General features: G+C 36.4%; 4 protein-coding genes across 4 annotated transcripts; 3 read left to right on the forward strand and 1 right to left on the reverse strand.

Moving 5' to 3' along the window:
• Positions 1–30,139: 30,139 nt before the first annotated feature.
• On the reverse strand, positions 30,140–53,448 carry LOC100370713 (transmembrane 9 superfamily member 2-like). The gene is made up of 16 exons (XM_078010227.2): positions 53,156–53,448; positions 51,399–51,466; positions 48,674–48,767; positions 48,001–48,128; positions 47,538–47,679; positions 47,084–47,202; positions 42,394–42,511; positions 41,815–41,894; positions 41,378–41,486; positions 39,069–39,201; positions 37,114–37,233; positions 36,720–36,937; positions 34,784–34,935; positions 34,477–34,588; positions 32,718–32,889; positions 30,140–32,169 (listed from the first exon to the last, which is right to left on the reverse strand). The coding sequence occupies exons 1-16, from the start codon at positions 53,300–53,302 to the stop codon at positions 32,102–32,104; spliced, it is 1,980 nt and encodes a 659-aa protein (XP_077866353.2). The 5' UTR covers positions 53,303–53,448; the 3' UTR covers positions 30,140–32,101.
• Positions 53,449–59,571: 6,123 nt separating this feature from the next.
• On the forward strand, positions 59,572–79,051 carry LOC100370559 (ubiquitin-like-conjugating enzyme ATG3). Its single transcript, XM_085500904.1, has 10 exons — positions 59,572–59,767; positions 61,109–61,150; positions 67,145–67,265; positions 67,501–67,608; positions 67,697–67,849; positions 70,844–70,881; positions 70,986–71,144; positions 73,637–73,761; positions 73,881–73,949; positions 78,008–79,051. Exons 1-10 carry the CDS (start codon positions 59,696–59,698, stop codon positions 78,087–78,089), a joined length of 969 nt encoding a protein of 322 aa, XP_085357030.1. The 5' UTR covers positions 59,572–59,695; the 3' UTR covers positions 78,090–79,051.
• A 753-nt stretch (positions 79,052–79,804) lies between these two features.
• Positions 79,805–92,143, forward strand: LOC144341586 (uncharacterized). Its single transcript, XM_085497587.1, has 3 exons — positions 79,805–79,865; positions 90,844–91,002; positions 91,208–92,143. The coding sequence occupies exons 1-3, from the start codon at positions 79,805–79,807 to the stop codon at positions 92,098–92,100; spliced, it is 1,113 nt and encodes a 370-aa protein (XP_085353713.1). The 3' UTR covers positions 92,101–92,143.
• Positions 92,144–100,776: 8,633 nt separating this feature from the next.
• LOC100369670 (uncharacterized) lies at positions 100,777–106,858 on the forward strand. Its single transcript, XM_002735850.4, has 5 exons — positions 100,777–100,947; positions 103,805–103,873; positions 104,682–104,852; positions 105,278–105,568; positions 106,206–106,858. The coding sequence occupies exons 1-5, from the start codon at positions 100,884–100,886 to the stop codon at positions 106,466–106,468; spliced, it is 858 nt and encodes a 285-aa protein (XP_002735896.1). The 5' UTR covers positions 100,777–100,883; the 3' UTR covers positions 106,469–106,858.
• The last annotated feature ends 24,500 nt before the right edge of the window (positions 106,859–131,358 follow it).

Below are 131,358 nucleotides of genomic sequence, written 5' to 3' on the forward strand. Positions count from 1 at the left end.
ACAGTTTGGTCACATGCATTACAGACTATGACAGTTTCATCAAATGCATTACAGAATATGACAGTTTGGTCACATGCATTACACAATATGACAGTTTGGTCAAATGCATTACAGAATATGACAGTTTGGTCAAATGCATTACAGAATATGACAGTTTGGTCAAATGCATTACAGAATATGACACTTTGGTCACATGCATTACAGAATATGACAGTTTGGTCACATGCATTACAGAATATGACAGTTTGGTCAAATGCATTACAGAATATGACAGTTTGGTTAAATGCATTACAGAATATGACAGTTTGGTCAAATGCATTACAGAATATGACAGTTTGGTCACATGCATTACAGACTATGACAGTTTCGTCAAATGCATTACAGATTATGACAGTTTGGTCACATGCATTAAAGAATATGACAGTTTGGTCAAATGCATTACAAAATATGACAGTTTGGTCAAATGCATTACAGAATATAACAGTTTGGTCAAATGCATTACAGAATATGCCAGTTTGGTCAAATGCATTACAGAATATGATAGTTTCGTCAAATGCATTACAGAATTTGACAGTTTGGTCACATGCATTACAGAATATGACAGTTTGGTCAAATGCATTACAGAATATGACAGTTTGGTCAAATGCATTACAGAATATGACAGTTTGGTCACATGCATTACAGACTATGACAGTTTCGTCAAATGCATTACAGATTATGACAGTTTGGTCACATGCATTACAGAATATGACAGTTTGGTCACATGCATTACAGAATATGACAGTTTGGTCAAATGCATTACAGAATATGACAGTTTGGTCAAATGCATTACAGAATATGACAGTTTGGTCAAATGCATTACAGAATATGACAGTTTGGTCAAATGCATTACAGAATATGACAGTTTGGTCAAATGCATTGCAGAATATGACAGTTTGGTCAAATGCATTACAGAATATGACAGTTTGGTCAAATGCATTACAGAATATAAAAGTTTGGTCAAATGCATTACAGAATATGACAGTTTGGTCAAATGCATTACAGAATATGACAGTTTGGTCTAAAGCATTACAGAATATGACAGTTTGGTCAAATGCATTACAGAATATGACAGTTTGGTCACATGCATTACAGAATATAAAAGTTTGGTCAAATGCATTACAGAATATGACAGTTTGGTCAAATGCATTACAGAATATGACACTTTGGTCAACTGCATTACAGAATATGACAGTTTGGTCACATGCATTACAGAATATGACAGTTTAATCACATGCATTACAGAATATGACAGTTTGGTCAAATGCATTACAGACTATGACAGTTTCGTCAAATGCATTACAGAATATGACACTTTGGTCAAATGCATTACAGAATATGACAGTTTGGTCACATGCATTATAGAATATGACAGTTTGGTCACATGCATTACAGAATATGACAGGTTGGTCAAATGCATTAGAGAATATGACACTTTGGTCAAATGCATTACAGAATATGACACTTTGGTCACATGCATTACAGAATATGACAGTTTGGTCACATGCATTACAGAATATGACAGTTTGGTCAAATGCATTACAGAATATGACACTTTGGTCAAATGCATTACAGAATATGACAGTTTGGTCACATGCATTACAGAATATGACAGTTTGGTCACATGCATTACAGAATATGACAGTTTGGTCAAATGCATTACAGAATATGACAGTTTGGTTAAATGCATTACAGAATATGACAGTTTGGTCAAATGCATTACAGAATATGACAGTTTGGTCACATGCATTACAGACTATGACAGTTTCGTCAAATGCATTACAGATTATGACAGTTTGGTCACATGCATTACAGAATATGACAGTTTGGTCACATGCATTACAGAATATGACAGTTTGGTCAAATGCATTACAGACTATGACAGTTTGGTCGCATGCATTACAGACTATGACAGTTTGGTCAAATGCATTACAGAATATGACAGTTTGGTCAAATGCATTACAGAATATGACAGTTTGGTCGCATGCATTACAGACTATGACAGTTTGGTCAAATGCATTACAGAATATGACAGTTTGGTCAAATGCATTACAGAATATGACAGTTTGGTCAAACGCATTACAGAATATGACAGTTTGGTCAAATGCATTACAGAATATGACACTTTGGTCAAATGCATTACAGACTATGACAGTTTCGTCAAATGCATTACAGAATATGACACTTTGGTCAAATGCATTACAGACTATGACAGTTTCGTCAAATGCATTACAGAATATGACAGTTTCGTCAAATGCATTACAGAATATGACAGTTTGGTCAAATGCATTACAGAATATGACAGTTTGGTCACATGCATTACAGAATATGACAGTTTGGTCAAATGCATTACAGAATATGACAGTTTGGTCACATGCATTACAGAATATGACAGTTTGGTCACATGCATTACAGACTATGACAGTTTCGTCAAATGCATTACAGAATATGACAGTTTGGTCACATGCATTACACAATATGACAGTTTGGTCAAATGCATTACAGAATATGACAGTTTGGTCACATGCATTACAGACTATGACAGTTTGGTCGCATGCATTACAGACTATGACAGTTTGGTCAAATGCATTACAGAATATGACAGTTTGGTCAAATGCATTACAGAATATGACAGTTTGGTCAAACGCATTACAGAATATGACAGTTTGGTCAAATGTATTACAGAATATGACACTTTGGTCAAATGCATTACAGACTATGACAGTTTCGTCAAATGCATTACAGAATATGACACTTTGGTCAAATGCATTACAGACAATGACAGTTTCGTCAAATGCATTACAGAATATGACAGTTTCGTCAAATGCATTACAGAATATGACAGTTTGGTCAAATGCATTACAGAATATGACAGTTTGGTCACATGCATTACAGAATATGACAGTTTGGTCAAATGCATTACAGAATATGACACTTTGGTCAAATGCATTACAGAATATGACAGTTTGGTCACATGCATTACAGAATATGACAGTTTGGTCAAATGCATTACAGAATATGACAGTTTGGTCAAATGCATTACAGAATATGACAGTTTGGTCAAATGCATTACAGAATATGACAGTTTGGTCAAATGCATTACAAAATATGACACTTTGGTCAAATGCATTACAGAATATGACAGTTTGGTCACATGCATTACAGAATATGACAGTTTGGTCAAATGCATGACAGAATACGACAGTTTGGTCAAACGCATTACAGAATATGACAGTTTGGTCACATGCATTACAGAATATGACAGTTTGGTCACATGCATTACAGACTATGACAGTTTCGTCAAATGCATTACAGAATATGACAGTTTGGTCACATGCATTACACAATATGACAGTTTGGTCAAATGCATCACAGAATATGACAGTTTGGTCACATGCATTACAGACTATGACAGTTTGGTCGCATGCATTACAGACTATGACAGTTTGGTCACATGCATTACAGACTATGACAGTTTCGTCAAATGCATTACAGAATATGACAGTTTGGTCACATGCATTACACAATATGACAGTTTGGTCAAATGCATTACAGAATATGACAGTTTGGTCACATGCATTACAGACTATGACAGTTTGGTCGCATGCATTACAGACTATGACAGTTTGGTCAAATGCATTACAGAATATGACAGTTTGGTCAAATGCATTACAGAATATGACAGTTTGGTCAAACGCATTACAGAATATGACAGTTTGGTCAAATGCATTACAGAATATGACACTTTGGTCAAATGCATTACAGACTATGACAGTTTCGTCAAATGCATTACAGAATATGACACTTTGGTCAAATGCATTACAGACTATGACAGTTTCGTCAAATGCATTACAGAATATGACAGTTTCGTCAAATGCATTACAGAATATGACAGTTTGGTCAAATGCATTACAGAATATGACAGTTTGGTCACATGCATTACAGAATATGACAGTTTGGTCAAATGCATTACAGAATATGACACTTTGGTCAAATGCATTACAGAATATGACAGTTTGGTCACATGCATTACAGAATATGACAGTTTGGTCACATGCATTACAGAATATGACAGTTTGGTCAAATGCATTACAGAATATGACAGTTTGGTCAAATGCATTACAGAATATGACAGTTTGGTCAAATGCATTACAGAATATGACAGTTTGGTCAAATGCACTACAAAATATGACACTTTGGTCAAATGCATTACAGAATATGACAGTTTGGTCACATGCATTACAGAATATGACAGTTTGGTCAAATGCATGACAGAATACGACAGTTTGGTCAAACGCATTACAGAATATGACAGTTTGGTCACATGCATTACAGAATATGACAGTTTGGTCACATGCATTACAGACTATGACAGTTTCGTCAAATGCATTACAAAATATGACAGTTTGGTCACATGCATTACACAATATGACAGTTTGGTCAAATGCATTACAGAATATGACAGTTTGGTCACATGCATTACAGACTATGACAGTTTGGTCGCATGCATTACAGACTATGACAGTTTGGTCAAATGCATTACAGAATATGACAGTTTGGTCAAATGCATTACAGAATATGACAGTTTGGTCAAACGCATTACAGAATATGACAGTTTGGTCGAATGCATTACAGAATATGACACTTTGGTCAAATGCATTACAGACTATGACAGTTTCGTCAAATGCATTACAGAATATGACACTTTGGTCAAATGCATTACAGACTATGACAGTTTCGTAAAATGCATTACAGAATATGACACTTTGGTCAAATGCATTACAGAATATGACAGTTTCGTCAAATGCATTACAGAATATGACACTTTTGTCAAATGCATTACAGAATATGACAGTTTGGTCACATGCATTACAGAATATGACAGTTTGGTCAAATGCATTACAGAATATGACAGTTTGGTCAAATGCATTACAGAATATGACACTTTGGTCAAATGCATTACAGACTATGACAGTTTCGTCAAATGCATTACAGAATATGACACTTTGGTCAAATGCATTACAGACTATGACAGTTTCGTCAAATGCATTACAGAATATGACACTTTGGTCAAATGCATTACAGAATATGACACTTTGGTCAAATGCATTACAGAATATGACACTTTGGTCAAATGCATTACAGAATATGACAGTTTGGTCACATGCATTACAGAATATGACAGTTTGGTCAAATGCATGACAGAATATGACAGTTTGGTCAAATGCATTACAGAATATGACACTTTGGTCAAATGCATTACAGAATATGACAGTTTGGTCAAATGCATTACAGAATATGACAGTTTGGTCACATGCATTACAGAATATGACAGTTTGGTCAAATGCATTACAGAATATGACACTTTGGTCAAATGCATTACAGACTATGACAGTTTCGTCAAATGCATTACAAAATATGACACTTTGGTCAAATGCATTATAGAATATGACAGTTTGGTCTAAAGCATTACAGAATATGACAGTTTGGTCTAAAGCATTACAGAATATGACAGTTTGGTCAAATGCATTACAGAATATGACAGTTTGGTCACATGCATTACAGAATATAAAACTTTGGTCAAATGCATTACAGAATATGACAGTTTGGTCAAATGCATTACAGAATATGACACTTTGGTCAAATGCATTACAGAATATGACAGTTTGGTCACATGCATTACAGAATATGACAGTTTAATCACATGCATTACAGAATATGACAGTTTGGTCAAATGCATTACAGACTATGACAGTTTCGTCAAATGCATTACAGAATATGACACTTTGTTCAAATGCATTACAGAATATGACAGTTTGGTCACATGCATTACAGAATATGACAGTTTGGTCAAATGCATTACAGAATATGACACTTTGGTCAAATGCATTACAGAATATGACAGTTTGGTCACATGCATTACAGAATATGACAGTTTGGTCACATGCATTACAGAATATGACAGTTTGGTCACATGCATTACAGACTATGACAGTTTCGTCAAATGCATTACAGATTATGACAGTTTGGTCACATGCATTACAGAATATGACAGTTTGGTCACATGCATTACAGAATATGACAGTTTGGTTAAATGCATTACAGAATATGACAGTTTGGTCAAATGCATTACAGAATATGACAGTTTAGTCACATGCATTACAGACTATGACAGTTTCGTCAAATGCATTACAGATTATGACAGTTTGGTCACATGCATTACAGAATATGACAGTTTGGTCAAATGCATGACAAAATATGCCAGTTTGGTCAAATGCATTACAGAATATAACAGTTTGGTCAAATGCATTACAGAATATGCCAGTTTGGTCAAATGCATTACAGAATATGACAGTTTCGTCAAATGCATTACAGAATATGACAGTTTGGTCACATGCATTACAGAATATGACAGTTTGGTCAAATGCATTACAGAATATGACAGTTTGGTCAAATGAATTACAGAATATGACAGTTTGGTCAAATGCATTACAGAATATGACAGTTTGGTCAAATGCATTACAGAATTTGACAGTTTGGTCACATGCATTACAGAATATGACACTTTGGTCAAATGCATTACAGAATATGACAGTTTCGTCAAATGCATTACAGAATATGACAGTTTGGTCAAATGCATTACAGAATATGACAGTTTGGTCAAATGCATTACAGAATATGACAGTTTGGTCACATGCATTACAGAATATGACACTTTGGTCAAATGCATTACAGAATATGACAGTTTGGTCAAATGCATTACAGAATATGACACTTTGGTCAAATGCATTACAGAATATGCCAGTTTGGTCACATGCATTACAGAATATGACAGTTTGGTCAAATGCATTACAGAATATGACAGTTTGGTCAAATGCATTACAGAATATGACAGTTTGGTCAAACGCATTACAGAATATGACAGTTTGGTCACATGCATTACAGACTATGACAGTTTGGTCACATGCATTACAGACTATGACAGTTTTTGTCAAATGCATTACAGATTATGACAGTTTGGTCACATGCATTACAGAATATGGCAGTTTGGTCAAATGCATTACAGAATATGACAGTTTGGTCAAATGCATTACAGAATATGACAGTTTGGTCAAATGCATTACAGAATATGACACTTTGGTCAAATGCATTACAGAATATGACACTTTGGTCACATGCATTACAGAATATGACAGTTTGGTCACATGCATTACAGAATATGACAGTTTGGTCAAATGCATTACAGAATATGACACTTTGGTCAAATGCATTACAGAATATGACACTTTGGTCACATGCATTACAGAATATGACAATTTGGTCACATGCATTACAGAATATTACAGTTTGGTCAAATGCATTACAGAATATGACAGTTTGGTTAAATGCATTACAGAATATGACAGTTTGGTCAAATGCATTACAGAATATGACAGTTTGGTCACATGCATTACAGACTATGACAGTTTCGTCAAATGCATTACAGATTATGACAGTTTGGTCACATGCATTAAAGAATATGACAGTTTGGTCAAATGCATTACAGAATATAACAGTTTGGTCAAATGCATTACAGAATATGCCAGTTTGGTCAAATGCATTACAAAATATGATAGTTTCGTCAAATGCATTACAGAATTTGACAGTTTGGTCACATGCATTACAGAATATGACAGTTTGGTCAAATGCATTACAGAATATGACAGTTTGGTCAAATGCATTACAGAATATGACAGTTTGGTCACATGCATTACAGACTATGACAGTTTCGTCAAATGCATTACAGATTATGACAGTTTGGTCACATGCATTACAGAATATGACAGTTTGGTCACATGCATTACAGAATATGACAGTTTGGTCAAATGCATTACAGAATATGACAGTTTGGTCAAATGCCTTACAGAATATGACAGTTTGGTCAAATGCATTACAGAATATGACAGTTTGGTCAAATGCATTACAGAATATGACAGTTTGGTCAAATGCATTGCAGAATATGACAGTTTGGTCAAATGCATTACAGAATATGACAGTTTGGTCAAATGCATTACAGAATATGACAGTTTGGTCAAATGCATTACAGAATATGACAGTTTGGTCAAATGCATTACAGAATATGACAGTTTGGTCTAAAGCATTACAGAATATGACAGTTTGGTCAAATGCATTACAGAATATGACAGTTTGGTCACATGCATTACAGAATATGACAGTTTGGTCAAATGCATTACAGAATATGACACTTTGGTCAACTGCATTACAGAATATGACAGTTTGGTCACATGCATTACAGAATATGACAGTTTAATCACATGCATTACAGAATATGACAGTTTGGTCAAATGCATTACAGACTATGACAGTTTCGTCAAATGCATTACAGAATATGACACTTTGGTCAAATGCATTACAGAATATGACAGTTTGGTCACATGCATTACAGAATATGACAGTTTGGTCACATGCATTACAGAATATGACAGTTTGGTCAAATGCATTACAGAATATGACAGTTTGGTTAAATGCATTACAGAATATGACAGTTTGGTCAAATGCATTACAGAATATGACAGTTTGGTCACATGCATTACAGAATATGACACTTTGGTCAAATGCATTACAGAATATGACAGTTTGGTCAAATGCATTACAGAATATGACACTTTGGTCAAATGCATTACAGAATATGCCAGTTTGGTCACATGCATTACAGAATATGACAGTTTGGTCAAATGCATTACAGAATATGACAGTTTGGTCAAATGCATTACAGAATATGACAGTTTGGTCAAACGCATTACAGAATATGACACTTTGGTCAAATGCATTACAGAATATGCCAGTTTGGTCACATGCATTACAGAATATGACAGTTTGGTCAAATGCATTACAGAATATGACAGTTTGGTCAAATGCATTACAGAATATGACAGTTTGGTCACATGCATTACAGAATATGACACTTTGGTCAAATGCATTACAGAATATGACAGTTTGGTCAAATGCATTACAGAATATGACACTTTGGTCAAATGCATTACAGAATATGCCAGTTTGGTCACATGCATTACAGAATATGACAGTTTGGTCAAATGCATTACAGAATATGACAGTTTGGTCAAATGCATTACAGAATATGACAGTTTGGTCAAACGCATTACAGAATATGACAGTTTGGTCACATGCATTACAGACTATGACAGTTTGGTCACATGCATTACAGACTATGACAGTTTTTGTCAAATGCATTACAGATTATGACAGTTTGGTCACATGCATTACAGAATATGACAGTTTGGTCAAATGCATTACAGAATATGACAGTTTGGTCAAATGCATTACAGAATATGACAGTTTGGTCAAATGCATTACAGAATATGACACTTTGGTCAAATGCATTACAGAATATGACACTTTGGTCACATGCATTACAGAATATGACAGTTTGGTCACATGCATTACAGAATATGACAGTTTGGTCAAATGCATTACAGAATATGACACTTTGGTCAAATGCATTACAGAATATGACACTTTGGTCACATGCATTACAGAATATGACAGTTTGGTCACATGCATTACAGAATATTACAGTTTGGTCAAATGCATTACAGAATATGACAGTTTGGTTAAATGCATTACAGAATATGACAGTTTGGTCAAATGCATTACAGAATATGACAGTTTGGTCACATGCATTACAGACTATGACAGTTTCGTCAAATGCATTACAGATTATGACAGTTTGGTCACATGCATTAAAGAATATGACAGTTTGGTCAAATGCATTACAGAATATAACAGTTTGGTCAAATGCATTACAGAATATGCCAGTTTGGTCAAATGCATTACAAAATATGATAGTTTCGTCAAATGCATTACAGAATTTGACAGTTTGGTCACATGCATTACAGAATATGACAGTTTGGTCAAATGCATTACAGAATATGACAGTTTGGTCAAATGCATTACAGAATATGACAGTTTGGTCACATGCATTACAGACTATGACAGTTTCGTCAAATGCATTACAGATTATGACAGTTTGGTCACATGCATTACAGAATATGACAGTTTGGTCACATGCATTACAGAATATGACAGTTTGGTCAAATGCATTACAGAATATGACAGTTTGGTCAAATGCCTTACAGAATATGACAGTTTGGTCAAATGCATTACAGAATATGACAGTTTGGTCAAATGCATTACAGAATATGACAGTTTGGTCAAATGCATTGCAGAATATGACAGTTTGGTCAAATGCATTACAGAATATGACAGTTTGGTCAAATGCATTACAGAATATGACAGTTTGGTCAAATGCATTACAGAATATGACAGTTTGGTCAAATGCATTACAGAATATGACAGTTTGGTCTAAAGCATTACAGAATATGACAGTTTGGTCAAATGCATTACAGAATATGACAGTTTGGTCACATGCATTACAGAATATGACAGTTTGGTCAAATGCATTACAGAATATGACACTTTGGTCAACTGCATTACAGAATATGACAGTTTGGTCACATGCATTACAGAATATGACAGTTTAATCACATGCATTACAGAATATGACAGTTTGGTCAAATGCATTACAGACTATGACAGTTTCGTCAAATGCATTACAGAATATGACACTTTGGTCAAATGCATTACAGAATATGACAGTTTGGTCACATGCATTACAGAATATGACAGTTTGGTCACATGCATTACAGAATATGACAGTTTGGTCAAATGCATTACAGAATATGACAGTTTGGTTAAATGCATTACAGAATATGACAGTTTGGTCAAATGCATTACAGAATATGACAGTTTGGTCACATGCATTACAGAATATGACACTTTGGTCAAATGCATTACAGAATATGACAGTTTGGTCAAATGCATTACAGAATATGACACTTTGGTCAAATGCATTACAGAATATGCCAGTTTGGTCACATGCATTACAGAATATGACAGTTTGGTCAAATGCATTACAGAATATGACAGTTTGGTCAAATGCATTACAGAATATGACAGTTTGGTCAAACGCATTACAGAATATGACAGTTTGGTCACATGCATTACAGACTATGACAGTTTGGTCACATGCATTACAGACTATGACAGTTTTTGTCAAATGCATTACAGATTATGACAGTTTGGTCACATGCATTACAGAATATGACAGTTTGGTCAAATGCATTACAGAATATGACAGTTTGGTCAAATGCATTACAGAATATGACAGTTTGGTCAAATGCATTACAGAATATGACACTTTGGTCAAATGCATTACAGAATATGACAGTTTGGTCACATGCATTACAGAATATGACAGTTTGGTCACATGCATTACAGAATATGACAGTTTGGTCAAATGCATTACAGAATATGACACTTTGGTCAAATGCATTACAGAATATGACACTTTGGTCACATGCATTACAGAATATGACAGTTTGGTCACATGCATTACAGAATATTACAGTTTGGTCAAATGCATTACAGAATATGACAGTTTGGTTAAATGCATTACAGAATATGACAGTTTGGTCAAATGCATTACAGAATATGACAGTTTGGTCACATGCATTACAGACTATGACAGTTTCGTCAAATGCATTACAGATTATGACAGTTTGGTCACATGCATTAAAGAATATGACAGTTTGGTCAAATGCATTACAAAATATGACAGTTTGGTCAAATGCATTACAGAATATAACAGTTTGGTCAAATGCATTACAGAATATGCCAGTTTGGTCAAATGCATTACAGAATATGATAGTTTCGTCAAATGCATTACAGAATTTGACAGTTTGGTCACATGCATTACAGAATATGACAGTTTGGTCAAATGCATTACAGAATATGACAGTTTGGTCAAATGCATTACAGAATATGACAGTTTGGTCACATGCATTACAGACTATGACAGTTTCGTCAAATGCATTACAGATTATGACAGTTTGGTCACATGCATTACAGAATATGACAGTTTGGTCACATGCATTACAGAATATGACAGTTTGGTCACATGCATTACAGAATATGACAGTTTGGTCAAATGCATTACAGAATATGACAGTTTGGTCAAATGCATTACAGAATATGACAGTTTGGTCAAATGCATTACAGAATATGACAGTTTGGTCAAATGCATTGCAGAATATGACAGTTTGGTCAAATGCATTACAGAATATGACAGTTTGGTCAAATGCATTACAGAATATAAAAGTTTGGTCAAATGCATTACAGAATATGACAGTTTGGTCAAATGCATTACAGAATATGACAGTTTGGTCTAAAGCATTACAGAATATGACAGTTTGGTCAAATGCATTACAGAATATGACAGTTTGGTCACATGCATTACAGAATATAAAAGTTTGGTCAAATGCATTACAGAATATGACAGTTTGGTCAAATGCATTACAGAATATGACACTTTGGTCAACTGCATTACAGAATATGACAGTTTGGTCACATGCATTACAGAATATGACAGTTTAATCACATGCATTACAGAATATGACAGTTTGGTCAAATGCATTACAGACTATGACAGTTTCGCCAAATGCATTACAGAATATGACACTTTGGTCAAATGCATTACAGAATATGACAGTTTGGTCACATGCATTATAGAATATGACAGTTTGGTCACATGCATTACAGAATATGACAGGTTGGTCAAATGCATTAGAGAATATGACACTTTGGTCAAATGCATTACAGAATATGACACTTTGGTCACATGCATTACAGAATATGACAGTTTGGTCACATGCATTACAGAATATGACAGTTTGGTCAAATGCATTACAGAATATGACACTTTGGTCAAATGCATTACAGAATATGACAGTTTGGTCACATGCATTACAGAATATGACAGTTTGGTCACATGCATTACAGAATATGACAGTTTGGTCAAATGCATTACAGAATATGACAGTTTGGTTAAATGCATTACAGAATATGACAGTTTGGTCAAATGCATTACAGAATATGACAGTTTGGTCACATGCATTACAGACTATGACAGTTTCGTCAAATGCATTACAGATTATGACAGTTTGGTCACATGCATTACAGAATATGACAGTTTGGTCACATGCATTACAGAATATGACAGTTTGGTCAAATGCATTACAGAATATGACAGTTTGGTCAAATGCATTACAGAATATGACAGTTTGGTCTAAAGCATTACAGAATATGACAGTTTGGTCAAATGCATTACAGAATATGACAGTTTGGTCACATGCATTACAGAATATAAAAGTTTGGTCAAATGCATTACAGAATATGACAGTTTGGTCAAATGCATTACAGAATATGACACTTTGGTCAAATGCATTACAGAATATGACAGGTTGGTCAAATGCATTAGAGAATATGACACTTTGGTCAAATGCATTACAGAATATGACACTTTGGTCACATGCATTACAGAATATGACAGTTTGGTCACATGCATTACAGAATATGACAGTTTGGTCAAATGCATTACAGAATATGACACTTTGGTCAAATGCATTACAGAATATGACAGTTTGGTCACATGCATTACAGAATATGACAGTTTGGTCACATGCATTACAGAATATGACAGTTTCGTCAAATGCATTACAGAATATGACAGTTTGGTTAAATGCATTACAGAATATGACAGTTTCGTCAAATGCATTACAGAATATGACAGTTTGGTCACATGCATTACAGACTATGACAGTTTCGTCAAATGCATTACAGATTATGACAGTTTGGTCACATGCATTACAGAATATGACAGTTTGGTCACATGCATTACAGAATATGACAGTTTGGTCAAATGCATTACAGAATATGACAGTTTGGTCAAATGCATTACAGAATATGACAGTTTGGTCAAATGCATTACAGAATATGACACTTTGGTCAAATGCATTACAGAATATAAAAGTTTGGTCAAATGCATTACAGAATATGACAGTTTGGTCAAATGCATTACAGAATATGACAGTTTGGTCAAATATGACACTTTGGTCAAATGCATTACAGAATATGACAGTTTCGTCAAATGCATTACAGAATTTGACAGTTTGGTCACATGCATTACAGAATATGACAGTTTGGTCAAATGCATTACAGAATATGACAGTTTGGTCAAATGCATTACAGAATATGACAGTTTGATCAAATGCGTTACAGAATATGACAGTTTGGGCAAATGCATTACAGAATTTGACAGTTTGGTCACATGCATTACAGAATATGACAGTTTGGTCAAATGCATTACAGAATATGACAGTTTGGTCAAATGCATTATAGAATATGACAGTTTGGTCAAATGCATTACAGAATATGACAGTTTGGTCAAATGCATTACAGAATATGACAGTTTGGTCACATGCATTACAGAATATGACAGTTTGGTCACATGCATTACAGAATATGACAGTTTGGTCACATGCATTACAGAATATGACAGTTTGGTCAAAGGCATTTTATAATAGTGAATAAATGACTTAACACAATGAAGCAAACAAATATATCATTTTACACCTCGGCAAATTATTACTGCAAAGAATTGAGCATTAATGACCAAAGATAAGAAAATAGTTTAAGAACCATTGAATCAACAACCATCATTGAAATTACAAACTTTTCAGACTTGTTCATACAGTTCAAATTACAGCATAAAAGCATAAGTTATATGCATACTTAGGCCTGGAATCCAACGTGTCTTGCAGTTTCTTTAAATCTCGTTCTGACTTCCGTACCTTATCCCTCATATCATCCAAATGCGATTCCAAACCACGAATTGTGATTTCCTGTTAATCAAAACAGCATGTTTTCATTCAGTACGAATACATAATGCACTAAAAACATAGCAAAACTCTGGATGCATTTCCTCATAAGCGAATCATTTCATAATTTGAATTTACATTTAGTACATGTAGTCTTGTCGGTCGGAAGAATGTACAATCAATTATTTTCAGTGCACATGAATCTCTATCTCTAAAGTTACACCTTAAAATATTGTCAGTTCCCATCCGTTGTATTACAGGCAAGTCATTGTTAAAGCGTGAGGAACGTCGCCTGCGCACGCGCGGGAATTGAGTCCCAAACAACGATAACAACACATGCTGAAAGCGCAAAGGCTCATAGGTAGACGCTTGTTAGTAAACAATGACACGCTATGGCCATCTGACGCATGCGCATGCGCGGTTGACGACTCCCCCGCTTTAAAGGATTAATCATTAATTTACAGCTACTATTAGTTGTTATCTCACCTTTTCCTCTAAATCATTTTCAAGTTCTTGAGTCGCGGCCTTGAGACTACTATTTTCACTTTCAATGTTATCACATCGCTGCCTCAAGTCTCTTAACTGAGTTTTTAAAACAAACGAATCTTTTCCCTTGGAGAGAAATGAATTGATTTTAACAGTGGATACAAGTAGTTATAACAGTGTACAATTGTTTATGCGTGTTTTAAAGCTAATACATTTTCACACCTAGACAGTATCTTACCTCATTCGGATCATAGTTATTGTGAAGACTGGTTTGTACTACCCCACTGCTACCATCAGATTCACCAGGAACAGGAGTTACTCTTGTATTTTCTAACTGTCGACATTTCTGAAATTAATACATAATATGATCTATTGTAGAAATTGTGTATATTTATTTATTTGCATTTTTGTTTTTCCCTTTGTGTCTGTTTATTTATTTATTCATTCATTCTGCGTCTGTCCGTCTGCATGTGTCTCCCTGTTTCTTCACGCTGCTCCTTCCAACCAGATAATACTGGGTCAAGCGCAATACAGCCCAGACGTTCACCCTCGTACCACATAAAAAAGTACTTATCTTTAACAGTTCTATTTGCTTATGGAAATGTATTGTCTAAAACTAGTATGTAACTATGGTCATGTACGTACACACTGATAGCGTGGTTATAGTAAAGCTCAGACAGTACAATAAGTTGAATCATTAGAAACTTGAGTCGCCATCACAGAGAGAATGAGAATAAATAAATCCAACAGACTGTACATTGTGAACCTGCAAAAATCTTCTCCTATTTTTTCCCATCTCATAATTCGGAAATCATAGTTGTTAGTAATTGCTACTAGGTAATTGTAGTCTTTAATTATTGGTAGTATGCAGTAAGTAATCATAGTTCTTGGTAATTGGTAGTAAGTTATCATAGTTCTTGGTAATTGGTAGTAAGTTATCATAGTTCTTGGTAATTGATAGTAAGTTATCATAGTTCTTGGTAATTGGTAGTAAATAATCATAGTCTTTGGTAATTAGTATTAGGTAATCGTAGTTCTTGGTATTTAGTCGTAGGTAATCATAGTCTTTGGTAATTAGTAATAGGTAATCGTAGTTTTTGGTATTTAGTATTAGATTATCGTAGTTCTTGGTAACTGGTTGTAGGTAGTCATAGTTCTTAGGAATTGGTACTATGTAATTGTAGTATTTGGCAATTGCTAAAAGATAATCGTAGTCTTTGATAATTGTACTAGGTAACCATAGTATTTGGTAACTGGTAGTAAATATTCGTAATCCTCGGTAATTCGTAGTAGATAATCATAGTATTGGGTAATTAGTAGTATGTAATGTTAGTCTTTGATATTCACTGTTCAATATAACCAACATCATTTATGTTATATTGAGTGTTTTTTTACAAGTATATGTAAATTATGGTATCCCCTCTTTGCCTTATTCGAAATTCACTGTTCAATTATCTTTTCAATAAGTGAGTGAAATATTGATACGTACTGCACTAAACCATAATGCTTTAATAAATATAAATATTGTGGTCAGAGTAAGCACAGAATAAGTTCGGATTATTCTGTCTCGCTCATATTAATAATGTAGTTCAATGCGGACATGTAATTGATTTATGATCTATCTACGAACACGTGACACGCTATTTCAGTGGGCGCTGCTACTGATTGTTTAAAGTCATCGTCCGGTTTGTTTATAAAAATATAGCTTTTCTAAAAGGTTTCATGAAGGTAGTAAATATAACATGTAAAGTTAATCGTTAAGTCATTAGCTGTTTTTTTTTTTCCCCCGGATTTTAGGTACGAGTATGGGTCCCATTGTTTGTTCCAGGTGGATAAAAATAACGATACGAGCTGTTTTTCACGGCAAGGAATCTTCTGTGTCCTTATCGGTCTATACTGTACACCTCAGCGTAAATTCCCCAGGTACATCATGTATTTGGCCTATCCTCGGGGGCGGAGCTACGTCACAGACGTTGCTACGACGCGCACCACTGTACATGCATTTCTATGGGCTCTGTGCGCGCTGCTGTGGAACGCCGGTCGAGCCGGTGAAAATTCGAGAAAACAACACAAACTCAACTTTAAAGTAATCGCGAACAACCAAATTTATATATGTTACACACGTAGGGCTAATCTTGTTGCACTGTTCAGAGGAGTCTCAACAATCATCCCAAAGTACCGTTTTCTGCGAGTTTTGGGCCTTTGTTTTCACCTCCGCGGGTTGCCAGGCGGTGAAAATGCCCGGATGTCCGCCCCGAGGATTGCAATTCCTATTGCATTGATTAAAATATTGGGTTGTATTAATTTATAAAATGGCTTCTAATCTTGTATGCAAATTTTTCACTAATATGCAAGTATTATAATTAGTTAATACCTGGTTATTTTATATATAGAACATCAGACTGTATTTGATATGCATTGTGGTAACACACATGATGGGTATAAATATGAATTTGGTAGATATCTAGGTATAAACATGGTCACCCTTTCGAGGGTTCGGTAACACCCCTAGTGCGAGCGAAAATCTAAACATGACATTTACAAGACTGCTTCGCGAATGTTGCAGAACTACACTCTGATTTTTCCATGTCTTACCTTCTTCAGTCTAATAATGTAGTCCCTATATTTCTCAGCTTCTTCTTGACCAAATTGGATCTCATTGCTTAGCATAGCATTTTCTGATCCTAATTTGGCGCACACCTAGAATACAATACCAGTGCTTAGTATGACATACATAGATGAATTATTTTACACAGATTTATGAATTATACGGCCAAATTAAGTGCATAATGCACATCTTTCCAATCATTCAATTTTACCGAGGGGTGACTTTACATCTCAGAATAGTCCGAGTAGGAGGGCTTTATCTGACTTAAAACACACCTTATAATCACCTTATGAATATTCATGTTCTAATACAAAACAATCATTTGATGTGATTTTGAATAAAAACATGTACATGTATACAAACGTCCCAAGATATTAATGATATAAAAGACCTTGGACAAATTATGAGAACAAACAAGACATTTAGCATGTATAAAGTCCCGAAATGGAGCTTTCTGATTGGTCGAGAAGCACTAAGATGTGCAACAGTTCTTGTGTAGGTAATGTTTAACACATTTACTGGCGTAAACTCCTACCACACTGTTAGAGTCAGTTACTCATTTAAAATATTACATACCGCTTTCTCTTGCATTAACTGTGTCTCCATACTACAACATGAACAGAAAATTATCAATTCAGAAACTATAATATGTCTTCTATCTATCAAAACTATCATTTATCGTGCCTACTAGTGCTGTGATGAAATTGTTTACGCGTATATGTTGATCAACTTAATTAGTTGATTACGAGCGAATGGCTATGTTATGTCTGTCATCGTTTAGGCGAGGTTCTGGACGGAACTAATTACGATAACCGTCACTATTCGGACTACTATTTCTGACAGTTAGTATTCGTAGTTATTAATGTAGTGAACGATTAATCAAAAGATATGATGTGTTCAGTACTTAGTGTGATTGGCTTTATGATTGAAGGTTACGCCCTAGAGTCTTTTTACTGCTTTGTAATTGGTTAATGTTTTGAAAATGAATAAAGAGTTTTTAGTTGGTCTTGGCGAGTATACCAGAGGCAGTCCTGGAGAGTCTTGGGGCGAGTCTTGGGGCAGTCTTGGACAGAGTCTTGGGTCAGCCTTGCGATAGTCTTGGGGATTTTTCCCCAGGGCGCTGTGTCTTATAGAGTGCTCGACTGATCGACTAACACGAAAGTTGAAACGTATTTTGTTGTGTGTGTCTTATTTGACTGTAAAGTTTAAGTGACTTTCCCGATCCCGTACCTCAAGCGGACGCGATAGAGAGACAAGATGAGATTCCCCCCTGGCAAGTGTGGAGAACCCCCCAGAGGAGAAGATTTCCCCGTGATAGTACCATGGTTCGCAATGACTACTAGTGCCACGGTTCGCAATGCTTAGAAGTGCCATGGTTTACAGTGCCTACCAGTACCATGATTTGTAATGCCAAATAGTGCCAAGGTTTGCAATGCCTACTCGTGCCATGATGGTTTACAATGTCTAACAGTATCACAGTTTACAATGCCTACTAGATCACATATTGGTGTAAAAAATTAAAATAAGCGCTGCCCCTCTGATTCCAGTTATGCAGTGATGATCTGGGTTCAGAATACGCATAGACTATATGTTGAAATAGACATACCTATCTGAGAATTCACTTTGCTTCTCTAGGTGTGAATGAATAGACTTCAGTTTTTCTTCCAACTTCGCTAATTCTGTATAACATTAAATATACAGGCCAACAGTCATCTCCCGTTATCAATGGATGAAGGCACCAACTTACATTTTATAAGTACGGTATTATTCATAATATGTTATTTTTTATATATAAACTTGGCTCAGGTACATGCTACATACATACTAAGAACTAAGCCTGTGTAACCAATATAAACTACGTACGTACTAAGAACTAGGCGTTTGTAATCAATATAAACTACATACATACTAAGAACTAAGCCTGTATAATCAATATAAACTACGTACATACTAAGAACTAAGTCTGTGTAATCAATATAAACTACGTACATACTAAGAACTAAGCCTGTGTAACCAATATAAACTACGTACCTAATAAGAACTAAGCCTGTGTAACGAATATAAACTACGTACATACTAAGAACTAAGCCTGTATATAATCAATATAAACTACGTACATACTAAGAACTAAGCCTGTATAATCAATATAAACTACGTACATACTAAGAACTAAGCCTGTATAATCAATGTAAACTACGTACGTACTGAGAACTAAGCCTGTATAATCAATATAAACTACGTACATACTAAGAACTAAGCCTGTGTAACGAATATAAACTACGTACATACTAAGAACTAAGCCTGTATATAATCAATATAAACTACGTACATACTAAGAACTAAGCCTGTATAATCAATATAAACTACGTACATACTAAGAACTAAGCCTGTATAATCAATGTAAACTACGTACGTACTGAGAACTAAGCCTGTATAATCAATATAAACTACGTACATACTAAGAACTAAGCCTGTATATTATCAATATAAACTACGTACATACTATGAACTAAGCCTGTATAATCAATATAAACTACGTACATACTAAGAACTAAGCCTGTATATAATCAATATAAACTACGTACATACTAAGAACTAAGCCTGTATAATCAATATAAACTACGTACATACTAAGAACTAAGCCTGTATAATCAATATAAACTACGTACATACTAAGAACTAAGCCTGTATAATCAATGTAAACTACGTACATACTAAGAACTAAGCCTGTGTAACGAATATAAACTACGTACATACTAAGAACTAAGCCTGTATATAATCAATATAAACTACGTACATACTAAGAACTAAGCCTGTATAATCAATATAAACTACGTACATACTAAGAACTAAGCCTGTATAATCAATGTAAACTACGTACGTACTGAGAACTAAGCCTGTATAATCAATATAAACTACGTACATACTAAGAACTAAGCCTGTATATTATCAATATAAACTACGTACATACTATGAACTAAGCCTGTATAATCAATATAAACTACGTACATACTAAGAACTAAGCCTGTGTAACGAATATAAACTACGTACATACTAAGAACTAAGCCTGTGTAACGAATATAAACTACGTACATACTAAGAACTAAGCCTGTATATAATCAATATAAACTACGTACATACTAAGAACTAAGCCTGTATAATCAATATAAACTACGTACATACTAAGAACTAAGCCTGTATAATCAATGTAAACTACGTACGTACTGAGAACTAAGCCTGTATAATCAATATAAACTACGTACATACTAAGAACTAAGCCTGTATATTATCAATATAAACTACGTACATACTATGAACTAAGCCTGTATAATCAATATAAACTACGTACATACTAAGAACTAAGCCTGTATAATCAATATAAACTACGTACATACTAAGAACTAAGCTTGTATAATCAATATAAACTACGTACATACTAAGAGCTAAGCCTGTATAATCAATATAAACTACGTACATTCTAAGGACTAGGCCTGTGTAACGAATATAAACTACGTACATACTAAGAACTAAGCCTGTATAATCAATATAAACTACGTACATACTAAGAACTAAGCCTGTGTAACGAATATAAACTACGTACATACTAAGAACTAGGCCTGTATAATCAATATAAACTACGTACATACTAAGAACTAAGCCAGTATAATCAATATAAACTACGTACATACTAAGAACTAAGCCTGTGTAACGAATGTAAACTACGTACATACTAAGAACTAAGCTTATATAAATTAGGCATATACTTACCTCCCACGCCTTCACTGCGCACATGCTTTAGTAGTTCAACGATTTCGTTAGCGGCATATTTCCAGTGTAGTTTTCGATGTTTACTTAATGCGTCTTTACGTTTATGGGCTGATTTGTAGAGTAAAGACACACAGCAAATTAAACAGAAATACAAATTTCTCAACTTGAAATGCAAAGGTTAGTATATACCTTACAAATTATATGTTCACTGTTCAGACCACATATACATATTTAATTTTGTGGAATTTATATATTTTCAACTACACGCTGACATACTATAATAAAAAGTGACGAAGTATTTACATTAAGTCTCATGTCTACAACTTGCCACGGTGAATATTTGCACGAACGCATCGCCCTCATAGTTGAGATCTCAGATCTGGTCGATATGGCAACAGAATAACATCGGACGTCAAATACACATCATGGTGATTGAAGCTTACATACACTGTATATACTTAATTGATACGTATATCGCATGAGTTCACTTACATTACGTATGACGCAGTGTCGTCAGTGTCAGAATTTAACTTACCTATATGTATGGATTTGAATTTAGCAATGACTAACTTCTGGAGTTCAGCTTTCGACCTAATGAAGCAAGCAATAATAGTGTACATCTGAGCGTTTTGATAAGTAATTTAGTTGCGTTTTAACAAATAAACAACACCCATCATGTGGTCACGTGATCCTGGTGTCTGATGTACTCACTTTTTCAAATGTGTTACAGAATGTCCTCTTCGTGATAAGGAAGACATCTCTTCGTTCAAACTCTTCAACTTCTCGAATGCCAGTCGAACATTTATTAGTCCCTCACTGTGAAGTTCAAAACATAATCCACGTTGCGAACGACTTTAAAATTACATTCACAAACCGATATATACTAGTATATATGGCATTTGCCGTAGGTGGCGTCTATCTAATTGATCTAAAAATAGCGAGCGTTTAAGAACATACCTGACTCCCTCGTCCGTCATATGACCAATCTCGTCAAACGACACATTGCTTAACTACAATCCATGTACCATATAGTCATATCAGTTGTAAATGAAAGTATAAGGAAACAATATGAGAAATGTCGCTATGTTTCCTGTCATAGCAACGCAGTTTTAGTTTAAAATCATTTAAACGTGTTCAAAAGTACTTTTCACTGACACGATGTCACGTGAACATTATGCAATATATAATTATATTGAACATAAAATTAAAACATGTATGCATAGTCAATACGTAGAGGAACTTACCACGTCGGAATCTTCAATAATCTGGATGGATATCATAATGGAAACATTAACATAAAAAAACAAAACACGTTACTTCAATATCTATTACAAAATGTCAATAATGCATAACTTGATAAAGTATATGATTTATAGCAAAGTAATAATGTTGTTTTGACAGCAAACCTAACAGTATTTGTTCAATAAAGTAGTGAAAACGAAAATACGCGTACTCCCCATATGTATCCATATGTACAGGTAATTCGAAGCGCATGCGCATTGACGTTTTCATGTCTTCGGAATATTATCAAGATACAATTTCAAACAACATTATTTAAATATATATATAAAATACGCAGATTGAGAATGGAGTAATAGCGTTATCAAATGAAACAATATTATTGTTGTTCAGGGGATTAACACAAAAGGGCGCTGTTCGATTTGAATAGAAAGTTTCGAAGTCAGTCGTTAGTCTGTAGCCAATCGTCGAAGCAACAACGTCCCTTTTACGAACAGATGAAATAATTCTCAACGAAATATAGAAACATCACATATACAGGCTCTAAAATTATGTTTATAGCCAAAAAAACTTAACCGACAAGAAGTTTAACAGGACTATTTTTTTGTAGAGTGAGTTCTACGCGTGATTCAAAGTTGTATTGCGTTCAAAACAGAGATTTCTCGGAATGCATACTATAGGTAATTAGGTCACTGGTTAAAGTTGGTGAAAGCATTTTAAGCAATTTCGTAACTTATTATGGTTACGTTAGAGAAAAAACACGTGGCTACATGAAAATGTATGATTTAACGAATATACACAATTCACCATTGTCATGCCGCGGCCATCGCTGCCGACTTGAGATGATAAAACACAGGAAGCCTGACTGATTTGTGACGTCGCTCTGATTGGTGCATGACAAATTCTAAATAGGCTGCGCCTCCAACTGTGCCGGTAAAACCTTACGCTCAGAATTCGTAAATGGGGTCAATAAATTAAATTAACTTTTTTTGCACGTTTTTTTTTTTAAGTTTAAAAATGTAAGGTGGTTTGCCCCTTCATTCCTTGTGTCTATTTTATCATGAAGCTCCATGATTATATACACTGGATACCAGCCGATACCCGCCCCATAAAGGCTACGCGTACAGTGTATTATAGTTCCTTGACTCATTGTGCTGACAGAGAATAAAATAACTCACCTGTGATAGTGAATCTATGATCTGAAAACAGTAAATATAATAGAGATTGTTAAGTGTAAATATGATACTCTTTGCGTTCTTATTTATATATTCTATTCTATTCTATTCTATTCTATTCTATTCTATTCTATTCTATTTTAACCTATTCTATTTTATTATAATCTTTTCTATTCTATTCTAATCTATTCTATTTTATTATAATCTTTTCTATTCTATTCTATTCTATTCTATTCTATTCTATTCTATTCTATTCTATTCTAATCTAATCTTTTCTATTGTATTTTAATCTATTCTATTTTATTATAATCTTTTCTATTCTATTCTAATCTATTCTATTTTATTATAATCTTTTCTATTATATTCAAGTTCTATTCCATTCTATTCTATTCTAATCTTTTCTATTCTATTCTAATCTATTCTATTTTAATCTATTCTATTCTATTCTAATCTATTCTATTTTATTATAATCTTTTCTATTCTACTCTATTCTATACTATTCTATTCTATTCTAATCTTTTCTATTCTATTCTATTCTAATCTATTCTATTTTATTATAATCTTTTCTATTCTATTCTATTCTATTCTATTCTATTCTATTCTATTCTATTCTAATCTTTTCTATTCTACTCTATTCTATACTATTCTAATCTTTTCTATTCTATTCTAATCCATTCTATTCTATTCTAATCTATTCTATTTTATTATAATCTTTTCTATTCTATTTTATTCTATTTTATTATAATCTTTTCTATTCTATTCTATTCTATTCTAAAAACGTGTTTCAATACTTACCCCACTTCGATCGGCATTTGCTTCCTCCATTTGTTCACTCAATGATTTGTAGCGATTGAGAAAACTATTCATTTTATATTTGAACTGAAATAAGAAAACACAATTATTGTAATTTTATTGTTCGAACCGATACTTTGAAGAACAATTGTGAAGCGATAAGAAAACTGGTGTAATCTGAACCAGAGCTACAGTCAACGGTACACCCGGGCAGTTCGCAGATTGGGCACAGAATAAGTTAGTCTGTCCATGGAGGTAATAATTCTTATTAATAATTCTTATTACCTCCATGGTCTGTCCTAGGATTAAACTCTACATACCTCACTGGACTCCATGGCATCTACATTGGCTGTCAGGTTAGCAAATGAAGGACTCTGAAAGACAATCCATCAGAGATACTTATACATTCAGAATAAATTTACGCCATCTATAGACGCGGTAGATCACACCGACGTCACGGTGGTCGATGGGTCTTGTCACGTTTCCTATATTACCATCCACGCATACATTCCAGGTCACTACATATAAACTGTTTGCGCTCACACAAATGTCAAAATTTATTCTTATTTATTCAGGCTATTGAAATAACTGTAAAATTATCTGAATTCCCATCGATTGCATGCGACAACTTTTCTCTCTCATAAACAGCGGCAGTGTGGCGAAGATCCAACAAAATTATTTAGAAATGGCCAGGCTGGCAATTGGTTGTTTATGGTCACCATATTTGTTATTTCGTTAACCGCTAGGTTTGTGTATGTGGTAACGTTTTGCCAAAAAAGTGTCAGAAAAACATAATTTGGTCCGAGCATTATGTAGAAAGTATTTATTAGGGTAGTGCTACTGAAATGGGTCCTGTTTTTAATAGAGTTGAATAGAGTTATTTTTATTTACTACACAAATATATATACACTTCTTACATCCAGGGTATAACTGGCTGTAGCTATAGCTGTATGGGGTAGCTACCTGCTGGTTTTGCGCAGGCGTACTGAGTTGTCAAAAATCAAAAATGGCTTGCAAACATCTGTACTTACAAATGTGGGTATGGATTCTGTCACACAAATACCGAGTGAGTGAACAAGGTGGTACTCGGCTAAAACCCGGGTAACCAATTTTGGAGAGTGAACATTTTGTTTAAATAATATGTTTGTGCCAGGTGACAGTTCCGAACACTGAATGTCACTGTTTTATATGCAATTTACAAGTGCGAGTCATGATATAAGTTGCATTATTGCCACATTAGACCACAATTCAGCTTGGAGCTACGTGACAGGGTACATTTATTACATTAATTACATTAATGACAATTTTGTGACGATAACACACGAAACTGTGCGAAAACTGTGACTCTCTGGAAACTGATACAGTGGGATATATGCACTTTGTTTTCATTGGGCTTACCTGGGGGGAAGAATCGTATAATTCCTCAAATTCATCCAAAGTCTGAAATAAAATAAATAAAAATAACGCTGGTGAATAGAAAATTACACATAAACGTTCACCACACATGTATTGCATTTATCATTACTCTCAGAAATAGAATAATGTAAAATAAAACAAACCTTAGCCAGTCTTTCTGTAATGTTACCAAGTTCGTTGCCCAATTCAGATTTTTTCCTGGAAATGGATTTTGCTTGAAAGACTGCAAGCGATCTGGAAGTATCTGTGTCTGATATGACCGCTTCTGGAGTCAACATTCTGGAAAAATCATTTTCCTTTGATGCCGACACCTTCCCTTTGTCGAAGGTGCGACGTTTATTGGCGACAGCGGGCCCCTGTCCCCGGCGGCTGTTCATATTTTTTAAACTGTGCTTCGATTCGAAATAAACTTGAGCGTAATAGATAAAAAAATACTCTTGAAAATGCCGGTACCACAGCCTATTTTTTACAGCACCATAGTATAGTATATCAAAACATTGTGCGTCATGAATGCGTTACTGTATTGTGCGACAAAATGCATCTCCTAGCAACAGTCGAACGCGTAGGCCGCAGGACGCTTATACCAAGAGTGTTAGGCAAGTGTTCCTATGGCAGAGATTTTATGCCATATCTCAAAATCTAACCTGGTGACATAGACTGAAAAAATCATATATTGCTAATGATGGAGTACTTTTTGTTGTCCTGAATTATTTAAAAAATCTGGGTTTTAAAAAGTGTCAAATACGGCTATTTTTCTTTAACATTGTGTTCTATGGAAATGTTCAAAAAATAGCGATTTTCAAGAAATATCTCAATATTTCTCAAAAAGCTTAACTGTAACACAAAATAATGATATTTCATTGTACTATGGGACATTAGCTTCTGATTGTAAATAATAAACAAATGAACATTGTCATGCGATTTATGACCAGCGTCCTAAATTCGAACGTTTTCAAAAGGAGCGCGGCCATGTCTTGTACTAGCCCTGTGTACATTGCTGTGTGTACGGGGACGCGTTCGGTTGATAGATGTCCCCACCACAGCCCTGCGAACTTCCATAGACAAAGTCCGGGACTTTGAAAAATATAACTTTTTTAATGAAATAATATGCCCAGGTACCAAAAATGATGATCGATTACCAGATATATCCAGAACTCCCAGTTCGGAGTCCAATTGTGGATGAAATCGGCTACTTTGCCCTAAAAACAAACGCATTCTCTCGCGTGAATGAAATTAAAAATGGCGGCATTTGGTGGATAATTCCTCCGGTACCTACGCGTTTACAATGTGTCCGTCTTTACTAGTCGTTTTTTTAAAGACATTTCAGTTTCAGATAACTTTATAATAGTTGTTACGGATAACTATCGTCATTTCAACCGATTTCGGCTGGGAAACTACTTATTTTTAACTTGCGCACCAATTACGGTGCGCTCCCGGACTTTGTCTATGGAGGTACGCAGGGCTGTGGTGGGGACATCTATCAACCGAACGCGTCCCCGTACACACAGCACTGTACGCAGGGCTAGTCTTGTACGCGCTAGACGTACGTTTTCTAAAACTGGTCTGGGCAACACGCAAAACCAATACATGTACGGTCTTCGAGTCAAAACATGTCACCACGGTAATGCTCGTAGTGCTGTTTTATCATTTCTAGAATGTTACTAATAACTTATTTTATCCAAGAAGGAAAATATTCATGTATTATTTCTAGTATTAATTGTATTAACTAAGGCACTTTTGCCTACCGCCCTTATACCATACTTTAGCCGATACTATTAAACTCGTTCAATAAATCGAATAGGCACAACAAAACCCAAACATCGGGCATACGACAGCACCCCAAAGACCCGGGGGTGACTTGTGGAAATACCTGGAACCCATGTCTGTGAAAGGGGTTTTCAAAATGATCCTAAACACGCTTTAAAAGGTCAAAATTTCGTACCCTTTTCACTGTTATGTTACCCCAGACCATTCGTCCCGGTGTTATCGCTATCGCCATCGATAACACCGGGACGAATGGTCTGGGGTACTGTTATGTTAGAAAGCTAAAAGATTACGCACCTTGAACTCGCGCCTGATCTCGCGATATTTGAGCTTTTTAACCCTTCAGTGTAAGCACGGCCTTAACCCTAAACGCGTAACGCGCGTTAAAGTGCTTTTCTTCAAAAAACACCTTTTAACGCGTTTTCTTCTACAGACATGCGTACCAGATCATTCTTTAAGTCGGACCCCCGGGCCCAAAGACTGGACCCCGTCGTTTATTGCATCACACTTTGCACTGGCGCGACCATATTTTAGAAATCACGCTTACTTTTGCAAAACTACGCCCAAATTATAACTCAGTGTTTAAGAGTTACTGGCAACATAGGTTTTTTGTTTGGTTGTTTCTATGATTGGTCAGTCAGAGCGTCACCCGCCATTTCTAAAAGTTCATTAATAATTTAAAACTTAAAGTGGGGGAGTCGTCACCCACGCATGCGTCAGGAGGCCGTAACGTGTCATTTTTACAAACAAGCGGCTACCCACGAACCTTTGCGTTCTTAGCTTGTGTTGTAATTATCGCTCGGGACTCAATTCCCGCGCGTGTGCACGTGACGAGTGACGACCTCCCACTTTAAGCTTACACTACGACCATGGGCTAAATTAGCCCTGAGTACAGTCCTGTAGGTTGGCCTTCTTCCGCTGATCATTCGGTCCCTGTGGGGACCGAATGATCAGCGGAAGAAGGCCAACCTACAGGACTGTACTCAGGGCTAGGGCTAAATGGCCCGAAATGAGTGTGACGTTACCTTTTAAGAGCGATTAACCAAGGATGTGCAGAAAGCTTTATACAGCATATCCAATCTTAGCTAAACAATTAATATCCTGAATTAGGTTTACAAATTGCAAACATTTAACCTGATTAATATCTATGAAGTGATATTTTTGTTCAATTTGTTTATTACTTTTTTTCACTAGATACTGTAAAATCTGTATTAGAAGCTGTGACTTCTATTACAATGGTTCAATGAGATTTTTCATTAGATTATCAACACATATGAGAAATGGTTAATTTTTGGCTCTCAATTGCTCAAAAAAAAGGGATGTGGCTTCTATTAGGTATGCAAGCTTCTAATACAGATTTAAGGATACATGTTATTTTATGTTCACAATGCCACACAACTCGCACTTTCAAATACATACATAAAAATATTAAGGAAATAAAACCCATAAACTATTACCTTTAATCATATTGATATTTAACCATACCCCCCCAGGCATATCCTTATTTAAACCAGGAGGGTTTTTTGTAATCAGCTTGGCTAGGCATTTCTGTTAAGATTGCACAAACACACCAAGGTCAAACTTTAATGGTGTACAATAACTATCCATAGTTACTTAACCTACTGGACAATTTATGCATTGATGTGAATTGAGATACAATTTAATTTGAAATGAGTTGTGGCTGCTTCACTGAAGAATGTCCTAGATGCTGGTACTTGCTTACAAAGGACCTACCAAATGTACAAGTAATCAACAAGGTCCTCCAGGGGATAGGTCTAATTTTATCTCATTGTATCAGAATTTGTACATGCCATGCATAATGATTCCTGTAATACAACCTTTGCTATGATCCACAATGCAACTATTTTACTCGTTATCACAGCAACAAAATGAACAATCCGTACAACTCGTGGATGGATTTACCTTCAGATTTGATTTTTGTGGCAAAGTTACTCAAAATTCATAAGGCTTTCAACTACGTTTTTCCAACAATCCAATTTTAAGCATACACAACAACGAATGGCATATGTCGCCATTAAGGTACAAAAGCACAAGAATTTTTGTTTAACTGTATTTAATTATCAACCATATACACCAGAGGAAATAAAATACATGTACATTAAATTATGATTCTCCAAAGACAATTGATAAACCTTGTAATCAAAGCAGAAATAAATGTGTCCGAAAAAATGCAACACAATGAAATTTAAAATAATATCAGACATGACCTTTTAGACCAGTGTGCGTGGCGGAGTTTAGCTATTTTGCATTTCTACATTTGGATGATTCTAATTCACTCAATGTGTAGTTTTGCTGATCTCTGATGTCTGTAAGCAGAGGGATTCATATCATCACACTCAAGGTGCAGTTGGTGCCCAGTGGGAGGACAGATATAACAAAGCATATATACACCTGTACAATTACAACTTTTCATGATGTACACTTTTTCAAATAGTTGATTATTAAATCAGAAAATCACAATTGCTGATCCCTAGTTTTGTATTCAACAATGTTTCTAGAAATCACAATCTAAAAAATAACATTTAGACATAAAAACATATCAACCCCCTTGTATGAATAGGAAAAACTAAATTGAAAGGAACAAACCAATTTTAACATATCAATGAAAGGCACCAGTAAAGACAAAAATAGAGAAATGTTTATTTGCCCGATAACAGTTCAAAAAAGTCAAATATCTTTTTAATACCTTGTCATAATATACAAAACGAATGCATCTGCAGGAGGAACTGAATGTCATTTCACAAAATTTTAAACCTGTCTAAACCAGGCTTTTAATTGCATTCAGTATTATTTGTATACAAGGCATTTGTTCAAACATTGCAGCATAACTGTTTGGGTCCAACTCATTGTAAATTGAATAAAACGCTCACTTTCGCATGTAACATTTAAAAATACATGGTGATTACCCAAGAGCGATGAATAGTCCAAACAATGAAACAACTAGATGGACACTACAATCAGTATTTTTACTAAATGTAACAATTGTTTAGGGGCATTCACTGCAAATTATACATATATTAAGTTCTTTAAAAATAAATGTAGCTTGCATAAATAGCACAAGAAAGATGTGATGTAATGCAATTACTGATTTCTGTTGTACTTTAAAGTGTGTAAGAAATGTAATGGTGAAGTGAACCATGTGACAACCTACTACATGTACTTGGTACACATCATTGACAGATGCAAGGCTAAATAAATGCTGTCAATGTATAGAGTAAATGTCACTGTTAAAGTGAAACCACTATTTTCTATTCACAAAATTGGTGCATTTTCCCCCTCATGTCAAGCCCAACTACTATTCCGCAAATTAACATAACACGAGCCCCATATAAGTAAACTGACTACAATGTATTATTGCAAATATACCATAACGTATAAATCATTGTTAAACCACTTTGAATATTGACAAGCCCATACAGCATCAGTAGAAGAACAAGTACAAACATTAAGTCAATGTGTAAATGTTCAAAGATTAGGAATTTTAGAGATATTTACAGCTTTATTGTTATAAACATTATGCATTAATTTCTCCCGTATATTCATATAATAGTTTTATTAAAACTACATGCATTGAATTTGTAAACTAGTGAGATAAAATAACAATATCAGCCTCAGTGCTATTAAAAGAATTGTAATATTAACTATGCACATGAGAAACGAGTGTATAGGATAGATTTATATAATACTTGTGTCAACATTCAAAGTGAGCAAGAATGAGAGAAAACCATCAATGAATAACAGCCCTTCCAATGTGCAAAATAAACCACCTGACGACTCAATAAAATACTGCAACTGGGCAAACACAGATGATATGAACAAGTCCATATACTTTTATTCATAGAAGGAGTTCCTCGATGTTCACACCACTTGAGCCAACAGTGCAGCAGGGCATCAGATGATGCATTTTGAAACTTAGACTGTTCCCCAGCAGCTTTTTATTTTGAGTCCCAACTATTCAAAGTACCAATGCCTTCTTTATGTTAGCCAGTCTACTTGATTTAGTCCACTTTGACCACACTGTAGATTTTTACAACAAACCAGAAACATGCAAAGAAACCAACAGTACCTGAAAACAATATAAACAGTTCATTTAGTATTTAAATAAAAATAGTGTAACAGATAGCTAACATTCTAGTGAGACAAATTAATTCTATGGCAGGAATTACCAAATACTCAAAACATTTTTATAATTAACAGTAACTTGGATGAACTACTCCATTCGTCAATAGATCATTTTTCGTTCAGTGCGAGACCCCATGTTAAGCATGAAATAAAATGTAAAAACTGGCCAAAGGTCCTAGTGACATCAAAACATGCTGCATGATTTGACAAATGCAAAAGTATTTTTGGGTGTTTCCACACTTAATAATATGGTATACACAGTTGATGATAGTCAAGTACCGCCATATTCTTTTTTGAAAGGTAAAATTTTTTTAAAAAAGTTCAAAATCAAATAATTTGATTTTTGTTGCAGATGTTCAAACTGCATTTTTCATGTGGTGTTATGCGAGATCTTGCAGTGAGTGGAAAAATCACCTATTACGAAACAGCTAGTATTGGGAGTTAAATGAGACATATTTGTATTAGATTTAGATACCGGAAAAGAACACTTACCACAGAATAAGAAGAAAAGTGTGACCATGATGAGAGTGTAACCAAAGTACAAGAAAGTACTCGCCATACCCTCTATTGTCAATTTAGATACAAAATAATGAATGCAATATATAAATAGATAGAAAGCTGTAAATCCACTGGTCAGAAAAGATCTCCACCACCAATGGTAATCCTGCAAAATATAAACAAACATTTAATGTTCACACGGGAATAATTAGCACCAGAATTGGAATACTTTGTGTCTATACAGCAGTATAATCAACATATCATAACCTAACAAGAACTGTGGTGTCAGAATGACTAGTTTTCCAGAGATGGTCATTCAGAAATTCTTTATAATTTTATTCATGTTTCCTTGTTTTATGAATTTGGTAAAACCCCCACTTTGGTTGTTTGCTGGGAGCACTGCCATACATTTGTCAGTTGTAAAATTAATACAATAACATCCAATGACGGATGGTGGATAGCCACATGTGCAAATTAGTAATATGCGTTTCCTATAGACATCTAAAGAAAGGCATTTTGTAATTATTATAATTAACATTTTAAACAATTTCATAAATAAAGAGCAGCCAACTATCATAAGTTTAATATTTGATATCCATGGACTTTTGTACTTACAATCAATGTATGGAAATTAATATGTTAATAATTACATTAAGTAATTTGCAAATTACTTTACAAAATTATAAACCAATTAAAACATTAAGTGTGATGACTAATATGCACCAGTTGCATACATGTAGTCAATACCTCATTTATTGAGTCGCGCCACAGTAAAAACATAGCTGATAGGATTAGTGGCCACGCTGGCACTACACATAACTGTAGTGAGTTTCTAAAATTGTAATTAATTCAGCATTGTGGGTAACAATGAAGGAAACCATAACCATGTTAAGAATTCCGATAAACATCAATCACAACTGTGAGTGCTGAAAAATTGTATACAAACTGAAGAATATTAAATTAATTTGATTTGATTTGAGTATTGACTCAATAAATTATAGTATTTTAGTAGAATGGAATATAGAATAATCTGATATAGATGCACACATGTAAGATTATATGGTAGCATATTGACACATGTAAATTAATATTAATCTATCAGATGTATATTTGTAAGCCTCTGAAACAATTATAATTTTTTGGTTTCATATTATTGCTATGAAAGAAATACCTGTGAAAGTATGAATACTTCCAACCAGGGAGGAAATTACCACGTGGAAATTAGACCATATGCTGACATACTGCATTCTAACTGGTCCCAGGAACATGCATATAAATTTTAGAAAATGATATTCCGCCACTACATATTTTTTTCTAATTTGTGATTGACAGCTACATAAATTTTGACTCCATACACAACAAAGATAAAACAAAATTTGTATGATTCAGGGCAGATTTCTTGAATTAATGTGTTGGTCATGGAACTGCACAATTCTATCGTTTCTAGCTAGGTCATTTTGTTAATTTTAAACTAGCAGGAAACGTGTTATTAACCAAGCAGTACACGTGTGCTTGATCCATTGATTCCATGCAATATGGTACTGTACACATCAGTTCACTGTTGTGAGCAGTACATGTTTTCACAAAGATATTTTTACCATTTAATCAGTTAATCAACAGAAGCTTGTATTTTTTTTTACATAGCTTTGAAGTGCACTAACTCTTTACTAGTTTTATTTTTACTTAAAAGATGCATCAATTAAACAGTGAAACAGACTAACAAACCCTTGTCTGTATTGTAAATACAACTTACCTCTGCACATAAATGAAAGTAACAAAGCAATACAGTTGCCTCAGAGCAAGTTATGATCAAAATAACCATCACAAGGAAGAGGAAACCAAACATGTAATACATCTGATGGGACCTATCAAATACAGTTAATAGTGGTGTAAGGTATTTGAAGAATGTTTCACATTTTCATAATTGCAAAGATCTACACAGTGAGGTGGAACTGAGCATTTACTGTTATTATGAATGCCAAGAAATCAGTCATTTTAATACATAACATAAAATAAAGCCTATACATCATGACATTGTTATAATCCTCAACTAAACTTACCATATGCTGTTGAGAATGAAGAACAACTGAATAAAGATGCATCCAAATGGTAAGACACCACCCATCACAATACCTGGTAATGGTTTAGTATAGAACGATTGATCAGGGATTTGTCTGGGAATTTGGTTGGTTCTAACAGGGAACTCAATAGGCTGCAAAAAACAAAGAAGTTTGACAATCAAGAAAAAGTGTATGTTAAGTGAAAAACAAACAATCAGATTAGCCAGTGTTCTCCACAAATAAAATTTAAAGAGGGGTGCTAATTTGGATATAATTAGCATATTTAATTTGCATATAATTAGCATACTAATCAAACATTTCAAAGGAAATTCTTAGCACTTTTATATTTACATCAATTAAATACTGTGTACAAGTACTATATTAATGTTCTTGAATTATTTTGATGAATAAGTTAAACCACATGATGTGTAAAAAAAATATAAACTTTGACAAATGAAGAATATCAATTTTATTCTTTGTAAAAGTGTAATGGAACAAGTTGTGAAATTCTAGCCTTTCATTTATTTCTTTTAAATTTCTTTCAAACATTTCCATAGGTTTTATAAATGCACTGAGATATTGTAATAGTTGAAAACCCCAAGTAATAAGAAGAAAAATATTTTCACATAACAAAATTACCATTTAAAAGAAAAAAAGAAAAAATCGAATCCAATGACTGTAAATAAATTAATCATCATGTTGATTGCATTGTGGGTACTGAGGACAAAGGTCAAACCAGATACCGTGACATCCATGTTGTTTCAGTGTTTAACGTACGTTTTGTTTTGGTGATTTATTTGATGATTCTTTTTACTTTTTACCAATAAAAGGCAAGTAACAAGCAATTGGACCAATAAGTTGTTGCTGGTTCTCCGGTTCTTAAGTATCTTAGCTAATTCAGGAATGATGAGAAAACTTGTTTTGACTATCCCATTGCGTGATTAACGCATTGCTTGTGACAATCACTTCACGCATCCATTCATTGTTTTTTGTTTATTTATTCAGCCAGTTTTTCCCCAGACATAAAATCCATTGTCCTAGTTGTCACCTATGCCACTATCTGTCTCTTAGTTCTTTGTTTTATCGCCTGTCAATTATTAAGAGGTCTCTCAATAACATCGTCGGGACATCTTCCGGGACTGTAAAACAGCCTGTCACCGAAAACAAAGGAGGGTGCTGAAGATAAATAGATGGGCGCTACAAATTAAAGAGGGGCGCAAATAAATTAAATAGGGGCGCTTTGCCCCTCTTAAACCCCTCATGAAGAACACTGAATACTCAACTAACAATACAATGCATTTGATGGGGACGGGATGGGAAATGTGAATGCAGGGCGCTTGTTGACCGATGCAGGGCGCACGACTACCTATGCAGGGCGTACGACTTCCTATGCAGGGAGCTGCGCCCTGCTAAAACCCCTCATGGAGAACACTGTTAGCTAATACAAATAGTGGCTTCAACCACTAACATAAATGCATTATGCATGCTTTTTTACATGTATAAGAATGACAACTGCTCTATTCCTTGTATTAGAACGCTTTTTTAAAGATACGCAATGTGAACTGTACAATATCAACACAAATTTGATTGTACATCTGTGGTGGGCTGTCCTTTAGTTCATCTGAGAACACATGCTGCAAAGTTAAATCTGATGACAGGTGGTTAATGAGATATAAGAAAATTTATTCTAATTAGGTAATTGTTAAGCACAGTTTCAACCTTAACCCTAATGTTATCCAAGAATTTTGAAGAATTCACAAATTTACCAATTTTAATATCTGAATGAGGTAATAAATATACAGTTTTCAATCTTAAACTAATCACATCTTGATTACCCCATACATACAGAAGTGGTAACTAAAAAAAATCTTGAGACAAAAACATCAGGTGCATAACATGTGTATGTATTCTCAATGAAGAGTGTTAAAATACTCACCCTCTTTTTGAATCCTAAGTAAGCTCCAAGGAAGGTGAGGGGTGTGGACACTCCAAACCACAATGCCAACAGAGCTACAAGAGTACTAAATGGAATTGCAGCAGAACTTCCTTCACCCCACAACACTAAGTTCAATATGAAAAAGTCCACAAACACAATACCAGGAATGAAGAAACAAGTCATCAAAACATTAGTCTTCCAACGTTCACCACCGAAAGCTGCAAATACATACATAATTGACTGTAAGTGAACATCATGGCAAGATTTTATCACTCCTACTTTGGAATATTTATTTTAAGGCATCACAAGATATTATTTGTAGAATTTATAATCAGATTTTTGAAAACCAATCACTGACAAACAGTAAACTGCAATTTTTAGCATGAACACTTACTTTTGTATATTCTAGCAGCAATATAACCAGCAGGGGTCCCAAGGCATACAAACAGTACCAATACACAAGTCATCAAAGCACCTCTGTTGGCAGGCGACAAGAATCCCAGACAAGCAAACACTGCAAAACAGAATAGTATAGTATAGTATATATTATACATACAGAACTCATTTCAAGATCTTTCAAGGTAAAAATTTAATTGGTGGATTTTGACTAAAAACCAGAAGCAATGCGCAAATACAGTCAAACTTGTGTGAGCAACTACCTCTATATAAAGAACCACCTGTCTATAATGACTAAATTTTGGCAGTCCCAAGGCACAGCAAACCAGCGATATGTTTATAAAAACCATGTGCTTAGAAACGAAAATAATAATTAGTCTTGTTTATAATTTTGATAAGCTGTGTTTATGCTTTTGTTGCACAGTAAAATCTCAATATTTCTATTGGGTGGTCACTATACATGTTTGACTGTAGATTGTAATATAGTTCCTAATGTTTCAGATACACAATGATCAGTAGAAACATAGTGACTATATCTGCCATCTACTGTGTTCACAACTGTACATTGCAAACTTATTGTATACACCAAGGATGCCAATATTTATGTACACTTTTATAATTCAGTAGCTCCACTTTAAGCCATGTTGCAGAATCAACACTAAATGTAGACTGGAGCTGAGAACTGGTGTTTTCTATTTAGGCTACACCGATTTAATTTTATGGATGACATCCGCGCGCGCATTAGTTTTCGCCTGTTCTCAAAAAAAAATTAAAAAAAAATTCTCCGACGAGTCTCCACAGATCGGTTTTCTGTCCGGAACTTGCCGACCCATATTGTCGCAAAGCGCCGACTTGTCGTAAAACTCGTTTTGGACTACCTCAAAACCAAACTCCGCACAGTTAGATGCGCGTTACGTAAAGCGCAAAGACCTATGGATAAGAGATTGCCTCAAAACATGCAAATTTTGCCATAAATGATCCAACATGGCGACCACACCACCAAAATACGTGAGCATAAAAGTTCAGAGGTGAAACGGAGGATTGTTGTAGACTGGTACGCAATTGACGTTGGCCAGGGAGACGTTTACACTATATACGAGAGGTCCGTAGCGGCAAGCGAGTTTCGCCCAGAAAACTTTGAGAACATATTGTCCAGAGTGGCTGTCCCGCGTTTCTTCTGCAATGATGAGAGAAATGGGAGAGGAGTGGAGGTGTATGGTGGCCTAAAAGTCAGTTTGGTTGCTTTGTCCACATTGAAGTCGACAAAACTGCAACGAAAGCAGCAGAAGCTCCTTGGCCGAAGTCCCCTTGCGGGGTGACGTTGGTGTTTTTTTTTCAATATCGAACCTAATTTGTTACATAGTTGAAGTAGTTCTAGAGCATTTGTGTCAACACTTAGTCTATCTGAAGTGTCACTTTAAAAGCTGTAGTTTGAATGTCAAAGAAGTTAATTTCCAGGTTGATGTTGACAAACTTATTGTTCATTTTTAATTATTTTTTTTTCAATACAACACAGCAAGTTTTTCTTTATTATTGAGTTGATGTGTATGCCTTTGGCACAGCTAACATCTGCCTTATCCTCTTGCCTTTTCAAAATCAAAGGTGATGATACCTGTGACAGTAATACAGTACGAAATGTGTACATCAACATGTGCCTCCTACAAATAAAGACTTGTTGTTTTTTTGATACACTGTGGTTAAATTCGTAATAATAGCTCCGTAATCCTGTGGTTTTAGCAGCATTTTTTTGGGGGGGGCCCGAATTTTTTTTTTTCGCCCTCTCGCATTAGTTTTGGGGTCTTCAGAGGATGTCATCCATAAAATTAAATCTGTGTGGCCTTAGTAGTGAAACAAATTTGTTGCTGGTTGATCAGGTGTGCAAACTTGTATACAGATCACAACACTCAGAATAGAGAAATACAAAACTGAGAGTTAACTAGCATATCAACATACCAAGTGTTATGAAAGTCATGAAAAAGATCTGAGAACCAGTGCCAAGTAAAACAGACAACAACATTCCACGTCTTGGTGAACGGAATACATCACCATGTACCAATTTCCAACCAAACTCTTCCTGGGCATCCTCCTGCAGAGAAACAACAAATCCATAAGGGATGCAGTAGACACATTTTAGTGGCCAATGTTAATCATATTACATTTTGGTACTTTGTAGTATCAGTAGCTATATCTAATAATTCTTCTATGGAAATTTGAGAGCTCATGCAGTCAACTATGAAATACCAAAACATATTCAAATGGCTACCAAGCATCTATTTTTTTACTGAGCAGAAAAAAAAATGGTCACATAAAATTTCACAAACATTCAAAAAAAATTGACGTAGCAGCTCAACTATTCATCTATCAATATGCAAATTAGTGTACATCTCTTACTATTCTAAACATCAAATTGACCAATCATATGAATATTAACAGAATCAGAATCCTGATTTTTCACAGATTGTAAATTTGATTTGAATGGACAATAGATCTGGTGATTTTTGATAAATTTATGCATTCTAAAGATTTGAATACTTGCTAGCAAAAACCGACACCATAATTCTGGTTAAAAAGTCATGCAAAAATGCTTGAATGTTTTTTGTATTTATCCAGAAAATAAACTGTGATAACCCTATCAACTTTTTCATTATTCATTTCAATTTTCAACAAAAGATTTAATTACTTAGCAGGTGTTTGACTAGATAAAGTTGTATCCAACACTACCGTTAAAATCCTATTATAAACCACGGTTTAATATTACAATGTATCAAATAAAAAATTGGGATCAACAGCTCAAGTTCAGGGTGCGGTTTATATTAGGTACATATTGCAATCACTAAATGGGCATAATTTTTTCCCCACATCACTTGCACAAAACAAACAATACACCGTACAATCTTTTGAATATAAGCTAACTCCAATTTAGATGTCGGGGAAGAGTGATAAGCGTCACGTCACAAAAAAACTGTTCACATGAAAAAAAAAATACTCTGTATATTTAATGTAATATGCATTTATTTTTTTAATTTTCTTCGTAACGGAAAGTATATTCTGACAGGAGTTTCAAATAAAAACAAACATTAATGCATTGCTTAGTAGAAAATGATTATGGTACGGCACTAAAAAAGTACGGTACCGCATGGGTACGGTAACGCAATCCGGCCATGCATCGGCTCACAAGTGAATAACTTACTTGTTTTCGAACTGTTCGAAACGATCGATGCGACACTCCTTCCGCTATGTAGTTTGAATGCACACGAGACATTACTTGACCGGGTAGGTCAAATCGCTAATTAACCAATCAAAATGCTGGATGGTGACCATGTGTTCAAATTACCTTAGTTCATTTAAATAAGTTAATGACAGGTCACCGACTGCATGGTGAACGAAACCTGGAAGCGATTTACCGATAATGTAGTGCAATCTTTTGGCTTTGATTTCCATGGGAAAACGACACGACTTTTTTTTAAACCAAGAAATTAGTTGTTTTCGAAAGATAAACTGAGCATTGAAAAAGAATTTAACAGTTTTTCGGTGAGAACAGCTCATTGTCGAAAACTTGCGACACACGGACGTATTCATAAGGAGTATTGACAAAAGTTGTCACAAGACAAAAGCAGTTTCACTGCGTGTTTGACATCCTAACACCACTAAACAATAAAGAGGTGTGAATATTTTTAGGCACGTTGTCGAAACAAATGAATAGGTTTAGGAACAATGTACCAGCTGGTTGAAACAAAGTCGGTCACGGTCTTGTTGAATTGGGGATGCGGTTAGTAATAGGTACTTTTCATGTTTTCAATTTTTGTTGAGAACTCTTTAACACTGAAGCCGAAATCGGGGGTGCGGTTACTACCGGGGTATTAGGTATGCGGTTTATAATAGGATTTTAACGGTACATCATTTTTTTAGTCTGAAGTATTGGCTTTCATACAATATATATATTTTATAAAATATATAGTATGATATTTACTCCTTAAAAAATATCTCTTACTGGAAAACCTGTATTAGAAATCGCACCTCTAATAAAAGCCACACCCATTGAGAACCAAAAATTCATAATTTTTTGCATGTATACATGCTCTAATAGAAGCCACATCCCCTCTTGCATTTTACCATTTCAATAGAAGTAGTGGCTTCTAATACAGGTTTTACAGTACATACATGTACTAGACAACCAGTAGACATTATTGGATTCAATCAATTAAAGCTGCTATGAACATTGAACTGAATGGTTCTGAGAATGCAGGTTGGTCATAACTTACAGCAGAGTCCATTTGATTGTATCGAGCAATATCTTTATGCAGGGTTCTCAGCATGATCATAGCAACCATACCAGACAGGAACAAAACAATAACCAATGAGTTCATGATACTGTAAATGATCAAGAAATGCATGGGTTAATATGCTTTTCAATGTTGGCCAATCAAGACAACATTATTGATATAAATATTTTTAAATAGCCCATAAATTATTGAAAAACATCATCCTTAAAGGTTTGTCAATTTTTATCAACATTTCATGTGGGGGATGAGCAGACTAAAAAAATCATTTTGTGAGTGGTGCCAAACATGATGCACAAAAGATTAGGTGTTTAAGTATGAAATGTGTTATGTACAAGTTGGATCACCTATTACCTAATCAAGTGGTATATAATACACGAAACCACAATATACAAAAACACATAAAGGGCAAAACTTACCTGAACCACTGAATGTTGGTATGTGGCATAGAATCCAAAATATAATCCCATCGTGATGCCCACTTAATTTCAGTGTTTAGCTGAAAAATAAAATGAATGAATTTAGAAACCCATATATAAAACACTGAGATCAAACAGGGGGCAGCTAACGATGCACGAGTTTTTGTGGTACTTGAAATTTGACATGATTTGGAGAAGGTAGTTTGTCAATGGTAGGGAGGTGGGGGTGGTGATCACTGAAATTATAACAGGATATAATGTAAACCAAGCAATCTCTTGTATAATTACACAAGTATTGTACATTAATATAATAATATTTGACAACACTCTTTACAATCAACATGGTTTCATATATATGTATATTAATTTCACAATTTCTCATTTATAAATTTGTAAGTGCTTTTGTTATCGACCTTGCAAATTTGAACAAGATTAGCAAACTTAAGAATCTAAATTATATAAGATTATTTTACAGATATCGATGTCATATCTGATGTCACTATGACAACTACAATAATGGTAATGGTCGTTTAAACACACTTTTCTTGGTCAGACAATGGAATAACATAATGAACATACTTTAAAAGTGATAGAATACGAGTAGGTAATACTGATTTTCTCGTCTTTTCCCATTTTGCCTGGAATAGCCATGGGTTTCAAATTATCATTGCAGTCACCTGGCTTCTCATGCTTCATACTGAAAGACAAAATAGTTTTTGATATTTGCACGATGACAATTTTCAATCAATAATTTACATATACACATGTCACATTTCAATGACAAATATAATCAAAGAAAGCTTAGAAAGAACTCCCATGTGCTGAGAGTATTGGAGACACATTAAATATAATTCGAAATTACTTAGCTGAAAACTAATTATGCAAATCAGAAAATTAATATGACCAGATTTGAGTGTAAAACTAATGAGGTCTGCGCAATGTAACAGAAAATCTATGTCTCCAAGTTTAATTGAAATGTGATTAGAACCAAAAAATTATGAATTATTATGCTTATTAGGGAATTAATATGAACAGATTTTTACCCCAAACTAATTAGGTTTGTACATTGTCCTAGAGCATCTTTGTACTAAGTTTCATTGAAATGGAATAATTAGCACCGTGAAAACTCCAAAATTTCGTCCCCTCTAAAAATTCGACCGCCTATTTATTTGCCGGGTTTCGGTGTTTTATTTGCCTCCAAATTTTCGACTCCACTAAAAATTGCCGACTCATTCTTATTCGAAAATTGCGACCAGTTTTAGTTTTCCCTCAAACGAAAAAAAAACAGATGTGAGCGTTCAAACGGGACCTTCCTCGAAGGCATGAATCCGGGTTTCTGATTGACTGAGAGATTTTTATTTTATTGGTAACGAAAATATATTCTAAATAAACGAAGTTTCAAATAAAAACGAACACAAAAATCTCGGCATGCTGCGTTTCTGAATTGTTGATTATTGTTGTACTCAGTAGTGATTATAATAATGTACACAAAATAAATTTGTTGAATGGTTATGAAATACAAATAAAAGTCAACTTAGTTTCATCGTAAGCGAATGATTCCGGTCTCGTATAAACGTTTGATGCTGTAGGATATCCGCCATGTTCTCTTAGGTCAAATAGGTCAAATCGCTAATTAACCAATCAAAAAGCTGGATGATGCCAACGTGTTCAAATTACCATAGCTTATTTAAATATGTTAATGTTATTGAACGCAATGCGGAAGAGATTGATGTTGTAGTACGATATTTTGGCTTGGATTTTGATGCGAAAACGGCATGATTTTTTTTAAATAAAAAAATTAGTTGTTTTTAAAAAATAAACTGGTCATCTGAAGAATAATTTAACATTGTTCACAGTGATAACAGCTCATTCTCGAAAGGAAGCTTACCCGCTCACGCTAGTCACGATAAAAATCATACACGTGTACTCTTGAATAGACAGACGTCAATGACTACGGTAAAACTTAGACTCTATTTTAGCCGGCAGGATTGATTGAAATGTCCGAAAAATGACGACAAAATACACCTTAAAAGTCCCATTTTATTTTCTTAAATCCCATTTTATTTTTTAATCCAAGGGCGAATTTACGGCAGAATTTGGTCCCTCAAATAAGGGACACGTGAGCTTTGATTCTAACCGGATACATTGCACTGGGTCGGGGAGATCGTTTGCTAAACTTCCATGTATCTTTTGTCCAATGGGTACCTGTACTTCGAACATTCGCAAGTTTTCCTAGGTAGTGCGAGACAGCTTTGTCTTTTGACCTATTAGTTTTGTGCTGACCTCTTCTCCGCGTCTTGATGTTTTGTTTTGCTTTTCATAATACTGATTGATGACTTTGTTTAGATTTTGAGTTACAACTCGGCCACGATCTTTGCTTTTACCGTGAAACATGAGGAAGTTTACGTCAATTGACGGACATTGCATTTTTTAAAAACTAATGAAGCACACTGTCTATCATCCCCATTTTTTCATTTGCTGATTTCTATTCTGAAAAATTCGACCGTCCGAAAATGCACCTTAATTTTGACTCTAAAAACACGTCACATTTCTAACACCAATTATTTAAAACCGGTCGAAATTTCGGAGTTTTTACGGTACTTTAGATATCAGTGTGAAAGCTTAAAATTGGTTAATTATGCAAATTAGGTAATTAATATGTACAGATTTTAACCCACAATTATTCAGGTCTGTCTATTGTCCTACAGCATCCATGTACATTCATTGATATGTGATGTATAGTACCTGAGATATCAGTGTGAAAGTTGGTTAATTATGCAAATTAGGTGATTAATATGCACAAATATTTACCGGAAACTAATTGGGTCTGCATAATTCTAGATTCATTGAAATGTGATGATTAGTACTTTAGATATCAGTAGAAAAGCTGAAAATTAATTATGCAAATTAGGTAATTAATATGCACAATTATTTACCCTAAAAACTAATCAGGTCTCTGCATGGTCCTAAAGGATCTATGTACCAAGTTTCATTGAAATGCGAGGATTAGTACTTGAGATACCCGTGGAAAAGCTGAAAATTAACTAATTATGCAAATTAGGTGATTAATATGCACAAATATTTATCGAAAACAATCAATCTCTGCATACATGTAGTCCTTGAGTATGTAAGTACCAAGTTTCATTGAAATGTAATGCTAACTACTTATATCAAATGCTGAAAATTAATTAATTATGCAAATTAGGTAATTAATATGTACTGATATTACCATAAAAACTATCAGGACTGTGCAGTGTCGTATGACATCTATGTACCAAGTTTCATTGAAATGTGATGATTAGTACTTGAGATATCAGTGGAAAAACCGAAAATTGACTAATCATTATGCAAATTAGGTAATTAGTATCCACGGATTATTACCAAAAACTAATCAAAACCTAGCATTAGTTCAGAGCATCTATGTACCAAGTTTCATCAAAATCCAATGAGTGGTTGTTTAGATATCAGTGGAACAGTCATGGAACCACTAAAAAATAGCTAATTATCATGCAAATTAGGTAATTAATATGCACGAATTTTTACCAAAAATTAATCAAATCTGCGCATATGTTCAGAGCATCTATGTGCCAAGTTTCATCAAAATCCAATGAGTGGTTCTTTAGATATCAGTGGAACAGTCATAGAACAGCTAAAAATTAGCTAATTATCATGCAAATTAGGTAATTAACGAGCATGGATTTTTACCAAAACCTAATCAAATCTGCGCATATGTTCAGAGCATCTATGCACCAAGTTTCATCAAAATCCAATGAGTGGTTCTTTAGATATCAGTGGAACAGTCATAGAACAGCTAAAAATTAGCTAATTATCATGCAAATTAGGTAATTAACGAGCATGGATTTTTACCAAAACCTAATCAAATCTGCACATTGGCCCAGAGCATCTATGCACCAAGTTTCATCAAAAACCGATGTATGGTTCTTGAGATAGCAGTGGAACAGTCGGACACACATACACACATACACACACACATACACACACACATACACACATACACACATACACACATACAGACACACTAACTGCAAAGACTCCCATTTTGTGCTTCGCACATGGGAGTCAAAAATACCACAAAACCTAGGCAACTATACCTCAGTGTTCTCCACCATCTAAAATAGCTGATGGGCATCCTAATTTACATAAATTTGCATAGCATTTGTGTGAAGTATTCTATTTATATTTAATATTCTATTTATAGTTGCAAGAATTGTTCATGTCACAAACTGTTTAAACACTCACTATACTTTTCTTTTGTCTACAAAATATCATAATTTGGAAAAGAATATAAATATTTCACGCAATGCATTCTCAAAATAATAAGGTAGGCCAAGAGATTATCAGTTTGTCTTTTCCAGTCTGTTTCATGATGAAAACCGACCAAACGTTGTAAACATGACAAGAATTTTCATGCAATCTGCTAAAAATTTTGTTTTATTTTATTTTCATGTAGATTTTTTGTTCACATTTATTACTCTTCCTATGTTTGTGATCAACACAGACAACTGTCTCACAGTTTGCTTTTTCACCATAATTTGATAATTGCATGCAGACTTTTAGTGATCACTGTTTATATCTCAACTGTTGTAACAAACAGCAAAATAATAGGTTGGGCAACTACTCTCGTTTTGGCCTGGGAAGAACTCTGCAAGCTATTTACAAACTGTTTCAGCCGAATGTACATTAGTGTTGACTAAGTGTCCAGCCAAGCTAAAATCTCATGTGGAGAAAGCACTAATTCTTAATATACAAGATGTCTTTGTCAACAACAAATGCATTAAATAGTCACCATGAATTATCAAGTTTTGGAAATATATAAATATGAATTGTCAGAGCATGTCAGAGATATGGCTACAGAACAGTGCATGTTACTCCAGAAGGCCATTTCGATTTTCCAATCAGAAAAACAAGACAACATGCAACAAAATTTCCAATGAATGTGCCAAGTATGAACAAAATCAGTCAATAACCAACCAGAATGTTGTTTTGGAACGGCAGAAATGCTCGATTTTGGTAAATTTTTAGCATAAAAATTGAAAAGGGAACAACAACTAGGACAGACATTTTTACCTGGCATACCTTTCCTTCATCTATAATGATACTGGTAAGTGAAAATAAATTGACTCGAGTATGCCGCATGTTTTGTGTTGTACACAAAGTTCTAACAAAAACAGTCCAGGTATGACTAAGAATTGATGCCAGGTGCATTAACAGACTGAACTCAAGTAGGTTTACAAATCATTTTTCTTACCTTCTAGGTTCAATTTTAGCTGATAACAGTCTAGATGTTGTTTCATCTGCATTATTATAGGCAATTGTGATGTCTACATGATTGAATACATAATGACTATCTCTTTCACTAAAAGCAGGCTACAAAATAACAAGAAGTAACATTATAATAAGCAAATTGTAAAGCTTGGATATCACCATGGTTATGGTTGCTTGAATCCTGAAGAATAGATCTTAATAATTTCACTGTTTTAGCCTGCCCTGGGAGCTAGTTCTATGGAAGAGACATTGAACATAATTCATATACCAATTTCCATGTCAAAAATCCCATGTTATATGTGCACCAGTCGGCGCCACTGCCAAAATACTTTCGACACTTGTCTGAAAGCGACAATAATAACTAACTAGCAAATTTGCTCTCTAATATGCTGCATTGGTATTGGAACACTACATGTGTTAGTTGTGATTCTACTTACATTGATAACACATGCATCTTTTGGTTTACCAGTCCCATCAACATAACAGCCAATCGGAAAACCTGGAGAGCAGTACTTGGTATTCTGGGATTGCTGGGCTTCAACATCGTAACACCAAGTAACAGGCATGTTATCAATAATCCTAGAATAAAAATCAGAATATATGAGAATCAAGAAAACACTTTTCACAAATTTCTCACCAGTCAACCCAACAAAACTTTCAAAACATTTCAGTCACATTAATAATGTCAAATTAGTCTAGAATTAATTATTTCAATAAATTTTTCACTGTAAATCAATTTTGTGAGAAGTTTAAGAAGTTTCTATAAAAAAACTTACAAGACACTGCTACTAGTATACAACTTTTTTGTTCAGAACTAGCCAACTCCTCGTGATCAACCAACTCATGTACTCACCTCACCTACTACAATTATCAACTATAAAGAATCATGTCACTACTTACCAATGGTGTTGGTAGTTCTGTTTGATGCCATCTGTCAGAAACTTCAGGTTTTTCATACTTTCTTTATTTCCAGACTCGTACTTCTTATTACACACCTCTATACATTTGCTTTCTTCCAAGAAAGATATCTTTAAAAAACAAACGAACTCAGTAATCAGTAAATATTTACAAGACCTGTGTACCTTGATGGTCTGTTGTCTGTTGTTGCGACATACTCACTCATAGTAGGAATCAAGCCAAGCAACAAATTGAACTTAAGAGTCTACTAGCTATGGTTCCAATGCAACAATCACAATGATAGTTTTTAAGAAAGAATAATTTGCACTTTTATGACAATTTTCTGTATGCATATTAAAACCCCTACTAATTTTAAACAAGTCTACGAAATAGTATAAATACAGTAGTACACTGAGTTAAAAAACAAACAGTTTACTGCTACTGGAAGAGGTGTGATGTGGACAGTTGGGATCGAGGACAATGACATCAAAGAAAGTGAACTTTAATGTTTGACACAGTTGCCTGCCTGTGCCCTGTATTCTTTTCAAAATGCATTCAATAATTAACTTTATATATTCACCAAGTTTTAATTTAAAGCAAATGAACACAAATGAAACCACGCAAATAGTTACACACATTATTGGCCAAGATTTGGTCAGATGCAAATCATACTTACAATATATGGAGATGGTCTAATTCTTTCACCGAACACTACCTGACCAAGGTTCTCAGTCGGGCTCTGCGTCTTATCAAATCCGCAAAAATCAAATCTAATGGAAAAACATAAAATATATGAAAGCCAATGGACAGCATAATACAACATGTTTAAAAGAAATTGGTGCTAACTTCAGTGCAGTGTTCATAATTGGAGATACAATGTGACAAATCAGGTACAAATTAACCCAATAATTAATACCAATTACAAAAAATTTAATTTGTTTAATTCGTAGCATTAATTATATCTAATAAGCATTTTTGTTACAGGCTATATTTTAGTTAATTTTACACAAAATTAAAGCAATATGAGCAAGTTGTACCAAAAGTTGACCAGGAATATGTCAAAACACAAAACCTGCATACTTAAGATTGAAGCCTACCGAGCGTTCTCCCTAGGATGTAAACAGCTTGGCGGTCCTGCCACAGTGCTTTGATTTGCCACCACACCGTTCTGACACCGCCACGGTGATTAGCAAGACCGCCACAGTGCTTTTTTCATTGGGGATCTCGTCACGCTGGTCGGCCCGACCGGCACTCAAAATTAGCGACCACCACGGAAACGCGTCCGACTATTGTCATATTGTTATTATACTTGCGTACCGACCGACAAGCATCCTGTCAGTCGTGGATAATAATTTGTAAACAATAGACATAGTCGTGCGATGTGGTATCTGCTTTAAACAATACAAGTCAATTTTGTAAAATTAACACCTCTTTGTAAGTAAATATTTTCTGACCATAGATGCAGTCTTTAGATTGATAGCTAAAATTCATTCAAAATCAATTCCATCCCGATGTAACATGGGCAAAGCGGAGTTCACGATCAGTTTACGCTACTCAAGAAGAAACAACGTGTTTATTGCGTGATTGGGTTAAATACATTTGAACTGTTATCATCGTAAATCATGTAAAAATTCTTCTTTCAAGACTTCTTTTACCTTTCAAAAATTGCTAATCACCTCTTTCGAAAACCATCATGCAGTTTTCATCTGAAATCCATACCAACACATCGTGCTACGACATCGCTTTACTTCCGCAATGTAATTTTTATGATCACGATCATTCGGAAAACTTCGGGTTCTACCAGCATTACCATGCAGCATTCTGATTGGTTAATGGCGTTTTTGACCCACCGGGTCAAAGGACACATGCGGTCAACTAACACGTCACAGCTATCATGGCGGGTCTGTGTTTTTCACGAAGTGATCGAGTGATCAAAAATAATTTCTCCCGATAAAACTAGTTTTTCGTTTTTTTCATATAAAAAAAGAACTATTTAATTTGTGCATGGCATCATGACTGAGTAAGAGAAATTATTGGTATAACCAGTGTATAACATCGCGAAGTAAGTTATGTCACGTCATAACTTTGATGATTGTTTGGAAGTGTTATTTGTTCGTTCATTTGCTGTAAATGTAAACGTTGTAGAAGCTGATGGTCGGAATAATAACTAGCAATTCGCCAAATAATTACGTGGTCGATTTTTTGAAGGAGAATTTTGTAGTAAATAAGATCATGAAAGTCTTGAACATAATCCTGGCTGGAACGTTTCAGATGAGTTTCATTTAACCTTTTACAATTTATTTGTTTCTTTTTAGTCTGCAGCATTTGCATTTCGAGAATGTTTCATTTTTAAATTCAAACTCTTCTAAGTTGTAAAACGTAATTTTTTGACTCCAAAAAAAAGTATTTGCACTGTGACGGAGCTCATTAATATTACAAAAGTGCCCAAAATAAAAGTGTTTATAACACTGTGTAAAGCAAATAAATATTTGCCACTTTGTTTTTGAAAATATATGTTGTTTATTGTGTGGGTGTAAATGTGCTTTGGTAAATTTCTATTATTATGTAAATGATATGCAAATTATATGCAAATTAGGCCGCCACAGTGGTTTAAATTCCTGGGGAGAACACTGCTACCATATCCTTATATTGCCCGGAAGTACAATTTACTTGAAAGTGAATAAATTATGGGTATTTGAAATCATGAGTATTCTTCTACCTTAAGATAGACCTGTACTCATAAATGAAAATAAATGAAAATACTGGAACTCAGACTTATTTTGCAATAAATAGTACTCCAGGGCAAAAGGTTTGGGGTGACATGAGAAAACGATGGATGTATTAATGACATGTATGGTGACTAAGACTAAACAAATTATACATGACTGACTGATGTACTGTTATCCTGAAATACGGTATTCAATAATTTAGATTTTAGGATAGTGACAAAATATTCAATTCTTTGAAATTGTGTTCTATGGAACAGTGAATGAATATTGCTTCAGCGGCCTGAGGCTATACGGCATAACTGCCCGAGCTTGCGAGGATATGTTAGCCATGAGACGACAAAAGCCATATTCAGTCTATAAAGATGTTATCATATACCTCAGGTTTGATTAAAAATATAATTGTTTCAATCTGTTTTGATGCTTCATTTACTTTGTTTATTTTCTAATTATTTTATTCAAGAGTCAGTGTGGATTGATATTTATGTATTTGACTCGACAAGGCGCACAAACATTCCAATATTTGCCCACTATTGAAAATCTTTCAAACCAGAACACGTAATCTCTTGAATAAGTTAGATTTCTGCCCAAAATATATTTTGATGTGACGGGTCTTTTTTTACCACATATTAAATTAACAAGTACATGGAAACAAAACTGAAAAATTTTACTTACTTGTCATACTCGTATGGAATAACAGACTCTACCGAGTCTAGTCTGTTCACAAACACATCTATCTTCGACTAGAGAGAAACGAGAGAAAACACTAAGAACCATATACACATATTATGTATCATTTTTACTGTAAGAACATTATTATGAGTATTACAATTCAACAAATATTATGAGTATTACAATTCACAAATAGAGGGCGTAAAATTAATGGATACAGCATCTGCACACAAAACTACTAGTAGTACCATGTGTATGTAACATGTGGCGACGCATTAAAAAACGGTGAATAAATCTCACACTAGGTAACAGCTGGAGACTAAGATTTGTAGTATTTTATAATATATACATTTCATATTCATGCATTGAAAAAAAAAATCTCTTAACAATTCTAAACCTACTGACATAATACAACAGTGAAAATGTTTGAAGAAATTGACATGTGAACAGCGGATATTATGATGGTAAAGAATACATATACCAATACAGTTTTGGTTTATTTCATTGAGTGGTATGCATCAGTAAATGTATCATTGCAACAACAAATGAACAGCTTTTCAAAATAATTTCAGTGTATTCATCACGAATAAATTTAACGAAAATCACTGATGATTTTTACATTTTTCTCTTGAAATTAAAGCCGTTGACAATATTCAATTGCCGGTATTTTTTTTTTAAAAGAGTTTTTACTGCAAGAGACATAGTAAGATATGTAAGATAATAAAATCTATGAATAAATTTGAATGATATTCATACATTGCATAACCATCTTACATAATTTCATGCGGCATATTTAAACAAAATTAATAAAACCAACAGTCTATGCATGCTCCAACAAATAAACATGTGCACAAATTAGAATTATCTTGTCTAAAAAATGTGACACCACGTTGCAAAATTAACTAAAGCAGTCAGTAGATTGAGGCTTTCAAGTACACAGGAACAAAGAAAAGAAAAAACCTGGTATAGAGTTGTAATCCACTTTTCTACTGAGGTAGTTGGTAACACAAATTGATGGCTTTTTGACCATCTACAGTCTCAGTGATGAAAACAAGCTGCTACAACATGCATCATGTCAGGTATCACGATTTGATTTGTTAAAACATTTGAGCACAGTTCATCTAACATGTACAAGACACTGAGCAAAATTAAATTTATTCAATTGTAAGGGCAATACTAATATATAACAACATTTTTGTTTTATTACCACAAATCAAACCATGTTTCTTTTGGTGGAAAAAAAATATTTCAAATTATACAATTACAAACACAAGTTTGTAAAAATGTACAATAAGGCAGCATCAAGCTAATGTGCATCGCTGTTATTCTTGAAATACTCAGTAACGCAGAAAACTGAAATTAATGTTAAAGGGAGAAGAAGGTGGGTAACATAAGGCCTAATATTATAATAAGGGTCATTGTAGCATAGCGGTCAATGCGGAAGTTGGTGATTCACTCCTGATGACATAATTGTAACGCGAGTACGTACCGTTGTAACAATCAATTTCCACCAAACTTTCAATGTAACATAGCCTTTAATAAGTGTATAGTGCTGTAATTCATCAACTGGTAAATATGGATTGTACAAAAATACAATTCATTATAGAAAATGTCCGATCATCGGGACATTGTCATGCGCAGTGCGAGCGTCAGAAGCTTCTTGAATGCTACTAGTAGTGTTGTCGAAACATAGCAAACAACAACATCTGAAATTGTATCAGGAAAAGACACTGTTTTACAGAACATTTTCTTTACTTTACCTTGCATGTTTCCGGCGTTTTGGCTTCGTCGCCTGCGGGCTGGCAATAGCTGACTGGAGCAAGACCCGGTAGATAGAAACCACAACAAAATGGCACTTCAAACGCGACAAACGCCAAGAAAATTGGCACAACTGTTTTTAGAAACATTGTCCCTTTATACACTGGGATATGTGAAGGAAAAGTGACGAAAAATGATGATATTTGGAGAGTTCTATTCCCCCTGGGCGTGAGCTTCGAAACTATTGCGTGGCAAGTTGATCGTAATACCCTGCTGCTGCTAAAAAATGGCGAATCTGGACACGTCACCTGCAAAGCATCATGGGTAAATCAGTTGACCTGCAGGCCTGCTGTCGCATTCCGGTAAATTAATCAAAATAATCCACGATTCGAAAGGTTTTTTGGGCGCTCTCATATACTCGTGGCACATTCTGAATTACGTGTGTTTTAACTTATTTCAAGCACTTAACATCATTGGAAAGAATATCATATTCAATGCAATTTATTAAACTTGCACAAATGCAGAGAAAACGAAAGTTTCTTATTTCTGTTATTTACCACTGATATATATATATATATATTTATAGGAAATACCTGTAATAAAACCGATATTTATTTATTTATCAATTGATGTATCACCTTAGCAATTTAAAATGCTGCAGAGTTGCATATCAATCGCAGGACGACTCGTTCACATTCGGACTTACCTACATTACCCTCGTAGTTTCCACTCGATATACACTTTCTCTGGGATTAATTATCCCGAATCAAGCAAATATTATAATTCGATTACCGTTACTACATTTATGTGCCTTGTTTTGTATGGGAAATTATGTTTATTTTATTTTTCACGATTAAAAAAACACGCTTTTTTTGTAGAATGTGTTTGTTTTGGGGTCACATGACCAAAAAAATAAACATATGCGATAAAAGACTAACGTGGATAAAAACGCTAATAGCATATCCACTGTTATTTTTTGCTGTTTTAAAATATACCATTTTGAAAAATATATCTTGAAGTATAAATGAGTATTTTTTTCTAATTATTTGTTTCCGTCATTTCTAAAATAGTAACTGTTTCTTCAAAATTTTTAGTGTCACTGTGAGATCGCGCCTGTTTTTTGTATGACGTTTTTAGTAAATACAGGGGCATATTTTTACAAAATCAAAATACGACTTATAAAGGAGCTAATATTCTCGACAAACAGAAACACCAAACGGCGACATCGCAGTGCCACCCATCGAATCGCTATTAGGATTTAAGCAAACCAAAGTTGTTCAGAATTGAAAAGGGAGAAAACGACACTTTTGTAAATTTGTACTTTTAGCAACGTTATCTCCTGTTTTAACACTCGTAGTCACTTACATTCAAGTTGAAAAAAAATAAAATAAACCATCGGAAATAACCATCGACACCTACTTGAGCTTGTTTGACAATCATGAATAATTAAGCAGTATTCACACAGTGTATCATGGGTAAAACGAAATTTGTTATGAGAGGGGAAAAATATGCATTTTTTTCATAGAAAAAACAGCTTTTCAACAGAATATGCATGACAGTACATAGAGCAAGGAAAGACCCAAAAAAACAAAAAAAACAATCCAGCTACCATAATGATTAGCGTATCATTGAACAATGATTCCGAGTCGGAGAGTTCAGAATTCGTCGGGTACAAACAGCAGTGATGGATATTTTTGGTCAGCAAAATCGGCCAGGACCTTTGATATATTGGAATGAATGATAACAATAATAATATGTTGCTTGTGTTCAACGGCAATTTAATTCATTAAATGTCAGTAGAATATGTATTCCATTATAATTTGCTTTTGTAACAAATAGTGCATTTATAATATCAACATTTATTGAAATTATAACTGATAATAAAGAGAATACGTCTGCAAAACAAATCTTATGATGTATATCGGGTATATTGCCAGTAATACATATTAATATAGACTTATTGCCTCAATCTAGGGACAATATATTTTCCAGTTCAAAGTTCACTCTCGGCATCGTCTGGTTTTGAATGTTTCTTTGATGTAGAAGACGTCTTGCTATTTTCCTCCGAACTTTTACTTTTTGTTCTCGACATTTTTTTCTTAAGTGTTTTCACCCAACTTCTCTTCTTAGTTGGTGTTGCTTTATCTTTGGGTGGTTCGTTGGTTTGTTTTGCCGCTCCACTCTGTCGTTGTTTGGGTGGCTCATTTTTTTGTTTTGCCGTTCCACCTTGTCGTTGTTTCACGGGTGACTCGTTGGTTTGTTTTGCCGCCCCACCCTGTCGTTGTTTGGATGGCTCGTTGGTTTGTTTTGCCGCTCCACCCTGTCGTTGTTTGGATGGCTCGTTGGTTTGTTTTGCCGCTTCACCTTGTCGTTGTTTGGGTGGCTCATTTTTTTGTTTTACCGTTTCACCTTGTCGTTGTTTCACGGGTTGCTCATTGGTTTGTTTTGCCGCTCCACCCTGTCGTTGTTTCGGTGGCTCAGTGTTTTTCTTTGTCGCACCAAGCTGCCGTTGTTTGGTTGGTTTATTGCTTTGCCTCTCTGCTAATATCAATGCTTCAAACTTATCAACCATAATGTCATTTTTCTGCTTCTTGCTTCCACCGACATCTCCTTCCTCATTTTTTTGTTTTACCGTTTCCAGTCTAGATGCTTCATTCTTGCGTCTTCTTTTTAAGAGTGACAATATTGACACATTCCGCTTTGTTGGGTTATTATTTGGCTTATCTCGCGTCTTTGGTTCTTTCTTTAATTCTCTTTCTCTTAGTTTCCCAGTTTTCTTTATAACTCCCTGTTGTGAGGTTTCACTTGGCGCAGGTGTGATTTGGACTTTGTCCTCCTTGTCATTTTTCTGCTTCTTGCTTCCACCGACATCTCCTTCCTCATTTTTTTGTTTTACCGTTTCCAGTCTAGATGCTTCATTCTTGCGTCTTCTTTTTGAGAGTGGCAATATTGACACATTCCGCTTTGTTGGGTTATTATTTGGCTTATCTCGCGTCTTTGGTTCTTTCTTTAATTCTCTTTCTCTTAGTTTCCCAGTTTTCCTTATAACTCCCTGTTGTGAGGTTTCACTTGGCGCAGGTGTGATTTGGACTTTGTCCTCCTTGCAGGTTTTTCTGATCTCCAAGTGTGCCTCGTCGTGCTTCAGTTTTGTATCGGCTCTACCACGGATTGCGTGTTCACTTTTGAGCGGCGATTCATTAGTGTCTTTACTGGAATTTATTTTCGTTGATGTTTTCTTATTCCGTCGCCTAGATGTCTGAACAGCCACATCCCGAGTGAGGACATGCTTATGTTGGCACATGTATTTGTCGTGACCAGTACTATGGGGGTGTAGTTCGTCTGCAGCAATGCTGTGACATGTCTGTTGGATTGCAGAGAAGCTTAGCTTCTTCAAACAATCAAACACGTATTTATTGTGTTTAGTGGAAACCTTACTTGTGTTTTCGCTGGAAATATCGCCATATTTTTCAGCATCGATTGGTACTTCAGGTAATTCAAACAGCACACTAGTATGATGACGTACATTGCCATTGTCAAGGGAATCAGACACTCTGGTAGTTTTAATTACGTCCCGGCTGACAATGTCCTCTTCGAAAGTTGTAACGTTATTATCTGTTGCCTTTTCTGCAATGGACTCGTCTTTTTTGGAATAATATTGTAACATTGCCCCTGATGTTATTTCTTGTACGTAGTTGTGAACGTATTCAGCCATTCCATCCTCGCAATTTAGTGTGTCTTTCCTTGCCTCCTCCTTGGCATATTGTTGTTTTGCCCGTGACGTAGATAAGGTTACAATGTTCAAACTAACCAAAGCCTCTTCCCGAGTCATCTTCATTTTTGCATTTTGACTGTATGGTTGCAGCGAAGTGAAAGGATGATTCTCTTTTTTAATTACGTGACGTTCATGAGACATTCCTTCATCTTGTTCCAACTTACATGAAGACGGGCAATGAACAAGTAGTTCCTCGGCAGTTTCAATCGATTTCTTGAGCAAGTCCAAACCAGTATAGCGTTCTATTTTTAGAGCTGTGGATAACTGTGGAGGTAGTACAGCACTATTCCATTCCGAGTCATCTTTCTTAACGTCGCTTACTGGTCTATACGATACAAGGCTAACTTTACCAGAATTCAGCATCTCCTCATTTTTTCGAAGTTTCCTATCACGTTCAAGGGTTGTAGCAAACACACAGCTATTGTTTTTTTCTTGTAACACGTGCTCACTGTTCCCAGCTTTCTTTATTTCATCCATAAATACCAACTGGGCGCAAGTGGTGGCGTTATCAACAATGACCCGACTCCAATAAAGTTCCGCGTCGGTTGCTTCGTTTCTGCAAAAATAGAAACAGATGGAAATGTACACTGTGTATTGATTTAGAGAAACCATTGTGTTAAACTATTCGTATCGTGAATAAGACAGTATGTTCATTAGCTACAACGTAATCATTAAGGCTGTATTAAGGTTGTACTTACAGGGTAACTCTATTAAACCTCATCTTGGTTTCAGTTCCAATACCATACACTAAATTATTGTTATCTGAAAATATAAACATCCATTCTTAGTAAACACACCAAGATACATGTAATTCGAAGGAACCAAAATCAAATCACACGCAGGATCATTAGCGACAACGATGCATACTATATAACTATTTAGACCTCGATGAATTAACATGATATATTGGTTACGCACGTTACGCGATTTGTAGTCCATGGTGTTATGTTTAATAACCCATTGAGCGTCAAAAATTGTAGAAAAATAAAGTTTATGACGCTCCAAAGATCGTCACAATAAACTCATTCATGCAATTCAAAACACTACTTGTGCGCACAGAGACGAATACAGTACTGAAATGTGAGAGTGAAAACCTTTCCATTGAAAAATCAGGTCCGAATAATAGCAATACAAGATACAGGTTCGCACTGGGTAGTATGCCGACTGGGACATTGCCAATGTACGTATAGTCCCGTCACCCCACTACCACTGTCCTACATGCCGTCGACATCGCAACGAAAACGACGAAAATTGAATGTCAAAGTTGCGAATAATTTAAAAATCACTTACCAATGATAGTCATTCTTGAACGGAAAATAAATTTTCTTGACGATACAGTGTGATTACTTTGGTCAAACAGAAATACGTGTCGTCCCGTGCGAAGTTTCGGCTTGCGGATAATGCGGATGGAACATCAGCATCAATGGCAAAATGCACAATGCGCTGTTCGATTTTCGAAGTTTTCGTAGATACGCGTTCATTTCTCGCGAGAGTTCCACCGATTATTATTAGAGAGCGTTACTCGAAGCTCCGCGCACGGGTCCGCGCAGAGGTATCTCAGCCGTGCTCTTGAGTCGTAAAATCTCTTTATTTGGTTGTTACTAGTACAGTGGATGCAAGTTTTGGACGTTATGGGCGGTAGCTAGAAATCATATTGATGCTAAGATCATGCAAATTAACTAATAACAATTATTTAAAATAAAACTTGGTGTTTTTGTTATCACCTGTGTTATTTTTATATCCGTGCCATTATTTGCCAACGTGTCTCTTTATTGATTTATTTAGTTTCGAGTCGTTTTCAAGATAACTGCCCTCATAGAGTAAACATCGGTAAATTAAGGGCATTTATTTTATTATCACTTGTACGCCAGCTGACTTCGCAGTGAGGTACTTGACATGTTCTAGCAGGGATTAATGAGTTAAGTATGTACATAGTTTAGACAAAACAACTGTTAGACGAGAAAACTACAGAACCATGACTGGTTTGACAAGTGCAATCCATAATTCTTTTTTTAATCACTGATTGAAATAAGAACCTAAGCCAGGATCCATATACTAATAGTATATAGATTCCAGCATGCATTATTTTCATTTATAAAGTACCCCCGGCTATACATGGAGACAGGAACACCGTTTTAATGTGTCAGACAAACTCTATAGATCAACAAAAATGTCACCAATCGTCTCCTGAAATTATGCATTGATAGCATAGATTTAGTACGACTATCACATACATGCGTTATCCCAGTACGGCAGATACCGAAAACCCATGAAAAGTGGGCGTGACATTTGTAGAGACCCCTTTGGGAAATATTTTACAGGCAAGCGCGGATTTAGGGGATGGCGCAACCCAACCCACGTCAAAAGGAGCGCTCCACCGAATTTCTGGAATCATCAGTGACAAGCGTATCAAACAAGACCTTATCCGATTTATCATCATCGGAATTCGAAAGCCTAATTCATTAGTTTCATTTCCATATATCATTTCAGTTGCTGTTTAGGTTTTCAATTTTGTTGACCAAAAATTACAAGTAGTAAAACTCAAAATATACGAAGTGTTACACATGTACCTCATCGGGAAAACATCGAGCGCCCTCTTCAGCTCTATGACCGTAGCAAAGTGAGCGGAGAAACGTTGTCCCAAACAAACAAATATCCGAGTTATTACTTCCTGGTCCCTACTCTGTGGCAGTGGTTGATTTGTTTTTGTGAACGTGGATAAATTGTTGGATTTCATTTTCCTGGTAAATCCCCACTGAAGAATTCCGTCATGCAAAGTATGATAAATAACCTGAAAGGGACGGCTTTGGGTGTCGCCGAGTTTCTCACGCCGGTTTTGAAGGTAATGTGTGCTCGAGCCACTGTCAGGTGTCTGAATGGCGATCGACACTAAATAAAATTGAACTCATTTGGATCATGTCATTTGTGCTGGTAAAGAGAATATTGAGAATTCTTGGGGTGACTGACGTGTATATATTACACAGAGGAGTCCGAGTGTGTTTTAGGGGTATGTTCAGATCATTCTCAGTGAACCGTTCATTCATGATCGTGTGATTCAAATTTAGTTTCGATTCTAATGTCATTTCAAATATTCGTCTGCATCTTATGTATTTCACCACTTTATAGCATTTTTAGGTGGAGTAAAACAGAAATTTAACACATACCAATTACGTTCCTACAACTTGTTTGATTTATGTGGAAGTAGTGAAAACATAATTAATAACTTTATTCTCTTAACAACCTGACATTTTTTCAAAAGCTCCATTAAATATCGAACTAAAAAAAGATCAACAACTTAAACAAAACAAAACAAAAAGAAATGTACTAGTAATATTATCTTTACGGTGTTGATAGGAAGCATAATATTTTCTATTCTGTTGTACTCGGCTAGATGGCTAATTTGCACCCCAAGAAGTGATTTTGTGTAAAATAACTTTTTAGCTGTCATCAGAGAATGAGAAATTGATAATGTATCCTGTTCATCCTTCATACTGTTTTTTTGTTGGAAGTCAATAATATATTTTGTTAGGATCTTAAAAATGATCGTGTTTTCTTGTTGTTACAATAACTTGTTCCATCATTTTTAAACTTTAGATATATTATCAACCAGTTAGAATTTGAGTTTGTCTTGCATGTATGTATGTCTTTCAAAATTGTCTACTTTGTGTGTTCGCAATAACTCCTTTTATAATAACTTTGCTTTCTTATTAATCACTATAAAATGTTAAAGGGTGGTAGTCGTTATATAATTACTCTCCAAGATAAAATATTAGATAACACAATGATCCATTGTTATTTTTATTATGTCTAGTTTAAATTACTTTTCCTACCAAAAAGTTGCCCATTGTTTTTCCTCTCTAAACTGTTCTTTAGATATATTATTGTGTCTTGTTTCAGGACTTTTATTCTGTCACTTTTGCTCTGCAAGGGAAAGTTCATACAAAGCATTGATTACATTGCTAGTTAAATGCATCATTCATCTTTATTCTCAATGAACAAGGTTGTCATGGTTATACTATGTTATTTTCAAACCATGATTGATAATCTAGTCACAACATAATGTTTAAAACACAACAACATTAGAAGATATTGTTCCAGTTTTTTGTGTGACTGATTTGAAGTTACAAATGAAGATCAGCATATGTAGAATTGTGTATTAACAATACTTATTTTCTCATTCCAGGAATCAAAGTTTAAAGAAACAGGTGTAATCACACCAGAAGAGGTATGCAAATTAGTCCTTGTGTATATTACTATTTATATATGTCCAGTTTACATTTAGTTTCAAATTATCCATAGATGTGGTTTATGGAAATGGAATCAAATTGAAGCAAGAGGCTGTATAAGATGACTTCTATCTACAGTGCAAATTACATATTACATTCAATCAACTGTCATTATCCCCATTCAAACTTAGTCTGAAAACATGGACTTATAGTTCCACTTCCATGTGTTATTCTGCACTTGTATCCCAGCAATGTCTGGGTCAATTTTATTCAAACTTCACATGAATTATTTAAAGTGAAGTGTTAATTGATCAGTACTGGAGCAGACTCAATTTCACCATAATTACATTACCTATATGTTCATGATACTCGCAGTGGTAAAATAATTATTTTTTCAAGCATGTGAAATGATAGGGTACAAATGAAAATTATTTTTTTGGTGAAATAATAGTAATTTGTTTTTTGGAATGAAAATAGACACAGATTGACACGGGGTCATATACTGGATTCGGCCCTGGGCGATCTTATGGAGGATTCGATTTTTTTAAAGAAAAATGTGGACCAAAAGATCGCCCGGGCGATGTTATGGCAGATATTACGAAGCCCATCTTGTCTGGAAAAATAACCCTAATGTTTCGCGTTGACCAAATATAATCATGCAAAGTTTAAATTTAAAGTATTTTAATACATTGGTGAGAGGTCGCATTTTACGTAATCAAGAACATGCACTAAGAAGGAAAAGCAAGCCGAAGTCGAAACTGGGTGCATCATGGACATGACACAACACACACTGCGACAACTGAGTGATCAACGACATCATTTTGGAACGCAATTGAAATTCAATTACTTCTTTGCGAAACTTGCTGCCCGGCAATGCTGACATCAAGTGTGTGTTGACCGAAGTTTGACCCCCAAGTCACGCACTGAACTGGCGCGTTACCTTAGCAACTTTTTGACTCCCATGTGCGAAGCACAAAATGGGAGTCTTTGCAGTTAGTGTGTCTGTATGTGTGTATGTGTGTATGTGTGTATGTGTGTGTGTATGTGTGTCCGACTGTTCCACTGCTATCTCAAGAACCATACATCGGTTTTTGATGAAACTTGGTGCATAGATGCTCTGGGCCAATGCGCAGATTTGATTAGGTTTTGGTAAAAATCCATGCTCGTTAATTACCTAATTTGCATGATAATTAGCTAATTTTTAGCTGTTCTATGACTGTTCCACTGATATCTAAAGAACCACTCATTGGATTTTGATGAAACTTGGTACATAGATGCTCTGAACATATGCGCAGATTTGATTAATTTTTGGTAAAAATCCGTGCATATTAATTACCTAATTTACATGATAATTAGCTATTTTTTAGTGGTTCCATGACTGTTCCACTGATATCTAAACAACCACTCATTGGATTTTGATGAAACTTGGTACATAGATGCTCTGAACTAATGCTAGGTTTTGATTAGTTTTTGGTAATAATCCGTGGATACTAATTACCTAATTTGCATAATGATTAGTCAATTTTCGGTTTTTCCACTGATATCTCAAGTACTAATCATCACATTTCAAATGAAACTTGGTACATAGATGTCATACGACACTGCACAGACCTGATAGTTTTTATGGTAATATCAGTACATATTAATTACCTAATTTGCATAATTAATTAATTTTCAGCATTTGATATAAGTAGTTAGCATTACATTTCAGTGAAACTTGGTACTTACATACTCAAGGACTATGCAGAGATTGATTGTTTTCGATAAATATTTGTGCATATTAATCACCTAATTTGCATAATTAGTTAATTTTCAGCTTTTCCATGGGTATCTCAAGTACTAATCATCGCATTTCAATGAAACTTGGTACATAGATCCTTTAGGACTATGCAGAGACCTGATTAGTTTTAGGGTAAATAATTGTGCATATTAATTACCTAATTTGCATAATTAATTTTCAGCTTTTCTACTGATATCTAAAGTACTAATCATTTACATTTCAATGAATCTAGAATTATGCAGACCCAATTAGTTTCCGGTAAATATTTGTGCATATTAATCACCTAATTTGCATAATTAACCAACTTTCACACTGATATCTCAGGTACTATACATCACATATCAATGAATGTACATGGATGCTGTAGGACAATAGACAGACCTGAATAATTGTGGGTTACAATCTGTACATATTAATTACCTAATTTGCATAATTAACCAATTTTAAGCTTTCACACTGATATCTAAAGTACCGTAAAAACTCCAAAATTTCGACCGGTTTTAAATAATTGGCGTTAGAAATGTGACATGTTTTTAGAGTCGTGGCCGAGTTGTAACTCAAAATCTAAACAAAGTCATCAATCAGTGAGTATTATGACAAGCAAAACAAAACAAAACATCAAGACGCGCAGAAGAGGTCAGCACAAAACTAATAGGTCAAAAGACAAAGCTGTCTCGCACTACCTAGGAAAACTTGCGAATGTTCGAAGTACAGGTACCCATTGGACAAAAGATACATGGAAGTTTAGCAAACTATCTCCCCGACCCAGTGCAATGTATCCGGTTAGAATCAAAGCTCACGTGTCCCTTATTTGAGGGACCAAATTCTGCCGTAAATTCGCCCTTGGATTAAAAAATAAAATGGGATTTAAGAAAATAAAATGGGACTTTTAAGGTGTATTTTGGCGTCATTTTTCGGACATTTCAATCAATCCTGCCGGCTAAAATAGAGTCTAAGTTTTACCGTAGTCATTGACGTCTGTCTATTCAAGAGTACACGTGTATGATTTTTATCGTGACTAGCGTGAGCGGGTAAGCTTCCTTTCGAGAATGAGCTGTTATCACTGTGAACAATGTTAAATTATTCTTCAGATGACCAGTTTATTTTTTAAAAACAACTAATTTTTTTATTTAAAAAAAAATCATGCCGTTTTCGCATCAAAATCCAAGCCAAAATATCGTACTACAACATCAATCTCTTCGCATTGCGTTCAATAACATTAACATATTTAAATAAGCTATGGTAATTTGAACACGTTGGCATCATCCAGCTTTTTGATTGGTTAATTAGCGATTTGACCTATTTGACCTAAGAGAACATGGCGGATATCCTACAGCATCAAACGTTTATACGAGACCGGAATCATTCGCTTACGATGAAACTTAGTTGACTTTTATTTGTATTTCATAACCATTCAACAAATTTATTTTGTGTACATTATTATAATCACTACTGAGTACAGTAATAATCAACAATTCAGAAACGCAGCATGCCAAGATTTTTGTGTTCGTTTTTATTTGAAACTTCGTTTATTTAGAATATATTTTCGTTACCAATAAAATAAAAATCTCTCAGTCAATCAGAAACCCGGATTCATGCCTTCGAGGAAGGTCCCGTTTGAACGCTCACATCGGTTTTTTTTTTCGTTTGGGGGAAAACTAAAACTGGTCGCAATTTTCGAATAAGAATGAGTCGGCAATTTTTAGTGGAGTCGAAAATTTGGAGGTAAATAAAACACCGAAACCCGGCAAATAAATAGCCAATCGAATTTTTAGAGGGGTCGAAATTTTGGAGTTTTCACGGTACTAATTATTCCATTTCAATGAAACTTAGTACAAAGATGCTCTAGGACAATGTACAAACCTAATTAGTTTGGGGTAAAAATCTGTTCATATTAATTCCCTAATAAGCATAATAATTCATAATTTTTTGGTTCTAATCACATTTCAATTAAACTTGGAGACATAGATTTTCTGTTACATTGCGCAGACCTCATTAGTTTTACACTCAAATCTGGTCATATTAATTTTCTGATTTGCATAATTAGTTTTCAGCTAAGTAATTTCGAATTATATTTAATGTGTCTCCAATACTCTCGGCACATGGGAGTTCTTTCTAAGCTTTCTTTGATTTCTTTTATGCTCCGCGCGTCGATCTAGTAAAATAATTATTGTTATTATATCCAACGGTACTGTAATTACGCAACTTGTATGCAACTCTGTACTGGCTTTGAATATATCAACGTCGTTTATTTAGTGTACTGCTTTTCTAATTACGCAAATTTGTTTACAATATTGTACTGGCTCTGAATATTTCAACTTTGTAATGTATTGCTTTCATGATAATTATGCAAACTCGAGTTATTTTTCACTATTGTTAGGGCACTGACCCCGGGTATTGGGTCTGTGAATATTTTAATATATTTCCGACTTGATAATGCATTACATTCGTAATAATTACGCAAACATAAACATGGGCGCATTTAAATCTTTAAAAAGGATAGTAGTCAGGTATCTATGGAAAGTCGAGAAAATATTTTAAATACTTGTGATTCATTGATGTTCCAATGGTGAATTATTTTATTCGAAATGAAGTGAACGTGTAATATAAACCATACCATGCGTCAAGTTAAATTTCACTATAATATAATAAACTCTGGGCAGTGCAATTCGATCGCATTAATCACGTACATTCGACTGAACACATTGGGCAATGACCTCCAGAGTTCACGCACTGATGTTTGAATTCGGGCCACCCAGCTTGTCGCAAATCAATATACTAGTAGTTACTTGTCATTTGTTCAAAAAATCTTTCAACCCTCACAAATACCATGAACATGAAGAGTTAACTGAAAGGGAACGTCTTTTTTGGACAAAAAAGCACGTCAATACAAGATTATGTGTGCAAGGTTAGATTTATAGAACGTACATGACCGCTTAACTCTATGTTTTTTTAATAATCATGTCACATGTGAAACGCAGGAGACATTTTAGTTCCCCCATTTCTTGTTTACCGATCTTGAACTTTTTGTCTGGAATGCGATACAGACAAAGATTAAACATTAATGATACCTACCGTTGTTAAACTTATTTTAAACTTCGTAAATAGCATTCTTTTCAAGCGTAGACTTTATTCGAGTGTAATAAACGCAAGTGAAATAGCATTAAGTGAAATGTATTAACAAGTCATATTATGCAACAACAAATCGTATACAGCATTGGATTTATTGGAGTTTTATGCTTTTCTACTTCACAATGAATTATTTTTAGCGTCATATTTTAAATAGCGCGCTCGATGCAAGATGTCGGACAGGAAAATTGCTGTCTGTAAAAATGTTTGTTGGTTCAGTCAGGCAATGTGTGGACCAAAACATCGCCCACTATTTGAAACATCGCCCATGGGCAGGGTTTAGGATGGGCGGGGTATCAGCCGAATCCAGTAGTTATCCAATCAAAGACATGAATTCATGGCATTCATGTATTGTAGCGATGAACTTTCAACCTAGGAAATGTTAATATCTATATGCATTGTTGTAATGCAACATGGTTGTGGTTATGGTAATGTCATGAATGAAAGAGATCTATGTTTTGTTGAATTCATTGCTGATCTGATGTATTGCCATCACCAGTTGGGATCACCAAGAATTCCTGACATAAATTAATCACACATGACGATACATCAAGGGATTTCAAGATTTGCATCATGTTTTTTTTTCTCACTGTCTATAGCCCCTTCTCACTGGCAAACTTGATCAATATGGTTTTAAATCTCAGTATGTGCTGAAACATGTGTACGGTATGTCTAGTTGGCACCCACACAGTTTGTGTGTAATTCAGAACCAGGTCAGCATGTGTTGTATTTTGTGTGTTGGAATGCACTTAGTGGTACGAAAACAGAGTGTACTTCTTCTGTACTTCAACAAATGATAACATGATTTTGGAGTATATGCCAACTTGATTTCCTTTCAGTTTCTGATATGATTGTGGCATCTTTAACCCCTACACAGACAACAACATTTAACTCTATCTCAATCAGACTTGAGTTGGCCAGTAAGATCCTGGCTTATGAAATCCTTACTAGATTCTGAGGATATTACCCAAAATGCTCATCAGTTGTTTGTTTTACCACACTATGTATATTAGGCATATTATTAGGTATATTATTAAGATAAATCAAAGTGTTGACAAATGTCAAACATTAATGTTATGTTCAGTTTCTAGCTGCGGGAGACCATCTTGTTCATCATTGTCCAACATGGCAGTGGTCTGTTGGTGAGGAAAGTAAAACCAAAGCTTATCTAGTTAAAGAAAAACAGTTTTTAATTACCAGAAATGGTAAGCACATTGTTTCACTTAACAGCAATATAGTGGCTTTCATATTTAAGTAAAATTATACACATTGATGGAAATTTTGAATACCCTATGTTAACTGAAAATGGGGCATTGGTCCCAAGAACAAATACAATAATGATGAGTTAGGCCAAACAAAAAGACCACTGCACATTGTCAAACTAGTAATTGTATTTTAAAGTTAAAGTGCTTTAAGTACTGATGTTAACTTTCTTTCTAGTTCCGTGTTACAAAAGATGTAAACAGATGGAATACTCAGATGAAAATGAGGCTATTATTGATGAAAATGATGGGGATGGTGGATGGGTGGACACGCATCATAATATAGGTATGTCTTAATGAAGATAACTTGTTTAGGTATGCTTTGTTAAAAAGGACAGAGAAATTGAATCCAGTAATTCTATGATTTGTTCCAGATTCCAGTGAATTGGCCTCCACTAATATCTCTGAGGCAGTAGGCGAAATGTCATTAGAATCAAAATCAGCATTGAATGAACCTGTTACCATAGCAACACATGATGACGATGATGATGAAGATGATGACGATGAGGAGGCTGAAGATATGGAAGGTAAATTTATGTTACTAAAATGTTATTTATCTTTGAATGTTGGACTGATATTTTTTTACGTATTATTTGGGCACTATACTAGTCACAAGGGGAAAACAAAATATGGACATATGTGTGGCAATAGGGGGAAAATATATGATTTACCTGTATACGTAATTGATTGACATTTTCCATTAGCCCAGTGTATTAGCTGCACTTAGCTTAGCTGTAACTGGGTTGGACAAGATATTCTGTATTTTGAGGCATGATTTTCGGTGGGTAAAATAAAATATGTGCCTGTATTGCCCTCCCTTGTGATAAGTATAGTGCAGGCTTTTTAAGATTGTTCAGTTTCAAGCAACCTTGGGGTTGCACATGATGCCCTCTAATGGAGAAAGCAAAGTTAAAAATGAAAAAGTCAGGATGGCTCATGCTCAATTGGCTGATTTTGTTATATAGGTATAGAAGCTTTTAAAAACAATCATGATGTGATATATCAAATGATATAGATTCTGTCATAGAATCATGGGCAGAGGATTCATTTTTGAGATGTCATTAACATTGATTTATTTCATGAATTACTGAAAGGGATAATGTACATCGTTTATTCATACTATAGCCAACCCAATACTGCTCTATGTTGAAATAACTGTGCTTTCGTGCAGCAGTATATTCTAAAATCTGTTTGCCGTTGTGGAAAATCCATCCCTATGTTGCATATTTACAACAAAACAAATTATGTAATTCAAACCATCATATAATTTGACAAAAATAAGTTACAATTTATGTTAAATAAATAGATCTAAGATAAGATATCTTTAAATGGTAGATATTGTCACCAGATATCGCTTGTTCGTAGAGTTGGTTGGTACGAGTGATGTCATGAGCTAATATTATCCATGAACTGATAGTACAGCCCATGATGTCGTGAGAATCAACCAGCTCTTCAAATAAGTAGTTGATATCCACAATATATATTGGAAATTGACTACCATATTCAGAAAGGCAAAACAATGTCTGAAGACCAACAGTCAAATTGGGGAAAAATCTAATAATTTTCATAGTATAGCTCATTAATTTGACTACTAAAATTACAAGCCAGTAGGCTGGTTGACCATCCAATCCGCTCAAAAAACAAATAACATGTTTTCGACTGTTGCCATGGTAGGACATGAACATGAAGCTAATGTCGGTATATAACTAAAACCATATACGAAGTTTGCATTCAGTCTTCAGAAATGACTTAATTTTATTACTAGTATTTTGCTGTAATAATTATTATTTGCGACTGTTCTGCGATTGCATTTCCTAGATTCTTTTATTGAATGCAGTGTTTACAGTTCATTCAATATTCAAACTTGTGTTAGGACTTACGTTGATACAGTATAACAATAGTGGCATTCACGTTGGAGATCACGGCACGGACCGAGACTCAGGACTGAGTCAACACGTGTCGAAACGTGTATGTGAACGGTCGAAGTGATTTTAATGGCAATCCTAGTAAAGCGGATGGCCAAAAGTTGGTTGCACGCATCAGTAGATGAATTTCAGTACTCTCTAGCCTGTCCTGTTTTGGTTATTGTATTAGAATCCCAGTTACAGGAATTTAACATGGGATTAACTTACCATTGGTCTACCCATGGTAAAACACACCGATATTGTCATCCATACAGTAATGGTGATTGCAAACTGATTAAACATACAAGCTACGATATTTTTTTGGAATAAAATTTAGTATGTCAGTTGTAATTGGATAAATTTCATCTTTTTATCAGTGTTTGACATAACTACTGCTCATACGCCAAGACAGGCAATTTTCCAGTCAAGTGGGTAAAAATTGAAACTTACATGTCCAGTGGTCTGGTAGAATTTGTTCATGGTCTGCTCAAATAATAGTTTTGAAAATGCAATTTTACCAACTATGCATCAATTCGAAATGATAAATAATAAATAAATGATAAATAATTTTAAAAAAATTTCAAACTTGTTTGCAATGTTTTTTGATTAGTATGCAACTATTTATGGTCACTTTTAAAAAGTCGTGATATAGTCTGGCTACGGTTTTATGCTGGGATGCTCTGTGTCTAGCACTTGATTGGCGGAATCCTTTACCGTGACAACTGATGACCTGAAAACTTTTTGGTTGTATGAATCAGTGGTTACGAACTAGCTGTTATTGTTTATTCAACATTCTCACCAGACAATGCATCCATGTCTGACTTCTTACTGTGAAATTTGTCATATTTTGGTGTTGTAATGAACTTGTAGATTGCAAAATTGGCAACATTGTTAGACTTTGATTGTAATTGAGTCAGTTTCATTGGGTATTAAACTGACTAGGAACCTAATTAACCAGGTATTACTTGCTTGTTAGCACATGGCCTGCTCAAAACCTCCAGGTATACTGTAATATACTTTATTTTAGCTGAAATTTATTTTTTACTGAAAAGACTTTTAAAGTGTTTTGTATAGAATTTATTTTTACTGATTTCTGACCAGTTGAATGTAAAATATAGAAAAAGATATATTCACTAGATTTTATTTTCACTGAATCATTCCTTCAGCGAAAATTAATTCCAAAGCGAAAATAAAGTATTTGACAGTAGTCAAAATGACTGAGAAAAGAAGGTGTCAGCATGTGATTGGAAATAACTACAATCTGTCATAACATAAATACATTGCTACTAGTGTTCACTTGTTGCAGGTTGAATGGTTTTGAATGAAGTTATGTTTATGTATAATATATATATATATTCATTGTTTTTTGTGACTTCAACATCTGGATATTACAAATATTATTTTACTCCGAGACCATCAATCCTGCTAGATTAGTTACTGAACTGTTATCAAATCGCGCATTTCCTTTTGGCTACATTGCTACCTATTGTATCAGAATATAATAAGCAATGTCAAATTGGTTGTCTGATTTGTGAAAATTAACAACATCTCAGTATTGTTGGAAGATTACGCAATTATTTTGTGAATACTGACTTACCTTGTATGTTTTATTAACAGCTTTTGAAGAGAGTGGGATGCTGGAGGCAGAAGACAATGTAAGCATTCTTTTTGTTTACATTTTAATTGAGTACTTGATGATTGTATTTATGAATATTTGAGTGCATTTTTCATTTAAATTTTATTTTGTTGATACTTACAGGCAACAATTGATCCAACAAAAATTCTGGCTCCAGAGGGTGCTAATCAAGGTGCTAGCTGTCCAGAAAGTGGAATATTACAAACCAGAACATACGATTTACACATAACCTATGACAAATATTACCAGACACCAAGATTATGGCTTTATGGTTACAATGAGGTATGTGTTCAATACCATTGCAGGATTAATAGGATACATGTTTCAGAGATAAGGATTAGCAACTGATATGATATGCGATAAAATATCTATTTGCAGTTGATCACACAAAATTGTGAATAATTTTTTAGAGATACTAATGCAAATAAGTCTCTGGCTGAAAGGTCAATTTTCCATTGTTGTCCTTGTATATGTGCAGGATGTATTTTTGAAAAGACGCTAATGCCTCCTATTGCTGTTTCCACACCTTGAAGGCATTCTGTGATGCCACTGGTTAGAAAAAAGCTTGGTTGATGTACAGATGTAATTGTTATAGAAAGGGATCTTCATCACAGATCATAGAGTTGCATACCCTTATCTTTAGTTACACATAGGCACTATCCTACACCGTAGAATTATTTATTTAATTTGATGGGTTATATACTTTTCTTCCTTAAAATAAGTTATTTATTTAAATTTAGTGAAACCTAATTTGCAGTCAAAGTGCATTTCTGCTGAATTCACAGAACAAGTCAAATCTGTTGTTTTCTGTTGAAATATATTTTATATTTTCAACTGTTTTTGAGAAAAAGGAGTCTAAAAGAGGCATATGAATTATTATATTATACCAGTATATTGATAGTGTTAATCCATTGATTTGATTGGTCCAAACAAAAAATTTGCATATGCAATCCATGGTTTATTGGCTGATAATGCACGGCTAAACCAAGTGGCCCTGGAACATGAATTGACTACAGGTTTAATACGGAAATACATAAAACCGGTATTATTTGATTTTTAGGGAAATATAGTGGTTGAATTTTGGAAGAATATTGAAAAGAATACTGAATTAAAAACATCTGAAAAGTTATATAACTATAATATTGCTTTTTGTTAATGGTGGGATCCAAGTTGTGAGCGTCGGTCGTTGGGTGCTTGTCGTTCGCCACACAAACCTAAACCACCGTCCCTCAACACCGTGAGGTGCCTACACGAACGCCAGAACGCTATGTTCTCAGTGTTGTTACTTTGAGATGGATTGCGAACTTCCAACAAAAAACATGATCTTTAAGTACAAGATATAATTGAGGGATTTAATGACAAAAATGCAAAAAACTATGAGTCACAGGCAAAAATGTATGCCACCAATAACAACCGGTGTCCGGTAGCGGCAGCTGACAAAATTGCAGTGCACCCGGGTAATTGCCATCTGTTTCAAAAAACACGGGACAACGCAGGATTCGACGACGATATATGGTATTGTAATTCTCCACTATGGGTAAATAAATTACAGGAGATGATGAAGGTAATTTCGAAAGCTACAGATTTGTGCCGAGTGTACACCAACCACTGTATTAGAGCGACGGCGTGCAAAGTCTTTCGGCCGGAGTTGAGACAAGGCATATCATGTACGTGTCACAAAAACGATGCGAAAATCCGATCTTACACCATCAAACTTACCCCAGAACAACGACAAAACTTGTCAGTCATACTGTCACAAAACTTTGGTTATACCAAAGGTATCCAGGTCAGATGTTGGAACTGAGGTCGCTGTGCCGGTCGCCGTACATGATACACCGCGTCCCGCCGCGTCTCAAATTTCGGTCGAACCAAGTACCGCTGAACGTCAAATATCCACAGTTACAAGTAGTATGATGAGTCACAAAACCGGTTTATTTCACAACTGTACTTTCAATGGGCAAATTACAGTCCAAATTGTACAAAAACCGGAATGAAAATCCGTTGTTTAAATGATCCAAACTGTACACGACCCTGTATTTCAAATCGCGTTGTGCGTCAGTAAAAGGTCAGAAAGGTCATCCTTTGTTATGCTAATTTGTGTGTTTATGCTGCTCTATTCAACGTGGATATGTTTCTTTTTTATGTGGAATAAAAATTAGTTTGTATTCAATTTGAACTGTGTTGCGCATGTATGTTTTGTATGCATTCAGCGTACAACTACATACTATTCTTATAAATATTCATGTTCAAGGGCCATAATCATGATCTTTTAGTAGATGAAAGTAAACTCTTTTTTTTTACTAGTTTTATCGAATTGTCAATATACTGGTATAATATAATAGCAATAACCCCCGCCGAAGTTGGGTATACCACTTGATATTGCACAATTCACTCCATATATGCACTCGCCTGCGGCTCGTGCATATATGTCGTGAATTGTGCAATATCTCGTGGTATACCCGCCTTCGGCGGGGGTTACTGCTTAAATATTTCATATTACTGCAGTTTTTAATGCATGTGAAAGACAAGAACTTCCACAACAGGTTATAAAAACTGAGCTCTGTTTCATTATCACATAGGATGATTGGGATTACTAATCAACAAACACACATGTATGGCAAAATATATACATCGTCATTGCTCATAAATAACATGAACAAATAATAAATTAAATTGTGTAGGCATCTAAAATCAGACTATGTAACCATGACAAAGCTCATTTCATTGTTTGGATTGCCTCATTTTTGAGTAATTCTCTTAAATTTGTTTATCAGAATCGTAAGCCGCTAACTGTTAATCAAATGTACGAAGACATCAGTCAAGACCACGTCAAAAAAACGGTGACAATAGAAAACCATCCACATTTACCAATGACCATGGCATCTGTACACCCTTGTAGGTGAGTATGTTACCATGGCAATTGTTTTTAGACTATAACTACACTACTGCATAAATACAAACCATTGCCCTATCCCATGATGCAATGCTCAACTCAAAGGTTGATTTCTTCTTTTCCAGACATGCTGATGTTATGAAGAAGATTATACACACAGTAGCTGATGGTGGTGGTGAAGTGGGTGTTCATATGTATCCTTTTTTATTTACAGTACCATTGGAATAAAGTATTTCTGTGTTCTAAAAATACATACAGAATGACATCAAATTAATAACATGCAATGGATGTATTGATGCACAAGATATTTATGGACATGTGTACATGTATGTATATCATTATCCCAAATAACACAAACTTCTGGTTTGAGGACCAGATGAGAAACAAAATGAAAAAATGCTCCATGGCAATCTACTTTGTTTTGAAATATACCGGTAGGTGTCAGTTGATATACTGGTAGGAAGGTCAGTTTTCAGAAGTCAACCTTCCCATACACACACTTAAAGCAATAGTAATGTAAGTATCTCACAACATGTTTGTAAACAACTTGAAGTATGAACTTCTTTGCATGTCTAGACCAACAAAAATAAAACTATGCTTAGAATACTAGTACCGGAATAATGGCTATTTATCCAAGTGATTATAAGGTTTGGTTTAAAACACACGTACTGACATGGCACTTCATTGTACTGACATGATACTTCTACAATACCACTAACGTGGCACCTCCATGGTACCAATATGGCAACTCTATCACACTGACATGGCACTTCATTGTACTGACATGATACTTCCATAATACCACCGACGTGGCACCTCCATGGTACAAAGATGGCAACTCTATCACACTGACATGGCACTTCATTGTACTGACATGATACTTCCATAATACCACTAACGTGGCACCTCCATGGCACCAAGATGGCAACTCTATCACACTGACATGGCACTTCATTGTACTGACATGATACTTCCACAATACCACCGACGTGGCACCTCCATGGTACAAAGATGGCAACTCTATCACACTGACATGGCACTTCATTGTACTGACATGATACTTCCACAATACCACCGACGTGGCACCTCCATGGTACAAAGATGGCAACTCTATCACACTGACATGGCACTTCATTGTACTGACATGATACTTCCACAATACCACCGACGTGGCACCTCCATGGTACCAAGATGGCAACTCTATCACACTGACATGGCACTTCATTGTACTGACATGATACTTCCATAATACCACTGACGTGGCACCTCCATGGTACCAAGATGGCAACTCTATCACACTGACATGGCACTTCATTGTACTGACATGATACTTCCATAATACCACCGACGTGGCACCTCCATGGTACCAAGATGGCAACTCTATCACACTGACATGGCACTTCATTGTACTGACATGATACTTCCATAATACCACCGACGTGGCACCTCCATGGTACCAAGATGGCAACTCTATCACACTGACATGGCACTTCATTGTACTGACATGATACTTCCATAATACCACCGACGTGGCACCTCCATGGTACCAATATGGCAACTCTATCACACTGACATGGCACTTCATTGTACTGACATGATACTTCCATAATACCACCGACGTGGCACCTCCATGGTACAAAGATGGCAACTCTATCACACTGACATGGCACTTCATTGTACTGACATGATACTTCCATAATACCACTAACGTGGCACCTCCATGGCACCAAGATGGCAACTCTATCACACTGACATGGCACTTCATTGTACTGACATGATACTTCCACAATACCACCGACGTGGCACCTCCATGGTACAAAGATGGCAACTCTATCACACTGACATGGCACTTCATTGTACTGACATGATACTTCCACAATACCACCGACGTGGCACCTCCATGGTACAAAGATGGCAACTCTATCACACTGACATGGCACTTCATTGTACTGACATGATACTTCCACAATACCACCGACGTGGCACCTCCATGGTACCAAGATGGCAACTCTATCACACTGACATGGCACTTCATTGTACTGACATGATACTTCCATAATACCACTGACGTGGCACCTCCATGGTACCAAGATGGCAACTCTATCACACTGACATGGCACTTCATTGTACTGACATGATACTTCCATAATACCACCGACGTGGCACCTCCATGGTACCAAGATGGCAACTCTATCACACTGACATGGCACTTCATTGTACTGACATGATACTTCCATAATACCACCGACGTGGCACCTCCATGGTACCAAGATGGCAACTCTATCACACTGACATGGCACTTCATTGTACTGACATGATACTTCCATAATACCACTAACGTGGCACCTCCATGGTACCAAGATGGCAACTCTATCACACTGACATGGCACTTCATTGTACTGGCATGATACTTCCATAATACCACCGACGTGGCACCTCCATGGTACCAAGATGGCAACTCTATCACACTGACATGGCACTTCATTGTATTGGCATGATACTTCCATAATACCACCGACGTGGCACCTCCATGGTACCAAGATGGCAACTCTATCACACTGACATGGCACTTCATTGTACTGACATGATACTTCCATAATACCACCGACGTGGCACCTCCATGGTACCAAGATGGCAACTCTATCACACTGACATGGCACTTCATTGTACTGACATGATACTTCCATAATACCACTAACGTGGCACCTCCATGGTACCAAGATGGCAACTCTATCACACTGACATGGCACTTCATTGTACTGGCATGATACTTCCATAATACCACCGACGTGGCACCTCCATGGTACCAAGATGGCAACTCTATCACACTGACATGGCACTTCATTGTACTGACATGATACTTCCATAATACCACTGACGTGGCACCTCCATGATACCAAGATGGCAACTCTATCACACTGACATGGCACTTCATTGTATTGGCATGATACTTCCATAATACCACCGACGTGGCACCTCCATGGTACCAAGATGGCAACTCTATCACACTGTCATGGCACTTCATTGTATTGGCATGATACTTCCATAATACCACCGACGTGGCACCTCCATGGTACCAATATGGCAACTCTATCACACTGACATGGCACTTCATTGTATTGGCATGATACTTCCATAATACCATCGACGTGGCACCTCCATGGTACCAAGATGGCAACTTTATCACACTGACATGGCACCTGTCTTGTACTGACATGGCACCTGCCTTGTACTGACATGGCACCTGTATTGTACTGACATGGCACCTGCATTGTACTGACATGGCACCTGAATTGTACTGACATGGCACCTGAATTGTACTGACATGGCACCTGCATTGTACTGACATGGCACCTGCATTGTACTGACATGATACTTCCATAATACCACCGACGTGGCACCTCCATGGTACCAATATGGCAACTCTATCACACTGACATGGCACTTCATTGTACTGACATGATACTTCCATAATACCACTGACGTGGCACCTCCATGATACCAAGATGGCAACTCTATCACACTGACATGGCACTTCATTGTATTGGCATGATACTTCCATAATACCACCGACGTGGCACCTCCATGGTACCAAGATGGCAACTCTATCACACTGTCATGGCACTTCATTGTATTGGCATGATACTTCCATAATACCACCGACGTGGCACCTCCATGGTACCAATATGGCAACTCTATCACACTGACATGGCACTTCATTGTATTGGCATGATACTTCCATAATACCATCGACGTGGCACCTCCATGGTACCAAGATGGCAACTTTATCACACTGACATGGCACCTGTCTTGTACTGACATGGCACCTGCCTTGTACTGACATGGCACCTGTATTGTACTGACATGGCACCTGCATTGTACTGACATGGCACCTGAATTGTACTGACATGGCACCTGAATTGTACTGACATGGCACCTGCATTGTACTGACATGGCACCTGCATTGTACTGACATGGCACCTGCATTGTACTGACATGGCACCTGCATTGTACTGACATGGCACCTGCATTGTACTGACATGGCACCTGCATTGTACTGACATGGCACCTGCATTGTACTGACATGGCACCTGCATTGTTCTGACATGGCACCTGTATTGTATTGTACTGTGAATATGTTAAATATTTCGCAACTACATTGTTCTTTTTTTACAAAATTTTACTGATTACTCTATATGGATTTCATAAGTGAGTGTTAATTGAGTGTTGTTCCCTTAACTGTATTTTTCAGGTATTTACTAATATTTCTGAAGTTTGTTCAAGCTGTTATTCCGACGATAGAATACGACTACACTAGACATTTCACAATGTGAATGCATGTCTCTAATTTACCCTGTGAGGAACGACTGGATATCAATTCTAGATATAATACTATTCTCAAACAATATTTAGTAAACTTTTACTATTTAGTATATTTAGCCGAAAAATACAAGCATGATGAAACAGTTAACACTATTAAAGTGCCTGTGGAATTTTGCAACTGTTTTATGGTTTAATACACTTGTCTGTTTTCAAAGATTAAAAACAAATAGCAGCATAACAGTTTTACTCATGTCTGTATGTAGTGACTGTCTGTTTTGTAAAGAAGGATTATGTAACATGGTGTAATTGTTTTATTACACACAAATATGGTTCAGTTAACAGATAACATACTGGTTATATACATCAGCAATGTATTCTGCTATATGGCTTTGGACGAGTTGAATTTGGAATGGACTTTGCAGGTTTGAATGCATACATAATGTTCACATGCACTGTTCAGATCATTATCAAGTAGGTTTCCAAATGGTATATGTTGTTTGTGATTCCCAGGCACTTTAAATATGACTGACTTCTAAACACCAAGTATAATATAGAACCGTTACTATAAATACAATCAATATATGTTACTATTAACAATCACCAATAAAGTTTTCTACCATTGGCATTGGGGTTTGTTGCTATCAATCAGTAAGGGTTTGTTATTCTTTCTGAACTCAATAGAGTAACAATGGTTTTGTATGCAACTGAAACGTCTTGATATATGAAGCACGTAGTTCAGTATTCAATCATATTGCATATACTAGTACTACATCAGTCATGCCTGAAATTTATTCAAAGGCATTTAATGTTTGACTATTACATGTTACAGTTATCAGCTGATACTGTCAAGCAATAATGTCCATGTGTGGACAGTATCAATATTTTGCTAAAGATGTAGCATATTCTATTAATTATATATATCGTTATCTGTTTTTATTGTTATAAAAATAAATCAAAATTATAAAAAAAAAAACTGGTTTCTGTTTATTATTACTGATATTTGTTCTATTAGAACTCCATCTCCAATATAACCTTAATCTAGGTATTGCTCCTGAATATTTTGGTGATTTATGAAAAGTGTTGATATCATAACGCTATTATATAAACTTACAGTATGTTAAAAGTCCACAGCAGAGCTATGTCAAATGATCATTCAGGTTTTTCTAAGTTCAGAGAACTTTTCCTGTAGCAATAAGTGGGACTCTTGTTCATTGTTGCCCATACCGTATTTGTTCTATTAGAAGCCCATATTTGGAATAAATCCAACTTTGAATCCAGAGATAAAATCATACTTGATTATCATAGTCAATTGTTATGATTACTTTTTTCTTATATTGTTACTCGTGGTACATAACCATTGCTATTCAGTACTTTTATTTATTTCATATACACTGTTAGCCCAAAGTGTACTGTAAATAAATTATATATCAAATATACACCAGTCGAGCACTAGTTATTTATTTATCAGTAAATAAAATTTGATAATACCTTGTGAGAATTATCACACATGTTGATAACAAGAACTTTTAAAGTAATTAAGTAAATGTTTTTATCACAACCTTTATGAGTGTTGACTGGTGGAGTTCTACATAAATTTATTTCAATCTTATCAAAAACTTAATTTGCATATCTTTTCAATTATTATCATATCGGATGAGTCGTCCGCTCTAGTTTACAAAGTACACTTCACATGCACATGTATATCCATCAAATCATCATCCACATCATGTCGTCTTTATTGTGCTTAGTGTTTATATTTGCTTTAACAGATCTTGTCCATAGCCAAGGTAAGTATTGTTTTCACTACAAAGAACCAATGACCGTTTCAGTATATCGCCATTGCTACGTATGTTGGTGATTCTATCCACAATATGGGTGTAAATATATAGATTCAGCGTGTTTATGACAAAATCAGATCCTGAATCGTAAATTTGAAATCTTCACTTTACAGTAACACAACAGTATTCGTAAGTTATAAAAAACAAGCATTATTTTGCGTATGCGGGGATTGTTGTCGTGCACACTGAAATAAACACTGCACGTCACGCGTACGATAGAGTTTTGTCGAATGAACACTCAGATGCTACAAAAATAACTATTTTAGTCATGATAAATCATATATAGCGAATTGTATTTATCAACATTCAGCATGAAATGAAAATATTGCTTCTGTTTTGATCCGGGCGCAACGTTCACTAATTGCTGCCGGTCACTCCTTCTATACCTTCCAATCACCATGGAAATTACGGAGTTGAAGCGCGGTGGTTGTCGCGCAGCGCGTGTTTGAATTTCATGTAAATAAACAATGTAATTTACATGCGTTGTATACGTTGCTATGAGTCCTATATCGGACAGGACGCGGCATGACGACTGCCGCCCTTTAAATCTTAGTGACGTCTTTGTTTGTTGGGCTGTGTCATTTTTGTTCATATGAGTTCCATATCTAGTGCATGCGTGTTATATCATCTTGACAATTTATTGTATGCAACCGTGAAACACGTGGAGTAAATTCGATGCTATGTTTTCCGTCCTTGTGTCTGACGTCATTCAAAGTTTGCATGACGACAAGAAAACAAGTGGTTGAGTATAATTTATCCACCTTCAGTCGACTAAACGCAATTTTAATCTAAAAAACAACATTTCGGCATGTTATAAACCGTTTCTCGGGCGTGCCTGTGCTCATTCAAGTTTGTTTTTATGTCCAGTGTTCACACTATGACAATGTTTTTATGTAATGCATACACTCTGCATACGTTTCTCCACACATAGTGTTCGCACTATGACAATGTTTTAATGTAATGCATACACTCTGCGTATGTTTCTCCACACAGTGTTCGCACTATGACATTGTTTTTCCATAATGCATACACTTCGCGTACGTTTCTCCACACATAGTGTTCGCACTATGACAATGTTTTTATGTAATGCATACACTCCGCGTACGTTTCTCCACACACAGTGTCCGCACTATGACATTGTTTTTATGTAATGCATACACTCCGCGTACGTTTCTCCACACATAGTGTTCGCATTATGACATTGTTTTTTATGTAATGCATACACTCCGCGTACATTTCTCCTCACATAGTGTTCGCACTATGACATTGTTTTTATGCAATGCATACACTCCACGTAAGTTTCTCCACACAGTGTTCACACTATGACATTGTTTTTATGCAATGCATACACTCCGCGTAAGTTTCGCCACAGATAGTGTTCACACTATGACATTGTTTTTTATGTAATGCATACACTCCGCGTACGTTTCTCCACACATAGTGTTCGCACTATGACATTGTTTTTATGCAATGCATACACTCCGCGTAAGTTTCTCCACACAGTGTTCACACTATGACATTATTTTTTATGTAATGCATACACTCCGCGTACGTTTCTCCACACAGTGTTCACACTATGACAATGTTTTTATGTTATGCATACACTCCGCGTACGTTTCTCCACACACAGTGTTCACACTATGACATTGTTTTTATGCAATGCATACACTCCGCGTAAGTTTCTCCACACATAGTGTTCACACTATGACATTGTTTTTATGTTATGCATACACTCCGCGTACGTTTCTCCACACATAGTGTTCACACTATGACATTGTTTTTATGTAATGCATACACTCCGCGTAAGTTTCTCCACACATAGTGTTCACACTCTGACATTGTTTTTCATGTAATGCATACACTCCGCGTACGTTTCTCCACACAGTGTTCACACTATGACATTGTTTTTATGTTATGCATACACTCTGCGTACGTTTCTCCACACAGTGTTCACACTATGACATTGTTTTTATGTAATGCATACACTCCGCGTACGTTTCTCCACACATAGTGTTCGCACTATGACATTGTTTTTATGTTATGCATACACTCCCCGTACGATTCTCCACACATAGTGTTCGCACTATGACATTGTTTTTATGCAATGCATACACTCCGCATACGTTTCTCCACACAGTGTTCACACTATGACATTGTTTTTATGTTATGCATACACTCCGCGTACGTTTCTCCACACATAGTGTTCACACTATGACATTGTTTTTATGTAATGCATACATTCCGCGTACGTTTCTCCACACATAGTGTTCACACTCTGACATTGTTTTTTATGTAATGCATACACTCCGCGTACGTTTCTCCACACATAGTGTTCGCACTATGACATTGTTTTTATGTAATGCATACACTCCGTGTACGTTTCTCCACACAGTGTTCACACTATGACATTGTTTTTATGCAATGCATACACTCTGCGTAAGTTTCTCCACACATAGTGTTCGCATTATGACATTGTTTTTATGTTATGCATACACTCCGCGTACGTTTCTCCACACATAGTGTTCACACTATGACATTGTTTTTATGTAATGCATACATTCCGCGTACGTTTCTCCACACATAGTGTTCACACTCTGACATTGTTTTTTATGTAATGCATACACTCCGCGTACGTTTCTCCACACATAGTGTTCGCACTATGACATTGTTTTTATGTAATGCATACACTCCGTGTACGTTTCTCCACACAGTGTTCACACTATGACATTGTTTTTATGCAATGCATACACTCCGCGTAAGTTTCTCCACACATAGTGTTCGCATTATGACATTGTTTTTTATGTAATGCATACACTCCACGTACGTTTCTCCACACAGTGTTCACACTATGACATTGTTTTTTATGTAATGCATACACTCCGCGTACGTTTCTCCACACATAGTGTTCGCATTATGACATTGTTTTTTATGTAATGCATACACTCCGCGTACGTTTCTCCACACATAGTGTTCGCACTATGACATTGTTTTTATGTAATGCATACACTCCGTGTACGTTTCTCCACACAGTGTTCACACTATGACATTGTTTTTATGCAATGCATACACTCCGCGTAAGTTTCTCCACACATAGTGTTCGCATTATGACATTGTTTTTTATGTAATGCATACACTCCACGTACGTTTCTCCACACAGTGTTCACACTATGACATTGTTTTTTATGTAATGCATACACTCTGCGTACGTTTCGTCACATGCAGTATTCATACTATGACATTGTTTTTATGCAATGCATGCACTCCGCGTAAGTTTCTCCACACATAGTGTTCACACTATGACATTGTTTTTATGTTATGCATACACTCTGCGTACGTTTCTCCACACAGTGTTCACACTATGACATTGTTTTTATGTAATGCATACACTCCGCGTACGTTTCTCCACACATAGTGTTCGCACTATGACATTGTTTTTATGTTATGCATACACTCCCCGTACGATTCTCCACACATAGTGTTCGCACTATGACATTGTTTTTATGCAATGCATACACTCCGCGTACGTTTCTCCACACAGTGTTCACACTATGACATTGTTTTTATGTTATGCATACACTCCGCGTACGTTTCTCCACACATAGTGTTCACACTATGACATTGTTTTTATGTAATGCATACATTCCGCGTACGTTTCTCCACACAGTGTTCACACTCTGACATTGTTTTTTATGTAATGCATACACTCCGCGTACGTTTCTCCACACATAGTGTTCGCACTATGACATTGTTTTTATGTAATGCATACACTCCGTGTACGTTTCTCCACACAGTGTTCACACTATGACATTGTTTTTATGCAATGCATACACTCCGCGTAAGTTTCTCCACACATAGTGTTCGCATTATGACATTGTTTTTATGTTATGCATACACTCCGCGTACGTTTCTCCACACATAGTGTTCACACTATGACATTGTTTTTATGTAATGCATACATTCCGCGTACGTTTCTCCACACATAGTGTTCACACTCTGACATTGTTTTTTATGTAATGCATACACTCCGCGTACGTTTCTCCACACATAGTGTTCGCACTATGACATTGTTTTTATGTAATGCATACACTCCGTGTACGTTTCTCCACACAGTGTTCACACTATGACATTGTTTTTATGCAATGCATACACTCCGCGTAAGTTTCTCCACACATAGTGTTCGCATTATGACATTGTTTTTTATGTAATGCATACACTCCACGTACGTTTCTCCACACAGTGTTCACACTATGACATTGTTTTTTATGTAATGCATACACTCCGCGTACGTTTCTCCACACATAGTGTTCGCATTATGACATTGTTTTTTATGTAATGCATACACTCCGCGTACGTTTCTCCACACATAGTGTTCGCACTATGACATTGTTTTTATGTAATGCATACACTCCGTGTACGTTTCTCCACACAGTGTTCACACTATGACATTGTTTTTATGCAATGCATACACTCCGCGTAAGTTTCTCCACACATAGTGTTCGCATTATGACATTGTTTTTATGTTATGCATACACTCCGCGTACGTTTCTCCACACATAGTGTTCACACTATGACATTGTTTTTATGTAATGCATACATTCCGCGTACGTTTCTCCACACATAGTGTTCACACTCTGACATTGTTTTTTATGTAATGCATACACTCCGCGTACGTTTCTCCACACATAGTGTTCGCACTATGACATTGTTTTTATGTAATGCATACACTCCGTGTACGTTTCTCCACACAGTGTTCACACTATGACATTGTTTTTATGCAATGCATACACTCCGCGTAAGTTTCTCCACACATAGTGTTCGCATTATGACATTGTTTTTTATGTAATGCATACACTCCACGTACGTTTCTCCACACAGTGTTCACACTATGACATTGTTTTTTATGTAATGCATACACTCCGCGTACGTTTCTCCACACATAGTGTTCGCATTATGACATTGTTTTTTATGTAATGCATACACTCCGCGTACGTTTCTCCACACATAGTGTTCGCACTATGACATTGTTTTTATGTAATGCATACACTCCGTGTACGTTTCTCCACACAGTGTTCACACTATGACATTGTTTTTATGCAATGCATACACTCCGCGTAAGTTTCTCCACACATAGTGTTCGCATTATGACATTGTTTTTTATGTAATGCATACACTCCACGTACGTTTCTCCACACAGTGTTCACACTATGACATTGTTTTTTATGTAATGCATACACTCTGCGTACGTTTCGTCACATGCAGTATTCATACTATGACATTGTTTTTATGCAATGCATGCACTCCGCGTAAGTTTCTCCACACAGTGTTCGCACTATGACATTGTTTTTGACTCCCATGTGCGAAGCACAAAATGGGAGTCTTTGCAGTTAGTGTGTCTGTATGTGTGTGTGTGTGTGTGTGTGTGCGTGTGGGTGTGTGTATATGTGTGTATGTGTGTCCGACTGTTTCACTGCTATCTCAAAAACCATACATCGGTTTTTGATGAAACTTGGTGCATAGATGCTCTGGGCCAATGCGCAGATTTGATTAGGTTTTGGTAAAAATCCATGCTCGTTAATTACCTAATTTGCATGATAATTAGCTAATTTTTAGCTGTTCTATGACTGTTCCACTGATATCTAAAGAACCACTCATTGGATTTTGATGAAACTTGGTACATAGATGCTCTGAACATATGCGCAGATTTGATTAGTTTTTGGTAAAAATCCGTGCATATTAATTACCTAATTTGCATGATAATTAGCTATTTTTTAGTGGTTCCATGACTGTTCCACTGATATCTAAACAACCACTCATTGAATTTTGATGAAACTTGGTACATAGATGCTCTGAACTAATGCTAGGTTTTGATTAGTTTTTGGTAATAATCCGTGGATACTAATTACCTAATTTGCATAATGATTAGTCAATTTTCGGTTTTTCCACTGATATCTCAAGTACTAATCATCACATTTCAATGAAACTTGGTACATAGATGTCATATGACACTGCACAGATCTGATAGTTTTTATGGTAATATCAGTACATATAATTACCTAATTTGCATAATTAATTAATTTTCAGCTTTTGATATAAGTAGTGAGCATTACATTTCAATGAAACTTGGTACTTACATACTCAAGGACTATGCAGAGATTGATTGTTTCGGATAAATATTTGTGCATATTAATCACCTAATTTGCATAATTAGTTAATTTTCAGCTTTTCCATGGGTATCTCAAGTACTAATCATCGCATTTCAATGAAACTTGGTACATAGATCCTTTAGGACTATGCAGAGACCTGATTAGTTTCAGAGTAAATAATTGTGCATATTAATTACCTAATTTGCATAATTAATTTTCAGCTTTTCTACTGATATCTAAAGTACTAATCATCACATTTCAATGAATCTAGAATTATGCAGAGACCCAATTAGTTTTTGGTAAATATTTGTGCATATTAATCACCTAATTTGCATAATTAACCAATTTCCGACTTTCACACTGATATCGCAGGTACTAATCATCACATATCAATGAATGTTTATACATGGATGCTGTAGGACAATAGACAGACCTGGATAATTGTGGGTTAAAATCTGTACATATTATTTACCCAATTTGCATAATTAACCAATTTTAAGCTTTCACACTGATATCTAAAGTACTAATTTCCATTTTAATGAAACTTAGTACAAAGATGCTCTAGGACAATGTACAAACCTAATTAGTTTGGGGTAAAACTCTGTTCATATTATTTCCCTAATTAGCATAATAATTCATAATTTGTTGGTTCTTATCACATTTCAATTAAACTTGGTACATAGTTTTTGTTACATTGCGCAGACCTCATTAGTTTTACAATCAAAACTGTTCATGTTAATTTTCTGATTTTCATAATTAGTTTTCAGCTAAGTAATTTCAAATTATATTTAATGTGTCTCCAATACTCTCAGCACATGGGAGTTCTTTCTAAGCTTTTTTTGATTATGTAATGCATACACTCTGCGTAAGTTTCTCCACACAGTGTTCACACTATGACATTATTTTTTATGTAATGCATACACTCCGCGTACGTTTCTCCACACAGTGTTCACACTATGACAATGTTTTTATGTTATGCATACACTCCGCGTACGTTTCTCCACACACAGTGTTCACACTATGACATTGTTTTTATGCAATGCATACACTCCGCGTAAGTTTCTCCACACATAGTGTTCACACTATGACATTGTTTTTATGTTATGCATACACTCCGCGTACGTTTCTCCACACATAGTGTTCACACTATGACATTGTTTTTATGTAATGCATACACTCCGCGTAAGTTTCTCCACACATAGTGTTCACACTCTGACATTGTTTTTCATGTAATGCATACACTCCGCGTACGTTTCTCCACACAGTGTTCACACTATGACATTGTTTTTATGTTATGCATACACTCTGCGTACGTTTCTCCACACAGTGTTCACACTATGACATTGTTTTTATGTAATGCATACACTCCGCGTACGTTTCTCCACACATAGTGTTCGCACTATGACATTGTTTTTATGTTATGCATACACTCCCCGTACGATTCTCCACACATAGTGTTCGCACTATGACATTGTTTTTATGCAATGCATACACTCCGCGTACGTTTCTCCACACAGTGTTCACACTATGACATTGTTTTTATGTTATGCATACACTCCGCGTACGTTTCTCCACACATAGTGTTCACACTATGACATTGTTTTTATGTAATGCATACATTCCGCGTACGTTTCTCCACACATAGTGTTCACACTCTGACATTGTTTTTTATGTAATGCATACACTCCGCGTACGTTTCTCCACACATAGTGTTCGCATTATGACAATGTTTTTTATGTAATGCATACACTCCGCGTACGTTTCTCCACACATAGTGTTCGCACTATGACATTGTTTTTATGTAATGCATACACTCCGTGTACGTTTCTCCACACAGTGTTCACACTATGACATTGTTTTTATGCAATGCATACACTCCGCGTAAGTTTCTCCACACATAGTGTTCGCATTATGACATTGTTTTTTATGTAATGCATACACTCCACGTACGTTTCTCCACACAGTGTTCACACTATGACATTGTTTTTTATGTAATGCATACACTCCGCGTACGTTTCTCCACACATAGTGTTCGCATTATGACATTGTTTTTTATGTAATGCATACACTCCGCGTACGTTTCTCCACACATAGTGTTCGCACTATGACATTGTTTTTATGTAATGCATACACTCCGTGTACGTTTCTCCACACAGTGTTCACACTATGACATTGTTTTTATGCAATGCATACACTCCGCGTAAGTTTCTCCACACATAGTGTTCGCATTATGACATTGTTTTTTATGTAATGCATACACTCCACGTACGTTTCTCCACACAGTGTTCACACTATGACATTGTTTTTTATGTAATGCATACACTCTGCGTACGTTTCGTCACATGCAGTATTCATACTATGACATTGTTTTTATGCAATGCATGCACTCCGCGTAAGTTTCTCCACACAGTGTTCGCACTATGACATTGTTTTTGACTCCCATGTGCGAAGCACAAAATGGGAGTCTTTGCAGTTAGTGTGTCTGTATGTGTGTGTGTGTGTGTGTGTGTGCGTGTGGGTGTGTGTATATGTGTGTATGTGTGTCCGACTGTTTCACTGCTATCTCAAAAACCATACATCGGTTTTTGATGAAACTTGGTGCATAGATGCTCTGGGCCAATGCGCAGATTTGATTAGGTTTTGGTAAAAATCCATGCTCGTTAATTACCTAATTTGCATGATAATTAGCTAATTTTTAGCTGTTCTATGACTGTTCCACTGATATCTAAAGAACCACTCATTGGATTTTGATGAAACTTGGTACATAGATGCTCTGAACATATGCGCAGATTTGATTAGTTTTTGGTAAAAATCCGTGCATATTAATTACCTAATTTGCATGATAATTAGCTATTTTTTAGTGGTTCCATGACTGTTCCACTGATATCTAAACAACCACTCATTGAATTTTGATGAAACTTGGTACATAGATGCTCTGAACTAATGCTAGGTTTTGATTAGTTTTTGGTAATAATCCGTGGATACTAATTACCTAATTTGCATAATGATTAGTCAATTTTCGGTTTTTCCACTGATATCTCAAGTACTAATCATCACATTTCAATGAAACTTGGTACATAGATGTCATATGACACTGCACAGATCTGATAGTTTTTATGGTAATATCAGTACATATAATTACCTAATTTGCATAATTAATTAATTTTCAGCTTTTGATATAAGTAGTGAGCATTACATTTCAATGAAACTTGGTACTTACATACTCAAGGACTATGCAGAGATTGATTGTTTCGGATAAATATTTGTGCATATTAATCACCTAATTTGCATAATTAGTTAATTTTCAGCTTTTCCATGGGTATCTCAAGTACTAATCATCGCATTTCAATGAAACTTGGTACATAGATCCTTTAGGACTATGCAGAGACCTGATTAGTTTCAGAGTAAATAATTGTGCATATTAATTACCTAATTTGCATAATTAATTTTCAGCTTTTCTACTGATATCTAAAGTACTAATCATCACATTTCAATGAATCTAGAATTATGCAGAGACCCAATTAGTTTTTGGTAAATATTTGTGCATATTAATCACCTAATTTGCATAATTAACCAATTTCCGACTTTCACACTGATATCGCAGGTACTAATCATCACATATCAATGAATGTTTATACATGGATGCTGTAGGACAATAGACAGACCTGGATAATTGTGGGTTAAAATCTGTACATATTATTTACCCAATTTGCATAATTAACCAATTTTAAGCTTTCACACTGATATCTAAAGTACTAATTTCCATTTTAATGAAACTTAGTACAAAGATGGTCTAGGACAATGTACAAACCTAATTAGTTTGGGGTAAAACTCTGTTCATATTATTTCCCTAATTAGCATAATAATTCATAATTTGTTGGTTCTTATCACATTTCAATTAAACTTGGTACATAGTTTTTGTTACATTGCGCAGACCTCATTAGTTTTACAATCAAAACTGTTCATGTTAATTTTCTGATTTTCATAATTAGTTTTCAGCTAAGTAATTTCAAATTATATTTAATGTGTCTCCAATACTCTCAGCACATGGGAGTTCTTTCTAAGCTTTTTTTGATTATGTAATGCATACACTCTGCGTACGTTTCGTCACATGCAGTATTCATACTATGACATTGTTTTTATGCAATGCATACACTCCGCGTAAGTTTCTCCACACAGTGTTCACACTATGACATTGTTTTTATGTAATGCATACACTCCGCGTACGTTTCTCCACACATAGTGTTCGCACTATGACATTGTTTTTATGCAATGCATACACTCCGCGTAAGTTTCTCCACACAGTGTTCACACTATGACATTGTTTTTATGCAATGCATACACTCCGCGTAAGTTTCTCCACACAGTGTTCACACTATGACATTGTTTTTATGTAATGCATACACTCTGCGTACGTTTCGTCACATGCAGTATTCATACTATGACATTGTTTTTATGCAATGCATACACTCCGCGTAAGTTTCTCCACACAGTGTTCACACTATGACATTGTTTTTATGTAATGCATACACTCCGCGTACGTTTCTCCACACATAGTGTTCGCACTATGACATTGTTTTTATGCAATGCATACACTCCGCGTAAGTTTCTCCACACAGTGTTCACACTATGACATTGTTTTTATGCAATGCATACACTCCGCGTAAGTTTCTCCACACAGTGTTCACACTATGACATTGTTTTTATGTAATGCATACACTCTGCGTACGTTTCGCCACATGCAGTATTCATACTATGACATTGTTTTTATGGAATACACACAGCTTATCAAGAGGACCCATGTGAATCCTATGTCCATGAAGTCCACGGACAGAGAGGAATATGCACCCATAAGGACTGCTGTCCGTATACCAACTATATATCTGGATTATGTCCTTCTCAGCCAAGTGATATTAAATGCTGCTTCAGTACACCAACATGTCGTAGGTTATTAATAAATATACCGTAGTATCTATTTCTTAACGTGTAGCTCGTTTTTGTAACAATATCTCATTCTTTCGTTCGTAGCGATGAACACGCCAACTAGAGGCAGTTAATGAAGTATTTATGAACGTTTGTTTTTACTAAACTCATTGACTATCTTATGTTCAGGAATTCAGTTTATGTTACTTTTGTTTATTTTGACAGTTGACCGCGATGCCAAAGGTGTATGGGTCAGCGTTTATAGTCACAACACCACCCCAGAAGACACTGCTGTATCGTTTGCAGAGTTGGCGTCTACTGGTGTAACAAGGGTGTATGTGAGTGTCTGGCATAACGGTTTGGTATACTTTAATTCGCCAACGATGGACAACCTCATTGGAAGCGATGGGTTCAAGAGAGACTCGTTGAGCTGGGCTGTCGAAGAAGCTAAGAAAAATGGCATGGAAATATATGCGTGGTTCGAATATGGATTAATGGCTGCGTACGGTGGGCCGAGTTCAAACGCATTTTCGCAATATGCGTACAACCACGGCTGGGTACGTGGTGAAGCACGGGGCTACACGTGGCTCATCGCAAGCCACAGCGACGTATTGGCGTTTATGGCAGGAATTATGCAAGATGCAATTGACAACTACCCAGAAATTGATGGGGTGCAGTTGGACGACCATTTTTCTCAGCCTAGCGACTTCGGCATTTTACACGGGACCATGACGTCAGCGGCAGAGTATATATTAAGAGAGATCCCCCAAGGCCTGGTATCTCTTTCTCCGGCAACAATGGATTGGTCGAGAGATTACAGCAACGTTGACTGGGAAAAGTGGTATAATGACGACTTGGGTTTTTTTGAGTATATTCCACAATTATACTATGACAACTACAATTCATTTAACCATGAACTTACAGACACAATAAACAGAGTTGGTAAGGACTGGTTACTGACTGGTGTGCGTGTCAATGGTAGTGGGCCCGATACTCCCTGGGCTGAGGTGGAGAAAATGCTCGATAGATGCGAAGTGGAAAACATCGCTTACGTCATTTGGTACTCCGAAGGCATCATAGAAACATACCCTGACCAATTCGCAAATTACTGGGCATAATATACAGGAAATTAATTAGTTCTCAATAAAAAGTAGCAAATGATGTTGTGTAAGCCATGTGCTTATTGAATGATTGAGGTGATTGAATGATTGAAAAACGAGAAAATACAAGTCCTCCGTACATACATACTAAAGATAGAGGATTTAATTTGCATACTGATTTCAAAATGTTGATGACTGTTCAGCGCGGCTACATTATGTGTTGTGTAATCTGCAAGTACTGTCCGTTACTCGATCTCAATCAAAACATAGACATTCTCGCTGTAGTAGTTCTATTTCAAGCTTTTCTCGGTGTTTCGTTTTAAGCAACCTTTCTACATGGGACAGAGTTAAAATAAACATGGCTGCCGAAAAAAAATGTATGACGTCAAAAAGATATAACGTAATAAATAATAACAGTATTTGCATACCAAATAACATTGCCCACACGATCCGAACGACGACGTAATACGTTATTATATCGGTGTTGTTGACATACGTATTATTCCGTTTCAAGGCGCGACAATGACAAAGAAAGGTGAACCGAAATACCAAAATTGCCTCGTCTCTATGTTGCATGTATTTAAAAAATGGAATCGTGGTCGTGGTGCGGTAAACATGTACAGTATTTACAATCATGCTTCATATGACCTCAGTCCATCCATGAACCATAAATTCTACAATAGGGTATAGACATGAACCTACTATAAACATCACAGTGTTGGAGGGAACTGTGGTATAACATACACTAGTATATTTCCCCCAACTCCCGATCTTGGTGTTCTACGGACATGACCAACGCACTGCGTTTCATTTTTTTTTTATCGGAAAGCAAAACAGTCAGCGCTTATACTTAGAGCCTGATGATTTAATCAGATATTAGAAAGCAATGTACACAGAACTGTACTCGGAGGCATGTATATAGCAAGTAGGTAAACATACGCTATCACGATGGTACTGATTGTACTGATGGTACTGATGGTACTGATTGTACCGATGAAGCTGTTTAACATAACAAGGGGACTTGAATAACGTAGTTGCACGATACGGCATCTTGTTCGAGTTACACCCAAATTCGGTGAAATTGCAGTTGTGAAAGAAATTTTGTCACGATATAAAAGTCACAAACACAACGTTTAATATAATCGAATTGACTTTAAAATAGTCGCGGCTTTATATAGGGTTGCGATTTAATTGGGGTTTAACTAAACTCAATTAAATTGCAATTCTATATAACTTAAGATTGCATTTCATTTCAAGTAAGAAACAACATCATACATCAATTGACTTAACATAAAAATGTTTGCAAAGTTTAGGATTAGTAAGTACCAAACCTTCTTCCTTTACTAACCCTAATCTGCACAAACTTGACTTAATATTAAATATTAAACTCAATTAAATTGCAACTCAATATGGGATTGCTTTTTCATGGAAATGACATCAACATAACAATATTTGCGAAGCGTAAGGTTAGTAAAGTGGTAGGTATGGTAGAGTTAAATTACTTTTAATATCAAGTGTACCATACCTTACCCCACTACTAACCCTAAGCTACGCAAACTTGGATTGAATACTAATATAAATTGATTACTAGTATTACATTGATGCTCTAATAGGTTACACGGAATGTAGAGGTGGAGAAATAATTTCGACAGAAAATTCCAGCGTAGTTTGCATTTCTCGATTTTTACATTTTATGTTTTTCAAGTTGGCTTGTATAGATCAATTTTCTTCTGTAAAGTCAAGTGCGCTTAAAAAACGTGTGAAACCATTACCTGCTTTTTTTTACATGCATCTAAATATAGACTTATTTTTTAATACAGTATCATAGTTCAGACTTCGTAAAGCCTGTATTCGGATAAAAATCCTGTGCGTCGATTTGAGATATTTTCACCGGTTCCATTCCAGCTATTACATTCTTTAGACGTAATAAAATTTCAGTATTACATTTTGTTTACAAAATCATTTTCTAGTTTTCTCCAGGGATTAAAAAAATTCTTACAATCGTAAAATAATATGAAGGGTTTTCGATAAAGTCCATACAGAAAATACTTTTTAGGTGATTTTGGAGAGTGTTAAGAATTTATTTGTATTCTACCAACAGTTTCTAAGGAAGGAATTATCAATGACCATGAATGGTAAAGCAAAACAATCCATTTTCGTTGGAGTGGCTGGTGTTTTTATTTATCAATAATTTTTTTTTTCGAGTAGGTGTTTGTATGATTTTTTCCTTTTACATGGCGATTTGGTTCTATCCAGCTCTCGGTGATAGCGAGTGTAAAGGCCCGTAATATTTTGAATACATGTTGGGTGAGAAAGCCTATACGCAAAATCATCAAAAAATAAATCAATGACCAATATGCTCAAGGGGCGGCGTAAATTGGTCAGTTTTTCATCATCACGTGATATGTACACAAGTTTCAAAAAACTTTAGGAGTACAAATGCGTATAAAATGTTCTAGTCCAACAACCAGATTTTGCTGCAATAAATGGAGATCAAAAACCGCGCTAAGTAAACATGTGCGAACGCTTAGTGCGGGCAAGAAACGCAAGTAAAGTACGGGTTAAATCTGTTTCGTTTTTAAGACCCGGCCCAAAGCCTTACCACTGGCTAACAAAGTGTGCGCGAACGCCTTGCACGGAATAAGCGTTCAACATTCAATTGGAAGATTTACTATTATATTCATAACTATTCACTTCGGTACACTATTTCCCACATGACAATCAATGCGAGCAGGGCATGGACTGACGACGAGACTTAGTCTTCAATCTGCACTTTCTGAATTTGTTTTGGTATTGTTTTATAACCGGAGAACTAAGGTTATCATAGTTAAAAGAACTGAAAATTTGTATATTCTTAACAAGTTTAGGCGTTCCATTAGCACGTGCTACCACCACTGTTTTCTCCTGTTCATGAACGCAATTGGGTCTAGTTGATACGCAAACAAATAAGATTAGTCTACTTTGTACATGGTACTTACTGTACTTGGTGTAGCCCGAACACGACTATTGAGTCACCATACTAGTAGGTCGTAGGTTAGCGAAAACTAATATGCTAGTTGCAATGACGTCATTGGCCTTACGTACACTCGACATACATTTTGTACCTTGGAAGAGTGTGTACATATGGGTTTCCATTGCGGTGGTGAATGTATTATTAAATATCGAACAAAATGATAACCAGTATCGGCCATGTGTCTGTGAAACAACGACTAGTATGTATATGTCGATATTTTAAACTTTCAAAGCCTCAAGTTGGAAATACATAAAATTAAAAGTCCACCGCTCATAGTAATGAACAATCGCTGGAATGGATCAAGTAGCATTTTAGCTGAACCTGAAAAACACCTGGATTTCGTGACTACCTTTTAGTGTTAAATAACAGTATTGCATTGATTTTTCTTTATTTATTTATATTGCAATGGTTACGGTACACATAGTAGAAGTGTATGATTCATTTGTGACGCTGGCCCGTTCTATTGGACACACCGGTACCATTATCGTCCGATGTACACGCTTTCAACCATCCCTACGAATCCGTGCGTGATAGTGTTAGACATTAAATACAGGTTATAGTAGGAATTCTGTCAAAAACACCCCCATGAAAACTTTAAAAAGTACATGGTCAATATTTAATCAATTTCGTGTCGCAGCGTAATCGGAGAAATAGAATAGTAGAATTCTGGACATAGGATATCCAACGAAGGTTTTAAGTACTCTATGCACGTAAAGTTTCGGGATTGGCAGGTACGATGCACAGCGTATAGCAATGTTTCTGTGACGTGGATATTTTCTATCACTTAGCAAGCATAGAATAGGGCTAATCTGCACTGGCTCGGAAGGTTGTAAATGATTAGCTAGTTTGAATTTGCATAACAATACTGACAATGAACGTGCATTCAACGCCACAAGTTTTTTTGTTTTTTTAGCCAATCAGAATTCATCTTCCGAGCCAGTGCAGATCAGCCGATAGAATAACGTGCAAATATTGGTGCACTGTGTTTGTAACTACATGAGTGTATACAGTGATCTCTGGGCAACATAATAATAGTGTACAATGTGTTCGTGTGCTCTCCCAAATAAAGAGGGACAACACCGAGCTGAAAATGACTTTGTGTTCCAAAACTGTGTTTCATACCCAGTGTTTTGCCCGAGCATATAAAATAGGAAGGGCAAACTACTCGTATTCATTTTAGGGGTAGGACGAGAATATCCCAACTATCGTGGTTATCCTATTCATTCAATTGAGTATAACGTAGTTACCCTAGCTTATGGGAGTGATATCATCGATATGGGTGGATATCCTAACTCAGGGGTTATCCTATTCATTTGTGTATGGCGTGGATATCCTAACTCAGGGGTTATCCTATTCATTTGTGTATGGCGTGGATATCCTAACTCAGGGGTTATCCTATTCATTTGTGTATGGCGTGGATATCCTAACTCAGGGGCTATCCTATTCATTTGTGTATGGCGTGGATATCCTAACTCAGGGGTTATCCTATTCATTTGTGTATGGCGTGGATATCCTAACTCAGGGGTTATCCTATTCATTTGTGTATGGCGTGGATATCCTAACTCAGGGGTTATCCTATTCATTTGTGTATGGCGTGGATATCCTAACTCAGGGGTTATCCTATTCATTTGTGTATGGCGTGGATATCCTAACTCAGGGGTAATCCTATTCATTTGTGTATGGCGTGGATATCCTAACTCAGGGGTTATCCTATTCATTTGTGTATGGCGTGGATATCCTAACTCAGGGGTAATCCTATTCATTTGTGAATGGCGTGGATATCCTAACTCAGGGGTTATCCTATTCATTTGTGTATGGCGTGGATATCCTAACTCAGGGGTTATCCTATTCATTTGTGTATGGCGTGGATATCCTAACTCAGGGATTATCCTATTCATTTGTGTATGGCGTGGATATCCTAACTCAGGGGTTATCCTATTCATTTGTGTATGGCGTGGATATCCTAACTCAGGGATTATCCTATTCATTTGTGTATGGCGTGGATATCCTAACTCAGGGGTTATCCTATTCATTTGTGTATGGCGTGGATATCCTAACTCAGGGGTTATCCTATTCATTTGTGTATGGCGTGGATATCCTAACTCAGGGATTATCCTATTCATTTGTGTATGGCGTGGATATCCTAACTCAGGGGTTATCCTATTCATTTGTGTATGGCGTGGATATCCTAACTCAGGGGTTATCCTATTCATTTGTGTATGGCGTGGATATCCTAACTCAGGGATTATCCTATTCATTTGTGTATGGCGTGGATATCCTAACTCAGGGGTTATCCTATTTATTTGTGTATGGCGTGGATATCCAAACTCAGGGGTTATCCTATTCATTTGTGTATGGCGTGGATATCCAAACTCAGGGGTTATCCTATTCATTTGTGTATGGCGTGGATATCCTAACTCAGGGGCTATCCTATTCATTTGTGTATGGCGTGGATATCCTAACTCAGGGGTTATCCTATTCATTTGTGTATGGCGTGGATATCCTAACTCAGGGGTTATCCTATTCATTTGTGTATGGCGTGGATATCCTAACTCAGGGGTTATCCTATTCATTTGTGTATGGCGTGGATATCCTAACTCAGGGGTTATCCTATTCATTTGTGTATGGCGTGGATATCCTAACTCAGGGGTTATCCTATTCATTTGTGTATGGCGTGGATATCCAAACTCAGGGGTTATCCTATTCATTTGTGTATGGCGTGGATATCCTAACTCAGGGGTTATCCTATTCATTTGTGTATGGCGTGGATATCCTAACTCAGGGGTTATCCTATTCATTTGTGTCTGGCGTGGATATCCTAACTCAGGGGTTATCCTATTCATTTGTGTATGGCGTGGATATCCTAACTCAGGGGTAATCCTATTCATTTGTGTATGGCGTGGATATCCTAACTCAGGGGCTATCCTATTCATTTGTGTATGGCGTGGATATCCTAATTCAAGGGTTATCCTATTTATTTGGGATGGCGTGGATATATCCTGATAATGGAATTGCAAATGAAATCTTCAAAACTAATAATGTAAGTATAAGCTTCCCCAAATGGCTGGAAATGTTGGTTTCTCTACACAAATGTGGTAACAAATCACATGCCACTAACTACAGAGCTATCACACTATATTCACTAGTATTTTAAGCCAAAAAATAACAGAAGATTAGTTTGGGTTTAGATAACAAATGCGAATAACTGATGCAATTTTCAGGAATCGATAAAACACTGTATGGTAGAAATAGAAAAGACAGAAAAACCAGAGAAAATCGTTTATACATGTATACCTGTTTCGTGGACTTTTGGTTGTGTTTGGAGAAATGCGTTATTTCTTAAATTTAGGAGTTAATTTTCTAAAATTATCAAATCAATGTAATTTGACCTAAATATGAAAATAAATAACAAAGAAACAATTTACATACAAAATTATGATGAATAGATTGGGAGTTTTTAAATACCTGTACATGAAAGCTAGAGTTCATAGATAAGTCACACGCCTGAAAACGGTGGTGCCATTGCGATTCACTTTTTGTTGCATTTTGACTGTTGTAGTTCTGTTTTACCAAAAGCACCCCTGCTGATATTGTAGTATGACAAAGTTATTTTTATTAATATCTTCATCTACAAAAAAACTCATTTGTATAGCGAGCTCGGTATATCTGTTTTTATCTACTATTTGTTATGTAGGAACATACTACTCTCTTCAGTCATGTATTTATTTCGAGGACATATCCTATACTAATGGGTAACATTGATGATGTTACTTCTGTCTGTCTGTCGCCGCCTCACAATTACTTTTTCAATTACTATGCACTCTGGATGACCGAGGCGTGCAATGTAACTAAGTAATAATATGTCCACGTCATCACTTTGAACTTTTAATTAACGTCAAATCACGTAATTCCAAAATGGCGGGCATTGCGAAGCCATCTTGTGAGAATCGACTAGTGCATGAAAACTAAAATGGCAGCTGCAGTATGGAAAAATAAGCATTAGAATCTATGTATTTCAGTTATTACTAGTATATAGTATACGGGTTTAATTCAAGAAGTACATACTGTGGCAGTAAAATGTTAGTAAAATCTCAGTTAAAACCCACATGCAGTCACAGGCAGTGTGATAGTACCGATATGAACGAGGGACGTGTTACTTGTGCTGTCCTCGCTGTCACTTATCTAAGGATCTATTTGTCCGTGACGTTTTGTTCAGATACCAACTTTACCACAAATTATCGTACGCAGAAAAGCATTGTTTTTGTCTTTCTTTGTTCATCATGTTCATACGTTAATTAACAACTTTACAACTTTGATCTATGATTTCGCATTTCTCCTGTTCTCCGGTTTCTTTTTGTGATCCAGTTGTAAACTATATACTCGTTATTCAGTGGCAGACGTGAATAGCCGAATAGCTAACAAAACTCTTTATTATCTACATTGTGGAAGTTGGAAGTAGTCTTTTAATGAATGGACGTCGTACGTTGTTATTATAGTGCACAGTGTGATTCGATGTGTTCACTGTTCGACTCGAAAACCCATCGAAAGAAAAATGTATTTGAAAACAGTGTTTATGTTTCTTTTACGACGACTACGCCACGTCTGTTAAAAAAATCCCATTGTTAGGTATCGGAGAATTAAAAACAAATCACGTAGCTTTGAAGCCCCGACAACCCGCATCAAAGCATGCCCTGACAACGACACTTGTTGGATGTCGTAATCTGGATGTAGGTGAAAACGTCCTCTAAGGTCTATGGTGTTACTAATATGTCTATTTATTCTTTGATAGTGATGAAGACGTCATGTGTTAGAGTTATATTGTGTTTTTTTTTAATCCGCAATGCTATTCTGTTTGCTGTTACATTGTCGTAAACTCGGTCACGGTTACATGTAGAGATTTGTGCCACGTGCAATACGACGAATTGCTTGGTGTAACTAGGCGGCTGAGGATTCGACCAAATAAATAGAGCGAAACAAAAACTACTAGTACTATGATAGCATAAATGTTGATTTAGAGCACGATTCAACGACGTTTTTTACCCATTACGAAATATTATTTTAAGAGAAATACTATCTGAAAACAAAAATGTGCCTTTGGTTAATTATTTCTAAATACATTCGTATTTTGTAGTAGTATTCGTCCGAAATTCCAATAATTAAAAATCGAGGAAAACTAACGACAAATTTTGCTTGCCCTCTCATACCGACTACCCAAGCCCTAATCTTGTTACAGTAAAATCTTAATTTAATTTTTTTTAAATATGTTTTAAATATTTGGATGTATTTATTATTTGCTGGCACAATTTTAAAAGTTTGGGTAACCGCAAAAGCTCGTGGCGATGAAAAATAGAAATAAGATATATGAAATTAAAAAAAAAATACAAAGAGATTGTCCGAATTCCAAACGGTATGGGAGAGGTCACCTCGAAAATTAAAAAAAACACTCCTCCGGTGACCATGAATATCCTTTCTCTCACCCCGGTTCACAATAGTTGCTATAAATAAAAACAGCCTGAGCCCAACTAGGCACGTGTATACGGAAAATGTCGTCATCCGCTAAACAATCCGTTGTCATTTAATTTTTCTTTCATTCTTTGCTTTCTTTTGTATACTTTGTACAATGCGCGCCCTTCTCTAACTATCATTTAAATTTCTAGCAACAACTGATTTATTTCCATTGTACTTTGTTAGTACTTAACCAGAGGTCTCGCCCTGTCATATTAGTCTCTAATATAAACGGGAGACTAGTCGACGAATTCAGGAATAGCTGCGCATCAGCAGATTCAAAATGGTGAAACTACTTATCGTACTCTGTGCTTTGGTCGCGATATCAAGTGGCAAACCATTTGCAGGTATGTTATTAGTGGCTGGTAGTTATCGTACCGATTCGAACACATTAGCGCAGAGTGGTTAACGGGAATTACCGGCTACTCCATGGTAAACGCCCTCTGGTTTTACCTGACCTGGGCTCCAAAAGTTAACGTTCTAGGACGAGTGCAATAACGAAGCTATACAACGAATTTTGAAAGTTTCATGGAATCCTTTTGAGACTTGTGCGTTGTTAAGTCGTTCGTTTGGTACCTAACTCATTTCGTATAACACTACGCTTAATTCCAGTAAAAACCTCATACTAGAACGCTCACTGTCAGTTTGAACCACACTTAGAGTTAGGGGGATTGGCACAAGGGGGAGCGTCCGATCTGGATGGAAGTCTGTCGTCCATAGGCCATCGTCAAAGGAACAAAGTCCCTTTTACGAATACAAAAAATCATTTCAGTGATTTTTTTTACAGAATAATCCTCAACGGAACATGGAAACATTACATAGAAATATGCGAGCACTAAACTTGTCACGGTGTCTATCATTGCAAAAAAGTTCAATCGACAAACAGTTTGGTGCTATTAATTACGCGAGACTTTATTGCGCTTTTTCCAAATGCATGTTAATTACATAACTTATCACTGATAAAAGTTATTAAAAACATTGTGCACAATTATGAGCAATATTAGTAGAGTAAAATATCAACGTGGCTCTCCATTCATTCTCCATGAATAACTTGCTATAATTACGTTAAAAAACATGCAATGTAATTACTTTCCTGATAAAGAATGTTTCGCAAAAAACACTTTTACATCAGTTTTCGATTATTTAATCAGTCAATTTATAACTACCATATTGGCTATGATCGGAAAGCATTTTGGCACAGTTTAACTGAAAGAGACAATTTTGTCCTTGCTCAGGAATATTAATTTATGCAAATGAGACAATTGTTTCAGCCAATCATGACAGCGATCCCCCCGATAGAACAAACAACACGAGGCAAAGGGTGCGCAACCTGCCTAACGTGTATAACCTACAACCACCTCTCTGACAGAATGATTAACGATGATTAACGAGAAAAGTTCATGTCCAATTTGCATAACCTGAAAACACCTCCCAGACAAAATAGTTTTCAATATAACTTGCTAAATAAGATTGCACGTTAGAGCCATATGTTTCAGGGATGGGGGTGGGGATTGTTGAAAAACAGGACACAAAACAATAGACGTTGAGGGCGCTTTTCATTAAAAATGTTGTGTTTTTGCCAAAAATGCTGTAAATTTCGTTAAACTGGTCGAAAATCTAAATATTGGGAATCAAAAAGATCGGCTCAACTTTGAAATTGAGGGTGAAAACAACGGCGCATACCCATATACTTAACTATGGAAGTACCGCCGGATATTTCAGGGAGGCCGGGAAACCCGGACTACAGTCACGAGTACGTGTTAGGTTCTAAAATGCGTAACATGCAATTTTGTAATCTACTGTCTATAGATCTATTCAAATGTATGTAATATTTCTATATGCTTCTGAACTTGTCTTTTCGAACTTCAATGTAGTTTCGTCTCAAGCCGCTTCTTTCCAGCTGTTTCGGCCCAATGATGTTTCTTTCTAATGTCGTTTCGTTCTAATGCCGTTCCGCCCCAAAGCTGTTATGTCCCAAAGCTGTTCGTTCTAGTCAATATTTACGAATAAATCGAGGGCCATACACAGTATCAAATTTAAACCATTATCTCATAGTGTCATGTGGTATTTTGGACATCAAATGATACAGAACGTATTGAATATTTAACCAAGGCTACGTTTAACTACAACAATGTTCTATGTATCGGTTCTAGCAGCTGTCTCATGTTATTGAAATTGTATATACAAGGTACCCATTATTATTAATGATTTCATGCCCTATTTGCTGGTGTGATTTATCGCATAGTGAATTATTAATTTTAATTTATATTGATTGTATCACGGAAATGCGAAATGATCGTTACACTCATGATGTACATAATTCGATGTAATTCAAATTGTTACACTCATGATGTACATAATTGTCTGTAATTCTAATTGTTACACTCACGATGTACATAATTGGCAGTAAATCAAATTGTTACGCTCTTGATGTACATAATTGGCTGTAATTCAAATTGTTATACTCATGATGTACATAATTGGCTGTAATTCAAATTGTTATACTCTTGATGTACATAATTGGCTGTAATTCAAATTGTTACACTCATGATGTACATAATTGGAAGTAAATCAAATTGTTACGCTCTTGATGTACATAATTGGCTGTAATTCAAATTGTTATACTCATGATGTACATAATTGGCTGTAATTCAAATTGTTATACTCATGATGTACATAATTGGCTGTAATTCAAATTGTTATACTCATGATGTACATAATTGGCTGTAATTCAAATTGTTGTTCTCATGATGTACATAATTGGCTGTAATTCAAATTGTTATACTCATGATGTACATAATTGGCTGTAATTCAAATTGATATACTCATGATGTACATAATTGGCTGTAATTCAAATTGTTGTTCTCATGATGTACATAATTGGCTGTAATTCAAATTGATATACTCATGATGTACATAATTGGCTGTAATTAAAATTGTTATACTCGTGATGTACATAATTGACTGTAATTCAAATTGTTATACATGTACTCATGATGTACATAATTAATTGATATCTTTTAAAGAATTAACAAACACACAAACGAAAACTGGATTCATATTGCCACATCCAAATGAAAGCCCACTATTTAAACAAGACAAAAAGAAGAACGGGTCTTTCAATAGAGGGCGGCGATTGTTGGTTTATACATTCATCAGCTACTCTGCAAATTATTATCACATACATCATTTATTTATTTACAGGACGTAATTACAAATACAATGAAATAAAGGCACTTGATATGTTAATTGAAAGGATGCAAGGGCGCAACGGTAAGTATCAATATTATCATAATTTATATAACTCCAGTTCAATTGATGTTATTAAAATTGATTTGTAGTTATATGAGAGGATACCTTATGAGTGGAATTTTAAATATGCTATGTGGATGGGAACAATGTTTTCATTGATAATATAGGTTATGATTTTGTTGAAGGAAATTGCGGCTGATTTGCTCAGCAATATGAATCAGATGGGTACGTCATATGACGTCATCAGTTTTAATACTAATGCATATTACAGTGTTGCCGTGCTGTCCTGCTTGAATAGGAATGCCCCATGCAATGCATGCCGGTAGCAAGTGATACATTCGTAATCTCGCGAGATATTTTAATGATAATGTCCATCCCCGATTTTACCCAAAGTCAAATTAAACACTAATCTTAAATTGTTTGTATATATCGAAGATTTCTTTAAACTGACTATACATCCAGAAAAACACATGCTACTGGAGTTACTCCAACGACCTATTTGTTGACAATGTATACGTATGTAATCTGTACGCATGAATCCGTGACTAATACGCCATATTGTCTGCATATCGTGACGTCACTCAGTTTCATTATTGAAACCATTAACATTCGAAGAACACACTGCTGGATGTGGTTAGTTGGATATGTTAATGAACTCAATGGACAGTCATTCCCTACAAAATTAAACGGACACATTAAAGCCATGTAATTCTTTCTAAAATTATAATAAAATGAACTATGTTTCAGTTAGAATAAGGATATATAATTTCATAGAGTTTATGGTAATTCATAGTGTGGTTATCATGCTGCATATTTTGATCAATTGTAGGACTTCCGCTGCCATCTGGTTCACCACCACCACCACGCCATCCAAAACCATCTGGTTCACCTCCGCCACCACCATCTGGTTCACCTCCGCCACCACCACCCCCTGGTGGTAAGGACGATGTCTTGTTGAAAGAGCTTGCGGCCGATTTACTCGAAGAGATGAAACGAATGGGTAAGATTTTATAAATGAGAATCGAACTCATAGATAACTCTAATGTAAACTTCCTTCTTCCTTGTGATCAGTGCGTGTGTGACAACCAGTTTCTACAAAGAGTCTGCGCTTTGCGACGATGATGACAGTCAGTGCGTATAACTTTAGTTTTGTTATGTTTCATCTTGATGAAAAAAGTAGGGTATGGTTTTTCATGAAAAAATAACTGGTTTGGCAGCAAGCACCGCTCGATAAAATACTAAAAAACTTGTGGATTTACCCGTGAATACCGACGTGCAGTTAATTAAACAAAACTGTCGTTTCCTTTTCATTTAAAAAATACTGTCATGTTTGTACATGTCCATGTCTAACTAAGATTACCGGATTAAATTCTTAATTGTAATTCATAATGCATATTATATACTATACACTTTATTCAATTACAGGACCGCCACCACCATCTGGTTCACCTCCGCCACCACCACACCACCCAAATCCATCAGGTTCACCACCACCACCACAGCGTAGAAACCCACCTCCGCCACCACCATCTGGTTCACCTCCGCCACCACCACACCACCCAAAACCATCAGGTTCACCACCACCACCACAGCGTAGAAACCCACATCCGCCACCACCATCTGGTTCACCTCCGCCACCACCACCACCTGGTGGTAAGGACGATATCTTGTTGAAAGAACTTGCGGCCGATTTACTCGAAGAGATGAAACGCATGGGTAAGTTTTTACAAATCTGAGTTTAACTCATAGATAAATTGGTCCCTGAATAAAACTATGTTGTTAGTCACTACATTGTGTTTATTGGAAAGATAGTTTTCCAGGCCACAATGTTTACAATATATTGATGACAATAATGGGTGTGGATGAAGGTTATGAGGGCGGAGGTTATCCTAAAGTGAAAAAAGTTAACAACTAAAACTATTGAACATGAAATCGACATGCTTGAGCAAGTGTAGGGTGTGGAAACGTGGTATTAAACTTATTAAAGTAACCTGATGACTTGAACATAACCGACAGGGACTTGTGGGTCAAACATGTTCGAATATGCAAATGAGTTGTACGTGACTCATTGTACATTGTACAGTGATGATAATTTACGCGTATCGAATTGTACGGAGTTCGCGTAGGGGGGTTGATTTCTCAGCGTAAACGTTCAATAGCTCACTGGCATCAGAACGCCGGGAACCATGGAAACCACCGAATAAAATGCGCAAGTTAGATATCAACTCCCTCACCCACGTACAGAAACCGTCTGATACCGCTATAACTTGAAACTTCTCTATTCAGTAAAACCTAGAATTCTTCCTGATTATTTGTGTCATTATAATCCTAATGCATTCTGTTTCAATTACAGGACCGCTTCCAAATCCTCCAAAACCGTCTGGTCCACCTCCACCACTCCCATCTGGTTCACCTCCACCGCGCCCATCTGGTTCACCTCCACCACTCCCATCTGGTTCATCTCCACCGCGCCCATCTGGTTCACCTCCACCACTCCCTTCTGGTTCACCTCCACCGCGCCCATCTGGTTCTCCTTCACCCCCTCCACTGAGGAAAAGCAATGCATTGTTGCGTGAGCTAGAAGAGCTGTTTGAACTAGAACAGAACCATGATTAATTTGGATAAACTGAACTTGTTATATGATCCATGAAACCCAGGCCGGACTGTACTCATCTCTAGATACACCTTTATAATTTGTTTGTAATTTATACTTATTTCACTGGTTTTATATATATATATATGCTATTTCAGTGTGTGTTTATTGTTTCTTCTACTAGTATTAATACTTGGATGGTAGCCACGCGTGACCGCACTTCCGACATCATATATGGTGTATACAGATACACGGGTTATTATTACTATCGTTATTCTGAAAAAAAAAAATACTAAAATAGAAAAAATCAAGAAAAAAGTGAAAATTTCCCTTCTCGCTACCTTAATTCATATGAAATCCGACAATTGTCTTAAATATGTAACTTTTCAAATAAATTACGTGTTTAGCTTTGATATGGTTGAATACTCGTGTCTGATTTCGTCAAGACGTGTTAGGAATGGTCAAATTTGTTTGAGTAAGCGAAATGAGCCCGGTAGTATTAACCAATTTCATTTGTTTCTAGCTAAGGGTGGAATATGGATCTAACGTTTCTGTTATTTAAGTTAAGAGTCAGTTTTTGTGTATTTCGACATATAAGTAAGAATGAAATATCCAACAAAAATATACTCAAAATTATCTACATGTGGTCTCCAAGAAATATTCATCACGTGCAAGCAAGGCGTAGTCATACTTGGGTTTGGGAGAACGATACGATTGCACACTGATGTGAACTGGGCTACTGTAAGCCCAAGCTTGAAAAGGATGTTCACCAACCACCGCTCATGTGGCTAAAGCAGATAGAACACCCAGTTTCGTTTTAGTTGTATTTAAGTGATTTTCTTAATATCAGGTTTGCCTGGTCCTCGAAACTTTCATCAACCACAATAAATGGAGCCTTTGATGAAATACACTTACTCGGTCATTAAAGGGGTGAATATAACAATAGACATCTCTCAAAATACACTTACTCGGTCATTAAAAAGGTGAATATAACAATAGACATCTCTCAAAATACACTTACTCGGTCATTAAAGGGGTGAATATAACAATAGACATCTCTCAAAATACACTTACTCGGTCATTAAAGGGGTGAACTTAACAATAGACATCTCTCAAAATACACTTACTCGGTCATTAAAGGGGTGAATATAACAATAGACATCTCTCAAAATACACTTACTCGGTCATTAAAGAGTTGAATATAACAATAGACATCTCTCAAAATACACTTACTCGGTCATTAAAGGGATGAATATAACAATAGACATTTCTCAAAATACACTTACTCGGTCATTAAAGGGGTGAATATAACAATAGACATCTCTCAAAATACACTTACTCGGTCATTAAAGAGGTGAATATAACAATAGACATCTCCCAAATACACTTACTCGGTCATTAAAGGGGTGAATATAACAATCAATAGATATCTCTCAAAATACACTTACTCGGTCATTAAAGGGGTGAATATAACAATAGACATCTCTCAAAATACACTTACTCGGTCATTAAAGGGGTGAATATAACAATAGACATCTCTCAAAATACACTTACTCGGTCATTAAAGGGGTGAATATAACAATAGACATCTCTCAAAATACACTTACTCGGTCATTAAAGGGGTGAATATAACAATAGACATCTCTCAAAATACACTTACTCGGTCATTAAAGGGATGAATATAACAATAGACATCTCTCAAAATACACTTACTCAGTCATTAAAGGGGTGAATATAACAATAGACATCTCTCAAAATACTCTTACTCGGTCATTAAAGGGGTGAATATAACAATAGACATCTCTCAAAATACACTTACTCGGTCATTAAAGGGGTGAATATAACAATCAATAGATATCTCTCAAAATACACTTACTCGGTCATTAAAGGGGTGAATATAACAATAGACATCTCTCAAAATACACTTACTCGGTCATTAAAGAGGTGAATATAACAATAGACATCTCTCAAAATACACTTACTCGGTCATTAAAGGGGTGAATATAACAATAGATATCTCTCAAAATACACTTACTCGGTCATTAAAGAGGTGAATATAACAATAGACATCTCTCAAAATACACTTACTCGGTCATTAAAGGGGTGAATATAACAATAGACATCTCTCAAAATACACTTACTCGGTCATTAAAGAGGTGAATATAACAATAGACATCTCTCAAAATTCACTTACTCGGTCATTAAAGGGGTGAATATAACAATAGACGTCTCTCAAAATACACTTACTCGGTCATTAAAGGGGTGAATATAACAATAGACATCTCCCAAAATACACTTACTCGGTCATTAAAGGGGTGAATATAACAATAGACATCTCTCAAAATACACTTACTCGGTCATTAAAGGGATGAATATAACAATAGACATCTCTCAAAATACACTTACTCGGTCATTAAAGGGATGAATATAACAATAGATATCTCTCAAAATACACTTACTCGGTCATTAAAGGGGTGAATATAACAATAGACATCTCTCAAAATACACTTACTCGGTCATTAAAGGGATGAATATAACAATAGATATCTCTCAAAATACACTTACTCGGTCATTAAATGGGTGAATATAACAATAGACATCTCTCAAAATTCACTTACTCGGTCATTAAAGGGGTGAATATAACAATAGATATCTCTCAAAATACACTTACTCGGTCATTAAAGGGGTGAATATAACAATAGATATCTCTCAAAATACACTTACTCGGTCATTAAAGGGGTGAATATAACAATAGATATCTCTCAAAATACACTTACTCGGTCATTAAAGGGGTGAATATAACAACAGACATCTCTCAGAATACACTTACTCGGTCATTAAAGGGGTGAATATAACAATAGATATCTCTCAAAATACACTTACTCGGTCATTAAAGGGGTGAATATAACAATAGATATCTCTCAAAATACACTTACTCGGTCATTAAAGGGGTGAATATAACAATAGATATCTCTCAAAATACACTTACTCGGTCATTAAAGGGGTGAATATAACAATAGACATCTCTCAAAATACACTTACTCGGTCATTAAAGGGGTGAATATAACAATAGACATCTCTCAAAATACACTTACTCGGTCATTAAAGGGGTGAATATAACAATAGACATCTCTCAAAATACACTTACTCGGTCATTAAAGGGGTGAATATAACAATAGACATCTCTCAAAATACACTTACTCGGTCATTAAAGGGATGAATATAACAATAGACATCTCTCAAAATACACTTACTCGGTCATTAAAGGGGTGAATATAACAATAGACATCTCTCAAAATACACTTACTCGGTCATTAAAGGGATGAATATAACAATAGACATCTCTCAAAATACACTTACTCGGTCATTAAAGGGATGAATATAACAATAGACATCTCTCAAAATACACTTACTCGGTCATTAAAGGGATGAATATAACAATAGACATCTCTCAAAATACACTTACTCGGTCATTAAAGGGATGAATATAACAATAGACATCTCTCAAAATACACTTACTCGGTCATTAAAGGGATGAATATAACAATAGACATCTCTCAAAATACACTTACTCCGTCATTGAAGGGGTGAATATAACAATAGACATCTCTCAAAATACACTTACTCGGTCATTAAAGGGATGAATATAACAATAGACATCTCTCAAAATACACTTACTCAGTCATTAAAGGGGTGAATATAACAATAGACATCTCTCAAAATACTCTTACTCGGTCATTAAAGGGGTGAATATAACAATAGACATCTCTCAAAATACACTTACTCGGTCATTAAAGGGGTGAATATAACAATAGACATCTCTCAAAATACACTTACTCGGTCATTAAAGGGATGAATATAACAATAGACATCTCTCAAAATACACTTACTCGGTCATTAAAGGGATGAATATAACAATAGACATCTCTCAAAATACACTTACTCCGTCATTGAAGGGGTGAATATAACAATAGACATCTCTCGAAATACACTTACTCGGTCATTAAAGGGATGAATATAACAATAGACATCTCTCAAAATACACTTACTCAGTCATTAAAGGGGTGAATATAACAATAGACATCTCTCAAAATACTCTTACTCGGTCATTAAAGGGGTGAATATAACAATAGACATCTCTCAAAATACACTTACTCGGTCATTAAAGGGGTGAATATAACAATAGACATCTCTCAAAATACACTTACTCGGTCATTAAAGGGATGAATATAACAATAGACATCTCTCAAAATACACTTACTCGGTCATTAAAGGGGTGAATATAACAGTAGACATCTCTCAAAATACACTTACTCGGTCATTAAAGGGGTGAATATAACAATAGACATCTCTCAAAATACACTTACTCGGTCATTAAAGGGGTGAATATAACAATATACATCTCTCAAAATACACTTACTCGGTCATTAAAGAGTTGAATATAACAATAGACATCTCTCAAAATACACTTACTCGGTCATTAAAGGGGTGAATATAACAATCAATAGATATCTCTCAAAATACACTTACTCGGTCATTAAAGAGGTGAATATAATAATAGACATCTCTCAAAATACACTTACTCGGTCATTAAAGGGGTGAATATAACAATAGATATCTCTCAAAATACACTTACTCGGTCATTAAAGAGGTGAATATAACAATAGACATCTCTCAAAATACACTTACTCGGTCATTAAAGGGGTGAATATAACAATAGACATCTCTCAAAATACACTTACTCGGTCATTAAAGAGGTGAATATAACAATAGACATCTCTCAAAATTCACTTACTCGGTCATTAAAGGGGTGAATATAACAATAGACGTCTCTCAAAATACACTTACTCGGTCATTAAAGGGGTATATATAACAATAGACATCTCTCAAAATACACTTACTCGGTCATTAAAGGGGTGAATATAACAATAGACATCTCTCAAAATACACTTACTCGGTCATTAAAGGGATGAATATAACAATAGACATCTCTCAAAATACACTTACTCGGTCATTAAAGGGATGAATATAACAATAGATATCTCTCAAAATACACTTACTCGGTCATTAAAGGGTGAATATAACAATAGACATCTCTCAAAATACACTTACTCGGTCATTAAAGGGATGAATATAACAATAGATATCTCTCAAAATACACTTACTCGGTCATTAAAGGGGTGAATATAACAATAGACATCTCTCAAAATTCACTTACTCGGTCATTAAAGGGGTGAATATAACAATAGATATCTCTCAAAATACACTTACTCGGTCATTAAAGGGGTGAATATAACAATAGATATCTCTCAAAATACACTTACTCGGTCATTAAAGGGGTGAATATAACAATAGATATCTCTCAAAATACACTTACTCGGTCATTAAAGGGGTGAATATAACAACAGACATCTCTCAGAATACACTTACTCGGTCATTAAAGGGGTGAATATAACAATAGATATCTCTCAAAATACACTTACTCGGTCATTAAAGGGGTGAATATAACAATAGATATCTCTCAAAATACACTTACTCGGTCATTAAAGGGGTGAATATAACAATAGATATCTCGCAAAATACACTTACTCGGTCATTAAAGGGGTGAATATAACAATAGACATCTCTCAAAATACACTTACTCGGTCATTAAAGGGGTGAATATAACAATAGACATCTCTCAAAATACACTTACTCGGTCATTAAAGGGGTGAATATAACAATAGACATCTCTCAAAATACACTTACTCGGTCATTAAAGGGGTGAATATAACAATAGACATCTCTCAAAATACACTTACTCGGTCATTAAAGGGATGAATATAACAATAGACATCTCTCAAAATACACTTACTCGGTCATTAAAGGGGTGAATATAACAATAGACATCTCTCAAAATACACTTACTCGGTCATTAAAGGGATGAATATAACAATAGACATCTCTCAAAATACACTTACTCGGTCATTAAAGGGATGAATATAACAATAGACATCTCTCAAAATACACTTACTCGGTCATTAAAGGGATGAATATAACAATAGACATCTCTCAAAATACACTTACTCGGTCATTAAAGGGATGAATATAACAATAGACATCTCTCAAAATACACTTACTCCGTCATTGAAGGGGTGAATATAACAATAGACATCTCTCAAAATACACTTACTCGGTCATTAAAGGGGTGAATATAACAATAGATATCTCTCAAAATACACTTACTCGGTCATTAAAGGGATGAATATAACAATAGACATCTCTCAAAATACACTTACTCGGTCATTAAAGGGGTGAATATAACAATAGACATCTCTCAAAATACACTTACTCGGTCATTAAAGGGGTGAATATAACAATAGACATCTCTCAAAATACACTTTCTCGGTCATTAAAGGGGTGAATATAACAATAGACATCTCTCAAAATACACTTACTCGGTCATTAAAGGGATGAATATAACAATAGACATCTCTCAAAATACACTTACTCGGTCATTAAAGGGGTGAATATAACAATAGACATCTCTCAAAATACACTTACTCGGTCATTAAAGGAATGAATATAACAATAGACATCTCTCAAAATACACTTACTCGGTCATTAAAGGGGTGAATATAACAATAGATATCTCTCAAAATACACTTACTCGGTCATTAAAGGGGTGAATATAACAATAGATATCTCTCAAAATACACTTACTCGGTCATTAAAGGGGTGAATATAACAATAGACATCTCTCAAAATACACTTACTCGGTCATTAAAGGGGTGAATATAACAATAGACATCTCTCAAAATACACTTACTCGGTCATTAAAGGGATGAATATAACAATAGACATCTCTCAAAATACACTTACTCGGTCATTAAAGGGGTGAATATAACAATAGACATCTCTCAAAATACACTTACTCGGTCATTAAAGGGGTGAATATAACAATAGACATCTCTCAAAATACACTTTCTCGGTCATTAAAGGGGTGAATATAACAATAGACATCTCTCAAAATACACTTACTCGGTCATTAAAGGGATGAATATAACAATAGACATCTCTCAAAATACACTTACTCGGTCATTAAAGGGGTGAATATAACAATAGACATCTCTCAAAATACACTTACTCGGTCATTAAAGGAATGAATATAACAATAGACATCTCTCAAAATACACTTACTCGGTCATTAAAGGGGTGAATATAACAATAGATATCTCTCAAAATACACTTACTCGGTCATTAAAGGGGTGAATATAACAATAGATATCTCTCAAAATACACTTACTCGGTCATTAAAGGAATGAATATAACAATAGATATCTCTCAAAATACACTTACTCGGTCATTAAAGGGGTGAATATAACAATAGACATCTCTCAAAATACACTTACTCGGTCATTAAAGGGGTGAATATAACAATAGATATCTCTCAAAATACACTTACTCGGTCATTAAAGGGGTGAATATAACAATAGATATCTCTCAAAATACACTTACTCGGTCATTAAAGGGGTGAATATAACAATAGATATTTCTCAAAATACACTTACTCGGTCATTAAAGGGGTGAATATAACAATAGATATCTCTCAAAATACACTTACTCGGTCATTAAAGGAATGAATATAACAATAGATATCTCTCAAAATACACTTACTCGGTCATTAAAGGGGTGAATATAACAATAGACATCTCTCAAAATACACTTACTCGGTCATTAAAGGGGTGAATATAACAATAGATATCTCTCAAAATACACTTACTCGGTCATTAAAGGGGTGAATATAACAATAGATATCTCTCAAAATACACTTACTCGGTCATTAAAGGAATGAATATAACAATAGATATCTCTCAAAATACACTTACTCGGTCATTAAAGGGGTGAATATAACAATAGACATCTCTCAAAATACACTTACTCGGTCATTAAAGGGGTGAATATAACAATAGATATCTCTCAAAATACACTTACTCGGTCATTAAAGGGGTGAATATAACAATAGATATCTCTCAAAATACACTTACTCGGTCATTAAAGGAATGAATATAACAATAGATATCTCTCAAAATACACTTACTCGGTCATTAAAGGGGTGAATATAACAATAGACATCTCTCAAAATACACTTACTCGGTCATTAAAGGAATGAATATAACAATAGACATCTCTCAAAATACACTTACTCGGTCATTAAAGGGGTGAATATAACAATAGATATCTCTCAAAATACACTTACTCGGTCATTAAAGGGGTGAATATAACAATAGACATCTCTCAAAATACACTTACTCGGTCATTAAAGGGGTGAATATAACAATAGATATCTCTCAAAATACACTTACTCGGTCATTAAAGGGGTGAATATAACAATAGACATCTCTCAAAATACACTTACTCGGTCATTAAAGGGGTGAATATAACAATAGATATCTCTCAAAATACACTTACTCGGTCATTAAAGGGGTGAATATAACAATAGATATCTCTCAAAATACACTTACTCGGTCATTAAAGGGGTGAATATAACAATAGACATCTCTCAAAATACACCTACTCGGTCATCATAGGGATTGGTGTGACAATATACCCGTCTGAGACGTTGAAATCACACATAGAAAAAAGTTAAAATCAGTATATGCTCTAAAGCTGCGGACATCGTATAATGATCGAGAATTGTCGATATTATCACAAACTAGATTTTTTTAATACCCGTTTGAGTATTTTGGGTTTTATCAATGTAAACCCGGACACGCTCTATTTAACCATTTTCACATATTACAAATCGTGTTAAAATCATTCTTTTGTATGGACATATTCAACCAACCAGTATAAATTGTGACGAATAGCGCCGATAGCGGCCACTAGATATGAACCACCAGTAATCGACATAACGTTTGGAAATCTAACAATCGTGTACATTACTTGTGTGGATTTTATAAGGGACAGTCCATTAAGAACTCGGGGTAGATTTTTCAAAAAAAAATAATACAGAGAAAATTTCATAAAATATCTTTATTGATTAAAATATTAATTAATTACTGTACATTGTTTTTGTTGTCTTGAGTAATGTTTTCTCTTTCCTTAGTAAATAACTGGCATGACAGCAAGAAGTGTTTTCATTTTCTTTAATTTCACAAACTGCCCATTTCAATCTGCAATCGATGGGCACTTATCCTCTTTTCGGTCCATTTCGATATTCAATTTTCTTGAGGTTTTCTGAAGTCTTCATAATGTCAAGATAATGTTATCGGTGTTATTAGAAAGTACTTGTCTTGGAACGTGTTTCTTTCTATCCTTGTTATTAGCTTCGAAGTAATTCTGATCTCCACCATATGCTGCGAACTGTGCTTAGATGTTAGAACTGAGGCGAGCGTGCAGACAACTCTTACACTTTAGAGATACCCTAGTTCGACCATGGAGCTAAACAAAGAAAAAGGCGTGGCAGAGTAAACATGCAATCAGCCATTCGCTGCAGCCGTTGACACGATCACGTGATTACCAGGAGTTTGTCTCGCAGTTAAAGAATTGCGAAATTGCTACAGAAATTTTGCATGGGGGGGGGGGGTCTGTTCACCAACCTTTGGCAGAAGGCGTGACCTTATTAGGGGGTCCGGGGCATGCTTCTCCTTAAAAATGTTGAAATCTAGACCCTCTGAAACCTGCATTTTGAGGGGCAAATATCTGCCTTAAACATGCAAGTTGTTGATGTCGCCATCGTTGATGTGATGTCATTATGGTAACAATGTGATGAAAACGGATACAAGATGAGTAGTCGACCGCACAGGAAAACAGAGTTGTTTCAACGACACTGCTTTCATCCATTATATCTTTCTACGTAACAATTTGAAAATAGCTTTGTCATTAGAGGGCGCTTATAGAGAAGGTTTATGTATGTTTTATAGTGGGGATGTCGTATCACTATTTATCATTTGCAAACAGTTTATAGTGTTGTTCTTAAATGGGTAATTAAAATAATGAAGTGATTTGCATAAAGTATTTTGCAACAGCATGCAAGCGACACAGCAGTTTCCATTATGGTCAATCTGAAAATCTTAAAGCGCGGTGGTCGTCGGGCAGCGCGTGTTCGAATTTCATGCAAATAAACAATTGAATGTATTTTACATGCGTTGTATACGTCGCTGTCAGTCACATATCGAACAGGACGCGGCACGACGACTGTTGTCCTTTAAACATGTGACCGCACGTCACAATGACTAATGTGTGCCTTGTAGATGACCCCGATCAGGGTCACTGTACATTGTTGTTGGGCCGCAACGTTCGCAGTTTCCATACACATTTACAGCACTGATTTGTTTACAACGAGTTTGTAAGTTATGGTTTAATTGACACATTCTTTCATGCAGTAACAGCAACGCGGAAGTAAATGCTGGAAACTCAGTCAAGTATTTGAACTGCCTGACGGGTCTGTTGTGACGGGTCACCTGTCTAGGTGTTTATGTCCCCAGTCCGCGCATGTCACGAGTTACCAAGTTACTAATTAACATAGCAAAATTGGCGTCAGAACTTAGAAGGAAGACCAGAACCATGGGTTATATAATTCACAGATATAGTGTATTCGTTGTTGTCACTGGATTTGTGTTAATTTCGATGGTGTCACTAATTCATTGTCATCGTGATACATATGCACTTCCGCGACTTTCGCTTCCGCAACGTTATAATTCGCCTGATGCAATGTCCCGAAGGATTGATACACATGGCTGTCAGAGTTACGGTACAACACCATATATTGAAGAGATATTCGTGGGTAGATGCTGGGACTACCAATATGTGTACAACGACGAATCATGCATGGTTCGGTAGGTTCTAGAAATGTCTCAGTGACCATATCTTTTAAAGCTGTTTTCTTGGTTTGCCAGACAGTAATGTTTTTATCTTAGTGAAGCCTGTTCAAACATTTTTTTCATATAATCCTCCACAATCCAAACTCTCAAAGACTTTTGACTTCGTTTCTGAAACCGAAAGCTGCTATTACAAATTTCCGAGAAACTGAGAATGAATACTAATATCAATGTACCACTTTGCTTAGACGTTTTGTGTGTTTTGTGTGATCGCTTACATTTTTCTGGACGTGGGATGGTACACAGCTCGTGGGTACATTGGTTACGTGAATCAGTGGCACACACCTCGTGACTTGTTGGTTACGTAAACCAGGGGCGGCACAACTCGAGGGTACATTAGTTACGTGAATCAGTGGCACACACCTCGTGAATTGTTGGTTACGTAAACCAGGGGCGGCACAGCTCGTTGGTACATTGGTTACGTGAATCAGTGGCACGCACCTCGTGACTTGTTGGTTACGTAAACCAGGGGCGACAGAGCTCGAGGGTACATTAGTTACATGAATTAGTGGCACACACCGTGTGACTTGTTGGTTACGTAAACCAGGGGCGGTACAGCTCGTGGGTACATTAGTTACGTGAATCAGTGGCACACACCTCGTGACTTGTTGGCTACGTAAACCAGGGGTGGCACAGCTCGTGGGTACATTGGTTACGTGAATCAGTGGCACACACCTCGTGACTTGTTGGCTACGTAAACCAGGGGCGGCACAGCTCGTGGGCACATTGGTTACGTGAATCAGTGGCACATACCTCGTGACTTGTTACGTAAACCAGGGGCGGTACAGCTCGTGGGTACATTAGTTACGTGAATCAGTGGCACACACCTCGTGACTTGTTACGTAAACCAGGGGCAGCACAGCTCGTGGGTACATTAGTTACGTGAATCAGTGGCACACACCTCGTGACTTGTTACGTAAACCAGGGGCGGCACAGCTCGTGGGTACATTAGTTACGTGAATCAGTGGCACACACCTCGTGACTTGTTGGTTACGTAAACTAGGGGCGGCACAGCTCGTGGGTACATTAGTTACGTGAATCAGTGGCACACACCTCGTGACTTGTTACGTAAACCAGGGGCAGCACAGCTCGTGGGTACATTAGTTACGTGAATCAGTGGCACACACCTCGTGACTTGTTACGTAAACCAGGGGCGGCACAGCTCGTGGGTACATTAGTTACGTGAATCAGTGACACACAACTCGTGGGTACATTAGTTACGTGAATCAGTGGCACACACCTCGTGACTTGATGGTTACGTAAACCAGGGGCGGCACAGCTCGTGGGTACATTAGTTACGTGAATCAGTGGCACACACCTCGTGACTTGTTGGTTACGTAAACTAGGGGCGGCACAGCTCGTGGGTACATTAGTTACGTGAATCAGTGGCACACACCTCGTGACCTGTTGGTTACGTAAACCAGGGGCGGCACAGCTCGTGGGTACATTAGTTACGTGAATCAGTGGCACACACCTCGTGACCTGTTGGTTACGTAAACCAGGCCTAGGGGCGGCACAGCTCGAGGGTGCATTAGTTACGTGAATCAGGGAACAGCTTAAGGCTGTATTGGTAACGTCACCGTCCCTCAACACGGGACGGTGGTAACGTGAATCAGTTTCACGAGATTATGACTATATTGGTTACGCAGATCAGTAAGACACAGTTCGTTGTTATAATGCTTACGTAAACAAGAGGCACACGACTCATGGTTATTGGTTACACGAAGGCTGGCACCACAGTCAGCTGGCGCGCACGTGATAATAGAATAAATACGATATTTACTATTTGGGAGCCGCCATCTTGAATGACGCATAAAACTAAATAAGAGACAAGTTGTGAAACGCGTTTTTCAGATTCATACAAATTAGGTCAAAATAACAATCTTTCACAAAAATACGGTCCGTTGGGGTTATATTAAGCCAACCGATAACAAAATTCGGCCTAATTCGTCGTTTTAGTGTGGAAAAATACCTTGCATACGAACAGCTAATTACACGAAAAACCTAGAACACTAAGCCGGGGTATTTGAAACCGAACTTGTAATCTAAGCGTTAGGCCGTCGCTGATTGGCTGCTGAGCTGGAATGCCAATTTTTAGTTTTAAATACCCCAGGAAAGTGTTCTAGGTTCTTCTGTAATTAGGTGTTCGTATGCAAGGGATTTTTCTACACAAAAACGACGAATTCGGCCGAATTTTGTTATCGGTTGGCTCAATATAACCCCGACGTACCGTATTTTTGTGAAAGATTGGTATTTTTGTCCTGATTTGTAAGAATCTAAAAAACGCGTTTCACAACTTGTCTCTTAAATATTTAGTTTTATGCGTCATTCAAGATGGCGGCTCTCATATAGTAAATATCGTATTTATTTTATTATCACGTGTGCGCCAGCTGACTGTGCGTGAGGCTTGCACACAACCAGTGGTTATACATGTATTGGATAATTGAGGCTGGCACACAGCTCGTAGTTATATTGGATACGTGAGGCTGGCACACAGCTAGTGGTTATACATGTATTGGATACGTGAGGCTGACACACAGCTCGTGGTTATATTGGATACGTGAGGCTGGCACATACCTAGTGGTTTAATATTATATATGTGAGGCTGGCACACAACCAGTGTTTATATCGGATAATTGAGGATGGCACATAGCTAGTGGTTATATTCGATACGTGAGGCTGGCACACAACTAGTGGTTATATCGGATAATTGAGAATGGTAAACAGCTAGTGGTTATATTGGATACGTGAGGCTGGCACACAGCCAGTGTTTATATTGGATAATTGAGGATGGTACACAGCTAGTGGTTATATTCGATACGTGAGGCTGGCACACAGCTAGTGGTTATATTCGATACGTGAGGCTGGCACACAACCAGTGGCTATATTGGATAATTGAGAATGGTACACAGCTAGTGGTTATATTGGATACATGAGGCTGGCACATAGCTAGTGGTTATATTCGATACGTGAGGCTGGCACACAGCTAGTGGTTATATTCGATACGTGAGGCTGGCACACAACCAGTGGCTATATTGGATAACTGAGGCTGGCACACAACTAGTGGTTATATTGGATACATGAGGCTGGCACACAGCTAGTGGTTATATTGGATACGTGAGGCTGGCACACAACCAGTGTTTATATTGGATACGCGAGGCTGGCACACAACCAGTGGTTATATTGGATACGTGAGGCTGGCACACAACCAGCCTGCTTATACATGTGTTGGATAACTAAGGCTGGCACACAGCTAGTGGTTATATTGGATACGTGAGGCTGGCACATAGCTAGTGGTTATATTGGATACGTGAGCTCGAGGCTGACACGACTCCTGGCGGTATTGGTTGCGTGTGGGTGTGGCGGTATTGGTTAAGTGAGCGTGGCACACAGCTCATAGTTATATTGGTTACGTGTGGGAGAAATGCATCTGGTGAGGGATGGCAATTGCTTACGTGAGTTGTGGCACACAGCTAGTGGTTGTATCAGGGGGGAAATCCTCTCCCTCTGGGTTCTCCACACGTGTCAGGGGGGAATCTCGTGTCGTCTCTATATCTCGTCCCCTTGAGGTATGGGATCGGGAAAGTCACTTATACTTTACAGTCAACTAAGACACACACAACGAAATACGTTTCAGCTCTCGTCTTAGTCGGTCAATCGAGCACTCTATAAGACACAGCGCCCTGGGGAAAAATCCCCAAGACTATCGCAAGGCTGACCCAAGACTCTTTTAGACTGCGTCAACACTCGCCCCAAGGCTCTCCAGGACTGCACTCTCGACTGCCCAGGACTCTCTCGGACTGGACTCGACTCTCGACTCGTCTCTATATCTCTTCAGGACTGCTCTAGACTGCGTCTGTCGTGGAGTACTCTTCAAGACCAACTCAAACTCTATTTATTCATTTTCAAAACTCTAACCAATTACAAAACAGTAAAAAGATTCTAGGGCGTAACCTTCAATCATAAAGCCAATCACACTAAGCACTGAATACGTCATATCTTTTGATTAATCGTTCACTACATTAATAACTATGGATACCAACTGTCAGAATAGCGACGGTTATCTGGTAATTATTTCCAAATCACTGAGCCAAGTTCCGTCCAAAACTTCAAATAGGCCTAAACGATGACAGACATAACACAGCAATTCGCTCGTAATCAGCTAATTAAGTCGACCAACAGATACGCAAAAACTAATTCATGACAGTTGTATTGGTTACGTGTTGTGGCACATGGTCCTAAGTCGTGGTTATATTGGTTACATGAGGGGTTGCACAAGCTCGTAGTTATATTGGTCATCGTTAACGTTTGTCTTAGTCGTCATCATGCAGCAGCAGTCATCATCTCAGCTCAGCGTCATCATCGAGCCATTTTAGCAATTTTTTGAATGAAAATCATCCAAACTTTTTCCTTCCAATCACCACACGTGATATAATTAGTGAAATTTATCGTATTTATCCCAGTATAGCAATGAGGTATAACCTGTTATCGATGCTACTCTCTCCGTATCCCGTCCGTTTAAACGCATTATAAATCCCCCTATGCTCGCAAAAATCACTCCCATACATAAAATGGATCTGCCTAGGATGTTAATAATTATAACAATTTTAATTTTTTTGATAAATATTATATTCTTGTGAACAGAATTCGGGAAAAAATACAGCTTAAAACTTCAGCGATCCTATTTTTACCATTAATGATAATATGGACAAAACATGTTTAACCTTTGGTTTCTTTTTTGACTCCAAAAATATTCGACACTGTAGACCATAACATTCTTCTGCACAAACTAACATACTATAGAATAAGGCGTCTTCCAATTCTCTGGTTTTCGAAACTATCTTGTAAACCGCCTGAAAACCTGAAAGTCAATGGTTGCACGTAAATCGGTTAAATGTGGTGTTCCCAATGATCTATGTTGGGCCAATATACTTTCCTATTTATATTGATGACATAAATAAATCAGTAAACTCCGTCGACTTTCGGCTTTTTGTCGATGATACTAATTTATTCAAATTCATGAAAAGTAACCCCGTAAACCTATTAATGACGACTTGACAAAGTTCCTTAATGGTGAACGGCAAATAAACTCATGATCATCATAGGGATTGGTGTGACAATATACCCGTCTGAGACGTTGAAATCACACATAGAAAAAAGTTAAAATCAGTATATGCTCTAAAGCTGCGGACATCGTATAATGATCGAGAATTGTCGATATTATCACAAACTAGATTTTTTTAATACCCGTTTGAGTATTTTGGGTTTTATCAATGTAAACCCGGACACGCTCTATTTAACCATTTTCACATATTACAAATCGTGTTAAAATCATTCTTTTGTATGGACATATTCAACCAACCAGTATAAATTGTGACGAATAGCGCCGATAGCGGCCACTAGATATGAACCACCAGTAATCGACATAACGTTTGGAAATCTAACAATCGTGTACATTACTTGTGTGGATTTTATAAGGGACAGTCCATTAAGAACTCGGGGTAGATTTTTCAAAAAAAAATAATACAGAGAAAATTTCATAAAATATCTTTATTGATTAAAATATTAATTAATTACTGTACATTGTTTTTGTTGTCTTGAGTAATGTTTTCTCTTTCCTTAGTAAATAACTGGCATGACAGCAAGAAGTGTTTTCATTTTCTTTAATTTCACAAACTGCCCATTTCAATCTGCAATCGATGGGCACTTATCCTCTTTTCGGTCCCTTTCGATATTCAATTTTCTTGAGGTTTTCTGAAGTCTTCATAATGTCAACGTAATGTTATCGGTGTTATTAGAAAGTACTTGTCTTGGAACGTGTTTCTTTCTATCCTTGTTATTAGCTTCGAAGTAATTCTGATCTCCACCATATGCTGCGAACTGTGCTTAGATGTTAGAACTGAGGCGAGCGTGCAGACAACTCTTACACTTTAGAGATACCCTAGTTCGACCATGGAGCTAAACAAAGAAAAAGGCGTGGCAGAGTAAACATGCAATCAGCCATTCGCTGCAGCCGTTGACACGATCACGTGATTACCAGGAGTTTGTCTCGCAGTTAAAGAATTGCGAAATTGCTACAGAAATTTTGCATGGGGGAGGGGTGGGGGGGGGGGGTCTGTTCACCAACCTTTGGCAGAAGGCGTGACCTTATTAGGGGGTCCGGGGCATGCTTCTCCTTAAAAATGTTGAAATCTAGACCCTCTGAAACCTGCATTTTGAGGGGCAAATGTCTGCCTTAAACATGCAAGTTGTTAATGTCGTCATCGTTGATGTGATGTCATTATGGCAACAATGTGATGAAAACGGATACAAGATGAGTAGTCGGCCGCACAGGAAAACAGAGTTGTTTCAACGACACTGCTTTCATCCATTATATCTTTCTACGTAACAATTTGAAAATAGCTTTGTCATTAGAGGGCGCTTATAGAGAAGGTTTATGTATGTTTTATAGTGGGGATGTCGTATCACTATTTATCATTTGCAAACAGTTTATAGTGTTGTTCTTAAATGGGTAATTAAAATAATGAAGTGATTTGCATAAAGTATTTTGCAACAGCATGCAAGCGACACAGCAGTTTCCATTATGGTCAATCTGAAAATCTTAAAGCGCGGTGGTCGTCGGGCAGCGCGTGTTCGAATTTCATGCAAATAAACAATTGAATGTATTTTACATGCGTTGTATACGTCGCTGTCAGTCACATATCGAACAGGACGCGGCACGACGACTGTTGTCCTTTAAACATGTGACCGCACGTCACAATGACTAATGTGTGCCTTGTAGATGACCCCGATCAGGGTCACTGTACATTGTTGTTGGGCCGCAACGTTCGCAGTTTCCATACACATTTACAGCACTGATTTGTTTACAACGAGTTTGTAAGTTATGGTTTAATTGACACATTCTTTCATGCAGTAACAGCAACGCGGAAGTAAATGCTGGAAACTCAGTCAAGTATTTGAACTGCCTGACGGGTCTGTTGTGACGGGTCACCTGTCTAGGTGTTTATGTCCCCAGTCCGCGCATGTCACGAGTTACCAAGTTACTAATTAACATAGCAAAATTGGCGTCAGAACTTAGAAGGAAGACCAGAACCATGGGTTATATAATTCACAGATATAGTGTATTCGTTGTTGTCACTGGATTTGTGTTAATTTCGATGGTGTCACTAATTCATTGTCATCGTGATACATATGCACTTCCGCGACTTTCGCTTCCGCAACGTTATAATTCGCCTGATGCAATGTCCCGAAGGATTGATACACATGGCTGTCAGAGTTACGGTACAACACCATATATTGAAGAGATATTCGTGGGTAGATGCTGGGACTACCAATATGTGTACAACGACGAATCATGCATGGTTCGGTAGGTTCTAGAAATGTCTCAGTGACCATATCTTTTAAAGCTGTTTTCTTGGTTTGCCAGACAGTAATGTTTTTATCTTAGTGAAGCCTGTTCAAACATTTTTTTCATATAATCCTCCACAATCCAAACTCTCAAAGACTTTTGACTTCGTTTCTGAAACCGAAAGCTGCTATTACAAATTTCCGAGAAACTGAGAATGAATACTAATATCAATGTACCACTTTGCTTAGACGTTTTGTGTGTTTTGTGTGATCGCTTACATTTTTCTGGACGTGGGATGGTACACAGCTCGTGGGTACATTGGTTACGTGAATCAGTGGCACACACCTCGTGACTTGTTGGTTACGTAAACCAGGGGCGGCACAACTCGAGGGTACATTAGTTACGTGAATCAGTGGCACACACCTCGTGAATTGTTGGTTACGTAAACCAGGGGCGGCACAGCTCGTTGGTACATTGGTTACGTGAATCAGTGGCACGCACCTCGTGACTTGTTGGTTACGTAAACCAGGGGCGACAGAGCTCGAGGGTACATTAGTTACATGAATTAGTGGCACACACCGTGTGACTTGTTGGTTACGTAAACCAGGGGCGGTACAGCTCGTGGGTACATTAGTTACGTGAATCAGTGGCACACACCTCGTGACTTGTTGGCTACGTAAACCAGGGGTGGCACAGCTCGTGGGTACATTGGTTACGTGAATCAGTGGCACACACCTCGTGACTTGTTGGCTACGTAAACCAGGGGCGGCACAGCTCGTGGGCACATTGGTTACGTGAATCAGTGGCACATACCTCGTGACTTGTTACGTAAACCAGGGGCGGTACAGCTCGTGGGTACATTAGTTACGTGAATCAGTGGCACACACCTCGTGACTTGTTACGTAAACCAGGGGCAGCACAGCTCGTGGGTACATTAGTTACGTGAATCAGTGGCACACACCTCGTGACTTGTTACGTAAACCAGGGGCGGCACAGCTCGTGGGTACATTAGTTACGTGAATCAGTGGCACACACCTCGTGACTTGTTGGTTACGTAAACTAGGGGCGGCACAGCTCGTGGGTACATTAGTTACGTGAATCAGTGGCACACACCTCGTGACTTGTTACGTAAACCAGGGGCAGCACAGCTCGTGGGTACATTAGTTACGTGAATCAGTGGCACACACCTCGTGACTTGTTACGTAAACCAGGGGCGGCACAGCTCGTGGGTACATTAGTTACGTGAATCAGTGACACACAACTCGTGGGTACATTAGTTACGTGAATCAGTGGCACACACCTCGTGACTTGATGGTTACGTAAACCAGGGGCGGCACAGCTCGTGGGTACATTAGTTACGTGAATCAGTGGCACACACCTCGTGACTTGTTGGTTACGTAAACTAGGGGCGGCACAGCTCGTGGGTACATTAGTTACGTGAATCAGTGGCACACACCTCGTGACCTGTTGGTTACGTAAACCAGGGGCGGCACAGCTCGTGGGTACATTAGTTACGTGAATCAGTGGCACACACCTCGTGACCTGTTGGTTACGTAAACCAGGCCTAGGGGCGGCACAGCTCGAGGGTGCATTAGTTACGTGAATCAGGGAACAGCTTAAGGCTGTATTGGTAACGTCACCGTCCCTCAACACGGGACGGTGGTAACGTGAATCAGTTTCACGAGATTATGACTATATTGGTTACGCAGATCAGTAAGACACAGTTCGTTGTTATAATGCTTACGTAAACAAGAGGCACACGACTCATGGTTATTGGTTACACGAAGGCTGGCACCACAGTCAGCTGGCGCGCACGTGATAATAGAATAAATACGATATTTACTATTTGGGAGCCGCCATCTTGAATGACGCATAAAACTAAATAAGAGACAAGTTGTGAAACGCGTTTTTCAGATTCATACAAATTAGGTCAAAATAACAATCTTTCACAAAAATACGGTCCGTTGGGGTTATATTAAGCCAACCGATAACAAAATTCGGCCTAATTCGTCGTTTTAGTGTGGAAAAATACCTTGCATACGAACAGCTAATTACACGAAAAACCTAGAACACTAAGCCGGGGTATTTGAAACCGAACTTGTAATCTAAGCGTTAGGCCGTCGCTGATTGGCTGCTGAGCTGGAATGCCAATTTTTAGTTTTAAATACCCCAGGAAAGTGTTCTAGGTTCTTCTGTAATTAGGTGTTCGTATGCAAGGGATTTTTCTACACAAAAACGACGAATTCGGCCGAATTTTGTTATCGGTTGGCTCAATATAACCCCGACGTACCGTATTTTTGTGAAAGATTGGTATTTTTGTCCTGATTTGTAAGAATCTAAAAAACGCGTTTCACAACTTGTCTCTTAAATATTTAGTTTTATGCGTCATTCAAGATGGCGGCTCTCATATAGTAAATATCGTATTTATTTTATTATCACGTGTGCGCCAGCTGACTGTGCGTGAGGCTTGCACACAACCAGTGGTTATACATGTATTGGATAATTGAGGCTGGCACACAGCTCGTAGTTATATTGGATACGTGAGGCTGGCACACAGCTAGTGGTTATACATGTATTGGATACGTGAGGCTGACACACAGCTCGTGGTTATATTGGATACGTGAGGCTGGCACATACCTAGTGGTTTAATATTATATATGTGAGGCTGGCACACAACCAGTGTTTATATCGGATAATTGAGGATGGCACATAGCTAGTGGTTATATTCGATACGTGAGGCTGGCACACAACTAGTGGTTATATCGGATAATTGAGAATGGTAAACAGCTAGTGGTTATATTGGATACGTGAGGCTGGCACACAGCCAGTGTTTATATTGGATAATTGAGGATGGTACACAGCTAGTGGTTATATTCGATACGTGAGGCTGGCACACAGCTAGTGGTTATATTCGATACGTGAGGCTGGCACACAACCAGTGGCTATATTGGATAATTGAGAATGGTACACAGCTAGTGGTTATATTGGATACATGAGGCTGGCACATAGCTAGTGGTTATATTCGATACGTGAGGCTGGCACACAGCTAGTGGTTATATTCGATACGTGAGGCTGGCACACAACCAGTGGCTATATTGGATAACTGAGGCTGGCACACAACTAGTGGTTATATTGGATACATGAGGCTGGCACACAGCTAGTGGTTATATTGGATACGTGAGGCTGGCACACAACCAGTGTTTATATTGGATACGCGAGGCTGGCACACAACCAGTGGTTATATTGGATACGTGAGGCTGGCACACAACCAGCCTGCTTATACATGTGTTGGATAACTAAGGCTGGCACACAGCTAGTGGTTATATTGGATACGTGAGGCTGGCACATAGCTAGTGGTTATATTGGATACGTGAGCTCGAGGCTGACACGACTCCTGGCGGTATTGGTTGCGTGTGGGTGTGGCGGTATTGGTTAAGTGAGCGTGGCACACAGCTCATAGTTATATTGGTTACGTGTGGGAGAAATGCATCTGGTGAGGGATGGCAATTGCTTACGTGAGTTGTGGCACACAGCTAGTGGTTGTATCAGGGGGGAAATCCTCTCCCTCTGGGTTCTCCACACGTGTCAGGGGGGAATCTCGTGTCGTCTCTATATCTCGTCCCCTTGAGGTATGGGATCGGGAAAGTCACTTATACTTTACAGTCAACTAAGACACACACAACGAAATACGTTTCAGCTCTCGTCTTAGTCGGTCAATCGAGCACTCTATAAGACACAGCGCCCTGGGGAAAAATCCCCAAGACTATCGCAAGGCTGACCCAAGACTCTTTTAGACTGCGTCAACACTCGCCCCAAGGCTCTCCAGGACTGCACTCTCGACTGCCCAGGACTCTCTCGGACTGGACTCGACTCTCGACTCGTCTCTATATCTCTTCAGGACTGCTCTAGACTGCGTCTGTCGTGGAGTACTCTTCAAGACCAACTCAAACTCTATTTATTCATTTTCAAAACTCTAACCAATTACAAAACAGTAAAAAGATTCTAGGGCGTAACCTTCAATCATAAAGCCAATCACACTAAGCACTGAATACGTCATATCTTTTGATTAATCGTTCACTACATTAATAACTATGGATACCAACTGTCAGAATAGCGACGGTTATCTGGTAATTATTTCCAAATCACTGAGCCAAGTTCCGTCCAAAACTTCAAATAGGCCTAAACGATGACAGACATAACACAGCAATTCGCTCGTAATCAGCTAATTAAGTCGACCAACAGATACGCAAAAACTAATTCATGACAGTTGTATTGGTTACGTGTTGTGGCACATGGTCCTAAGTCGTGGTTATATTGGTTACATGAGGGGTTGCACAAGCTCGTAGTTATATTGGTCATCGTTAACGTTTGTCTTAGTCGTCATCATGCAGCAGCAGTCATCATCTCAGCTCAGCGTCATCATCGAGCCATTTTAGCAATTTTTTGAATGAAAATCATCCAAACTTTTTCCTTCCAATCACCACACGTGATATAATTAGTGAAATTTATCGTATTTATCCCAGTATAGCAATGAGGTATAACCTGTTATCGATGCTACTCTCTCCGTATCCCGTCCGTTTAAACGCATTATAAATCCCCCTATGCTCGCAAAAATCACTCCCATACATAAAATGGATCTGCCTAGGATGTTAATAATTATAACAATTTTAATTTTTTTGATAAATATTATATTCTTGTGAACAGAATTCGGGAAAAAATACAGCTTAAAACTTCAGCGATCCTATTTTTACCATTAATGATAATATGGACAAAACATGTTTAACCTTTGGTTTCTTTTTTGACTCCAAAAATATTCGACACTGTAGACCATAACATTCTTCTGCACAAACTAACATACTATAGAATAAGGCGTCTTCCAATTCTCTGGTTTTCGAAACTATCTTGTAAACCGCCTGAAAACCTGAAAGTCAATGGTTGCACGTAAATCGGTTAAATGTGGTGTTCCCAATGATCTATGTTGGGCCAATATACTTTCCTATTTATATTGATGACATAAATAAATCAGTAAACTCCGTCGACTTTCGGCTTTTTGTCGATGATACTAATTTATTCAAATTCATGAAAAGTAACCCCGTAAACCTATTAATGACGACTTGACAAAGTTCCTTAATGGTGAACGGCAAATAAACTCATGATCATCATAGGGATTGGTGTGACAATATACCCGTCTGAGACGTTGAAATCACACATAGAAAAAAGTTAAAATCAGTATATGCTCTAAAGCTGCGGACATCGTATAATGATCGAGAATTGTCGATATTATCACAAACTAGATTTTTTTAATACCCGTTTGAGTATTTTGGGTTTTATCAATGTAAACCCGGACACGCTCTATTTAACCATTTTCACATATTACAAATCGTGTTAAAATCATTCTTTTGTATGGACATATTCAACCAACCAGTATAAATTGTGACGAATAGCGCCGATAGCGGCCACTAGATATGAACCACCAGTAATCGACATAACGTTTGGAAATCTAACAATCGTGTACATTACTTGTGTGGATTTTATAAGGGACAGTCCATTAAGAACTCGGGGTAGATTTTTCAAAAAAAAATAATACAGAGAAAATTTCATAAAATATCTTTATTGATTAAAATATTAATTAATTACTGTACATTGTTTTTGTTGTCTTGAGTAATGTTTTCTCTTTCCTTAGTAAATAACTGGCATGACAGCAAGAAGTGTTTTCATTTTCTTTAATTTCACAAACTGCCCATTTCAATCTGCAATCGATGGGCACTTATCCTCTTTTCGGTCCCTTTCGATATTCAATTTTCTTGAGGTTTTCTGAAGTCTTCATAATGTCAACGTAATGTTATCGGTGTTATTAGAAAGTACTTGTCTTGGAACGTGTTTCTTTCTATCCTTGTTATTAGCTTCGAAGTAATTCTGATCTCCACCATATGCTGCGAACTGTGCTTAGATGTTAGAACTGAGGCGAGCGTGCAGACAACTCTTACACTTTAGAGATACCCTAGTTCGACCATGGAGCTAAACAAAGAAAAAGGCGTGGCAGAGTAAACATGCAATCAGCCATTCGCTGCAGCCGTTGACACGATCACGTGATTACCAGGAGTTTGTCTCGCAGTTAAAGAATTGCGAAATTGCTACAGAAATTTTGCATGGGGGAGGGGTGGGGGGGGGGGTCTGTTCACCAACCTTTGGCAGAAGGCGTGACCTTATTAGGGGGTCCGGGGCATGCTTCTCCTTAAAAATGTTGAAATCTAGACCCTCTGAAACCTGCATTTTGAGGGGCAAATGTCTGCCTTAAACATGCAAGTTGTTAATGTCGTCATCGTTGATGTGATGTCATTATGGCAACAATGTGATGAAAACGGATACAAGATGAGTAGTCGGCCGCACAGGAAAACAGAGTTGTTTCAACGACACTGCTTTCATCCATTATATCTTTCTACGTAACAATTTGAAAATAGCTTTGTCATTAGAGGGCGCTTATAGAGAAGGTTTATGTATGTTTTATAGTGGGGATGTCGTATCACTATTTATCATTTGCAAACAGTTTATAGTGTTGTTCTTAAATGGGTAATTAATAATGAAGTGATTTGCATAAAGTGTTTTGCAACAGCATGCAAGCGACACAGCAGTTTCCATTATGGTCAATCTGAAAATCTTAAAGCGCGGTGGTCGTCGGGCAGCGCGTGTTCGAATTTCATGC

The sequence above is a fragment of the Saccoglossus kowalevskii genome, chromosome 1, assembly GCF_978046115.1.
Source record: "Saccoglossus kowalevskii chromosome 1, keSacKowa6.1, whole genome shotgun sequence".
NCBI lineage: Eukaryota > Metazoa > Hemichordata > Enteropneusta > Harrimaniidae > Saccoglossus > Saccoglossus kowalevskii.

Excerpts from the sequence above, each read along its gene's own strand:
- LOC100370713 (XM_078010227.2), bottom strand. The coding sequence starts at position 53,302 with ATGTTTCTAAAAACAGTTGTGCCAATTTTCTTGGCGTTTGTCGCGTTT. Across the intron at positions 39,202-41,377 it reads ACAATCAAATGGACTCTGCT|GAGGATGCCCAGGAAGAGTT; the intron begins GTAAGTTATGAC and ends GTTTCTCTGCAG. Across the intron at positions 34,589-34,783 it reads TTCATTCTCAACAGCATATG|GTCCCATCAGATGTATTACA; the intron begins GTAAGTTTAGTT and ends TGTATTTGATAG.
- LOC100370559 (XM_085500904.1), top strand. The coding sequence starts at position 59,696 with ATGCAAAGTATGATAAATAACCTGAAAGGGACGGCTTTGGGTGTCGCC. Across the intron at positions 61,151-67,144 it reads GTGTAATCACACCAGAAGAG|TTTCTAGCTGCGGGAGACCA; the intron begins GTATGCAAATTA and ends TGTTATGTTCAG. Across the intron at positions 73,950-78,007 it reads GGTGAAGTGGGTGTTCATAT|GTATTTACTAATATTTCTGA; the intron begins GTATCCTTTTTT and ends TGTATTTTTCAG.
- LOC144341586 (XM_085497587.1), top strand. The coding sequence starts at position 79,805 with ATGTCGTCTTTATTGTGCTTAGTGTTTATATTTGCTTTAACAGATCTT. Across the intron at positions 79,866-90,843 it reads AGATCTTGTCCATAGCCAAG|CTTATCAAGAGGACCCATGT; the intron begins GTAAGTATTGTT and ends GAATACACACAG. Across the intron at positions 91,003-91,207 it reads CTTCAGTACACCAACATGTC|TTGACCGCGATGCCAAAGGT; the intron begins GTAGGTTATTAA and ends TTATTTTGACAG.
- LOC100369670 (XM_002735850.4), top strand. The coding sequence starts at position 100,884 with ATGGTGAAACTACTTATCGTACTCTGTGCTTTGGTCGCGATATCAAGT. Across the intron at positions 100,948-103,804 it reads AAGTGGCAAACCATTTGCAG|GACGTAATTACAAATACAAT; the intron begins GTATGTTATTAG and ends ATTTATTTACAG. Across the intron at positions 104,853-105,277 it reads CGAAGAGATGAAACGAATGG|GACCGCCACCACCATCTGGT; the intron begins GTAAGATTTTAT and ends ATTCAATTACAG.